Source organism: Nyctibius grandis, chromosome 8 (genome assembly GCF_013368605.1).
Source record: "Nyctibius grandis isolate bNycGra1 chromosome 8, bNycGra1.pri, whole genome shotgun sequence".
Taxonomy (NCBI): Eukaryota; Metazoa; Chordata; class Aves; order Nyctibiiformes; family Nyctibiidae; genus Nyctibius; species Nyctibius grandis.
In genome coordinates, this window is record NC_090665.1 from 5,196,924 (window position 1) to 5,339,117 (window position 142,194).

Below are 142,194 nucleotides of genomic sequence, written 5' to 3' on the forward strand. Positions count from 1 at the left end.
ATCCTTCCTGGTCAGTACTGATCTGCTAGCGCTGTAACACAAAGACTACTTTAAAAGGAAGCTGGGTGTGCAGAATATCTCACTGTTCTTTCAAACACCGATTTTGCAAAAAGCTGCCAGAGGATGGCAACACCCTGGCTGCCAACACACTGGCCAGGTAGCGGAGGAGAACACGAGTCTTCAAAAAACAGATATGCCTCACGAATCAGTGACATTTGTGCTTCTAGCCTAATCCCGTCATCAGCAAGGATACCCTGATTTCGTACCTATGAACAATACTATAAGCCTTTCAACAACCCTACGTAACAACACAGTGCTTTTTACACACAAAATGCTCCTCAGCTGTTACGTATTGCACTTAAAATGATATGTATGATCACTATTCTATGATTGTACAATTGTGCTCAAATTGTAATTCTTTCTAGATGGAAAAAACTCCTTAGATCTTTTTCTAGCTCCTCACTGTACAGTCATTTTGGATCATTCAGCAGGAAGCTAATACATGCTGGAAGTTTACAATTTTTTAACTTGAAATCTGTTCATAACACTGACTCCCAGAACTGTGCTTCAGAAGTTAGATCACAGCTACAAAAGCTAGACTGTAAGTTGTCTACATATCTTCACATCTTTGAATTTTGTTTTTTCCTTCCATTTAGCTATAAGAGATCAGTAAACAATATGCACATCCTTCCTCCAAGTGAATGAGCAGGTGTGTGTAAGCTTTAGTGTAGAGGTTACACAAACCTACACAGCAGCTTAGGATGAGAGCAGGAGAAAAGTATGACAGAAAATGCTCCAGCCGACACCAAAGAGGGCAAAAATCACATTTAGAAATCTATACAGAGAAGGAAACGGCACATGACAGAGCTCCTTCAAAGTTACAAAGGTGTTAAAAACAAATCAGCCTGATGATAAAATCTTACAAACATGCCAAATGTGAGGCAATAACGGGTTGGCTGGGAGAAGCTGGCAATTCCCTGGCAATGCTTGTTTCAGACCAAGGAGCAGCCTAAAGCTCCCAGAGCACTTTCGTCAGCGGCAGCAGCCGAGCTTCCTGGCTGGAGTCCTCTGTGCTGCAAAGCAGAGCTGCTGAGTGATGAGCCAGGGGAAGCAGGGGAGTCTGTGTACCCATTCTGACCACTCAGGTGCATTTCTTTAAAACCCCAAATAAACTCTGAAGCTGAGCCAAGTGTAACAGTTATACTTCTACTGGAAGAAATCCTGACAGCCACATTCAGCCCAGTGCTCTGCAAGAGGGTTTTGCCCTGAGCTAATGCTGCAGTTCGCATGAAGGAGTTGGGTAGGATGGAGACCAGCGGAGAAAAAGGAAGGGAAAAAGCCATCCAGCATATCTCCCTTTTGAGCTAAGATCCTACAGTGTTCTGTATTCTTTTCTACAGGAATTGAAATACTGCAGGGATTACCGTGAGGTGTAGCCCACAACAGCAGCAGTCTGAATGCAGAATACAAAACCCCAGGAAATAAAGCTAATGAAAAAGATTTCTTGTAGACACATCCAGTGGGGGCAAGTGTTAAAAAATAGTCAAAATCTGCAATACTTCCTTCTTTTGCAAGAGGGCCTAGCTGAATTTGCGGGGACAGCCATGGGAAGCAGTAGTATGAGCCTGGGAAAACATCACTGATCTGAACAGAAACAAGCGACTGGTATGCAACATGGTTCTGGAGCAATATTAGTTCAAGTATTGTATTGCTTTTGAGTAAATGCAAAAGCTTCTGAAGTAGACTTCAGTTGCACTTGAAGTTTTTCAGCCTACTTTCACATACAGGTGTGATTATTTATTTTTAAACTTATTTTATTGACACAGCTATACTGGCAAACACTCCAATACATGTGCATTCCTATCAGTATCGGTCAGTATAGCTATGTCTGCTTTTTAAGTTCCTGCTTAATGCCAAAATCAGTGAAGGAGAAAAAACTTTCAATATGCATAAGGCCCACATTCTTAGTTGCTGCCTTCATGAATATTTAAAGCATAACTCACTATCTGTGGCTCTCCCAAAACCACAGAAAATGTAGTGTACCAGAAGAACCAGAGCAGACATGCATTCATCAGGTCTACTCGGAGCTCCTGGCATCTGTCAGTGATTATGTCCGAGGGTTGTATATAAACACGAGCTGTAGAAGTTCTCCTGAAAGCTGTCTAATAAAGCAAAATTAAAACACCCATGAAATTCTCATGCATGTAACAACACTGTGATTAACTGCAGGTCTAAGTAAGACTCATAACTCCACATTTTCAAATATGCCATAAGCCATCATCGAATCACATTTACGTGTACCTACTTTTTACTTTGCCAAAGAACAGTAGAATCAGAAGACAGATTAAAAATTAGCCAGTGAAATTTTCGTATAAAAATAATAAAACTTTAAGACAAAAGCCAAAGGATAAATATCTAAGGTATCTTTAGTCTTCAATTAGCTCATCCAAACAGAATGCATTCTTTAGGGCTTATGTTACAGATATGCTACAAGGTGTATCTTACAGAAATGCTACAAATGGGAACCTACTGTCTCCATCATCTGAATATCTTTCAAAAATGAACATTGCCAAACATTGAACCTTCAACTAAAAAGTTTATTTGACAACAGTAACTGAAGACAGAAAAAAAAAAAATTAGAAAGTGCTTAGCAACTTCCCTCCAAAATAAACCCAGACATCAATTAATTCTCTAAAGCCTTTGGTGCCATTTGGATAAGGGCTCTCACCACATACTAGCACGTAACAGCAATGGGTTGTCCTAACTTGGAGCTTCAGTGGTTAATAAAAATATTAATAACATCTGCTATTAGTCAGCTCAAACAGTTGTAATTAAAAACAATAACTGTAATGTCGATCTCTGGAAGATAATGGTAGAAATAATGGTCTGTTAATAGAAGCAAAGCAATAGTCTAATTAAAGGAAAATGAAGCACAGATTTTTCTGTAATCCCAATTAACTCTTTAAGGTCATCAGTTAAATAATATACATATTAATCTACCTGTCATAAACCTTCCTTTCAGCCAGTGTATGTGCATTGACTCCTTTTGATCTAGGTCAGCAGTTCTCAAACTTTAGATCAGTTCCTCTTCTTTTCAGGAATACTTTAGGGTCCCCCTGAATATTTCCCTACACAACCATATATTATGCATTAATTTGCATAAAATACAAAATACATTATTTGCAGACACATACACATATTTATACAAATATACACAACAACTCTATCAACACACATACCCTTCTTTCCCTATGCAAGAGCTTAGGGATCTAGGTCTGTACATAAGGGGAGTGGAGCTGCAAAAGGGAGGGAACAGAAGGTACAAAATACATCCACGAACATCCGTACACAGGTGATGGGGAAGCAAAGGCCAAGGAGGTGCTGCTGCCTCAGAGCCCAAGCAGCTTCTGAGTGTGTCAGTACCCGGGGAAACACGTATTTGTTCTGCACAGAGTGCGAGAGAGGGAAGATGGAGGAGACACTAATCCCACCGCCTGGGTCTGCAGCATCCACGTCAAAATCTCCTGCCAGAGGGACAAAGCGGGGCCCCTAGAGACTTCTTCCAGAGGTCCCTAGCGGTGGCACTCCTCCTGCCCGCCTGCAGCTCCAGGCTCCCTCACTGCAGCAGCAGCTGCTCCCACACCGAGCTCTGAAAGGACCTCATTGAGCAACTCACCATGCTCCTTCCTCAGACTACTGCAAGCCCAGCTCACGCTAGCCAGTGGACAAATAAAAGGTGCTTGGAAGCTTCCAGTGAGGCAAGGGGAATGCACTACAGGGAAACACAAGTTAGAAGAGGTATCAAGAAAAAGAGCATATGAGCTATGCTATCCCTTCTCTACCTCCAGTCTTTAAAGTACACTTGTCTCAACATGAGCTAGTTCTGGCTGCAGTTTTCAGCCCCTCGTGCCTAGGCATTTAGGAACCTGAACCCTGAGTGTTCTCACACCTTCTCAGGATCCACTGTGAACCCCCATTTGAGAACTGCTGGTCTAGTTTAACTAGCAGCACGCGAAACTACAAACCTAACGACTTAATGCCCTCTTAGTGCATAGCAGCATACAAAGAGTAAAGTAACATGTGCTTCAGTTACCTCTGGCAAGAGTGTCATGCCATTGCATTTCAGTAGCCTGATGATGAGGATTTTGATGAGACGTCTACATGGTTTATAGTACTTCCAGACTTCAAGAAAATACTACAGTGGCAGAGACAAGGGTAAGCCTACACAAGGAAAACCAGTTGCCAACCTACCCCTTACAAACAATTTGCTCAACACTAAAAGAAACTCAGAGAGCACAACTAAATGCATAGCATTTGACTGTTATCAGTGCTTCCACAGGGTCTGTGGACACTTCTGTTATTTCAGTCCAAAAACTGCTGTAACGTAGGGGAAAATCTTTCAGAATACAGCAACACAATTTAAATGGTGTTTAGATTGGTGGGGGGTGCTGGGGTGTTAAACTTGTAAGAAAAAGGACATGTTGGGGAATATTTAACCTAGCACAGCATATTTCACTTCATGTTTTTCCATGAACTCCCACTTCAACTCAAAGTATTACGCATGAACCTATTAATTGTTGGAAACTAGAGAGAACTACCTGGTATAATCAAAGGAATATTTTTAAGTCTTTATGTGGGGGAAACCCCCGTATTTAACAAAACATCACAGTAACACTCATGCCACATGTTGGCATATTACTGTCAGTTCTGTCACTGAGAAATTGTTGTTTAAACCTTCATGTTCACCCCCTAGGATTCTTTCAATGAATTGATACGTGCACAGATTTTCAATGCAGGTCCAAGCTTAATATTCATTGCACTCATAAGGTGATCCTCTTTCAACAAGAGGAGAGCTTGTCCATCGATTTCTTGTGCTCTAAATTCATCTGCAATATCTTGACAACCTACAAGGCAACAGAAAAAAGAATTACTGGGTTAGAAACGTGCATTCTTAGATGCAATGACTCTGTCCACGCTAGAGCTTTTCAGCTACACAATTTCCAATGCTCATCTCTTTAGCTTGTAGAACCTAAGGTATATGTGAGAGTTCAATATTACAACGGGAACTTCCAAGATAATCTGAAAGTAATTTTTACTACAGCCTCTAATTACACTGTAACTATTGGAGAATTACTCATTGGAAATTTTAAGTGCTAGCAAAGACAGCTTTCTCATTTCATTAAGAGGAACAACCGCCATGATCTCAAGGTTGGAAGACAGTGGCAAAACACCACTGAAATAGCAATCAAGCAAGAGCATAATTCAAGGGGCTTCTTTCCAGCAATAAAGAGATCTGCATATTCTACTGCTATGTACAACTCCATGAGAAAATTCACATAGCTACAATTTCCAAAAGGTGTTAATTCCATCTGTATGTTGCCACCACTGGCTTAAGCAAACAGAATTTTGATTTATGGGCTTTAGCATAACTGTCTCACAAAAACATTCATCATCAGTTACCTGAGTGAATATTCTACGTACAGCAGTAACTCACTTCACAAGTGCAACTTTAAACTAGTTGGATTTTTTTTTTTAATGATAAACTCTTTTTCTGAACATGAAATAACATGCTCTCAGGTTACTGAGGCCTCCAACATAAGAAAGAGGACTCTTCATGGGTTGGACTGTCCCAAGTAACTGCGGGCCTCTTTCCACTGAAGAACACTGTGGAAACAAAAGGTTCCTCAAAAGATGTTCTGGACATCTGTTAAGCAGAAACAGTCAGTTATGCCTGGCTGTATGGCAGCTCTGTTTATGGACAAATCTCTTCTAACAATGTGAATAAGAGCACTCATTGTCAGTTGTTTATTTGAATTTTCTTTCCCCATAGCCACATTTTTCATGGTTTTTATATATTTATGTTCTCAATCCAGTGGTCTCTCCATCTGTCTCGGAGCCTTTCGGACACATTTTAATTTGTGCTCCACCTTCCATTCCTGCTTTCAATTATTCCTCAGTAAAGCCTATTTTTCCACATTTTTGTATTTTTCCCCTGTTCTAAAAGTATACTATTAGAGAGATATGAAAATACTGTGAAGAACTCCTTTTCCATCCCAGACGAGAGCAACTGACTAATTTCATGTCCTCTTGTGTGTTCAGATTTAAATTCTATAAAGAATAGATAGTCTAATTTCCTGATGGATCTACAAATGTGTCAGAGACAAAGAGAAAGGAAATGTGGCAAGAAATATCAACATCCAAACTTTAATTCATTTGGATTATTACTGCGTAGCGGTCGTAACACATTCAAGGTCGGAGAAGATTGGCTTTTCACAAAGAACAGAGCATGATTTTTTTTCTTAATGTTTTGTTAAACAGACCTCATGCAACAATTAGCTGCTGCTTTATTAAGGAAAGCAAAAAATTAAAAGGTAATTTGAAAAGAGCAAGCTCATATTATGGAATTTTATTGTAGCCTCTGGCTACACCTCTAAACCTCTGTAGTTTAGGTTACAACTGTATAAACTACAATCCCCAAAGTAAAACAGTTACTCTGTAGCAGTTGGCTAACTTTTAATCAGAACTAAGGAGTATTTTCCATAGCATTTAAATACATGATAAATGCCCAGTTCTTGGGCATTATTTATTGTAACAAGAAATTAGAGTGGTATCTTTTGGAGGGAAAAAAAAAACAAATTATTTTGTCACAATCAATATTTATATAGCCACTAAAGCCACTAAAATGTTTTAGTGCTTGCATGTATTCCATAACATTTACTTTTAGTATTTTTGGTACAGTGATGCAGTAGCGCAGCCCAGCTACAAACTGTACCACAATCAATGAGAACATTCTTCAGGAGCCCAGAGCTGTCAGAGAGCTCCTGGAACAGTGCTGCCAATTCCAGCTACCAAGTAAAGATAACGCTGCCAGTGACATGAATAAAAATCTTAAGACAACTGACCATTCTCAGGAGGATTTAACAGCTCTAACATCATCATAAAGGTTCTTATTTATGTGTTGACAAAACTTTCATTAAGTCAAGTACTAAGTATTTCTGCAAAAGGTGTCACTGTATGTCTGGACTTGAGACCTGAACATGGTGATTGTCAGACCACAGCATTTACAAAGTATCTGAGAGATCGAGAAGGGATAGATTAAAATACATAATTGGCTGTTGCAGGCTTTTTTCTTTAAGCAGGACATGAAGCATTTCCAAGCAACTTTTCCTAAAATACCTTTTCTCAAAGTCACTTTGGAAAAGCAAAGGGTGAAAGCTGAATGTATTTCAGCTCCCTCATCCAAGCACATTTGGGTACTCTTAAGCACTTTCACAACTGGTTGTTGTGCAATAAGCTAAAAAAAAGGATGGGAAGTGGGTGAAAGACCATTAATCTTGCAACTGAAGAAAGACAGGAGGAACAACTCTGCTGGGGCTTCAACCGTTGCTGTCTCTTCCCCCCAGAAGAAATAAGTAACAGTAGAAGTGTCCTACAACCTACATTTCTCCAAAAGACTCCAGAGGAATTCAGGAAAAGCCTGACAAGGACTCTTGACTTCGCAGTTAGATCTCAGCTTACAGACTCTATGTAGAAAGCTCTAAGTCAAAACAGCTGTCCTTATGTTTCTGAAAAGCTGACAAATCACTGTCTCCTACAACATGGCAGATGGTCTGCAGGGACTGCACCAAGTATATATTGCAAAATAGCATAATGAAATTCAGTTATATTATTTCTTGTATTAGTCAACTCTGACAGCATATGAAAAAATATTTTTTCAAGAGAGTGGCTTGAGAATATGTCGAACAGAATAAACCCCAAAACTGCCAAAAAATATAAATGTAGCTATGTAACAATAAAAATTGTGGCAGGTTGTGAATACCATTTTAAATACCTGTTGAACTTTAAAAAAAAATTTAGAATCTAAGCCTTACTGTGGATGGGAATGAGTAATTATAGTAAATTTTCATTAAATACAGAAAAACACAATGTTTCTTTAAAATCAAAGATTAACTTACTTATAGAATAAAAAATCAAACAGATCCAGCAGCTGGTGAAATATTCTACAAGTAATGGTTTCAAAATAGAAGCCACATTTTAAGAATAATATTTTTCTTTTCATACTTGCAGGTGAATCATGTTTATATGGTACTTCAAGTTTTCTAGGACAGAAGCTATCTTCTGTTCTTTTACAGAACCTAGGATCAGGAAGTTATTGAATTAACTAGAGCGTCAAGTCTATAAAAACAGTAACTCAAAAGAGCAGCGATATAATTTAATTCCTATAACACTACAGAAACATGAATGACCATGTCTTAAAACTAAGGAGCTTTGCTTGTTTTTACAGACATCACTGAAGGTTCCCAGAAGCAGATAATGTCTCTTAATTTCAATTTATAAACCATCTGAAGAAAGGTACTTCAGGGATGACTTTTGTTATTTAAGACATCCCTAACTCAACTCTGACCTACTTTGTGAAAGATTAGCTGTCAAAACCCACATACATGACTTAGCAATGAAGATATATTCATTACAGGTTATAAGGCTAATGGGATACACAGAAAAATGGTTTAGCATTCCAGAAAAGGTAGAAAATCCGGAACAAACTTAATCTGGGTTTCAGTGTTTTGACATGTGAGTTACATGGGTAAGCAACAAAAATTTTTGTGTGACTGCTATTATGGAGACCTACCTTGTTACCTGGAAGGATTGCAGTATCTGATCAGATAGAATGGCACCCTTGGGAAAAAGAGTGGAGTGAAACTTTAAAGCTTATGATAGGAAATGATAAATAAATGTCAAATAACCTGAAGATGATATAAAGGTAACTGTGAGTATTGAGCTAAAGCAAAGGTTTGTAAAGAAGGAGAAACAAGATTTTTTTTTCCTGAGAACAGACTGAGACACTAGAATTTTCTGTCTAACAAAAGAGTATGCAGAGCCTGTATGCAGAAGTTCTCTGCATTTCAGTTACTGAGCAAAGCTATGCAAAACAAAATTTAGCTTTATAGAAGCAACTTGCTTATTCTTTTTTAATGACATATCATGACAGGTCTTTCAGGAGCAAGTAAGGAGAGAAGAGAAGAAAGAAATGTAAAAGGGAGGAAGTGTATCTGATCTCTCTACTGTCCTCTTGAGAGAAGTCAGACTGAAGGGAGGTACAGCCTTAATCTCCATCAGCTGGGATGGAACAGCAGAAGTGGGACTAGTTCTATCAACATGAGATTTGTGCTGAAGGAACAAGCAAGAGGAAACAAATCACATTCCAGTTTCTATGACCAACTAATGAGTATGTTAGTGCTGTTACCACACCACCTCCTCATCACACTGATGCTAAAAAGCATGGAACTTTACTGTTAAAAACAAAAAAAAAAGGAACCAGTTATTGCACATTACATACCAGGCAAAGAATGTATGAAGGCCCAAACTTCATCAACAGTCCATACTGATGCGTCAGCTTGCACCACTGGTAACAAGTCAACGCTCTCTGGCACTTTCCTAATTCTCAGTTCCCTAAGTTCACGTTCTCTCTCTCTTTCACCCTGTCTTCGGAGACGTGTGGTCATGGCAGCTGGAACAGCATCTTCATGAGAAGCCATATCTTCTTCTGCAGATGGATAAGTAATTGGAAGCTGGAAAATGTAGTATAAATACACTACAGTATTATATTTTATTTGTAATTCCCAAAACAATGCCGTAGTTTTAAGCAAATATTCCACAGACCTGTCTAAGAAAAGGATCTCGTGACGCCCCATCAGGGCCACTCGGTCGACGCCCGCGTCGCCCAAGACTTTGGCTATCTGATTTCCGATTCCAACGACTGGTCTTGTCTGATGTAAACAGCCCAAATTTCTTAGTGCAACTAAGGCTGTGCCTAAAGAAGTAAGATATATTCAATAATGCACTAATAATTTTTTGGACTGCGTTCAATCAAGTAACAATAAAATGACATTGTTGTCTACAGAACTGCTGCCTAATCAAAGACAACAACAGGTGTCACAAATATAAGAGAAAAGTACCTCAAAGGCCATTTACTCAAACCCCTTGTCTTTATGCAAGACCAAATACATCTCGATCATCCCTGGAAGATGTCAGTCTTTCCCATTCTTAAAAATTTTCCATGGTTGATAGAAATACCTTTGCATCCACTAAAAGCTTAAAGTCACATTATATCTTTTGCTTCCATTTTCTCTACCTAGCTGACACCCAGTCAAAGGAGGATGGAGGCAAAAGGGCCAAATCCCTTCCTAAGATTATTTCACTAGTAGTGTGCCAACAAGTACCAAATCAAACATACATATTCCCACTACTTAAAACAGAAGTGTCTCACACTGGGGACTAAAAAAGCAGCAGACATAAGAGAAAGGTGGTCTCAAGGCACACTGATGCAAAAAAAGAACTAAGTGGTGATTAGAAATGGGAAACTATTCCCCATTTCTAAAATATTTGTGTCTAAATATCAATTTTCCAGCTGTAATGATGGAAGATTTTACAGTCAGATGTTGACTATGAATTCTTCCTCTCTTAACCAAAACAAAAAAAAAAGCAGTATACTAAACCCAAAGAGAAACAGAAACCAGCCATTTTCCTCTGCCAACCACGTGCAAGGAAATGGCATCACTTATTATTTTCAAGAAAAAAGCAGCTTTAGAAAACACTAAATTATTTATGTTTATGAATATTTCTGTTTTACTCTATGCAAATAAAGAATTTTTTTACACTGTTACTAAAACCATTTAAGAATGTCTTTCTCTATGCAGCATTTCAATTACGCCAAGATAAATCCAGTGGGTTTTTTTCCCTAGCATGACACAAAACTGTAAGAAAGCCCACCTAGCCCAGCATTCTTTCTCTGACATCGCCCAACATTAGGGGGAAGACAATAGGAATATGAGAAATACATAATGATTTGTGGCCCATGAACCTCTGCACCAATTTCCAAACATTTAGTAACCCTTAATGGATTTCTCTTCCATGATACCGGTCACCTTCCCATAAGCCCAAGAGCATTCATGGCGCTTTCTGGAAAGAGGCCCACAATTATACTGTAATTCCCTTTGTCTATCTTCTTGAAATACATTATAATCTACCATAGTCCTTCATACCCATATACTCTGCAAATTTGGGTAGAAGGCAGTCATGTTTTACTGTTTCTTTAGTTCTCAATATCAGATATTATGTGGGTGCTATTCCATTAACCAGATAATGACAAGCAATAACTAGACAGAGTACCTTTTGGCACAGGATGTGGAGCAGAATCTTTTTGACCGTAGAAACTTATTAGGATATCCCATTTTTCCACAAAATTCACACTTCAGAAGATCATTTTCAATTTCATCCAGTCCCTCTAAAGACAGGAGTGAGGCATAAAGAAGTCAGTTTCAATGAGCCAAGATTATGTTCAAATTTCTCATCTGAAGCAGACAGAAGATTTTCAAATAGCTAACACATTTTGTTAAATACTTTGATTAACAGAAAATTATGCCAAACCAAGCAAGTCAGATTTTACTCTCTACAGAAAAGATCGTGAGCAAACTGAACCTTACTGAACCTTCAATTAAGTTATTCAATGAACTTAATCAGCTGTTTTGTTCAATTTCAAGCCATCCATGAGCAAGTATGCCCTCAAACAGAGTGAACAATTACAAAGTGTTACAGTCCTCATGAATTGCTTATAAAGAGTTCATTAAGAGAACCTGGCATTCCATGGTCTAAATTCCAGCTCTCCTGTAATGACATAACACATTAACCTTTTAGAATACTTTCTTTGAATAAGCAACTGCTACAACCAAAGGGACTTGTGAATGCAAGTAAAACATTGAATCTTATCTATGAAAAAGATAAGCTGCATATAAGGGAGAAAAGGATTATAGCATCTACTGATTTACAGGCTACTGTTACAGAATATTTTTCTTTTATTGGTGAGATGAGGAGGCACTTTTCCTGCTCCTTGCGAAGAACTCAAACCCCAGCTGAGAGAAGCATCAGTGAAAGAAAAAGTAGAAAAGCCCCAAAAAATGCAGTACGAGGCAACAAGGCAGCACCCACATCACATGCTGAATGTCTGTGCTCTCTTATGCTGGAAGCACATTTCATGGGTAGAGAATGGTTTGTACATAGTTTAGAATAATGCCACCATATCTGCAAACCAACTTGACCTCCTGGCATGGAAAAGAAAAAGCAACCCTTATCCCCCTGCACCACCTATTAACTACATCATAAGGAGCAAAGGAGTGAAACTGGCACAAACTGAAATGTAACATTTTGAGGTCATTCCCGTAATGAGGTAACAAATAAAAAAGCGCTAGTGCAGCAAAGAGCTGAAAATATTGAAAAGGTTATTTGAATAACATATATGATGTATTAGGACTCAAAGACATAACTGAAGTCAACAAATCCTCCAGCAGTGTCAGACTGAAAATCACCATGTTGCAAGTCTCCAACTTAATAAGCTGATATCACAGGGGAAGTAAAAACTGGAACTTGGAAACATACCAAACCTGACCAGCCTTGCAACAGAAGCTAAATAAATACTAGAGATACATCCTTCAAATAAATCACACTGTAAAAAAGCCCCTCACTCCCAAACCAGGTCACGCTATGTGGAAAAAAGTGACAACAAAGTCAAGCGAAAATTGATGCTAAGAGCCTTCTCTTTTGCATATCAGGTTTTTCTATCATACATGCAATCATACCCTGGTTTGGTATCAGAAAATCTCCTTTGCTCAACTTCTGCCTGTGTGGATGTGTCTCAATGCTGGATGTTTCCTACTAGCTCATCTAATGAGTAGTTGCAAATTGTGTACATAAACCTAACACCAGTTGTCACAAACCATAACTAAACCCAAAAACATCGATGTTTGAATAATTCCATAAAACAACATACAAGCTGTTTGAAATGTGAGAAACAATACAGTGTTAATATTGAAAGGTTCTTAGGGAATGTTATTGAAAAGAATATTCAGTTTACAGAAAAGAATATACAGTAAGATCTACTGTAACAGATTAAAGGCAAAATAACTATTGCAAACAGAGCTGCAAATACTCTAGAAAATATACCAGATGGCAAAAAGTTTCTTTTGTTTCAAATATGTTGGGTGAAATGAGGTATTAAAAAAAAAGCTGTACTGTTGATCAAGAAAGCAAGTTTAATAGCAATTACTAAGCACAGTCATGAGCTAAGAGATTTTCAAGTCTCATTTTATGTACAGAAAAGTAGTATAACTCCATTGAGCTGTAAAATAACCAAAAAAAAGTCAAACAAGTAATACAATTTACCAGATGGCTTTTTTTTTTAAAGCTTGATGCTTTCATGTCACTGGACTTCCCTCTCAAAGAACTGGTTAAATGGAAGCCCTCACTGGGAGACGATACCAAAAAGATAACAGCAATTTTAAATTAAATGAAACAAAGGTTTAGAAGACTTCCAGTCACACTGCAACCCTCCACTACTAATACACCAAATGCTTGCCTTCTAAAATGTAGCTTGCTGAGGTACGGGCCTCAGATTATTTTACAGTAGAATATTGTGTAATGTATTTTTAAAATGGACTCTGTAAAAATCGTTTCTTCATTTTTTATGTAGACAACTTAATTACAACACAATCAAAAGAAAGGTACGGTTACAAAGCAAAGCACTTCAAATATCTGCCACAGCCTAAACTAGGCTGTTACTGCAAAAGGCAGGAGGGCTCTGACTATACTGGGATATAACTAGTAAATGCAATCATATAATCAGCCATAATTTAGAAAATTCTGTTTTACATTTCATTTTCAGGCACTGTTTCCACAGTTTCTCACTTCTCTGCACACATATTATACCAACATGTAGGAGGACTGCAACCTAGCAATGACTTCCTTTCAGTGATGTGCTTCTAAGCTAAACTAGCTCCTACCAAAAATCAGTGCTACAAGTAAAAACACTCTTCATTTTAAACAGAGATACAATGAGCTTTAAGCAAAAGTTCCAACATTTACTTGACCTCACTACCAACAAATACTCTTCTTGAATTCAGAATGCTTTGTAAACCAAGCTTTTTACCTTGTCTGCAGTCCTTGCCTTGGGTCTGACCCAATACACTTATAAGCAGTAATGGATACAAAATCACTGCAGTAAAAAAACATGCATCAGAATCTAATAATCTAAAAGACTGAATTTTGAGCTAATTTGTTTGCTGAAATACACAACGGATGCAGCCAACTTCCCTACTGCACTTCAGTAGTGTTCACCACAGCAGAAACCACAGTAACAAATGAACTGCCATTGTTGTTGCTACCTTGAAAGTTCCTGTGAGAAAAGATCAGGGGGATAGTCTGTTTTAATTAAGTGACAATTTACAATGCCTGGAGTGGGAAGTAGTTGAAGCCCAGCTACGATGACACTTGCTACTGCTCAGGACACTGTCCTGACTTTTTCCAGCCACTTCCCCAGTGCAGGCCTCCAGTGGTAGCAGGCACTGTATGTGTCCCTTCTTACCCTGCTCACTACAGTTTTGATATGAAAGAGGGAAAAGAACTATGTTAAGAGAATGAAATGAAGTGTTGCATTAAGACAAATTTAAACATATCATCAAAAAACAGCTCCTGTGAAATTGCTCAAGCTGTGGAAGAGAAAACCCAGAGGTGGTTGAAAAATTCTGGACTTTCAAATCTTGGATGAATTTATACAAAAATGTGAGTTAAAGAATAACTTGGCTTTTCTGGGCCAGGCCATGGTTTAATTTCTATTTCATAACACTCATGAGACTACCCATATTTGGGCAGTAATAGTGGTGTAACACATCCAAAACAATTGATTGCTGAGTTCTAAAAAATCCATGATGATGATGATGATGTCAGATACTGCGTGGGGAACTCTGTTGACGTTTTTAGCTCATGAGCTGTGCCAGAGACCACTGTGCTCTAAGCAGGACAACTGCATAGTTTCTTGACATTTGTGTGCATCTACAGCAATTGCTGTTATCACGTGTAGCTAGTAAAAAACATTTTAAAATAGTTTCTATTAGAGATAGTGTAAAGACTGGAGAAAGGTTCCAGAAGCACAGACGGGATGGGATTCTGTAATACATACAGAACTGAAGGGAAAAGATGGATATTTAAACAAAAACTACAAACCTTCTGCAATCATATCCTCTATCTCTGTGTCCGATGAGTTGTCTGCATGTTTTGTATTCTGCAAGTCTGATTCAACACACACAACACTCATGATTTGACCCTCCACTAGCAATCTTTTTTCTGCAGGCTGTTCTACCAGCAAAGATGAACGACTTACCTATTGCAATAGAAGCAAAGCAACAGTGATTAACTGAACAATGAATAATTGAAAATAATCTTTGCATCTTAGCAGTTGTAACTGAGACTAGAATCACAGCTTCTATTCCATATCAATGAATCATTATTACATAGTGCCAAAACTCTAAATACCATTTCTCAAACAAATACAAAGACTCACTCCTGCTCTGCAGAGTTTGCGATTACATTTAATAAAGGAAGAAACATATTATATCTGGAGAAACGAAGGAACGGGAAAACGAGACACATTAAATTAGTTAATAAGGCAGGCTCATAGGTTTTAAACTGTCCATTTGTGGATTTAAAATTTTCAATAGTAATTCTTACCAGGCACAGTACTAATCACACAGAGCTCACTATGGGGCTTGCCAGTGCTTTAAACAACAAAATTTTAATAGTTTAGAATTTTAACACGGACTCATCTCAGAGGTTTAAATTAAGGTATCACTTAAATTGAGGTATCTAGGAGACAGACAAATGTAAAACAAAGTTATTGCAAACAGTAGCATAAAATCACTCTGTAGTTATCTCCAGAGAGAACCATCTACTCCACTGTGCCTCTGTTTTCATTTAGTACCTTGTCATCCAGTGATTGGCAAGCCAAACAGTAGCATGAACTCCAATTATGTACGTGTGACAATACAAGCAGTATACAAGTATACTGAAGTGCTGTAAGAAACAGGTTATCAATCAGGGGAAAAAAGGTAAAAACCAACATTTGCAAAATGATTCAAGATCTAAATAGCTACTAGGCACAAATGACATCATCCTTAAAACCAGTTTGCTTCAAAAATGAGTAGTAAAAAAAATTCGCAACTTTTACACTTACAGGGAATGGCTCTAACCCCTCCTGAATCACAAAGCCTTCAATAACATGGGTCAGGATCTGTGGTTTAACAATAGCCTGTGGAGGTTTATTTTCTAGGCTAGGAATGCTATTGGGCATTGATGTGCTGTTGCTCCTTGTTGTTGCTGCTGGAAGCAGAAGAGGTGGTGGTGGAATAGAGGCATGCGAAGGATCAGATGGAGATTTAATTACTGAGGCACTGACTGATGATGTCACTGAAGGTAGTCCCCCATGTTCTGAAAAAAAGAACAAAGTTATGTTTTTATCACTTATGCCCAACCGTTGGCTCAGAATTCTAGAAATAAGAGGTGATAAACACACCCAGCTCTGCACCCATCATCCTGTAACACAGGCTTTTCCCTATGGTTTATACATTTTACCTTCAAAACAAGACGGTTTTCCTTGACAGACTATTCCACAAACAAACAGTTCTCATGTAAACATTTTCCTTTACTCAGTACTTACTAACTATAAGTATAGTTGGCTGTTAATTACCTACACAAATCACAAATCCGTAAGTCAAAAGCTGAAATCAGTATTTTCAAACATTGGATTCTCAAGACTGAGCAGCTGAGGTATTTCTAAAGAGAGACTTTATTTTCAGGGATGCTTTGAGCCTCAGTAATCTGCAGGGTCACAAGTATATACAACATTGAGCCAGTAAGCACCCAGCTGTATGTATAGCATATATATATATACACTATACTATATATAGAGAGATAATATATTTGTATATTTAGCACATCAGTGGAAGTTACATTAGTTTGCAGGACAACAATTGATACAGGCACATGTATCTTACAATTCACTGAAGAAGAAAAACTTTCATTGGTAGCTTTTGCATTAGAACAGCTCCTGACTGTGGCATCTAAAAAAATGGTGCCCAAAAGAATCATACAGTGTAATCAGCCATTCCAACAGCAACTTCTGATTGCTGACCCTGATTCTGCAAAATCAATCTTCACACCAGACCAGCCAGCATATTTTGCCCATATCACACAGATATCACTTAAAGATTAACTGGAGACTCACAATCCTGTTAAGATTTTCGTATAAAAGTATACACTAAAGAGCTCAAATAAGTGTTTTCCGTGCTATATGTTATCCAAATACATATATAAGGTACACCTTTGGGACTGAATCATTCGTCCTATCACATGGATTTCTAATATATTTCATATAGTTTCTTTTACTTAAAAAATTATGCCACTAAATTATAAAAAAAATTAAAATCATAGATTCTTATTTTGAAACGTCAATAACTAGTAGAAGTTTCTAAGCAAAAGAGCTACCTTAGTTTGATGTTTGTTCTCACCTGACAAAGGATCTTCTGAATTAAGTGCCTCTCCATTCCCCAAGGTTATGGCTGGTGGAGACAAAGTGGGTGGTGTAGGTGTTCTAGCCATATGGACACAATCTGATTCCTCGGGCATCTCTTCCTCGCATACATTCTCCACTTGATAAATCTGCATCCAACAAACTATTGCTTTAGAGAGATTTCCATTCTATCTTAATACCTTAAAAGAGTTGCATAAATAGTTTTTAAAATAAATTACCGGTTAGAATGTTAAAATATGCTAGTCTCCTAATAAAATACTAGTTTCCAAACTGCATACAAGACAATGAACTCTGGGGACATCACAATGTCTGTGAGAGCAAACTTGAAGTATTCTGTTACAAATAGCAAAACATAAAGAGGCACAATTCTATCAATCAGACGAGAGAACTTGACTTTTTCAGTATTAGTACAAAATTAATTATCCAGAACTCCATTATCTTAATAATCTGCTATACACCTTCACACCTAGTATGTGAAGTGTTTTCAACCGCGTATTTTATACACAAATATATTTCGATTGTGTATTTTATATTTGTATTAACATAAAGAGGTAAAAGCTTACAGTCCATATGGTATATTTACCAAAATCCATTTTGACATAAATGTTGACATATATTTACTTGCTTTTTTAACTTCAGATACGCTGCAATTTCATTAAGAGGTAAGATTTTAGGTCAGAAATTTGCACTTTCATGATTCTTTGGTGATATTCTTGACTGATGATCCATTACAAAAAGCCAAATAAAATCAGAGGAAAATGTCTACTGTTTTCTTAAAACTCATTTCTCTAATCAGTAGGTTTCTTCTGGTCCTCTGTCTAGCACCAGGTTTAGCTCCCTCTGAAGTCAACTGGCCAGATTTACAGCTCTTTAGAGAAGCCAAGGATAAAGGACTGCAATATTACCACTTACCACTGGAGTTTCAATTGGTACCGATGGCTGCACCTGAAGATTTACTGCAACAGTCTGTGGTGGTGGAAGAGTTTGAAATGGCAACTGGACCAAAGCTTCTGCAGCAGGAAGTTCTTCCTCAGAAACCAAAGTGTTTTGAACCAAAACCTGGCCCTGGGACAGAATTTCAGGCTGCACTTGTAAAGACTGCACAGATTGCAATGGCAGTTGTTGAATCTGGGTTGAAGATGTTGACAGCTGAGGAGGAGCTGCAAGAGGGATAGGTGTGGACTGCAAGGCTGAATATTGCTGGTGTGGTGTCGAGGACACAATCTGTTGGCCTGGGGAAACTAAGCTGGGCTGATCTACTGACCCTATATGTACAGCGGGGGAAGATGGAAGTGGAAGATGCGATGGAAGATTAAGTGGCTGTGCAATTGGTCGAACTGGATTGGTAGCAGTTTGCTGAGGAGCAGTCTGCTCTGGCTGAAGAGCTGTTGGCACAAGGGAGTTTGCCTGGGACTGAATAAGTGCTTGAGGGTGAATAATTATTGTGGGTGATTGACTAGGGGAGTGAGAAGGTGGAGGGGACACCACTACTGACTGCTGAGCTGACTGGGATGGAGTAGGAGATAGTGTTAGAGGTGGAGGATGGATGTGAATAGGTGAGCAATGAGACTGGACACTGCTGGGACCCGGGGGAAGACCATGGCTTGGGAGTGGTAGACAGTGCTGTGATGGAGGGGGCTCCTGACCCGAAGGAGTCTGAAGTGCAATTGGCTGGACTTGCTGCTGCTGTTGCAATATCAGCTGATGATGGGAAATCTTTGGAGGTGGTGAATGAAGTGGGATCTGCTGATGTTTTACTAGAGAATGAGGTTGCAATGGAGAATATGAAGCTGTTAGGGGGGAAAAAAAGTGACAATTAGTATTTATTTCTTTAAGTCCAGAGAACATTATAAAAATATTAAAAGAAAGGAAGTTTTTACTTTAAAGTAAGACCAGCACAATTTTTTCAACCCTTTGGATCTATGTTTAGAAATATCTTCTTTGATAGCATATAGTACACAAGAACAATTTATTAGGGGAATATATCAATTTCCAAAGCAAAATGCAGCAATAAATAAAGGAACACAGCCATGCTTTTTACATATATATACACATATATGTACCTTCTATATAAAAGTATCTAAACTTATCTTTTTGGTGCTAGTTCTAAGATTATTGCTGATCCAGCCTTCACTTATTTAGGAATTTCACTCAACTTTAAATGGATTTAACCTTTGCTTTGAAACAGACTGGAATGGAAGAGATAAGCATGTCACAACCAACAGTGTAGGTAATATGATTTTAGGAGGCTAAACAAAATTCCAAGAGTTCAGTATGAATTAAAACCTTTCAAAGTGTTTGCCTGAACCTGAACACACAAACTGAAAGGTATGAATCTAAAAGTAGTGCAGCTTCCAGAGACATCACATCACCTTTAAGTGAACCAGTGACTCACTAGTAATTCCTTACAGCACACGCACACATATTGTCCTCCATATGCAAACCTCTTCTTGCTGTCTTTTCCACTTGAGAAACAACTCATTTCTGTTGTCTTTTTTTATTATTTATTTTGCTAGTCAAGATGGATTTTTTCCTGACAGAAGTGAGTTCTAAGAGCATTAGAGCTCAATACCTCAAGCATGTCTGCCTCGCAGTCTTACTCCTTCTCTAAAAGCTGCCATTAAGCCAAGCTAAATTCCACAGAATTCAGACCAACTGTCTAGACTACCCTTCCTCTTTCAAAATAAGGAAGCTAAAATGCATATACACTGCATGCAATGTAAATGCCTATCTAACCAACTGCATGCTTATTTTGATTTATCTCTTAATACAAAATACTAAGATTCTGGGGCACTATTACCTATGGATTTATAAAAGTACTTGATATAAGAACATTCTGATGACCCAGACAAGATAGAAGAAAAAAAAAAACAAACCACCAACAAAATAGATTTTAATGAGAACAAGAGCCCTGAGGTGGTTTCAGCCCACGTATTGCTTCCCAGAGACTGGAGATGACATGTCCTGACAACGAGCATACAGACAGACCAGTAATGAGAATCATGTTTGTATTGTGATTCAGCTGTGTACTGCAACTGCTATATTGTGCTTGTATTGTGATTTAAGAACCCTGCTGTATCACTCTGCTAAACCAAAACTCCGTGTAACATACAATATCAACGAATAAGTAAATTTACTATTAAAAGTTAAACTCCATTCACGTGGAATATCTAAAAGAACCCAGTCAGAGAGCATTGGACTCTGACAGAACCATAACAAAGAAATTCAATTAAAATAATTTTCTTATAGCGCCATTTTCATCCTACCTGGTGTTATTAAGTGATGTATGCTTGACGTCCGTGTGGCTGGTGTACTCCGACACTCTGGGGTTGGGCTCTCGCCTTTTCTATTGCTTTCTGAGGGATCTGGTTGGCTGCCCTTGGAGCTGGCTACAGGTTTATTAGGGCACAGAGACAATGATGGAGTTTGACTGCTGCTCTTTGGTGGGCCATTCTGTGAACTTGACAACACACCCAACTTCTGACTGCGCAAAGTCAAGTTCTGAACCTGGGAAATGAGCAAAACGTGAAAAAACTCAAAACATATATACATCCATGACAAACATCCAGGCAAAAATTGCAAAAAAATAATGTTATGTAATGTTTCTCATCCCATGTGACCAAAATATGTGAGAAGTTAAAAATCTGCATATCAAAGTATCTTTTAAGCTACAAAATTTAGAGAAGAATAGTGATCTTGAATTACCTTCAGTGGTAAAGAAAATACAGGAAGGTCTTTTTTCTTATTGAACTTTTAAAAGAAACGGAAATTGTTCATTACATTGATTTGTATTAAAACTTGCATTTTTTTCTCTTTTATTGTGCCTTCAAAGTGAATGCCACAAAGCATATTAAGCAAATGCAATTTTATTTTTATACAGACACTGTGGAAGTGCAGTGGTCTGTAAGTATGTTGGCAGAGACTAACATAAACCAGAGCCTTGGGCAGTCAATGGGATCAGAACCTGCTGTATTTTATCCACATCTTAACAAACCTAAGCCCTTTATTTCTACAGCAATATTAATGTACCTTTTCATCATGACACCTCCAATGTCACATGAAACAAAAGGTTTGCCTTCTGAAATGTAATTCAATCAGTGATTATTTTCACTAATGTCTGTTATACCACAGCCAGATTCTGTGCATAATGATCCCAGCTTTCCAGTCCTACACGCTGTGATAGAATTTTATTTCCAAGGATAAAGACCACCCTTGTAGCATGAATTTACATCATATTTTACATGAAAAAGAGGACTAATTATTATCAACTTCCACTATTTTGATTACATAATCCCTTCCTCATTGAACAGTTAGTACTTGTGTAATGAACAGCTAGTTGACATTTTACTTCTCACCGTTCAGTGTGTTACCACAGCATGCATTCAAATCCTGTTCTGAGGACAACAATATTTGTTTCCTTATTGGCATGCATGAGGCATTTACTGCAATCCTATCTCTGTGAATACAAATCAACCTTCAGCACACCTTAACAGATAAGGTAACCGATCTGAGATGTCCAGGTCGTACATGAGGGTGATGCAAATGAAAAGAAAAAAGTATGACAGCAGAAGAGGAGTAAGGAGAGAAGTGCCAGTTCACCTAACAGGCTATGTTAGGTGTGCCATTAAGACACTGCTAACCATTGATGAACTTCTGAAATTCTCTGGTATTTCTACATGGAAGAAAATACTGTGAGATCACTATACTGTACCTTCACAAACATTGTGGCTAAGTGTAATATACACATCTGTGTATGAATATAACCAAACACATTTTTTTCTTAACTGGCATTGCCTGCTTGCTTGGGTTTGCTTATATGGTGAACAAAGACATTTCTCTAAACCCAGTTTTCTGAAACCCCAAGGACATATTTATCACAAGGTAAGAAAAATAAAGTGTATCAGTGTTAAAGCTTTTCCATTGCCTCACTGACTACGGATGAAACTGGATCTTTGCAATGTCATTGCTGCTATAGAAACTACCAGACAACCAAGGTTAACAACATCTGGCAACAGGGCAGTACTGAACATTGAGAGGAGACAGGAACGGCTTGAGTTTCACAGGGTCACAACAGCAGCTCATCTGACTGAATAATGCTCTGTGGTCTGTGGTGAGATTCTACTGTCCCTCTACAAGGACCAAGACTGTAAAATGATATGCTTTATTGACATCTCTACCTTGAATGCAAAAGACAAAGATACAAATGCAAAAAGAGCTGCTAGCCTCTCCAGTAACCTCTCTGCACTTTCAAACTTGATCTGCAGAATCTGGAGGAAAGAGAGGCAGCTGTGATAAAGGCTAATGAGGCATGATAACTCCAAGACTGAAGGAGCAGTCTGTCTTTTCAACGAAGGCTCAACTGATGAACTTAACATTGTGAGCTTGCTCAACAACATCCTTCATAAACACACAGTTGGATTCCAGCAAGCTCGGCCTGCCTCACATACCTACTGGAAAAGCAAAGGGAAGGCAAGCTTCAATGATTTACCATTATCTCAGAACAGTGACATACCTTTAAGGTCTTCAAATCTATTAGAATCTTCTGAAGGTATCAACAAACATAAGGTCAGGGAACATTCAACTGGTATAATTTACTTGGATTTCTAAAAGGTTTCTAAACAAGGTCCGTTTATCAAAGGCTTTTAAAGAAACTGCTACGACAGAAGAGAAGATCTCTCATGAGAGCATAAATTTGTTATAGATAAATGTTCACTTTTCACAGCAGAAGCCTGTGACTAATATGTTCTGTAGCAATCTGGATAATGACGTATATTTTTTCCAGGTGATATACAAATATGTTGAGCAATGAAAAGGTGATACAAGTTCAGCTGATAACATGAAGTTATTCAAGGTAATAAAGATGAGAGCTAATTACAAAGACCTAAAATGTCATATCCAGGATCCAAATTTTACGTATAAAATGACCACCTCTAAATGTGTAATGATGGCAAACAGAAGACACTGAAGTTGTACATAACCAGTACCCATTAGTAGTTTTTATAAGAAAGTAAATTTAAGCACCACGTTTCCTTACTTTTCAGTTTTGTCCCCCTCTACTGGAAATACCTTTAATAAATTTATACAAGCTCACCTGAGTAGCTGCAGACTGACAGGAAGATGAGGAAGATGATGAGACAACAGGAATGTCAGACTGGACAGCAGCCACAGTGGTTGCAGGAGTAAAAATAAGCTGTTAAGTAAGAAAAAATATCTGGTAACAGACTAAAGCTTTGAAAATATGTGAAAGAAATGCAATATTTTGAAGAGATACATAACTTACATGTAGTGACGTACAGCTTCTAAGATTTACTTTTTTACTTTTAGATGAACTCACTCAAAGAACAATTTATCATTGTAGTTTAAGTAAATAAAACTAAAAGATAAAATGTAAAATAAATATAATACTGTAAAATACCTGTTCTACATATTGAGAAAAATTTTTCATATATATACAAAAATCTATCATCTTTCATACAAGCATTTTAAAGAGGACTTTCCCTCCAATATGACAAGTGAGTGAAACAAAGGCAAAAAAAGTCAAGAGAGCAGCCCAATATCTACTACATCAAAGAAAGAGAACTTAGACCTTCCAATCCGCCAAAGTGTTATTTAACAAGCAGAGTTGTTACATGAACTTTAACTACACTGATTAGGTTTCATAGCGAGAACAGGTAACATACAACCAACCTAAAATTACTAACTTCAGAATACCAGAATACCTAACCATCATTGATTTCTTTATAGGCAATATAGCAAAGACCATCTTTATGGAAGGCTTTGAAGAGAGACCATTAGTTAGTCTTCCATATTTTTTAGAGATATCTCAACTGCAAGGAGCAGCTAAGAAGAAAACATGAAGGTTTTTATCTGGAATTGAACTGAGCTGGTGATGAAGCTGTTACTATGAGCTAGCTAGAGGTAAGAGTTGACGCTTTTACAGAAAATGAAAGGTCTTGGTGATGAAGAAAAATACATGACTTTTAGTATGTTAGCTAGAAACACTGAAAGACAGGTATGATGCTCGAACTACTGAGGCTAGCAAAATGATCTTGCAATACCATTCTAAACAGAAACTAATAGTGTAAGTTTCTCACTTGAAACTGGGGTGTAAAGCAGTTATTCAAATAAGCATGGGATTTGGCATTGAGAGCCTGGATGATAATTTAGTGTAAATAAACAGGAAAACTGTACCAATAATCCATGTCACTGAGAGAGACTGCTACTCCAAAAGCCAGCAATGTCATCCTCAGAAAGGGAAGAAAGGATCACTTTTCCCAAACATACTTCACAGGTGCAATTCCTGCAAGAACTCATACCTGCATCTGATTTTATATACCATTGCAGTCATGGACCTCTGGCTCTGAATCTCAGTGTAGCATAACAGTGACTCTTCCTGTTTCATACAGTTGAACATAACACTCTAGAAAGCTCTGGTCATTAACTCACACAAGCCCTAATAGTGTCTTTAGCCTTTACCAAGTACTGACTGGTACCTGAGCATTCATGTACAACTTCAGTAATTTCTATAAAATCCCACACTGATTGTAAGGCTCAATTCATATGAAACTCACTAGAGAAAGTACTAAATTAAATTAAAAAAAAAAAAAACAAATCACTACACAGATTTTTTTAAAGTTGCCCATTAGGAAACAGAAATGCCATATTGACAGGAAATTGCAACGAGTCTCATGTTAATCCAAAGAGAATGAAAGCTATATACCTAACTCGAATTCTAGAGACAATAATGCAAAGACCAATCTTAAATACAAGAAAATTTTAACGAAGAGTCGGAATCCTGAATGTTACCAGTGCACTGGAAAACAATCTACCTTCAATACAGACTCCAGTACACCCTTCTACATAGCCAGAAAAGACAGGAGCTCTTTTTCTACTTTTCCCATGTTGGATCAATTTAATAACTGTAGTATGACGAGGCTAAAAACACTTAAGCAAACTTCACCAGAGAACTAAGCTACAGCAATCCTTTTGCTTCTGACGTCTACAGTTTTTCAGAAGACACGTATTCACAAATTAGTGACTAAATTCTCAGCTATCTGAAACTAAAGAAAAATAAATAATTTATAGAAACAAAAACTGAAATGGTTAAGGTGTTTTGGTTTTCTTTTTCTGAGGGGGTGGTGGAGATGACAGGGATGGACCAAAACCAAGCTTCGGAATTGTAATCAAAACTTACCATTTGAGCTCGTAGATACATTTGAGCCTGGCTTGCACTCAGGGTTGGAGAGGTGCTCCCCAGCAACATAGTCTGTTGGGTAATACTGCTGCTGGTGGTGTTGGAGGTCTGTGAACGGCTTATTATCTGTGCAGGTGTAGGAGAGGTGGAGAGGTTAATCTAAGGAAACAAAAATATTGCTTCTGTCATGGAAATTCATTCACCCTAGGGTCTAAAGCCAGAAAGCCTTTGACAAAAATGGCAGGGGCAGTTGAAATCACTGAACTGTAAAGATATCAAAAATATGTTGAGCCAATCATCACAAAACTGGATTCTGGCAAGATTGTACTTTTTGTTCTCAAGCTGCAAGCAACCATTTAGCAGTAAATAATAATCAGTTACTAGTATAAACGATGATATTATGAAGTCTGAAAAATACACTTGATAGAAATATGCATTTACAGAATATGTAGCATGAGCTTGCAATATTTTAAGAAAAACATCTGCATTTTAATATTTAAGCATCTTTAAATGTTTTATTATCTGACTGGACTGATATCTTCTGCTATGCTTGTTATGCAGCCTGATCAGAAGACTTCTTTGTGCTGCCATATATGGACTTTGATTCCTCACTCTACATATGCACATTTAAAAATGACTGGAAACTAAAACTTTGTAGAATTTCATATTAAATGCTCCTGAACAATTGCTCTTTAGCATCTTCTCAAATAAAAGCTGTTGTGTTTTTGGTTTGTTTGTTTTTCTTTTTTTTCCCCTAACCGGTCTAACAGAGTTAAGTGCCCAGCTCTTTTTCATCACTTACTCAAAAGATTTCCTTGAAAAATCCCAGCCCAATTATGATGTTAGTTTAACATCAGACATCTTTAAAGACTTTCCCTCCTAAATGTAATGAACAAATGATTTTAATTTTAACAACTGTAAGCCAAAGCAATGCTATGAGAGCTTAAAAAAATATACAGTTAAATCACTGAAGCTATGGACTGAAGTCATGAACAGCTTAAGGGCATGATCAATAAGCAGGATGTCTGTAGGACTAACAAAGTCCTACTCAAGACAACTGTAGAACTGTACATAAAAGACAGTGCAAATTACATGTCTGAAGGTGCCGCTTCAAGAAGTACAGCATGAACTGAACACAGAGCTGCTAATAACTGAAACCTGAGCACATGCCTAGAATATGGATAAAGTAATTGAAAGTGCATAAAAGATGCATGATAAAAGATGATCATCAATAAAAGAATGAATGTTATAAACATTTAACCAGTTTCATATATACACATATATATATATGTATATATATGAGCATCGACTTGGATTCTTGAGATTTGGTGCTCTCATCACTGATACACAGAGTTATGATTTTAACCTACAATAGTGCCCTGAATAAAGAAACTAATGTGAAAAATCCAGTAAGAAATAAAGTAAGAGATGGAAGCTCGGGGAGTGACTCCTGCAGTGGTCTGAACAGTGCTTGTGCTTGTGGAGTGAGCAGCTGCCCCTCAGAGCACCAAGAGTGGGCTGGGACCAGGGAAGCCTCCAACACTGGCCAGCAACGATAGCAGCTGGTAGCACACATCAGGACGACTGGCAGACACTAGAAGCGCAGTCAATGCTTACTACAGTTGTCATACTTCTATTTACCGTTTCCGTAATACTAATTTTAACCACACAAATTTAAATACTAAAATCCTTTCTGTTTTTCCAAGTAGTTCTATAATAACCAAGAGGGGTTGAGAATGGATGGAGGGCTTTGTTCAGTTACGTACCGAGGTCTGCGACATGCTTGACTGCTGAGTGACACTCCCAGTGGGGGAAGTACATTGCCTCCCACCTGACAGGCTTGCCTAAATAGCAAGAATATGTGTCAAATATTGAAATCAAAAAGTGTTTAAGTGATGTTCATATTATTGCATAAACCATCAGAAACATCCCTCTCTACCATTACCTTTTCTCTGAGTTAACAGTATAAATGCTTTACTCAAGTGGAATTAGTTTTCAGCAAAGTGCGCTCTGCACTATGGAATGCTATCTGCAAGGTGCGAAATGCCTTGAATTCCTACCCAATTTCAGGCACTCAGATTCTTGCAGATCAAGACTTGAACAAAAACTATCAGAGGTGAAGTCTATCAAACTGCTAATGATGAAGCTAACTGATCAGCTCACTACCTATGGTGCTCAGAACTTAATATGTGACATCATTAAAAACTGTCATTATTAAAACTCACTTCATAATTTTTATTATGATTAGAATCCTCTGAAAATAAAACAAACTTTGTAAATGCTGTGAAGAACACCCTTATATTCTAGAATGACAATTTACATATGCACATCTAGTGTCTATTCCAGCCCTTCATATGAGTAACAGGGACAGTGATCCAGATTTCTGTGTTAACAGACCGCATGCCAAAACTTCTTAGCCTTCCCCAATCTGATTTTCTTTGCTCTGTCTCGGTAACTGTATCTGTACACACAAATCCATCACAAAAAAATGGCAAATCAATATATTACCATAATCTAATGGAAAAGGGTATAGAAGAAAAAGCCAGGAGCACAGAAGGGTCAGTCCCAGTTCTGACCACAAACAGCTATATCCCTGAAATCTTTAACTCTGTTTTAGCATTTCCATGTATAAAATCATTAATAACCACCTATCTCTGCAATAGTATTCTCAATACAAGGTCAAGTGAGGTCAAAGGAAATCTTTCCACTGCTTGAGTTTTCAGAATGGGTCTCCTCCAATGTTCACTAATGTTAAAAGCTGTGCTTCAGAAATGAAATGTCATTTACTTCCTACATTTCCACATTCAGAGTTAACATTGAATTTTGCCATTACTTATAACGCAGCCAGATGTGTGGCAAAACACACTAAGACACCAGATGTTCATTATTTTTACTTGATTTCACTAAGATACATTGCTATTCATTGCTTTCCCCATCAATTTTTAGAGAAAATCATGGGATGAAGATTGAAGTAGTCTATTTTTATTATTTCTGTTTGATGATTTACATGATGCATTATAATGTATGCAATAAAGCATGGAATGGTCGCCTATTGGAGCATCTATAACACCAGACAAAATCCTCCAAATAGTTTGGAGGAAGAGACAATTAAAATAACAAAGTCATTAAAATATAACCATGAATTATTGTGAGGCATTAAGCTCAGGCACTTAAGCTGTTATTATGTTTGACAATAATCTAGAATTGTAGTCCTACTCTAGAAAGTAGCACACCACTCTTTTTCAGCAATCTTCGCTCTCACCTGTGGTACAGTTGCCAGACTCTGAAATTGGGTACTGCTTAAGTGCTGCTGCTGCAAAGCAGCAGTCTGCAGCATTAGATGCTGCTGTTGGGCTGCGTACATCTGCTGGAGGTACTGAGCAGCTGAGCTAGGAGGACGATGCAAGGCCTGCTGAATAACCTGTGACGAATCAGTAGGTAATTAATTACAATTACAAAGTACACACCATGCTGACATGATGCTGAAATTTACCTTTGCAAGGAAATTAAACCAAACAAATTCTTTTCACACCAATTATGTAATCATGAACTTGCTCCATCACTGTTCTCAACCGAGTCACAGAACATAGTCAACATAAGCATATTCATTTTCAAGGAAAGCCTGACAATCAGCTGACAACACAGCACAATTCACAACACAACATCCAAGCCTCTTAGGTTCTTGTCAAGTCCCATGTAACGTTCTGCTTTTTGAAAGATCAGGATAGCATGAGAGTGACTCAATTATCAAACCCAACAGAATGGACCATACAGAGTTCAAGGAGACCTAATTTAAAGAATGGCAAGAGGGGGCTGGATCCAAAGAAGCCGTTACACACACAGATACCTCTGGATCCCTGTAGTCAATGTTGGTCAAACAAACACCTTTATTTTGTGTTATTTTATGAGGTCTTATGTTAATAATCCATACGCTTAGGGACAAAAAAGGGTGAAAAAAACAAACTTCCTAGCATAGCATTCCCCCTCCCTTATTTGGGAGGCAGGCCTGTACCCTGCACTATTCTTAAGCAGTCTGATACCCTTTGGTAAACAGTATCTTCTAAAAACCAGTAAGTCAGATATTGAGAAAGAAGACAGCAATTAAGAAAGTTAAACCTGTGTAAAGTATTGCACAACGCCTGTATTTAAGAGCACTGTACAAGACAGGAAAGAGTATTTCATAGCCCGGTACCTGGACAGCATGCCTGTCAGAGCCGCTGTAGACAGAGATCTGTGGCAGCGGTGTCCGGGAAGTGGAGGTGGTAGTGACAGTAGTTGTAGATGCAGAACATGTTGTTGTGTTTGGTTCATTCTCCATAGCTGTGAAGTGTTCGTCCAGCCTGGCAGAATGGAAAAAAAAGTGGTTCACAAACAGGCATCCAGCACACACTGATTTTAAAGGCAAAAAGATCTAAGCTTCACTGAGATAGAATAACGGACAATTTTCAAATGGGTGTGTAGTATTTGCTACTACTTGATGGAATGTGTTGAGAGATGTGGTTATAATCTTCTACGATCCATCAAGAGTAGCGGTAGGTGACCAATTTAGGAATACACACAAGACTTCCAGCAAGGTACACAGGAGTACTGCCGCATCCCGCTTCCCCACAGCACAGCACAGAAACTGCTGGCTGACCATTCTGTACCTTCAGCAAAACACGTTCTTGGCAAAAATCACTGGCGGCATGCTCTGTTTGGAAAGAGGTGGAAAGGATGGAGAGAAAAATGCCTTTTACAGCAGTACCTCCCAAAATACAGCAACAGTCAAGGAAGAAACTATCTAATTAAGCATCTCTGATGATTCCTCCCCAGTACAATCTCTCTCCCAAAATGTCGTCTTTAAAACTGAAATGAATCACGTATCTCAATATATGAGTGTTTACTTTAGTTTCTTTTTCAGTATTAGTATTATGATTAACAGGAAATAGCATAGTTGTTGTTTATTGCTTTTAAAAGGATGTTAAAAAAAAACAGGTGTGGAGAAGATGTGCTTCCTTCTTACAAAAAAGAAGGGCTCAGAAAAATAATCGTCGAGAGAGCTGCAACATACTAGGAAAAAAGCAGCGTTACCAAGCGCTTAACAAACTGCCCGTTGGATGCTGCATCAAACAAGAACATAATTAGGAGTTCCAACTCACACAGCTGAACGCAGAACGCCATGCTGCCAGCTGCTAGCTTCACCTCTCAAAACATGACTACTTTTCAAGTAGAGAACAGCACATGATGCCGCAGCTCCTGAGTACTTGGAATAACTAAACTTTAATAGATATATGGTCACCCAAGGACCTCACGCCTATCATTGTATTGTATACTTGCATATGTTTTGCCAGCAAAGAAAATTCATGACAATAAATCACGCTTCAAAGCCAGAGACCCATACTATTAGAACTGAAGAAAAAATACAGCTTTGCTGTTAAAAATTCAGATCTGTTGTGCATTATTGATGCCATTTGTCTGCCTACATTAGAGGGCAAGTTAACATACATGGTTAACCACTTCAACTGCAATAAAAACAGCAACACTTCTACAACCACTTTACACTAATTTCACATAATGCTAATGACAAGTACCTTGAAAAAAGTTCTGTCTCCTCCAGAGGACATTAAAAGCACATCAAAATATTTACACTCACAACTTGTCTAGCTAGTTTTAGCAGAGTTATGCAACCAGTTAAATTAGCCTAAGAAAACAACACTGGATTTCCTTTGTCCTCAGCCACGCTTTAGATGTATTATTAGTGAGGTGCACAATGTATCCCACTCTACGAGCTGTTCCATCAGAAGTTCATCCCATGAGAGGTGTTAATCCTTCAGCTGAAAGTGTCTCATTTTCAAAAATAATTTTGCCATTGCCCAAGTCGTTCCCACGACGGATGTACAAGGAAAACAGGAAAGATCCTAAACTCTTGTTCAGTGTGGTCTGGCGCTGAGGTGCATCTCAAGCCCTCCTCTAACGCCACACTTGGAGCTGACACAGCTGCTTACTTGCCACCCCTCAGTCCTACCGCAACACCAGTGCCAGGCAGCACAGCACTGACACGCAGAAACAGCGTGCTCTCTTTCGGCTGCAGGAACAGCAGAGTGCTTCAACGGGTGACACTTGTTAGAAACCTCTAAGTGAGAAGTGGAATGTTTAAGGGAGAAAATACATAAAAAGTGATTGTTTTTAGCAAGGAAACAAAGAATCCATTAGAATTTAGCAGATGGATATTTTATGTGAGGAAAGCATAAAAAACCACTAGAGACTTAAAATCAGACTGCCTTTACAGCATCGCTTTCACTTACTTCACAATGCTGTATATGCTGAGACCACTCCTAGTTATAAAAAACCCCAGATTCAATTGAAAATAAACTTCCAAAATTGTTCATTGAGCACTCAACAATATCAAAAGGCAAAACTCCTAACTTATAGTAATATCAATTTTGGTAAATGTGTGATGATGACCTTACAACGATGTTGCCTGTGAGCAACTTAACGTTAACTCAAAAGAACCTCTGTACGTTTTAGAAAATGCACTGAACTCTGACTTTAACCAACCACTATGCATTTAAGCAAGCCCAAAATACAAAGCACAACAGAAAACTGTATTGAAAATAAGTATTTATTCAAGTAGTAACAGTACAAAACACCACATAATTTCAAATTATACTGTGCACAATGTAAATATTCAGCAGTTTTGTTCTCTTTATATTTTTCAGTCAAAGCAAATATCTAAAGTAAAAAAATACCTGCTGTTCTATACCAATAATGCTGAACCACCTTCACAGTGGATATGTATGTCACTACTCATGTTTTAGAAAGTTTGACTTTGGGTAAATGTCACAGTAACAGCAAACACTGCTGACAATCTACAACCATAACTGGTATTTGAAAACAGTTGTGGGTTTGTTTGGTGTTTTTTTTACATATACAGTTCATTCTTATTCTTTCCATTCATGACCTCTCCTTACAACTCCAAGGGTACACACCACAGAAAATAAATGAAAATTTCCTCCAAGTCTAATCCCTACAGGCATTTTTGTATGTGACTGAAGGCTCCGAAATAAATCCTCTGTCTTCCCTTTCACTCTGGCCACAGTATATAGGCCAACCTCGCCCAAACCTTGGGGCTGTGGGGTTTTATTAAAAAAAAAAAAAGGAAATTTAAAACTCCCCTCCGTGGAAAGACAACCCACGTCACGCGGTGCAACTTGCTGGTGAAGCGGCACGGAGCGGCACCAGCCCGGGGGCTGCCCGGGCCCGGCAGCCGGGGCCGCCGGCGCGCTGAGGGAGCCCCGGGGCTGCCCCGCAGGCAGCGGCAGGGCCCCGCGGCCGCCGCTCCCCGCCGCAGGCCGGGCCGACCCGCCCCCTCACCCCCCGCACCGGGCCGCGGCCTCGCCCGGCCCAGCCCCGCCGCCGCCGCAACCGGCAGCCGCGCTCCGGCCCCGCGCCGCCGCCCCCCTTCCCCAGCGGCCCCGCAGGCGCCGGCCGCCGCCGGGGAGGGAGGAAAGGCGGGCGGCAGCGGAGGGAAGGCACCCGCTCCCCGCGCGGGGCCGGCCCGCCGCCGGGGCGCTGTCAGGGCGCGGGTCCCCGCCTACGCGCCCCGCCCCGCCGCGGCCTGGCCGGGGCCTGCCGCTGCCGCTCCCCCTCCTCCGCGCGTCCCGCCGGGAGACTCGCCTCGGACAAGCCGCTCACTCCGCTTCCGCCATCTTCTCGCCTCCCTCAGGGGGAGGTGCCGCGCAGCCGCGCTGGGCGCCGCCGGCGCCGGGCACGTGACGGCGCCCGCCGCCATGTTGTCGGTGGAGCGTGGCGTCGTCGGTGAGGGGCGGCGGCGGGGTGCGGGCTGGCGGCAGCCGGCCTGGGCTGCCCCCGGAGCCTCCCGGACAGCCGTCGGGTCGCGGTGAGGTGGCGACTGGCATCACATTAATGCAGGAAGGTTGTGGTGAGGAGCAGCGGCCTGGGTGGGATGAGGGGCCTGGCCTACCCGAGGGCCCACGGTGGTGCGGTGCTGTGTGTTCAGCTGAGCACAGCAGTGGGGACACTTATTTGAATTTTCCTGTGGGAGTGGTGGAATGGGGCTGTACGTTACCAGGGCCAATGGCAAATTAGCTTTACTTATTTTAATTATTTAGCTACAGTAGGAAAATGAAGGAGCTGAGACATGCTGTTTTGAGAGTACCGTTGGGAGGTTAAGATCAGGAAAGTACCTGCCCATAGTGCTTTTCTACATTGGCTGCTCAAGGACCTCGACAGCTCCAACCAGAACATTGGTCGTGAACTTCTAACTTCTCTGAGGAACATGAAGCAGAGGAGTCCTTTAGTCCCTTTAGCCAAGCTTTCAGTTCCTTCCTACAAAATGCTGGCTCAGAGCCTTTCCTTGCAATGGAAAGTGCCTCTTCTCTGAATTGACCGTAATTGACTAGAATTGAATTATGTCATTAATTCCTGTCTGAAATTAGCACCCGCTGCATATTACCTGGCATAGATGAGCAAAACCCCACCTCCAGAAAGACAAATAGCCACAATACCACATAGGCCTAATTCAAATCTTATGTGGGACATCTTGACAAACTTGGCACCTCACCCCTCTTCTTCATGAAATGTCTTCCTGAAGAAATAATCTTCTGTATCTTAGAATTACATAACATTATTACTTAGCCTCCAGGTGTACTAGTAAAGTTGCTTGTATTCCCAAAGATACAGAAAGAAAGTGGCTCAGTGCAGTGAGAGTTAGGAATAAAACTGCTACGTTGGACAGGGGTGTTGGCTCATGACACTTAAATATTTGACACAGAACCAGTTGTGTGAATGCAAACAAAATCGGTGAAAATCTTAGAACAGCAGGAACAAAAAGTAAAATGTAACTCAGCAATACTTCTTTGTGCAGTTAGGTTGCTGTTTCCTCACACAGTGCAGCTTCACCAACTGATAATTGGACATGAACAAAAAAAAATGGCCAGATGTCCAGCAGCTAGTTGGGATAGACAAGTACTTTGCAAAAAGGAGAATCTCAGCAAGCATCTTAAAAAATGCAAATACCTTCCAGAGCATTGTAGATGAGCTTAAACTGTTGGAGGGTGAAGCAGTCACACTGACCGCAGGTGGACTGCGTGTGACACGTAGTGACAATTTACCAGGTCTAATGGGGATGCCTGGTTTCTCTAAAAGATCATACGATGATTCAGTAGGAGAAAATAGGAATTTTCATAGGTTAGAAAAGAAGGAGGTGGAGGGAAAATGAAGACTTATGCCGGAATACTCTTGGAGATCTGGTAGGAAATAGAAATAGATGTTGGAAGTTCTGGTGCAAGGTACGGGTGAGTTCAGATACAGCAAGGTACTTCCTGTTGTACAAAAAGGATATGAGACTGTGGAAGCTGGGTGGAGAAAATAACTTTCTTTTCAGGAAAAAAAAAAACTGCTGCAGGAAGGTCAGGTAATGTGAAAAAAGTTGTGTGCTTTGTAACCACGCCTAAGGTAAACAGCAAATAGGGCATGAGGTTATTTTATCACAAATGCGGGAAAGAGCAAGGTGTGTGGATTGGCAAGTGCTGAGCTCATGTGGCAGCTTGTAACTGAGCATGAAAAAGCTGAACTCCACCATGCTCTAATACAAACATCCTGATGTGATGCTGATTGGAGCGTGGAGGGGGGGGTGCCAAAAAGGAATTGTTTTTACTATAACATAACAAAACAAAGGTTCCCTATTTCTTGGGACTGACAGAAACATCTATGTGTTCGGGAAGAGTTGGGCAATATAAATATATGTTATCAAAGAAGCTGTTGGATGTATTTTAAATAGGCAAAGCTGGGATAAGGTGGCTTATGATTAACAGTTGGAGTAAAATACCTGTTGTTAGCCATCCCCCTTCTTAGTTAAAAAGCATCCTTCAGGTTTCTTTCCTAAAAAATACCTTAGCCATTTGATATACGGTAATTAAAGCTTCACCTGAACTGAACGTACTGTCTTGCGGGCAGTGCACATTGCCTGGATTCTTTAGAATTCTTACAGAAAATAATTTAAGTCGACACTAGTTGTAGGAAATGCATTGCCATCGCTGCTGAACAGCTCCGCGCTGGCTGCGAAGGGCAGCACGCTGCTTTTGAAATGGGTTTGTTTAACGTCATGGATTTTCTGTGGCACCTCTCCAGTCAGGTTGGTAGTGACAGAACTAGGGGAGGAGTCGTGGTGTGAAACTGATGGCGAAGGAGCACAGTCAGACGTGCCCAAGGCCATTTCTCCTGACGCTCAGATGGTAGCGGCGGGTTTGGTTCTAGGTGACAGCCCAGCTGGGGATCCTGGTGCACAGACAGCGCAGCTGCTCTCCGCAGAGAACCGCCACAGGCCCTGCTGGCCCTTTCAGCCTCAGGAGGAGGATGGTCTTATCTGTACCCCAGTGGTGACGGGTTCTCCTCCTTCGCCCTCCCCTGAGCGCAGCTCCGGCTGTGGTGAAGCCCTGCAGGACGAGCCGCTCCTAAAAGAGCCCAGGCACCTAGAACTCGATAGAGGCGTTCCGGCAGCCCCGGCTCAGCCACCGCAGCCGCCGGGCTGCCCGCTGCCGCCGGCCGCGGCTCCCGCACCTGACCGGCGCTGCCCCGCCGTCCTCCCGCCGCGCCGGCGCCAGGGCCGCGCTGCCGCGCAGCAGTCCCAGCATGCCTCGCGGCGGGCCGTACCAAGCGGCGGGGAGACCGCAGTGCGCGCCCCCGCTCCGGGCGCGAGGAAGGGAGAAGAGGGGCCATCGGGTGGCTCCTGGCCCGCCTCACGTGGAGCGACCGGCTCCGGCGGCTTCGCTACGGGGATCCCGGGTGCATCTGCGCCGCCGCCGCCTCCCCCCTTCCGCCTCGGCGTGGAGCATTCCGCTCCACAGGTGTGCGCCGGAGTCCCGTAGGGAAGAGCCCACGGAGCGCGCGGGGGGGGAGACACACACGAGGCGTGGCGCCCGCCCTCCCCGCTGGCAGAGCTGCTGACCGGCCGCTCCCGGAGCGGCTCCTCCTTCTTGCTGCGGGACGGTCCGTGCTCCCCTCCCGCGCCGTCCCGCACGGCTCCGCGCTCTCCCCCTGCTCCTTCCCGGTGGTCCCCCCCCCAACCGTGGTCCCGCCCGCCCCAGGCTGGCGCCGTGAGGAGGGGGCGGGACCGCGGCGCGCTCGAGGGACGGCGGCGCGCGACGGGGGTCGCGCAGCCGCCGCCGCCTCCCGCTCCCTCAGCGCTGCCCTCCCCTCCCCTCGCCCGCCGGCCCGGGCGGTGCCGCCCGCCGAAGCGGGGGGATGCCGACACAGCGGGACAGCAGTGGCAACAGCACCATGTCGGCTCCGGGCGGCGGAGGGGGCGGCCTCGGCGGCGACAGCGCCCACCAGGTCCGGGTGAAAGCCTACTACAAGGGGTGAGTGAGGGCGCGGAGCCCCGGGGACGGGACGTGGGGCCCGGGCAGGCGGCGAGGCGGCGGCCGGCATGAGGAGAGGCTGTTGCCAGCGCCCGGGGCGGGGCCGCGGCTGGGCGCGGGCCCGGCGCGGCCCTGCCCTGTACCTCGGAGCGGCGGTGCCCAGCCTCGGGTCTGAAGGAGCCGCTGGTGTGTTGGGGGTGCTCGGGCGGGCTCCCCTCTGGTGCCGGGGTGCGGAGGACACGCCCGGCTCTCCGCCGGTGGCTGAAGCGAAGGCCGGCTGTCCGCCTTGCCAGGGCTTCTGTCAGTGGGGGCTCGTACCGTCCGAGATCTCTCCAGCAGCAGGTTTTCGGTGCACTCGCCGTAACGTTAAGATCTCGAGTCCTGAATGTCCATTTAACTTGTAGGGGAAAAGAAAAAGAGGGAAGAAAAAAAAAAAACCTCACAACTAAACAACCGCGTTAAAACGGCTTTCGAGTGCTGCTCTGCACCGGGGTGAGGCTAGCGGGGCTTGTGCTCGGAGGAGCCTCTCCCGGGGGTCGGCTTTCACCGGGGGGCTGGGACGGGCTGGGCGCCGCCGGGTCTCCGTCCTGCTGCGGTGCCTTCCCGGTAAACAAGGATGAACCTGAGGGGCCTCCTCTGCCCTGCTCACCCGGCTTCCCACGCCCCCCCTGGTTGTTTACCTGCAGCCAGTAATAAATGCGTATTCCTTCCTAACACTTGATCGGGGGACACGTGCCAAAATTCATGCTTAAAAAAATATGTTCAGGTGCAGCTTTGGTCCTGGGCTCTGCGTGTTAAGTGATACTCAGGTCTAAAAGAAGAGGGCGTTCAGATGAAAAACCTTTTTCATCAGTTTTTAGGCTGTTTCCCAGGGACTGAGCGACTTCCAAGGGAGTCTGTGAATGGTAACTAAGCCGCCGTCTACTGTCAGTTATGCTTCTGCTGTAAAAAAAATAAATATGCTGGAGGTCTGCACAATGAAAATCTGAATTTTGCTGGTGTAATTCAATGGCTCTGCAGCAATAACCTGTAAGTCAGGAGAAGTGTTCTACTTTGGCTTCACAGTCCCCTATTAAATAGTAACAGTTACAGGACCTAACTTCCCAAGTTTGAGTGCAAGGGTTGAGAGTGGTTCATTGGGCCATTAAGTTTGAGAGGAGGTGATCTAAGCAGAAAAAAATGTAGGCTGCATTTTTGGATTAAGATTTAACACATGATACTCTCGACAGCTTTCTTCCAGTTATCTGTATTAAGTAAAAGAAAAGATTTATTACACTTACAGTATTTACTATCTGGTATCTCTAGCTTTATAATTTTAAGAAGAGGTGTAGAAACCATGCTGAGCATTTGGTATTTGCTACTGTATTTGATTTCTGGCTTGTGTCAGCTTTGGGGCTTTTCTTGACAAAAGTCTGTAGAAGTACAGTAGAGACTGGCACAGTCTGTGGTTTTAAAGGACATGTGAAACACTGTCAAATTAATAATATGTAAAATTCTAAGCTCTTTGTTTTACAGTCCCTTTAATCCACCATTTCTCAAGGACATGGAGATGCTGATGGCTATTAGCTGGCAGAAGTGTTAATTTGGTCGGGCAGTGAACTAAAGTGGGAACTGTTCTGGGTTAAAACAGTTTAGTTTACTTCTGCTGGGTCAGTTTTAATCTTGATCATTTCCACATGCAATCACATGAATTCTTGCTTTAGCACAGGGAGGCTATGGTGCAAGAACAGAGGTTGTGGGAGTGAGGAAGAAAACTGCTACATTGGACGGGAATGCTGGCTCATGACACTTTAAATATTAGGTAATAATTTGCACAGACACTGGAATGTTTCTTTTGAATCTCATCTATTGACTTTTTACCTCTTAATGCAGTTATCATTTAATAATGGCACTGAGTCATACAGGGTGTTGGTTAACCATCGTGAATACCAACAAACTAACAAGCTGAATGCCTTAGTTGTGATTTGTTTTGAGATCTAAACAAATTATTGTCTCTACTTTCTTACAACAGAAGGCCTCATGCCCGCTTCTCAGATCAGCACTATCAAGAAGTGGGTATCGAAGCAAAACACTTTACCTTCACTTACACTGAAACCACTTGCAGACTGAGGATCTAAACGGTGATATCAAAGGCAGCATTTTCCCTTTTCATCAAATAAACTGTCTCAAGATTAGAGCTGGATAGAGGATTTAATGAGGAATAGTGTTAATCAGGAAATGTTAATCTCTCTTAATTTCGTTTTAATAGAAACACTTAAGTGGGTTGTAGAAGGTACTGTGAAAGTCTTGCTAGGAAGGTCTTTTCAACTTCCAGAAGGAGTTTCTGGTTAAAGAAAAAAACCCTGCAACTCAGAAGAGCAGATTTGTTCTTGAAATGCTTGGGAATCTGATAGTCAGGATACTGGCCTGGGGCTCGAGACACCGCGCTTACTGACCGAGAGCAAAGAGCCGAACCTCAGTCCCCAAAACATCCCTTAGTCTGGCCCAGAGCCTAATTGCTTTTCTCAGCCAAGACAAAGACTTTCATGAAGAACTCTTTGAAGGGTCTTTGTTTCATTCAACCGTGCAATGGTAATTCTTTATCTTAAATTCATCAAGTATGTAAAACCAGGAAGGAAAATTTTCCTAAAACAAACAGAGATCATGAGAACAAGAGGATGGGAATTCGCAGAGACTTGGAAATTAGGGCATTAGGTTGAGTTTGTCCACGTATTTCCTTCTCTCGGGTAAGCCATGCTTATCTTTCTCATAAGGCTGGCTGTTTAAAATGCTGAAAATAGTCTTATCTGTTTTAAAGAGTTACCGTAATCTGTGCCGTGTATGTAATAGAGGTTCCTGAGTTCTTAGGAGTTGAATTTATTACACCAAATGTTTACATACTTTTCTGTTGATACACTAACAACATGCAGCAGCTTCAAACGTGTGGCACCGAACAGCATCTGTAATTACAACCATTTCAGCTTTCTAATATTATTCAAAGTTTACCTTTTGTCTTATCTCATTTGTTGTAGGTGCTTTTTGTCAGTTCAGTACAAGAAGCTATTATATCATTAATACATATGGGGAGGGTTGCCTTGTAGCAGTAGAGAACAGGCAGGAATAATACACTGCTTGTGCACTAGCAGTCCTGGAGAATTTTAATGATGTTCATTTAAAAAAAGAAACAAAACCAAACGAACAACAAACTTGAACCGTTTTTCTGCCATGATTAGAACTGCTAGCTTGCGTTCTTTCAGTGCCTGACATGGATTTTGCACTGTTTTAACTGTGTAGGCTGTAACATAGGTTAGACTTATAATATGGTTAAAGGCATAGGTTACCAGTGCTTTGCCCACCTTCAGTTTGATTTGGTTCAAATGAAGAATACTCCTGACAGTCCTCTCATGTTAAACTTGCTTCTTTTATTAATGTTAACACATTTACCTGAGTGGAGGGAAAAAAAAAATCCGATTTTAATTGTAAAATCAAAATGTACCTCCAGAAATATTTCCAGGAAATTAATTTCTTAAGAATTTTTTGAGTTCTCGCATCCTTTCTTTACATTATTCTTCTTCTTGAGCACTTTCTGTTCGATTCTTCAGCTCAATGTCTTTCATTGTCTGTTGAGGGTCAAGTTCCATAGAGGAGAGTGTTCAGCTTATGAAAGCTTTGGTTTAAGCTTATGAACACATTTTCACTCCTTCTTGCAGTTTCAACATTGATTTAATTTTCTGGTGATACATTTTTTGCAGTAAAACAGGTTGCGGGAGCAGGCGATTTGAGACCTCAGACTTCCACTGGGGAAAGAGATGCTTTGAGTTGTTCCGAATGGCAGTGCCTGCACCTTATGGTACTGCAACGATACTGAAACAGCAGAATTCTCCAGGAGTCTTGTCTGAGTTAATTTCAGTGAACTATAATTAGACATTATCAAAAGCCTTAATGACTGACGCAGGTGTGTGATAAATGTGTGGATATGTAGATAATATGTGATTATGTATATTTGCACATACATAATATCTGTTAGCTATATTAGGCTGCCGATGGAAAAACGTAGAGCACTAGTCTCTGTTCTTAACAGTGGATTGTTCTCTCAAAGAAGTTTAAGCTCAGAGTGAAAAATAAGATATGGATATTGAATTGTGTTTAACTCTTGACATTGTTTTTTTTTGTTTTGTTTATTTGGTTGGTTGTAGGTGTTTTTTTTTGTTAAAGGATGTTATGACTGTTGGATGATCTGTAAAAGAGAATGCATGAGAAAAGCTGTTTGGTCTTGGGAAAGGTGGGGAAGATAGTGATGAGGTTCATGGTCTTCTAGAGATATTTAAAATCTGTTCTCTGGTGTTTGTGTTCAGATTTACCATTTGCATTTTCTCAGTCTTCCTGTGGTTTATCTTTTACTGATTCTTACATTTGCAGGATATTGATTCAGGTAGGCCTTTTATTAGTATGAATAAAATGATCCTTTATTAATATTTATGGGAGATACAAATGACAACATTTTAACTGAAAGTAATTCAGGACAAGTACTGTCTGGTTTATTTGCATGTTTCCTACTCACAGGTCCCTGATTAAGACCTATTATAATAGTACTAAAACAAATCCTAAAAAACCTGGTGCTTCCATAGTAAGAGTTAATTGACACATCCAAATGTGGTGGTGCAAAGGGTGTGCTTGAATCAGATTTTATTCTAATTCCCTGTGTGTGTCATGAGGAGACAAATAAGGACATTATGCCTTAGAACAGCTTTATAACGAACATGCTTATTAAAAGCAGTGCATAAGCTTATCTTCATCAGAAGGAAAGGGCTGTTGTCAAGAATTTTTTTCCCACATCTGAGTGGAAAGAAAGCATTTTGTATTTTTTCATGCAAGGCAGCAGGCTATGGTCTGCATTAACTTTCCTTTGTTCTTTAACTTAGTCTACTCGTTTTTGTTTAAAATGACAAATTTCTTCTCAGTAGAGTTTAACTTTGTCTTAGCTTGAGCAAGTACAGCTTTTTCCTGATGAAGATGTTGTCAGTGCGATGTTAGGTGCAAGAAAACACCATATAATGCAAAGGTGTGACAACAGAACCACTCGAGACCTGTCTCAGTAGAAAATGTCAGTGTCATCAGTATAGTTAAAATGGCAAAATAAAGCTCGTAGAAAGACCAGTAATCTTTCAGTTTCTGTGTTACCTAAAGCTGGCTTCACATCTCTAGGAAAAGTGTGCTAGATGTTGCTTGTAGAACCTTATTCACACTTACGTACATTTTTTTTAATATTGCTGTTGGCTAGGGTTCTCTGAAAGACCGATTAGTGTTTGTTACAACAGAGACGGTAAGATCCTCCAAATGTATTTAATACCTGTCTGATACATGTCCTGTTGGGGGTATCAGGGTAGTATTTTAGAGAATGTGCTTAAATTCTGAAATAATTAAGCTCCCCTTTTATTTGAAGGGCAACTATTTTGCCACTTGAAGGTAGCAACAAGTAGGAGGAGTTTTTTTCAATTGGTACCAGCTTTTACTTTATAGATACAGAGGGATTCCTAGGCTGTTCAGTACCTCTTAACATTGTGAGTTTTTCTGTTCACTGTAGTACAAATAAATCTATTTCGAGTGGACTTGAATTATTGAATTTGAAAAACTGCTGAAGAGGTTTTATTAATTTTTTTTAATCTTTAGTTTTTGCTTGAGCATCAGTGATTACTGTCTCTCAGGATTGCGATCTGTCATCTAACTCTTCTTGCTTGTCTCACCATCGCAGTCATGTAGTCACTGCTGCTGTTAACATACCCTCTCCCATTACTGACTAGTTCAATCACAAAATAAACTGCAATAATTGAAATACTTATCTCTGACTTCTCATTGCCCTTCAGAACCTAACTTTTGTTTAAGAAATTATTCCAAAGTGAATATATCTGCGCTGAGATGTGAATAAATGAGGGGACGGTAAACTTTAGCACAGAATCAGTGAGGGTGCTAGGTAAGCAGGGCCTTATTTCCTTCCCTGAAAAACAGGAAATACAGGTTAAGACTTTGCCTCCTAATACAGCCTCGTGGATTCTCTTTGGTTGATGCCTGCGTGTCTGTAACAGCAATGTGCTGCTAAATCAGACCAAGTTTGTAGCGCCAAACACTGGCGTTGGGTTCACAGTTTGTGCGTTTTGAGAGAGGATGCAAGGGGAGGCCTTCGTGCCGCAGAGAGCACAGCGTGCCTTGTGGGATGGGTGCAATTGGGTGTTTCAAACGAAGCCCCGTTTCCCCAAAGTACTGTACTGTGCCCAAATACTGGGGTCCAGATATTGTTTTGTCTTGCATTTTGTCTCGTGTGGAAAGAAGAGGAGCAATTCCTCAACCAAATAATGTAGCAGCTTTTTTGACTGCTTTATTCAGATTATTGAAGAGGTGTCATTTCACTGTCCTACCCATTTACTGGTCTTTCCCCTAATTAAGCTGCCTCTGATCATGCTCATAAATCCAGAAGTAGGCTAGCTGTTCTTCTAGAGTGCTTAGAAATTGCTAGTTTATTTTATTCATGCTGAACTTAAAGGAGCCTCAGGCAGGCATTTGTATCGTGTGTTCTCTGCCGCTCCTGAAAGCGGTTCAGGTTCAGTGACCACGGTATGTTATGTTAAGTCACGTACTTGATACAACTCTGCCCATGCACAAGATGATTTAAAGATGTTTAACTTGCTCCATGTGTACACTTCAGTGTGGTAGTTATGTTGATGTGAATTTTGGCCAGATAGAAATTTTGTCTGTTGCTTCAATTCCCCTACCACCACCACCAAGTAGTGCTGGTGGCTGACACCAACTGCAACAAATCCCAACTAGCTGAGGTTTTTATGGGAAGATTAGTCTCTGAGCTCAAACATTGGGCTTACATGAGATGTTTGAAGAGCAGTGTTGTAAACAGCCTTCTCTCTTTTTTCCTCCACCTTCCTCTGAACTGTATCTCTGAAATCCTTTGTTTGAAGGACTGCAGCCCTGGGTCACCAGTGCCCCTTTAAAGCCCAGCAAATACCAAGACAATGGGTCAGCATTTTATGTTAACATATTTAAAACACCAGGTTAACTAACTCTTAATTATAACAGAAATGCCCATCCTGCAAAACAGTAAAGTAGTAAGTTCTAATTCTAAGTATATGACTCTCTGTCTGCCTTCCCCATCATTATGGTGAAGCATCATGGGTTTCTTTTTAAAGGTACTTTCAATATTTGGAATGTTCCCCCTAATCTGCTAGGAAACCTGTTCAGTAATTTTCATTAATGTTTCATAACATCTACACAATCAAACTTTAGTTGGGGGTGTATACATTGTTACAACATTTTGATATCAAATAACAAAATGACTGTTAAAGAGCAAGTAAAAACAGCAATATGTTAATAATGGTCTTCAAATTTTTGCAGCATTTAATTCTTCAGTTTCCACTGGTATAATATATCTCATTTCTGTGTGTGGTTAGTATCTGCTGCAACTCACTTCATAGTTATTTGGATGTTTAAATCTTAATTTTTCTTAAGCAGATACCTGGAGGATGAAATGTCAAGTTAGTTGGTAATAAAAATCACTTGGAGCCTGACTTTGCTACAGGAAGGGAACTTATGTGCTAATGGTTTACTAATAGTACTTGATTATTTTTTAGGGGGCTGCAGCAGGGATGTTTTTTACATTAGTGTTATATGGAGGGCATTAGAGGTGATGATCAAATGCTACATATCACAGTATAATTTCTCAGATTTATTTTTTCTTTTGCTCAGGGACATCATGATAACGTATTTTGAACCTTCCATCTCATTTGAGGGACTGTGCAATGAAGTTCGAGACATGTGCTCCTTTGACAATGAACAGCTTTTCACCATGAAATGGATTGATGAAGAAGGTAAATCGGTGCTTGGGGCTTGGTCTTGTGACAAATATTTGATCAATATGTTCCTCCGCTCTCTAGCTCTCCTCTCCCTTTCAACTTTTTCTTTCCTTCTGCCTTCATAAGATAAGCTTATAAAACATACTTAATAAATAGGTTTTAGAGATAGTAAGTCTATAAATAATGGCTATCCAATGCCTTTGTAAGTGTATCTTAATGGAAAGGTGGTTGTTTCAAATGACTTAGCGTGGAGAGCTCTTTTTTTTATGAAATAAATAAATTAAAACTCAGTGGTTATCAAAATATAAATTCAATGTTAGCATTTATTAGGAAGGAAATTGAAAGTGTTCCCTTATGCTGCTGAAGAAGCTCATGGTTCCCATTAAGTCTGAAATCTTTGAGAGTTAAACTAACAAATACAAATACAAATTACAGTATTTATCTACAGTATTGATACAGTTTAATATGTAGTTGAGTTGTATGTGTAACCAAAACCATTATATTTTGAGTGTTTGTATCAGCTGTTACTTTAGCAATTTAAAGTCTCTTAACACATAACTATTAGTAAAACTTTTCCTAACTATTAAAAGAGAAACTACTTGTCCAAGTAGCTTTTCATCAAAATGTAGTAGTAACAGCCTTGGCTGAGAACGCTTGTCGCCTCTTACAGTGCTTACATTATCCATGTTAAAATTTACCTTGGATGAAAAGAATTCAGAGTTTGTTCACCTTTTTCCTTAACATGTGTAGTCCAGTTCTGAGCTGGATGTATACATTAGTAATTTTTTGAAAAGGTTATTTGTAGTTCCTATTTTCTTTGTGGAATTGCTATATTCCACACATAGGTTTTGAGCTACACCAAAGAGATGTCTGAATTATGAAATAGCTGTTGAGTTATTTTAGCATGCTAAGTACTTGATGCAATACATAAAAGGCCATAATGTGCAGTGATTTGTCGGCAGTGATTATTATTTGTATGCAGTGATTAGCACAAATAATGCTTATAGAACTGTTTCCCCCCCTTCTCACACCTTTCCCATTCAAAATTGGGCAAGTGTCAGTATGTCCAGAGCTTAAAGCTAAACATGGACCAAAGCTGATTTTTGGAAGTGCTATATGGGCACGCGTCTTGAAGATTATGTGGTCTTGGGAATCTGAGCAGGTTTTCTTATCTTTTTTATTTCCTTCCTCTCATCATTCCCAAGTTATTTACACCAGGCAGATGCAGTAAAGTAAAATGAACAATGTTTATGACCAAACTTCTCTGCAGAGTTGAACGTTTATTTCATAGTAAGCTTGCTGTTTTGTTTTCTCTTGAGGATAGTAGACTTCTCACTGAAGAGGGAGAGTCAGTCATAGTAAGCAGTACGTAACTTCTTAATGAAACATTTATGGAAAATTTTGTGCAGATTCAATGGATTACTTGGAGGAACAGTTCTGTTTCAATTTCTGCTCTTTAGAGACAGGTTTTAAGAAAAAAAAGGAATGCTGCTGCTAGACTAAATTTTTTTTCATGTATTCACATAGGATTCAATTTTCACAAGCAATCCTTGTTTGCTTTAATCATTGACTTCCAGTTTAGTGTCAGTAGAGAAAAAAGTTAATCTGGTGATGAAGAGTGTGTTTAAAAAAATCCCTCTGTCTTTATTATGAGTAATTCTTGTATCTACAATTCGTGGCTTCTTGCCAAGACCCCTGCCTCCTCTCTTCCTCTCTCCGCCAATCTTTAGTGTTTTCAGTTGGTATTCTTTCTAGAAACTCATCATTTGCTTTCTTGGAAAATTCCTGTACTGCATCCTCTTCACTAAAACTGTAGTTCACTCTTTAATAGTAGCATGAGGAAATGTGTGTACAGTGAACTGATGCTTGTTATCCATGCTGCTTGTAGTACAAGACAAGACACGGTGTCTGGGCTGTTTTTTCACTATGTATCTGATCAAGCAATTTAGTCAGTATGTGACTAAACAAGCTTTACCTAGTCACTGAGGTTTTTGTTTGTCATTTACTCCATGTCTTTTTAGCCTTTGCAGGATGCAGACCATCTTGTATAACTATTTTTGTTTCACAGAGGTATGGCGCACAAAGGCAGACCTAATTTAGTTGAGTGGAATCACTTAAATTTTTGGATTCAACTGGAAAATGGAATTAATTTAATTTGATTTTAGACAAATTTCTGTTTTATATGAGTGCAGTCAGTTCATCTTCTCTGTCTTGTGAAATGTATTCTAGGATGAAACTAGCCTTGTGTTTGTGTTCAGTCTGTTGTTTCTTGCTATATAATTCAAAAGTAAACATTTTCTGACACTTTATCTCAGCTTTCTTTAGATAGCTGCAAAATTCTTACTAGTCTGATCTTGTTGAAGGAGCATTTGTAGCTCATCTGTTTTATATACCTAGTCACCACTAAAAACACTCGTGCATTAAGACTTGTGTTACCCCCTTTAGATTTTTAAAGTGAAACTGAGTCTGAGAGCATTGTTGGAGAGGATCAACTATTGCCATTGTCAGCTAAGTTGGGATCACCAGTAAAAAGCCTCATGTGTGAGTCAGACATTAGTATGAAACTTTAAATCTATAAACCTTCTGTTCCTAGTTTGAAGCACGGTGTCTGTTCTTGAGCCTCCTTTTCTTCTGCCAAAAAGAAACACAAAACTGTTTGCACAGGTGTCAGAAACAAATGAAGAAAAACTGGTTTGTTGATTCTTATAGTGAGTCTGAATAGATATAGCTGTTCCTTCTCCTCCTGCCATGCTCTGCACTGTGTGAGTTTATGCAGTGGACAGGCAGTTTGATGTCCAGATAGGCTAATTGTAGGGGGGAGGCAGTGTGGTGAAAGATGACTACAGCTGGCTTAAAAGAATAGTTTTGAGGATTATGACATGCAGGAAAAAATAAAGAGAGAATGCTGCAAATGGACAGTTTAAATCTATTACTATTATTTTAGCAATAGAAAAGAATGTATATATTAGAAACAAAACAAATTAACTGGAAAAACTTTTGTAGGGTGAGTTTTAAATGTCCCCCTGCCTGCTAGGTGCATGGTTCTACTGAAAAGCCTTAGCAACGCCTGTATAAATTTTGCTATCTTGTAGTACAAAACAAAAAGAGAATAGTTAATACTGTTGCTAGTTAGCTTTCAAACCATGGTATTGACTGAAGACTCAAAGCAGTAGCACTTTCAGATTAGATCCAGTTCAGCTGAGACAGAAATTGTTCTGCCTTCCTCCAGTTCAGTTACCCACAACCAGTTTACCACTTAACGGTGTGGAAAGTGGTATTCCTGTTAAAAATTGGAAACGTTATATGACGGTAGACTTGCCGTATGGCATTTTGGCTAGAAAGCAGCTTGTTCTGCTCACATGCTGGAGTACAAGCAGGCAGAGGTAAATCCTTTGTTCTTGCACAGAACATCTCGTGTAGATGGAGGGGGAGGAAAAAAGGTTCAACTAATAACCAGAAGTATTTTCTTTGGGGCAGTGATGATTCAGATTCAACATTGCTTTAAACATGTTTCAAATAACTTTTTTATAATGTTACTAATCTGCCTCAGACACTGACGAAAACGTTTTGTTGCATGGCTGTTCTTTTCAGTGTTTGTAGCAGTTCCCAAACACTGAGACACTCGGGAAATCAGTTAAAATATCAACGAAGTCTTTAGATGCATCTTGAGAAACAGGTAAAGTACAGATTGTGTGTCCAAAGGAGTATGAACCAAGGCTAGAATTTAAGGTCCTTCTTGCTCATGATCCTGAATACAGCAGATCTCTAGCTTGATCTCCTTCATTCCCCACCCACCCGTGTCCCCAGGTTTAAAAGTTACCTATATGTCAAAATTGCCCTGAGGTAATTAAGTGCTATTTAGTGAATCTGAAGTATCTTTGTGGATAAATGTTATATTTTGGAAACATAAAGTAGATATCTGTAAGGAGATCTTCATCAGTCCTAAACTGTTACTTCTGAAACACAGATTTGTTAAAGCAATCCAACACAGTCTCATCAGAGAAACTTTATCACACAAGCATTTGGTATGTATTTTAATCTGCTCCATCTCAAACGGTCAACAAAAGCTGCAATTGTTTTATTAAAAAAAAAAAAAAAACACACACCGCCAAAAAAAACACAACAAAACAACCAGCTCTCCCTTTTTTTCCTGCCTTGGTGCCCTTTCTTTAAGGGATTTTACTTCAAATAGTCCTGTGAGCATGAAATCAGTAGTTAATCAGAAAAACGGGGTGTTTTCACTTAGGTTATATGATTTGTCCAATGTCTTGATTGAGATTTGAGGAAAGACTAGAGGTCTAACTGCTTTTGCACCTCCTGGTTAAAGTCTTGGCAATGTTGAAGCAGCTGTGAAAATAGAATTGACTCAATTTTAATTAAAAATCCCTTAAATAAAATGGAATCTTAGAAGGATTTTAGGTGCAGGAAGATAACCTGCACCTCCTGTGCTGAAACTATGTGTAACCGTGCTTGTGGCAGACCAAACCAATGATGTTTTGTGATTATGATCTGCTTGTCTCTTGGGAATATCTCATATTTTTACTTTCCCTGAAAGCATTCAATATGACTATTTCCAGATGTGCTCTCTGAACAGTGTTAAAAATGAATACTACCCACTTGAGAATATTGTTCTGTTCTGCTGCAGTACCTATCTTAGAGCAGACTGTGAGGGAACTGTTGACTGGCACAGAACTAGTTGGATTGAGTTCTGTATTGTTCTCTTTTCTTTCTGCAGGAGATCCATGTACAGTTTCTTCTCAGCTGGAGTTAGAAGAAGCCTTTCGGTTGTATGAACTAAACAAGGATTCAGAGCTTCTAATTCATGGTGTGGTGAAATTTGCTATATTACTTCTCATGTTTGTACCTTTGAATAAGTGGAATTTTCACCCGGCATTATCAGTGTCTCTTGCGCAGCCTCCTCAGTTAAAGCCTCTTGTGGCATTCTGTCAAGACGATGCTGAAGATCATGCACTGCGCCTTTAGCTGTCAGCACTTTGTCAATGTTCTTAATTTGCCCCTTAATTTAATAAAACTTTGCTGTTATTTTATTAATGAAAGACAGCCCCTGTCTCTTTCATTCATTCATCCCAAGTGCCTTCATACACTTGCTGGCAACGAGTGGTAGAAGATACATAGTAGTGTCCTAAACTTTGTTATTGATAAGTGATTTAAAGCAGCATCTATATTAGGAAAAAAAAGTTGATGAGCTCCATTTGTGATGCCAGATTAGTCAAAAGTTTGACTTTTCTAAAATTAAGTGCTTTAGGCCAGTTTTGAACCTAATATCATGCCCCTGTTTGATGTGTAATTGTTCAATTTTTATTTTTCAGGGTTATATGCCTATTTTGGTAGCTTCTGCAGTGTATTTTTCTTACTGTTTGTAACTTTTGACAAGTAGAAGATAGATCTCAGTTTAACAGAGATTATAGCAGAAAAGCAGGGTATCATTGTAAAGAGTGTTAGTGGGTGTGTTACACTACAGTATCTTAACATGGTCCCTCTCTAAAAGGATGCAAAAATCCTAGTTCACCATCAGCTCTTTTGGAAGGAAGAGACAGCTCTTCAGCTTCCCACAAATTTTTTAAAAGTGGAAGAAGAACATAGTCTGTTTCTATATATATTTCACTGTTTCTGTATGTATTACTCCAGTATCCTTTTTGATCTGCCCTTTCTCCATGTATTTTTGTGTTTGATAAGCTTCTGATTAAACCAGCACCATGGCTCTCTCTCCTCAATTATACTTCTCTCTGACAGTGACTGAAGCTAAATAAACTGGAAAAAATGTCTAAGATAGACAAGATCATATATAGTTGTTACGAGGCTGTAATACAATATGTTTATAGTAGATTTCCAAATATTGGCTGTGACCATTGGTCACATGAGAAGCCAGAATCATTACTTTTTTCTAGTTACTTTCTTTAGGAAATAACTTTGTTTATTCTGCTTTTTGCTTGTATTTCTTATATAGATCACTGTTATGTCCAGCAAAAGGGTTTTGTGGCAGCTTTTCAGCTCACCTGCTCTTGCACAAGGTTTTGTTAAAATGCAGTCTGTGCTGTCTTCCTGAATGGTTGAAAGCATTTCAGAAGTGTTATATTTAACCCAAAGATTTATATTCTGTCCGAAACAAAAATTAATCAGAAGTTAATGTTTTTCTTGCAGTATTTCCTTGTGTACCAGAACGGCCTGGCATGCCTTGTCCAGGAGAAGACAGTAAGTAGGCATTTTGGTTAAGAAGTACAGAAAATCAGGGATTCAGATTTCCTGTTTTAGAAGATTTTTATATTCTATGGTTTGGCTTCCTACAATTATGAATATTAATAATGCAAATGTTTACAAATTAAATATTTAAAAGGAATAGAAAGTCTTGCTAAACTTAAATGTTGTTTGTCATTTCTGAATCATTGTTAATAAGCATTTCACATTCCTGTTAACTATCCATGTCACTCTGCTTTCCTTGCTTTTGCCTCTTCTATCATGACAGTTTTTTATCCTATTCCTGTCTTTTTGGTAGTTGCCAGATTGCTGGCTGACTAACATTGAACAAAGGCTTGTAACCAGTGGTAACCAATGGTAATGACTTGTGTCACCATTTAGAGATCTGTGGTTAGTTCATTTTAAATTGATGTTTAGGTACTATCAAGAGTATTCTCTGAAAACCTCTAATGTTAGCTAATGTACTAGACATTAAAGGGGTAACTTTCCCTCTGTCTTAAAGATTTTAAAAGAGGATGTGTATGTTATGCACACACACATCTGTCAGCTTGATATCCATGTCTCTGACAAATGTAAATGTGCATGCTTAAAAGTTAACCTTGACAGTATGGGTAATGCTGCTGATCTGAAAAAATGAGGTTGCGGACTGAATCAAATAGATTTGCAACTCAGTGTGGTTTTGTATATTCTAGTTTTTAATTTTGGTTCCTGACATGCCTCTAGTAATAAAAAAAATAAAAAAACAAAGTGGCAGCTGTGGATCTAAAGCACTGGGGGATTTGTGCAAGCAACCTTATAAATCGGAGCATGTTCCTGAAACTCACCTTTGTTCCTCCTTCCCTTTCCCCACAGCTCCTCCCCAAGTTTAGGTAAGGTAGGTGCGTACCTTGCACACAAGTGTTTGTATTGTTTGGGCAGTTTTCCTTCTCTTGACTTACTGTTCCTTTTAACTTTGGAAAAGCAGAATTAACTTCGACTTAATCGGGATATTCTACTTCAAATTTTCCCCAAATTTAAAAAATGAAAAAGATACTTGGAACATTACTGTTTCGGTAAGGTGCGGGAGTGAAACTTCATTCTACAAGTCACTCTACACAGAAATGTCCATGAGAAGATGTTGTAGTTCTGTGTTTATGTTTTTATGGATATAACCGTATGTTTTTCCTCTTAGAATCCATTTATCGCCGAGGCGCCCGCCGGTGGCGAAAGCTCTATTGTGCAAATGGTCACACTTTCCAAGCCAAACGATTTAACAGGGTGAGACTCTTGTTGGGTACTTAAAACCATGATACAGGGATGTCTTACTTTCATAATTACAATGTCACTGCCTTGAAAAATTATAAGGTAGTTTTATTCTCATTTTTGTTGTTTGTCTGTAGTATGTAGACTTTTGGTAACCCTGTAGTTTAAGGAAAGTTAATCATTAAATTATCAGGAACTTAGAAAAATAAAAATAAATTTATTGCATTGCACTTTACATACACTCTGAAACCATGATACCGAGAAACCACAATACTGATTATATAAATGCTCCCCTGTTCCCTTAAAATCTTCTCAGAGGGCAAACCTGAACACTGGAATTGGATGACTACGAGCTGAAAGTACATTTTCAGTTAAGTTCTGGGACTAAAAAGGTCTGAACTCGCTTATGATGCACAGACTTTTCTTTCATGACTTTTAAAGGAAAAACTAAGATGTTTCTCCAAACAGCCTGCTTATGATAGTACGTAACCAACTGAAAATAACAAACCATTTGTAATATTTTCAAGAAGCAATGGTCAAATATAATTAGCTAAGGACCAAGAAGGCTATCTGCTGTATTTAGAAAAAGCAACAGCAAAAACCAAACCCAAAATATTTTAATAAGCCAGGTTCCTTGACAGCTTCAATAATCTTTCCTTCTTCTCTCAGCTTAGTGTATTGTGTGCTTAATGCTTGAGATTGTCTCCACTAAACTTCATCTTGAGCATCCTTCATATCTAACTTCTGCTTTTTTTTTTTTTTTTTGACCTCTTCCTGGTCAAAGGCTGTCAAGGCACCGTAGTTTAATCACTTTCCGCTCTTGCTTTTGTAGGCACCCCGTTTTCATGGTTCTTTTGAGTTGTTTTGTGAATATTCTTCAGTGAGCGGTGATCTTCCCATTTCTTGTTATCTGGTGGTTTAACGTGTTGAAGGTTTTGGTCTCCTGCCTCCCTCTGTACAAACATAAGGACTCCATCTACACAGAGAGGTGACAAGACACGTAGCAAATCAGCTTAGGCACAGCAGCCTGCTGATTCAGCTGCCATGCTTTTGACCTGGCGTTGGCTCATGTCTCTCTGGGTCCGTGGGCAGCAGAAGAGACTGGCTGTGCCTGCACCTTTCTGTGTAGATGCAGACTTTCTGTACAGCAGGTACTACTTATTGTTCAGTTGTAACTTTTGGGCCTCCTCTGTATTGTATCTGCCTGTCTGTTCTTGAAGTTTTCAGATAGAGACTCTTGGTATAGTGGCAAGTTCAGTAGGGATCTCTCTGATCTCCTATCCTATGTTCCTCGTTAATGAAAATGTGCCTGAATAGTTCTTATTGTTTACTTTTGCTCTTTAATCAGTTTTGTTGATTTGTCATTCTAGAGAGCTCATTGTGCCATCTGCACTGACCGAATATGGGGCCTGGGTCGCCAGGGATATAAATGCATCAATTGCAAACTCCTTGTTCACAAGAAGTGTCACAAACTTGTCAGTAGTGAATGTGGCCGTCATACACTACAACCAGTAAGTAAAACTTATCTGACAAGTTGCCTTTAAAAAACAACGACACACCAATCAAAAAAGCCCATTTTATACTAATGGTTTTCAAACTATAGTCTGCAAATAATCACAGCAGGTGAAACATTATTCTTTATGCTTACTGTGACACTTTGCAAGAAAGATTGGGAATCACTTGGCAGCATGGCAATTTAGTGGCAAGATGGGAGTCTTAACTTTCACATCTGATATTTTTTCCTATGTCAAATATAAACATAAAAGTGATATTTATCTCATCCTTCACAATGTTCTTACATAGCGTGTATATATATACACACACACATACTATTTTACATCTTGAAAGTGAAGTACAGGTAAAACAAGTTCTCTAAACATCTGTTAGATTATTAGACTATTTCCTATTTTACAGAAAAGGAAGATGAAGTGCAGAAGTTTTGACTTTTCTCTCAAGAAATTAAATCATTTTTAGTTCTTAAGTCCCCAGAAAAATTTAGATGATTACTGGTCCTGGTTTCATATTAAAAGCAGACAGCTACAGGTCTGCATTTTGTTAAGTCATTTGGCTAATATATGTACTGCTGAAGTACTTGAGCTTTTCTGTCTCATTTCTCATCTGCTATACTTCTCTCTGTTATACTGAGTTGTCACTTTAACAGCTTCTGGAAATGTGTCGTAACTTCTGGAAAATAGATAAAATAAGGACTGCAGTGGTTTCTTTTATTGTGTGTAGATTAGAGCAGTAACTACGTTCACTAATCAAGTTAAAAAGTACCTAGATAATATTCCTCAGGGATCATTTATTTCAGTTGTTGTCTCTAAAATAATGTCTCTCACACTTGGACAGTCTGTTACAAAATTCCTGTGCGTATTTGCAGGAACCCATAATGCCTATGGATCCATCATCAGTGCATCCAGATAATGTAGAATCGGGTAAGATCAATAATTTTTTTTCTTTAAATTACTGTAAGTTGCTGAAACATGAACTTTGGGTTTTGAAATGAAACAGAATGACTTCAAATTATTTTAAAAACCCTTTTGTTCATAGAACAAGAAAAATAAGATGGCTTCTTAATACTAAGGGGGGTATAAATAGAAAAATGTCTCAGTTTTCCATATATTATCAGTCTAAGAAACTTGGCTAAAAAGGAAGAATTTAGGCTCTCGGTTACATTTTCCATCAGTAAACTGTGTACTTTAAATGCCCAGATCAAACAAACAAACAAAAAAACCTTAACAGAATTAGCAGGGCTTCTGCTGGATCAGCAGCCAAACAGGTTCATTCTTGTAGCAGAGTGATGGTCCTAACAGTTGAATTTGGATGTAGACAATGATCAGTTGAGAAACCAATAAACCAGTGTTCTGCACAAGATTCTCTGTGTGTGGAGTCAAGATTAATCTGAAGAGATCTCCAAATGTAATTACAGGGTTTTATAGTAGCCATAATGGATTATTAATGGAGTATTGCAAAAGAATGATTCTCATGGTTTAAAAAAAACAAACAAACAAAACAAAAAACAAAACCCAAACCTAACAGTTCTGAATACTTACAATAGATGCATTTAAATTGTGTATCTCTGTGAGCTCTTGTGTGTGGGAAATTTTAAGGCAAAGGAAAATATTGTTGTGTCACATCGGTCTAATAATTTTTCTTGCATGTCTAGTGATTCCGTACAATCCCTCGAGTCATGAGAGCTTGGACCACGTTGGTGAAGAAAAAGAGGTAAAGTATCTTAACTGTGCTAACTGTATTCAGAGATCTTAAAGCCTTTGTATCTCTCAATTTCGAGATATTAGTAATTTAATTTGTCACAAACTGAAAACTAGTACATAAAGCACATTTGGGTTGCTCACTGGAATGTATGCATGTGTGACTTGCAAGCTGTTTTATTTTGAGTTGAGATGCACTTTGACTTAGTATAGATGTGTTTTGACTTAGAAAGTATTCCAGACTCCTCCAGTTTCATTTGTTTCATATCTGCCAAGTGTCCTCTGCCTCCTTCCTTTCCCCTCACATTCCTTTCCAGGACAGTGCAGTTTTAAGAATAACAAGTGTTAATTGAATTACTTGTTTATATTAATTTTGCTGTTCTATTTGAAATGCTAACTTTTGCAGTTGTTAAAGTTGGCAAGCCTGCTTACTGATTTCAAAGTATCTATCCATAGGCAATGAGCATTAGAGAAAGTGGCAAGGCTTCCTCCAGTCTGGGCCTTCAGGATTTTGATTTGCTCCGAGTTATAGGAAGAGGCAGTTATGCTAAAGTACTGCTTGTTCGATTGAAGAAAACTGAACGCATTTATGCGATGAAAGTGGTAAAGAAAGAGCTCGTCAATGATGATGAGGTAGGCAAGCTTTTTGTCAATAAATCAGGCAACTCTTCCAAAGAGCTTTGGTATCTACCACAAGGTGGGAGCCAGGTTGCTGGGTCTGCAGCCCTAATTGAAAATTACACATGTGGTTTCCCATGCATGTTATGCTACAGGAGGTTCACAAGACACGTAATAAATTTTGAGGTTTTCATTGACAGACTGGTAGCTCACAGCCACCCTCCTGTGCCAGTGGTTTCTGTCATGAGCCTCATTGCCTTTGTTGTCAGTGTCTCCTTTTGTGATCAGCACTGTCTGTGGCAGTGCTCCTGCAGAATTCAAGTTAATAAGCCTGGCTTGCTTCGTTGTTTCGGAGCAGCATTCCAAATCTCTCCTATTATGTTGGCTTGCTGTGCTGAAAAAGAAGTGGGTGCAGTCTGGCTTTCATATGTTCAAGTCTGGGTTTTTGTCACAAAGGAGAACTCACAATGTTTTTTTAATTGCTCTTTAAATCGGACCTCCATCTTAACAATTTGTAGCTTATACAGTGATTAGTGGAAACTAATCAGAATTACAGTATTAAACTGCTAAACAGCTCTTGTTGCTGAAGATTTCCTGTGTGTTTCTTTAGGCTACTCTGAAAAGACTTGAGTGACTGTGGTCAGAACTTTTGCATGTGTTTCTCAGTCTACCATTGGTTTCTTCTGCATTTCCTGATGCTACTTTACATTTGTCTGCACCACTTTATCTTTTATAAATGAGTGTATCTTTGTTCCCAAGTGTAGTTACACAATGAGGCTAAAAATACAGGACACTCAAGACAGGAGGAAAAAAAAAAAAAAAAAAAGTATGCTAAATTGTCTGTCTTCACATTGGAGAACTATATAATATTTAATTTATTGCAAGTAAAACAAGGACAGCAAAACACTTGAATATCTTTATGCTAATTTTCATTAATTCTTGACCTGAGAAGTGCAACAATCCTTTTCTGAATGTCACTTTTCTTAAATAAATAGGATATTGATTGGGTTCAGACAGAGAAACACGTCTTTGAACAGGCTTCAAATCATCCCTTTCTTGTCGGACTACACTCTTGCTTCCAGACAGAAAGCAGGTAAAGGTCATAAGATAATAAGAAGATACTCTTATTCAAAAATATTTCATACTGTTAGGCACCTCAAAGGCCTATTTAAAGCATTAAGTGTTAGGTAGGTAGCGAAAGTCAACGTACTGTAAATCACTGTAGCATTTTGTAATAATTTTCAGTATATATAAAATATAGTTATTGTATATTTAAACAACGTCCTTGCTGTTTGAAAAGGTGACAAGCTAGTGAAGGGAAGTGAGAAGAAAGTATTTGTAATACTAATAGTATTAACTACAAACAAAGGAGATTGAAGGGATCAGGAAGGAAAATGAGAAAAAATTTTTTTTTTTTTCAGGTTTGTGCATAGAAACTGATGTGAATCTACTTGGGTAGTCACATATGTAATAATGACAAGCAGTAGCTGAAATGGATTAGGAATGTGGGAAGGATTACTTACTTTAGCAGTAAAGGAATTATCTAGAGAAACTTTGTATACTTGATTTTTAACTTTGGGAGTTTATTCAAAGAGAGGGAAAATGGTGAAACCAGCCATATTACCAGAGGGATGGGAGGAGCTGACTTGATATTATTCGATAACAGACCTGTAACATCTCACACCTCTTTCAGCCTCGTATACAGTCATTTGTAACAAACTCTTGTGTGTTTCAGGTTATTCTTCGTTATAGAGTATGTAAATGGAGGAGATCTAATGTTTCATATGCAGAGGCAGAGAAAGCTGCCAGAGGAGCATGCCAGGTATGTCTAATTTCAGATTTCTGGCATCTAAACAGTTGGTTTTCTGACACAGTGCAGTACTGCAGAGATTATGGTGATGAGCTAGCAAGTCCTCTCTAGATGTTAAGGTTTTAAGGAATGTGAAACTGCATCCTCATTTTAATACTGCAAGCTACCATATTTTTGTTTCAAGGAGGAACTGTAATAGGAAGCACTTAGTTGTTGCTTTTATTAGCATTACACTAGATGACTTTAGTCTGATTCTGAATTTTTTTCTAGAAAAACACTGTTGTGGTATTTTTTTAACTGTCTAATGATATCAGTGTGTTTCTCTTAAAACAACTGCCACCAGCTGTCCAGGCAAATGCTGAGCTCTTGGTGCATATGCTTCATCTCAGATGGTGAGATGAAAGGGATGATCAGTAGACATCAATATTAATTAAAATAATTTTTAAGTGACTGTGGATAGAAACGTTTGTATGACTATAAACAAATTACTTCTCTGATGAAAAATAATAGAATACAGGGCATTATATTTAGAAAAGTATCATACTACCGAGACTGTTATTGTGGTTTGGGTATTTGATTACTTGAGTAATCCATATCTCTTTCTACACTAGGTTTTATTCTGCTGAAATCAGTCTAGCATTGAACTATTTACATGAACGAGGGATAATCTACAGAGATTTAAAACTGGATAATGTGCTGCTAGATTCTGAAGGGCATATTAAACTCACAGATTATGGCATGTGCAAGGTAAGCTCTAGTTCCTTGCTAACCAGTAAAATCAACAATTAAGAAATCGTCATGAATTAAAAGATGCAGAGACTTAAAAATGTGTAATTTCAAGATATTCATTTATACACAGTGCAGACAGGCTGTATACTCATTTCACTTCTACAAAGTGAAGTGAAAGGAGAAAAGAAAAAAAAAAAGCCAAAGTGCACAGGCTACACATGTATATACTGTTTATGTTTTTATAAAGCTGCTGAATCAGCTTGACTGGGAGGGGTAGGCTGAAATAGTCAAGATAGCTTGATTTCAAAAAGAGCAAGAGGTTGAAATATATCAGTCACACTTGCTCCCATTTGGGTTCTATGACACTTGCCATTTTCTCTAGAAAAAGTTTGTCACTACAAAGACACTCCTGGAGCACAGGTTTGACTTTGCTGTGGAATTGCCATTATGCTGATTTATTAGAACTATTTTAAATGTTACAATTTTGTCTAAGCAACTGAAAAGCATAAAGTAATACAGGTTGGAAAGGGCCTCAGGAAGTCTGATCCACCCTGCTGCTCAAAGCAGGATAAGCTATAAGATCAGGCCAGGTTATTAAGGGCTTTGCTCAGTTTGGTCTTGAAAACTTCCAAGGATGAAGACTGCACAACTTCTTTGGGTAGCACCCTCTTCCCCATTCTGCATCCCATGCTCTTCTCTGAAAAGCTTGTATCTGTCCATCGCAACACCCCGCTCATGTAAGCTGTTCCACCATGCCTCAGTTATTCCCACTTCCCTGTCGTTGGAGATGTGGTGGAGCTTACTAACCAAAACCTTAAAAGATGATGTCCTCAATAGGTATGTGCCATCCTTCCGAGACTCTAGATGTGACCTGCTTCTGTTTCTTATGAATCAAGTACTGCTTTGTATTCATTTACATACAGATTTAAGTGTAGTCTTACTAAACCGAAAGCAGTTTATTCAGGACACTTAAATTAACTCAAAAGAACTCAAAGTTCTTAGCAGAGGGGGGTGTGGGATCTTTGGCTCACTGTAAAGTATTTTCTTCCTATCTTTTCTTAAAGGAGGGTCTGAGGCCTGGTGACACAACCAGCACGTTCTGTGGGACTCCAAACTATATTGCACCAGAAATTCTCCGGGGAGAGGATTATGGTAAATTGAATTTTTCACTGCTACCATATAACTTTCACCTTGTCTCTTACTTCTTACTCGAGTTGTTTAGCAGTAGAAAAGTATAAATCTTCATTAGACACATTATCAGTCTTAATTCAGCATCGTGTCTGAAAAAGTAAATAAACCCTTCAAAGGAAGGGCAGAAAACACCACACCAAGCAAATGAGATACACTGCCTTCCACATTTTAAATTCTTTTTATTAAGAATAGCTTGAGTCTTCAAATGTATTATTATTTATAACTATTTTAGATACTACTAATGATATACTTGCAGTCTTGAATTGTGTTCAGTTTCGGAGCTTTATATTTGGCAGCAATGTAGCATTGATATATTAGATATAAATGCATTGCAAAGGGCCTAGATAGTAGACATCCCTTTCACAAATCTCGGTGTTAAAAATGAAATTGTCTGTGCAGTTGCTTGTTCAGGAAGTCCACAAGATTCCTGAAGCAAGAGATGTAGGACAGTATAGAAGGCTTGCTGTGTGTCCTTCCTAAGCTTCCAATACTGTGCCAAGCAGATCTTTGATCTCTTTTCTTCCCTTAAGATTTTAACAGGTTCTACAATTAGTTCCTAGTTAAAAAAAGGTATAATGTAATTTTAAATCTGCCATCTTATTTCAATCAAATGTCTCTTTCAGGCTGGCTTCACATCTTCCTTCCTTATCACAAACTTTATAGGCCCACCAGCCTATATCAGTCCCAGTCTAGCTACTGGAATTCATTTTCTTTAGCAGTGAATAGTAGAATAGTTATGCTCAGCTTGATAAATTACTATCTTGCTACTAATAAGAATCACCTACTTCCTCCTTGTCCTTATCCCCAGCCCTGGATAATGCACTGCTGGTTAGTAGTGACAAGGCTTCAATATTATCTAAACCCTTGTTAAGGTCCTACACCAGCCTTTAAACTTCTTGCGTTTCCTTTGTACAGCATTCCCTCCTATTGCGCACATAATGAACCGAGTAACGGCCAGTACAGTTGTTACGTCTCCTTTACTCAGATGATCAGAAAGACTGCCAATACTTAAATTTTTGAACTAATTCTTTCTTCTCAAAACGTGTCTGTTTTTAGCCCCAAAAGTGTTGGTATTTTTTCTCCAAGATATGTTCAGTGGTGTTTTCTCCTTTGAATTCCAGGCTTCAGTGTAGACTGGTGGGCACTTGGTGTGCTGATGTTTGAAATGATGGCAGGCCGGTCACCATTTGATATTGTTGGGAGTTCGGACAATCCTGATCAGAACACAGAAGATTATCTTTTCCAAGGTAAGTACCACGAGTGTTCCTACACTTCAGTGCTTTGTTTCTACTTACCTTTAATCTAACTTTAAAGATGCAAAGGGTGATACGAACCTTGTTTTCTTGCAGTAATTTTGGAGAAACAGATCCGAATTCCCCGATCCCTTTCTGTTAAAGCAGCAGGTGTTCTAAAGAGTTTCCTTAATAAGGTAAGAGCTAAAGGGGACTGTTTAAGACTTCTCAAGAGCAGCTGGGGTTTTTTTTTTTTAAAAACCTGTTGACTAATTTACCAGTAACCTGCAGTTACTACCCCAGTGTGATTGCCTGGCATAGTCAGCCTGCTCAGGGAGGGGTGGGTTGGGGAAAGAATCAAATTCACTTGTAATCTAACCAAGTTTGCTGTGATGAAATATATGGTATGTTTAAGTAGGTCTCAATAAAAAATGAAGAAAGATGGCATGATTATTTATATAAAATTCTGTTGAAGGCTCCCATATATTCATGCCTATTTCAGACAGTAAATTGGAACAGTTTCCAAAATAAATAATGTGAACTTAGTTCTTCAGTGTCCCTTGTAACTCTGGTGTTTCATTTCCCACAGAATTTTGTAACGTTTGGATTTTATTTGTGTGTAGGCCATGGCACCCATTTAGAAATATTTCCTTCCTTGCACAGGATCCAAAGGAACGCTTAGGCTGCCATCCTCAGACGGGATTTGCAGATATCCAGGGACATCCATTCTTTCGCAATGTTGATTGGGATCTGGTATGTGAATGCTCACTGGCTTGGCTTATTTTCTTTGTGTGCAGTGATGGCTTGACAACTGGTTTTGAGCACGAGAGATGACGTAAAACTTAAGCTCTTTACTTAAGGTGTACCATAATGATAATATAGAATCTTGTAACCCTTTTACACACCTGTAAGTACAGTAGATTAATAGAATGATTGTAGAAAGTATACAAAAGAAACTTAATAGTAACTTCCAGCCTTGTTTAAAAATAATTAAGTAGCTTATAACTCATTCTTGGTGTTACTAAGTGCATTTATTCTTAGATGGAGCAAAAGCAAGTGGTGCCTCCATTTAAACCAAATATATCTGGGGAATTTGGTCTGGATAACTTTGATTCCCAGTTCACCAATGAACCTGTGCAGCTCACTCCAGATGATGAGTAAGTAATGTAGAATTTAAGATGTTCTGATAAGTTAGTGAAGGAGTTACAAAACTTCACTGAATAGCTGTAGTTACAGTACACAGAGTTATACATAAAGCAGTAAATAACATTTTCTTCTGTTAGTTTGGGGAAAACTCTATTATGTATCCTCATGGTAGGCTTCATGTGGATGGATTAAGTATTGTACTGTGGCGTGATGTAAAAATCAACCAACAGTGGGAAAGTTGCTTTAAAGAATCTTAGTTTGGGGAAGGATGAATAAGTGCTATTTTACAAGTTTCAGTGGTGTCATCTGCAAGAAACAAATGTGTGACGGAAAAGACCTGTTTTGTCAAGTGGTTTATTTCTGGATTACTTTAAATCATGATATTTCTAGAATGTTTGGTTTAGATAGATTCAGTCTTGGGTGTTCTGGACAAGAGAAGATGCTTTGTTTGACTTGTTCAGGTATTGTAAATTGTTAGTAGTCTGATCGGATTACCCTGGCTGAAAAGCGTTGATAAAATGCATGATAATGTGTTTGATTTTGGTAGTGGATTTGTGGTTCCTTGCTCCTGAGGGGCCCTGATTTGCGACGAGGAGGGAAGGGCCTTTCTAGTTTGACTGAGTCACTGCTGTTTGCATTTTAGGCATTTTTCTAGGGTTTTGGATAATGTTCGTGTAGCACGTAAACACAAACAGTGAATAGTAAATGTTACCTATGCACCTTAATTAGGTCTGAGATCCAACTTCCTTCTTCATCCATTTGTAAATGCATAATGTACAAATAAAGTTTAGAAGAGTTGCTGATGCAGGTGCAGTATCTATCACATCCTAATGTTTTCATTTTTTTACAAAACTGACTGTTTTGGGAAAGTTTTAAAACTGCAAACCTTGCAGATTGCTTTATGGGGTGAGTATGTGCATGGGAACAGCCCAGTCACTGTTCCTGGGTGGTTTTGTGTTTTGTTACCATTATAGGGGCTAGAAAAAAAACAGTGGTAACTTTAAGGATAGAGAGGGACAAAAGAGAGAAGGAAAATGTTCTCAGTTGCGATCTGCTGTACAGGTCTAAATTCTAAGACAGTGAATATCGTTACCTTTTTAATTTTGCTGAACTAATGAATGTTTTTTAATCTTAATAGTGATATTGTGAAGAAGATTGACCAATCTGAATTTGAAGGCTTTGAATATATAAATCCTCTTTTGATGTCAGCTGAGGAATGTGTCTGAATTCTCCATTTCTGGACTGTGCCAATTGTTACTCTGTTTGTTTCTGCATGGATAAACATCTCTTCATTTGGATGCACTTGCATAAAATGAGTAACTGAACGTCTTACCCTTACCACCCAGTGTGAATTACTCACTAATTTTCTTTTTGTGTTAATTGTCATCAAGGACAGTTGTTATGCTGAACCTTCAGCTGCCAGACTGAAAACGGTAAACGTTCCAGCAGTCTTGCCAAACTTGAATTTGAATGTTGACGGTGGTCTCTGGGGCTCCTGACTGAGCAATGGGGTCTGGCTGTATCATCTGCCAATATAGCGTTCTGATAAAGGAAAGCTTTCTTATTGATTTAAGAATACAAATTGCATTAGAGGATGTAATAAAATATCGTTAAGGGAATTCCATTTTGCCAGCGAGATGAGTGAGACCTTATGACTTCTGTAGTTCTAAATCTCTTCTCTCTAAACATCTGATTTCCCTGTTCTCCTTAGGTATAGAAGTTAGAGCTATGTTACTGCCCTTCAGATTGAAATGACAGCAAGGAGAGCAGATTTTGGGATTGACTAGTTCCAGAATGGCTGCTTTCATAGGGTAAACTGATCCTGTCTAAAAGGAGATGATTAACTCAATATTAGAATCAATAGACTTTGCTCCAAAATGACACACTAGGAATTGTACACTGATACCCAGAGAGTGCCTTTCTGAGCCTGTCCCTTTCAGTGAGGGCTGTACATGGTATAAAGTGTCTGTTTAAATAAGTGGCATTCAGTTAATACTTTAAAAAGTGAAAATCTGTAGAGTGTAAGTTAGTAGCAATGGGCAGCTGGTATTGACGGATGTAGAACCTCATACTGTTATTTATTGCTTTTACACTTGCTGTCTAACTGTATCAGAACTGCATACGTTACAGCTATGGCCTCGGTAAGGGCATTGTTTCCTTTTTATAATCTTATTGCCATACTCTTGGAAATGCATTTGACTTTGGCAGTGGAAAAAGCACATCTAGAAAAAAAATAGGTGCTGTCCACAATGACTCCCTTAACTTCTCCCCTATAGATGGTGATTTATAATTGCAATTAAACCTTAAATGTTGGTAGACTCAAGGTTAATAGTAAAGCAACTGGAATAAACTGAAAGAACGGTTCAAACTAGGACTTTTGGGAGGGTGATTCTTACATTTCATGTTAGTGAACAGTGTAATACACAGCACAGATAATTCTTATTTTAATGTTTTAGGAATAGTTTTGAATGTCTTGGGCTGAAGAAATGCCAAATGTACCACTTTTTTTTTATTATTATTATTTTGGGGAAAAGGGATTAAGAGACACTGAAGAAAAGAATCTGTGTTATATAAGTAAGAGCTGTAAGGCAAGCTAAGTGTTACTGAAAGCAGATCAAAGTATCTGTAAGCACAAGTTAGCAAACCTTATCTAAAGCTTGTAATAAGACTTCTGCTTGGTCACTGTCTCTCCTTGAAAGTCCTTGTATGGTGACACTGTAAATTCGTAGCACAAATCTTCTGGTGTATGTTTTTTCACTTACATGTTAGCTTCAAGGAGAGAGATTGCACAAATACACAGTAGTGTCACGGTATGGTATTTAGTTCATATTTTTCTTTGCAACTTGAATAGGAAACTCTGAAGTATTGGGCTGAGTTGTCAGAACTGGGAGGTGATTGGAGGGGCCTCAGTTTCAGGGAAGCATTGAACCTCTGCACTGTTAAAAATCTGATTCCCTTAAACTCAAGTTTTATATTTTCAAATGTAATATATCAGAGTAAACCTACTTTTACAGAGCAGCTAATAACTTCAGCATGTTTAGTTCATGTCAAGTGAACTGCTTACATGCAGTTTTAAAATTGTGATTAATTCTTTAGCCTCTGACTTCTACACCCGCATGACTAGTTTAGACATCAGGACTTAACTGATATTAAACTTGGAAGTTATTTAAGGCAAACAAGCAAAGTCTTGTCTCTACAGTGGCTTAATTTCAGATGGGGTATTAAGTAAAATGGCTTTATGTAAGGAAGGGCATTTCTGCTATTCATCACAGAAGAGTAATGGAGTAAAACACTGTCTTTTGTGCTTAAAGCAAAAGTTAGGGTTTTTTATAGATAATGTAACAGAAAAGATACTTTTTCTATTACCTATCTAACCATTAAGAATGTTGCTAAGTGACAAACCAATGACTGTAAATCCATTTTTAAACTTTAATTTTCTCCAAAGTGCCATGATATTAACAGTTATTTTTTGTTACTGTTATACTGTTAAGCATATAGCAACTGTCATAAATATTCAGAAGGGCCATTGGGTGTAAACAGTCCAGTGCAGTAGGCTTTGTCTTTTGCAGAAAGTGTCTGCATCAGAAGCATGATGTATTTATGTGGAGTAACCTCCTTTTTGTATGCGAGTTGGATTCTTATGGGTGCTCTGCTAGTTAATATTGTCACAAGTGTTTTGCTGTTTCATATGGAATATGGTCTTGAACATTGTTGTGTAATCATTCCCTTTATTTGTGCACACTTTTTACTTTAAATAAAACATTTATATTAGGCCTCTGTGTGTTAACCTCTAAAACAAATACTGTGAAATGCTGGACTTTGCTTGGGACTGTCATTTGACCCTTAACTATCCAGGTCCCACAGGAGTGTTGTTCTAATCTTATAATTTCTTCTGGAAGGTAGCACTGGGAGAGACCTCAGAAATACCTCCCTCAGCCCGTGTTCCCCAAACACATCTTAGAATGGAGGTCCCTCTCCAATGTGCTTTGCCAGCCTTACATTCATCGTTCTCTATGGGGACAAGCGTCCTTGTAGGTTCTGTCTTTTGTTCCAACACCAGGGATGAAACAAAAGTAAGTAGTGAGGCGTCAGTCAGCTGTGCAGATACAGAAAGCTTCAAGTAAAATATAAAATGCAATTCTAGCTTGCATGACCAAGGACCTCTTTCAGCTGGAACTTCTAAGGTGTCATCTCGGCTGCCTGAGCTGGGGACTTGATGTTCAGAGCAACACTCATCTGCTGCGCTTACTTCTCCATGATTTCTGTCTTCGTTTCTTCAGCTCCTCCTCTGCATTCTCTTAGATTGCTCACACAGAGGGCAAGGGCACTTGTACCTTGCTACAGATGCAGTATTTTAATATATCTGTCTTTCCATATCTGTGTATCTGTATTTTAAATATGTTTCCTCTTGCGATCCGGCTTGTTATTAAACGTATGTATCGGCAGTCCTAGGCAAATGCTACAGATGGCTGCATATCTTAGATGCTTAACCTCCCCCCACGCACACGTCTTGTTTCTGTTCAGTTTGGTGGCCAGCTGCTCTCGGCTCAGTCTGAGCAATTGTTTATGTTAAAACACTCTATAAAAGAAATTAATAGCTTGTATAATCTATATATACTCGATACCTTAACTGCTAAGCATGCATCCTCACTTCATGACGGATGGCGTAAGCAGTTTCAGCAAGAAAGGTATCTGAAATTGCCTATAAATTAATGATATTTTCCTGGGAAGAGGGAGTTGGGGATTGGAGCACCTTTTGGAAAAAGGGGTTTTTATCTTACCTTGCATTTTCTTGAGCAAAGTTCCATTGGCGTTTACTTAAAGACTTTTTTTTCCTGCTTATGATGAAGGGATCTGAACTGTAGACTTGAAATGTGTGATCTTACCGTTATGTATTTAATCACCAATGATTAAAGTCAGAGGAGCTCCTACCTCTGGGATCTGTTTGGCTTTTGGGGAAGGTGGGCTTTGTCAGGCGTAAATAGAACCAGAAATCTGTTGTGTCCGCATTTGACTTCTAAGCTTGAACGAAGTGTCTGGGCTTACACCCCTTTTTTTAAAAAAATGCTTCTTTCTGTAGAAACCCCCCTTTGTTCATAAATATGCACCTTGAATCTTATTCACAAAACTGTGACAAAGTTCTTCACATGCTTAGCAGTTTGACAAACAACTTTCTCTCTGTGTTAGCCAACTCAACTATATATGTTATTATATATCCCTCATTTTTTACTTTAACTGAAAAAGAAACTTTTGTAGTCACTGTTTAATTGTAAATTAAAAAATTATTTTTTAAATAATAACTTTTCTTCCTTAGAGCTGATTTAGACAAAAGGCAAAAATTCTGTGTAGGCTGCCTCTGTGTTAAACCTGAGGTGTTGAAACCAAGCAGTGAAGGTGCTATTTGTGAATTGCATTTTAAGATAACCTTGAAAGTTAATTCTGTAAGCTTCCAAGGAGCTTCAGTGCTTCTTGAAAATTCAGAGGAGTTAATAAGAAAAGAAAGATTCCTCCTGTGCTCTGTTACTGCAATTTATTACATCTTGCAACGATTTGTAACTCGGGTTTTAGTTGCACAGTGTCTTTGGAACTGCTTTTCACAGTCTACAGTAGAAGTTGTAGGCAGAGCTAACATCTTTTTTTAGACAATCCTCTACCTACAAACTTTGTCTGACGTTGCCTGATGATCGTAGCTCTATAGCAACACTATCATTACAGCACAATAGTTACCAGAATTTGCAACCTGAAATGGAAAATTTGCAGCAGAACTTGAAAAACCCAAATTAAACAATGACACCACATTCCTAAGCCTCCATGACAGCAGTAGATCTAATAAAAGATGTAACACCTGCCTATATACGTTGCTTTCCTTACCTCCATAGAGCAGTCCAGCTCCCGTGTGTTAAATCTTGCATTTTCTTCAGTATATTTAAATGGAAATATGACATAGTGCATTTCACTGATTGAAGATGATTTATTTTTTTGGTCAGATCCTAAGCTCCTGGAAGGTGGAGAAGACAGGACTGTCCAGAATGTCTGGATGATTGTAGCACAGGTCCATGTCTTTCAGGGTCAGATTCCGAAACCTTGTTTTATTCTGTTACGTTGTTGTGGCTTTTAAGCAAAGCTTGACCTGCTTAATAATAAGTACAGAGTGTTAATAATCTTCACAAATGTCTTTACTTTCCATATTTGTGGTCCTACATTCAAACATTTTATTGCAGAAGAATAAAGAATTAAACAGAATTTAAACAGACAATTGAGATCCAACATAAATGCACTTTTGCCTGTTCTCCATCGCTTTCCTCAGGCTCCCTGCCCTGCACAAAAGTGGTTCATATTCTCATGTAAGGCTAGCGATTGTACTCTGGCCACTGCTTTGCCTCTTGTGATGTTTGCTTAACCATAAATGGAGGAAAAATACCAATATTTACAAAATCCTTCTGCAGAATCATTACATGAAGCAACCCTCTTTTCTGTCTAAGGCTGGAAATGCTGCAGAAGCATTTGCTGTCGCAGCCTGAGTGAGATGATGCTTGCACAGTCCTATGTAATTGTGTGACTGCAGGCTAAAGAATAGCGTTCCTGAAAAGCACCAGGCTACTACACACTGCTGCACAATGCTGGAATTCATTTAAACACGTTCATAGCACTTCCCTGCTCTGAAAAGTACAGACAGCAAGCCTAGGTATAAAACTGCGTAGTGAGGTGAAATAACTGGTGTTCGTTAGCCACTGTGTGTTGCTAAATTAGATCAAATGCTGTCGGATGCAAAGATGAGCCAAGAGTAGGTTTATGGTCCAACATCCATGAAATTTCCGTAAATACACAAATCCTATTTGTGGTGAATCTCAAGTGGCTGGAAAGTACAGAAGTGTCAGTCCTGATCATCCTTCAGTTCATGAAACTCAAATAATGTATAGAGCCTGATGGTTTTACACCTTTCGGCTGGTTTTCTGATGGTGTGGAGGAGTTACACAGATGAAATCTGGCAAAAGGAGCTAGAAAGTAGCAGGGTAAATGTAAGTAAGGAAAAATACGCTCCCCATAATGGTAGTAGTTATGATAAATGCTCCCTGAGGAAAGGCTGAGTCAATCTCTAGTGATTTACAATAAAAACAGAGAAACAAAATGAGGCTGTAAAAGGACAAATAGTAGACTGTTAAAGGGGGAAAAAACTGCATTTCTCCAATACTTGTTTTCTTCCCCAAGGTTAAATCTTGGTTCCAGTTTTTGGGAAGATTTTCTCTTTGCTTTGGCCTACATGGAATGGAAGGAATTTATGCCTTCCCTTCCTTCTCTGTTTTCTGTAGCCTGTGAAAAGAGAAATTATGATTTCTGTAGGCATTTTATGAAACATATATTTCAAGCAGGTGCAAAAAACAAGAGCATGCTTAATTTTAAGTAATTTGGAGGTTTACATCCCTCGACAAAATTAAGGCTGCTTTTTGGTACCCCTTTGTTTGTAGGAAAGCTGCCTGCCTGAGGGTGCTGCAATATGGCAACAAAGTGATCCTTCTTGTTACGATGTCTTCTGCTGAATAATAAGAATTGAGGTCGTGCTCTACTTCAGTTCTGTGATTCCTTCATCTGTACCCGAATAACAATAGAAAGGTCAAGTGGTTTTCTTTGGATTTTAAATAATAAATACAACCATTATTGTCTTTGTGATCACAGAGTTACCATTAAAAGCACAGGCACTGCTATTTATACAGTTATTCTAAAACCTATTCTACTACTTAAACTGTCAAAAATGTACTGTTTTTGCAATATAAAGCACCACAGGTCCCAAAGATTGCGCTAGTTGCTGTGCGAACAGAGTAGGATAGCTTCTACCAACAGATGTGACCATCTAAGGTTAACATCAAGGGCAAAACCTGCGGGCAAAACATCAGTAATCCCAGATCGCTCTTTGCCCAGCCAGAAGGAAATGTTGTAGATACTGTTGTAGCTATTGCAACTGATGTGGTGTTTTAAAAAAAGAGTTACAAGGTAACTGGCGAAGCAGCTCTGCAGTGATTCTCAAGGGCCCCTCCATCAGTAAGCCCTGCCAGCCCCAAGGAAATCTGAGCGTATCAAAGGTGTGAAGTCAAGGATTAAAGTGTATCAAGCCCCTCGGTGGATCAGCAGCGAGGTGGGTTTTGCTTGCTCGGTGCTAATCCTTCTGGCATGGCGTTAGGAGACGACAGAGAAGGCAGCCCGCTGGCCGTGGGCAGTGTTGGCCGGTGTTAGGCGGTGCCTGGTGACTGTACAACTGCCCCATTTTCACGTGCTACGCTTTTATACTGGTGTTGCATCAAAATATGTAACTGTACGGGATGAAAGGCAACAGCAAATTGGATCGTGCCTCAGCTGAAGTGCTCTCTTTACAAAGAAGGTGTAAACTATAAAAGCTTTAGGCTCCTTGCAGTCAGAAGAAACTTGTAATACATAAACCAGTTGTACAGGGGCTGAGCAGTCCCTGAAGAGCATCTGCCCTTCCAGCAACAAGCCTGAAGTGGGAGAAGCCCCTCGCGTAAACCCCTCTCCCCAGAGCTGATCGTGCCGCTCCCCAGCCGGGCTCTGGGACCATCTTTGACACCTTCTCCTGCGCTTCAGCATCTCCTCGCTCCTGGTGCCACACGATGTGCCTGCCACTGGCCGGGGAGGTCTGTGGAACTGCTTTGGGGACAGACACCATCACGCTCTCCTGACTTCCCCACGTCTCCACGTCCCCCCGTAGTGGGGTGTGGGAGCAGAGCCCACCTTGCGTGGGGGCACTTGCTGGGGGGCAGTCACTGAGGGCAGTCACTGAGGGACCCTCGCTGAGGGGCAGTCACTGAGGGCAGTCACTGAGGGACCCTCGCTGAGGGGCAGTCACTGAGGGACCCTCACTGAGGGCAGTCACTGAGGGGCAGGCACTGAGGGACCCTCGCTGAGGGGCAGTCACTGAGGGCAGTCACTGAGGGACCCTCACTGAGGGACCCTCGCTGAGGGGCAGTCACTGAGGGCAGTCACTGAGGGACCCTCGCTGAGGGGCAGTCACTGAGGGCAGTCACTGCGGGAGCCTCGCTGAGGGCCGCTCGCCGCCGGCCGCCGCGCCTCAGGGGACCGGTCTGCCTGACAGCTCCCTGACAGCGCCGGGGCCTCCCTCGCCTCCCGCCTTGGGGGCTGCCTGCGCTCCCGCTTGGCTCCTTCTCCCTTTCTGCCATGGCTGCTCTTGTCCCCCCTCGCCTCCCGCCCCCGGTGCCACTCCGGGCCCGGGCCCTCAGCGCCCCGCCGGCCCCAGCGGCGGCGCCACCCGGGCGCTCCGTCTCCCGGCCCCCGCGGGCTGTAACGGCGGCAGGGCGGCCCGGGGCTGGGCTGAGGCGAGGCGGCGGGAGGACGAGCAGAAATAACACTTTTTATTTTTTTTTCTGTGGGTTTTAATTTTTTCTCCCCCTTTTCCTGTCGGGGCGGGGGGAGCGTTTCCCGGCGCTGAGGCGGCGGCGGCGGGCGGGGGAGGGGCGGCCGCTCCCGCCGCTGCCCCAGACAGTGGGCGGGGCTGCGGCGGCGGCAGTGGCGGGAGGGGGCGGGGGCGACGCGCGCCGCCGGCGGGTTCGTGCCCGCGCGCCGCCGCCGCCGCCGTCTCCGGGCTGTCTCCGTCTCCGCCGCCGCCGTCTCCGCAGTGAGGTCACGGGTGGGCGGTGCGTGCGCGGCGCCTGTTCCGCTCCCCGGGCTGACGGAGCCCCTGCGGCGCCGGGTGAGGAGCCGGGGGGGAGTTACCGGGGGGGGGGGATTACCGGGGGTGGGGGGCGGAGGGGGCTTGTGAGGGAGGGGGCGCGGCCGGCCCCGCCGTGGAGAGGGGCGGGAGCGCCTGAGGGGGATGGGGCTGAGCCGGGGGGAGGGGCGCGTCGTCGCCGGGGGGAGCGGCGGCGGGCTGCGGGAGGGGGGGGTGCGGGCGGGCGGGCGTAGCGCGGGGGTGGCGGGGAGAAGGGGGACGAGGAGGGACGGGAGCAGCGGCGTGGGGCGGGCTGCGCCCCCGGGGAGGCGGGAGGGGCGGGGGAGGGGTGAGCCGTGCCCGGAGCGGTGCCGGCGGGGCGAGGTGAGTCACGGCGCGGGGGGAGGAGGGTGCGAGCGGCGGGATGCGGCGTCCCGGGCCCTTCCGGGAAGGGGCTGCGGGGCGAGGGGCCGGTTCCCGGGGGAGGGGGGGGGGGAAGCGGCCCGCCGCTCTCCGGTGACCCCCGCCTGCCTGGGTGGGGGGGTGGGAGCCGCGCCGGGGCCGCCCCCGGCCTGCGCTGCCCGCCCGCGGCCCGCCGGGCGGTGCGTGCGGCGCGGGGGGAGCCGTCTGCTGCCGCCGGCTTCCCCCGTCTGCCGGGGCCCGCGGCGGGGCTGGCGGCGTGAGGGGGCAGCGCTCGGCGCGCCCGGGTTGCCTCATTGACCGGGAAACGTGTCCCTCATCGACACGGCAAACTCCGCTTTGGGGATTGCCGATGGCTGACCTCCTCCTCTTCTCACAGGCTGTCTGGAAAGGCTGGCAGAGCTCCGTGAGCGCTAGACATGGGTTTAGCCGCTGGCCTGGATCTTGCCTCTGTCGCGAATAACCCGGGGTGGGAAAATCCCGACACACACCAGTGACATCTGTGCGGAAGGTGACTCTCTAGGGACGTTCAGTTTTTGCCGGCGATCTGGATCAGCCTTTAATTTGGGGATTTATTTGTGAACTGCCGTAGTAACTCGCACAGCGGTGGTGAAATCATAAAGTTGGCAGCACAATAAAGCAAGCCCTTACGGTTGTGTTTGATCTCCGAGGACTGAAAGTGCTGAATAAAATTTTCATAGAACTTAAACTAGGTTTTTGGACTGGTTGCGTTAAGATCAACGTTCTTCAAACTGAGACGATTTTTCTATTTTAATATTTAAATAGAGACTTATTTGAAAAGACAGTATATTTTTTAAAGGAAAAAAATGATCAAGGATGGACTCACTTGCATCAATGCATCGTTTTTTATTAAATTGCTGAACAAGAGTAGTGTGTAAAATAGTGGGTGGGGTATGAAGAAAATCCTTTTGTATACATATTGCTGTGGGCTTTTTATATTAGAAAATTGAACAAATAACTATAAAAGAAAAATTTGTCTAACCTCTCGCATTATCAAATTTATGGTATTACATGCGAAACGTGTTACAGTTTTTACTGTTGGAGGTTGAAGAAGTAACATTTTACTGAAAGGAATGCAAAACTTGGTGTACCTGAGGTAATCAAGATCACTTGAAATTGTTTTTTGTATGAACAAGCAGGAAAATGCACATTCAAGACAGACTTAATTAAAGTTCTGGTGCTGAGCAATGGAAAGCCCACAAATAAACTTCCCTCTAGGTCTAGTTTCAGACCAAAAAAGGAGCGGGATCCAAGAGGATGGGAGTCCTCCATTAAAAAAAGCAATGACAGAAATGCATGTAGATAGCAAAGTACGAGTTGTAGTAAATAAATTGCCAACAATAAAGAAGGAAAACTTGGACGAATATGACGAAACTTCTGTGGAGGCTGATGGGGAAACCGCCAAGCCAAACAGCGCTTCTCTATCTGAGCCTTTGAATTTAAATCCAGGTCTGAAGCACACGTTGGCACAGTTCCACTTGAGCAGCCAGAGTTCACTGGGTGGACCGGCAGCCTTTTCAGCTCGCTATTCCCAGGAAAGCATGTCACCCACTGTCTTCCTGCCTCTTCCGTCGCCGCAAATACTTTCTGGTCCGCTGCTCATTCCTCCGGACAGCTCCACAGAGCTCACCCAGACTCTGCTGGAGGGGGAATCTATCTCTTGTTTTAAAGTTGGAGGAGAAAAAAGACTTTGCCTGCCTCAAGTGTTGAATTCAGTTCTCCGAGACTTTTCATTGCAACAGATCAATACGGTGTGTGACGAGCTGTATATATACTGCTCAAGGTGCACTTCCGACCAGCTTCATATCCTGAAGGTTTTGGGAATTCTTCCATTTAATGCTCCGTCCTGTGGGCTAATTACGCTGACTGATGCTCAGAGACTATGCAACGCTTTACTACGTCCTCGCACTTTTCCGCAAAGTGGCGGTTTTCTCCCCGGTAAGAACACCTTGGCCCAACTGAAAGAGACTGGCAGTGCCTTTGAAGTAGAGCATGAATGCCTGGGCAAGTGCCAGGGGTTGTTTGCACCTCAGTTCTACCTTGCGCCAGATGACCCGTGTATCCAGTGTTTGGAGTGCTATGGGATGTTCTCGCCCCAGACGTTCGTGATGCATTCACACAGATCCCCAGACAAGAGGACCTGCCACTGGGGATTTGAATCGGCCAAGTGGCACTGCTACCTGCATATTAACCAAAAATACTTAGGAACGTCGGAGGAGCGGGAGCTGAAGCATCTCTTGGAGGAAATGAAGGAGAAATTTAGCAAGAAAAATCAGAAAAGAACTCGGTCCAAAGTAAGTTCACCTACTCTTGTAAAACTCCCAAATCTCTTTCTGCTCACATGTAAATACTTGTTTTGGAAGCGCCTTGCTTGCCTTTTGTAAATGGGAGCGCTTGTCAAATCAAGCCTAAGCTAAATTTGTGAGAGAGCTTCACCATGGAAATACATTTCTCATTAAAAGGTGCGGTAATTTCTTCCTTCTCTGGGCTGTAAGTAACTTCATTCGAGCTGGTTTGGCTTTGTTGGTTCTTGTTCTGTTCTAAAGTATGCAGTCTCTGGAAAATTCAAAGCTGTTGTGGAAATTTTCATTCTCCCATTTGACCTTTGAGTATGTTTTCTGCAGCGTGTGTTGCAGCAGCTGAGCAAAGCAGAAAGGAGCTTGAAAATCAAGTATTACAAATGAATTTTTCATTTGTTATTTTTGCTCCAGCACACACACGTGCAGTGTGTGGTGAGCTGGCTTGCTAACCAGCCATCTCATGACTTTGCATGCCTTGATAAGTTGCTGTTTAGAAGCCCAAAGTCTGCTTGTTCAGCAATAGGTTTCTGTCTAAACCGCTTGTACAGAGAAATATGCCAAAAAGAGGGGTTTTTAAGCAGCCCAAGTAATGAGCTGTAGGCCGGTATCTTGACAATGGTTAATAATAGATGTTGTGTTTTTTCCTAAAATACTGCTGCAAGTCTGCGCTGTGGTTCAAAAATACAGAGCTTATTTTTCCCTTAGAAAGCTTCTACTTTAAATAATAAGACAAACATCAGATAAATACTGAACATCATAGATGTTTCCATTCATAGAATGTACAATTTTCGGGGTATAATTTAAACTTGAGCAATTTTTTAATGGTTCCTGCCCCACCACTGTGTTTCTTTTCAGTGTGTTTGGCATTTATATGTCTGTTTGATGGCTGCTGGTTTGATTATCTATCCATTTTGCCTGTTTGACGTTTTGTGGTGGATTTCAAAGTAGCAGGAAGAGCAGCCCAGATGGTTGAGCCCAAAAAGGTGTGCTGTAAGTTGACACCTTTCAGCATAAAACTTCTGAAAAGTTAGTGCTGCAGAAAGGCTTACTGTAGTAACAGGTATTTTTTAGTTGTGCCAGACTACGGTAAGGGATTTTAGCAGAAAATTTCCATGAAAGTCTGCAATATGGCATGCTTCCACGTGATGAATTAGTTGAAGATGCGGGTAAGTTCACAGCAAGGAGACTTAGCTTTTCATCTGATAAAGACATGGCAGTCTTTATCCTTGCCATGCCGGTGTAGGTAATAAACTATAGTACATTGGCTGCATCAGTGGAAATAGTCTTCCGTATTCATCCCTATAATACTGCTTCCCTTTTCACAGTAGCAGATTTCAGACCGTGAGATCTTTCAGTTTCATGTGTACAGATGAAAAAAACAGCTGAACTTAGTAGTGACAGTAATTTGTGTTGGACGGGTGCAAATGAAATACAAAAACTTCTTGGAGTTTGCAGACCTGTATAGTTCTTTGTTGCGAAGCAGCATATGAAATCAGGATGAGAGAGGAAACACTGAAAACTTGAACAAAGATAAAATGGTGGGGGAGGGTTCTTTTTTTTTGTCTCATGGATATTCATCTGGGAAATACAAAAGATCAGAAGAGTTTAATGGGGGAGTGTGGGAGCACAGCCTCTGCTTCCTTGTCCTGGGGAAGCTCGTGCTCCTTCAGTAGCCTTTTCTCTCCCTCATTTCTGTGGTGTGAGGGCGGTATTAGGTACGACGCGTAGACATTCTCTTTTCTTACTCTCCTGGGGAAATCTGCAGGATGTTCTGTTTGCTGTTCTGTCGCCTTCTTACCACCTTTGCTGAGTTGCTCCTGAGAAGTGCCAGCACATCTTTGAGGTTATCTTGGAGGGCCCAGGAAGAACAGTTGCCCTTGGCTAGGTCTTTTTCCATCCAGTAATAATAAATTATTAATTAAATCCAGTAGTCTTTGGCGCATCTTAGATCCTGTGCGTTGCCTTTCTCCTTAGCATTTCACTCTGAGTTTACTCGCCTCACAGTGCAAATATGCTTTTGTGGTCAGTATTTTAAGAGCAGACAATACTGTACTCACAAGGTTAATTCCTTCTGTTCTTTGTGCTAATGAGAAAGCTCTAAGCTGTATATTTGTCACCGGGTTTCTCATTTTCTGTTGAGTTCTAGACTGCGGTGTAACATCCACCTGCTCTTCACGGGAGCAGCTGTTGCCGAGTCTCTGCTGATCTCTGCTGTCAGCTCCTCACTCCCTTTGACTTTGCGACACTTTCTGACAATCGCTCTGCACTAGAGCTTTGTCTTGCTTCCCAGACCGATTCCTTGAGTTCATCACCACGCGTGAGGAAAAGCTCCCAATGTAGAGAGTTAACATTTCTTCTGGGTATTCTCATAGATCCCGTCTCTGCTAAAACGACTGGCTTAATGATTAGGCTGAAACCACTACTTATTTATATTTTTTTTTCTTAAACAACAGCTTAGTACAAGTAGCTTTAGAAGAAGAATAAGACATCTTTTTCATGTAGCCCTTCCAAACAGTTTAGGTAGAAGTCATTCAATTTAAGTTTACTTGGATATATTTTGTTTATAGAATTATTTAAGAGCATCTAAACTAAACAGTTGTTAGGTAACGAAATACACATGTATATATTGAAGTAGGTGCTTTATCTCTATTTTATTAACCTGGATGATGAGGGGTGAATCATGTTAGAAAAAGACTTCATGTTTATTTACAATTACCTTTCATTTTCTTTCCTAAGTAAAAATCTGACTGCATGTTATGTAATTCATTTGCAAAATGCACACTAATGGGTAGACAGTAAGTTAGTTTCCATTTGAAATAGGTGGGAATGTAAAAATCTGACCTAATAACTTGAAAATACTTGAAAATACTTGAAAATATATAATTCCATTTATAAATGTATAGACATGTTAAAATGTGAGTCCTAAAACATGGACAAGATGTGAATCAGAAGTTAAAATTGGATTACTGTGTACTAGCTAAGTACACTAGTTCTACTAGTAAGTAGAAGAATATATGTGTATGATTTAAATTATTAGAATGATCTGAATAAGTAGAAAAAACTTGACAAGTGTCAGGATGAGGCCGTTCTTCTAGAGATTATTTGTGGTATTTCAGATCTTTATTGTGTAAAGGCTTGATTATGAATTTACTATCTGGAGCTTAGCTTCCTTGTGCCCTCCCTCCTTTCTGCCTGTGCTGGAACTGCTTTGAGGAATGGCAGGGGTGGAGTTAAATTTCAGTTTAATTGCTAAAACTGAATTTAGTGGGCAGGAAGTTTTGACCGGAGTATTGTGGATGGGATTTGGTCTCTGTCATGGTCAAGTGGCATTTGATTCTGCAGACCTTGGTACAAGCCACACGTGTGTAATTGGGTACTCTCTTGACTGCAGGAGATGAAGTTCTCTGACAGTTTATTTCAGGGTGTGTGAATACAAACTTTTTTGATAATATCTCTTGTACACAAGAAATTGTGAAGATGTTAGAATGCTAGATGAAGCTTTTGGTACAGTAGGATGTTTTTTTTAGCTTTATAGGCTTTTTTTTTTTAAAATGAGCAACGGGAATGGTGTTAACTTTCTTCATAGCAGCCTGTATCGTGCTGTGCTTCGGATTTGTGGCTAAACCAATGTTGGTAGCACACCAGTGTTTTGGCTGCTGCTGAACAGTGCTTGGGCAGTGTCAGTGCTTTCTCTGTTCTGTACTCAGCCCCTGCAGCGAGTAGGCTGGGGGTGGGCAAGAGACTGGCAGGGGCCAAAGAGATACTTCGTACTTTGTGTTGTCATGCTCAGCAATTAAAACTGGGGTAGAAGGAGAAGAAAGGGGGTTTTGGCATCTGAGGTAGACGTTGTTTGGAAACTGGCTGGGCATCAGCGTGCCTGTGGGAGGCAGTGAGCAGTATCCTTTGCTTTACTTGGTTTTTTTTTTTTGGTCTTTCCTTCACCTATTAAACTGTCTTTATCTTGACCCAGGAGCTTTCTTGCTTTTGTCCCCACCCGCTGCAGGTGGTGGTGAGGGAGTGGCTGCATGGATGCTCGGCTGATGGCTGGGGTCAACCAACTGCTCCTTACCCAAAAAACCCGCTTCCCAAGGCTATCTTAATACAATGAAATTAAGAACCAATTTCATAGCTATGAGTCTTGTTGAAACATGTGACGAGACACCTTTCACTTGAGATTAATAGTGGAGCACGAAGTATCAACAGTAACTTTGACTAAAGACTAATTCCAAAAATATTTCTTGAGACAAACAGAACAAGAATTGCTATCCAAATAGAAAATGCACAGAAGTTTTTTTAAGATTATGTATTCTGATGCACCTGAATTAATTTTGTTTGTTACTGCAAGGGGAATGGAGTTGTCATGTTACCTCAGCAGCTTTGCCCACTTCTGTAATAAAAATTCGTGACAATTGAAGAAAGTTCTGTCTCTGGAATACCAGTAACTGTTCCATTTTATTCACAAGTTTTATTTTGTAATAAAAGTATCTGGCAGGTGCTTACTCTGGTGTGGATACTTTATTGCAAAAAGCTCCCACAAGCTTTCGGGAGTCCTAGTTTCTGCTTTCTGTTTCTTGCAAACATTTGTAGCATGCCTCTGGCAGAGTTCTGGAAACTCAGCAGAGCTTTTATATAGGTTTGTAAAGAGATTTTCTTTTAATTTTGTTGCTACTTTGCAATGGGAAATTGGAGATTGAAGAAACTTCTGTGGCTTGCATCTCTGCCAAACACTCCATTTTCCAGTACCCCAGTTTCTCTGGTGTGTATGTATTAATGGTGTCAATGCCATTCCACTGAGGAACGTTTATTAAAATGTAAATAACATGTACCCATCTTCAAATTACCAATTTATTTTCTTTTCTTTAGGGAGATTCACAGCAGAGCCTGGAATTATCGCAGTGGTATCCAGTTATAAAGCAAGAAGCAGAAACTGATCCTCAGCCACCCTCCTTTTTCCATCCCAGGTAACTGAGTTTCCTGTGCAGAACTATAAGCACTGTGTGTACAAGTATTTAAATACTTTTGGCTATTTAAAGATAATTCAAACTGAAAAAAATGTACTTGCAACCTGAACTGTTAGGAGAACTCTAAGCGATCACACAGGAATAATTGAACCCTAACTTTTTGTGCATTTCTTAGTGTAAATATTAATGAACTGCTTATGAGTGGTTTTTGGTACAGCACTCAAGCTGTGATCTGAGTGTTCTTCAGTAGGCAATACAATTGAAATGTAATTACAATTTCCCTTTTCAGAGTAGAAACGACAGAAGGTAATTTTTAATCTTTCGTATTATAATCTAATACACGCATATGGAAAGCTGCATAGGGCCTATTTACCGTGAGAGCAACTTAATTTCCTTTCAAAAAAGACTTGTAAACGGTGTTTGAAGGCTTTCTTCCACACTGGAACAATGACTGCGGCTGAATTGTCTGTTGATCAGTTTTCTGGCTTTCGAAACCAAGTCCATTTCCTTAACACAGTACACGCTTTGTCATCTGCATCAATGAGGGAAACAGTTTTTCTCGACATACCTCTTACCCTCATCCCCGTGTGGTTATGCATTTACCGTATATGGGGGAGATCAGACTCTCTTGGCTAGCAGCATGCGTCAGAGCAGCACGCACGCATCAGACTAGTTCCCACGCAAACACGCGAATGGTGCAACTTCTGTGATGGGCCCTCGGTTTGCTGTTTCTGTTGGCTTCTTCCTTCAGAACTAGGAGAAAGGAAGGTGCTGAAGACAGCAGTGTTAACTCCAGCATGGTGGCACTGATTATCTTGGCACTGACCTTAACACAGCTGGCACTCTTTTCCCTCTGTACTAGACAAAAGCTGAGCGGCTAGGCTAGAGCGGTACAGAAGGATGCTCCCAGGAGTCCAGGAGCTGTGAAAATCCAGATGGATTGCTCAGTACATGTGGTCAAGAAGGCCCAGCATTGGTCTCAGACATGCCCCAGCATTGTCAGTACACAGCTTTGCTGTTTAAAGAGTGATACGCTCATTCCCACTAACTGATCACTTCCCTCATCCTCCATTGCTAATATTGATTATGAAAATGCTGGAGAGTCTGGATTCAGTGGCATTCTAATTTCAGTCTTTGCATTTAAATGAAAACTTCATATGATTTTCTATGATTTTTTTAATCAGCCATGTTTGAAAAATCCTCTTGTTTGATAGCCTCAAAACCTTATCTAGATAATCTACTCAGTAAATATTAAGTAGGTCATTAGAATTTCCTTTTGCATAGGAAAAATTTATAAAGGACATGCTTATTTTTCACTGAAACTTTTACAGTTTGAAATCACGTTAAATTAAACTTACTGCTCTCCACCAGTTGTCATTTATTATGCCTTACCGTTCATTCTTAATTTTACTGTTTTACTATTTCAGTTACTACCTTTATATGTGTGATAAAGTGGTTGCCCCAAATGTATCTCTTGCATCACAATATAAGGATGTTGCGAAAACAGCAGTCAAACCTTCAGAGGTAGTTAAATCCTCACCTGGACAGTCAGAGAAGAAGCTCAGTAGCGGAAAGCACAAAAAAGCTGTCTCCTATCCAGAGCTTTCTCTTGAAGAACAGGAAAAAATTGACTTGAAAACTGGTGTGGAGCAGCATAAACGTTTGGGTGAGTAGTGAAAATTACCTTGAAGTCTTTTCGATGTTTGCACCATACAATTTTGGAAAGCTCTACACCAGGCTATTATTTTGTGATGTCATTTCAGTTTTCCAAAGATTCTTTTGACCTTTTTATAATCTTCAGTTTTCTTTGCATTTTTTTCACTCTGGAAGTTTAATTTTCTGTGATTATTATGCTGTGTTCTTCTTTTCTCTACAGATCCACCTGTGTCAACTCGTTCTGCAAGAGGTGGAAAATCTGAACGTATTTCTTCCAAAATCACTAGAGACTCTAGCCGTGTTGGAGTAGGTAACGATGTGCGAACCTTGTCCCCCACTCTCATGAAGGACATCAGTTGTGAAGATGACAAGGGAAGGATCATGGAAGAAGTAATGAAAACCTACATCAAACAGCAAGAAAAACTAAATACTATTTTGCGGAGGAAACAGCAGCTTCAAATGGTACAGTGCCAGTCCGAGTGCATTTCGCTTTTGTCATCAGAAAACAGATGTTAGCTTGTTGGTTTGAGAATCAATATCACAGATGACATTCATTTAGAAATACCAAAACGCACAGATCATTTTCCCCCCAGCTTGAATACAGACACCAAATTTTTGATACCCCTTATGCTCATTAGGTTCGAATCCACTAATAATTGGTGTCTTTTCAGTTTGCAACTGCTGTGTTCAAGCTTCTTTTATTTTATCCAAATGGAAACTACTTCTTTCACTTTAAAATGTTTCCCAAACATTTAAGTATTTTGGCAAATACAGTTTAAGTCCTCTAAAACTTCTCAGTTTTCAGGAATTTAAGGATGCGGACATGAGTATTCTAGGAATGGTCTTATCACTGCCCTGTGTAAAAAAGAATGCCACCTTCCTATTTCTATTGGATAAGCCCTTGTTTTTAGGGGGATTTTATTAGCCTTTTTTAATAATGGATGACATTAGAAGCTGGTGTTCACTTGTGATTTTGCCTCATTTCTGTTTCCTGCATGAAGATAAATACTGTCAGTGCTTCTTACATTCATAGACCAGACCTAATTTTGTATTTTATTTTATTTAACGTTAAGCTCAGAATCTATGAGCTCAGATAGGGCCCTAGAGCTGCCGCTTTTTAAGTTGTTCTGCTCTTGGAGGTAAACCTTGTAGATAAAAAAAAAATCAAAACTGTAAAAAATACCAAAATGCTAGTGGAAAAAGAAATCAAACACATTTATTCTGTTTTCTGATAATAAACTTCTTTCATCTTCAGAGTATATTTTAGCAAATCAGTGCTGCTGCTTTCTGAGGTTCACTGCTGGAGGTTGTGAATCTGATTCTGGAAGCTTCGCATACTTGAAAGTATAAATAATTTCTTTATATTGCAATGCTACAGAATTCAAGGCTACCATTGATAAGTAGACAAATACTATTATCAGGCTATTGTTATCAGTAGATAAATGTGCTCTTTTTGGCCTCTTGTTTCCAGATACACGTTTAAGTTCAGTTCTTTACTTTTCTGGTCTTAGAACCAAGGTGTATGTAATCCTGTTTTTTCTTGACAGGAAGTGGAAATGTTAAGCAACTCTAAAGCTATGAAGGAGTTAACTGAAGAGCAGCAGAATTTACAAAAAGAACTTGAATGTTTGCAAACAGAGCATGCTCAAAGAATGGAAGCATTTTATTTTGAGCAGAGAGACTTGGAGAAGAAACTGGACCAAGTGATGAAGCAAAAGTGTAGCTGTGACTCCAATTTAGAAAAAGACAAAGAAGCTGAATATGCAGCACAGGTGAGAAGGGGAACTTTGTTTCAAACAAACCGTATTTAGTGTATCAGGAAACTGTGAAGCTGTTGCTCAGCCACCTGTAAGTTTCATCTTTTCCATCTGTTCTGATACCACAGGCTAATACCAAAATAGGTCACAGTGACAGCCATATTTATTTCCCTGTCCCCTGATCGAAACTGAGGTAGAATGCAACTTACAGAAACACTTCACCTGTCAAGTGTTAGTTATAAAAATAAGCTATTAATATTTTTCTTCCTTTTATGTAAAAAAAAAAATTTCAAACCTCTCAACCACATTTGTGTCACGTCAGTAGCATACCTTGCTGCTTTTTCTTTTCCTTGGTGGTGGAATCTTCTGTGAGCCCCCTTCTGTGCTCTATCAAAGCAAGAGTTCCCTTGGAAATGAAAATTGTATTTTTGTCTTCCACTCCTGCCTGTTGGGTTCATATGTCAAAACCTATGGAGATATTTTTTCTTTCTTTTTAACTTTTACTGTCGTTTTCCTCATGTTGGAAGTTATTCATGTCATTCCAGTGGGAAAAATCCAGTTGATGCCAAAGGGAGCCTTAGAATGCCCCTTTTCAAAATCAGTTGCAGTTATGATTAAATGTATATTGATGTATTTTGTACTGTGTCACAGGAAACTAATCTTCACAGCTTTTTCTAAAGCAAACAAACTTAAGCTCAGTAAAGCTTTGTGCTCATTTGATCATAGCTGTATGTATTTCCTGTTCTGAGTGTCTCAAACTAAGAAACAGGCAGTACTTGAGAGACAGGTTTTGGTATTTTTGGGGAGTAGGGCAGAGACTAGCATCGTAAATCCTTCTCATGAATTTAATTTCATGACATCCCACTCCACAGATTCCTAGCCTTTGCTGCCAGAAATAATCCTCTCTGACTAAGGCCTGATCTACTAAACATCTGGTACAAGCCCTATTACTGCAAGTAACAACATGTTTTAATTTATGAAGATAATCATGTATAGCATGTTTTATATGGCTGGTGTAGCTTACTTTCTTCAGAGGGTAAAAACCATAGATTGTTCCCCAAGCAGATTGGTTGATTCTTTCTTTTGAAGTTAGATTTTGAAAACTTAAATACATTCCTTGTGTGAAAGTCTACTCTGTTATTACCTGTGTGGTAGAGCCATTCGCAACGTATAATTTGAACCTTTTTCTCCATGTATCATGTCTTACAATAGATTTTGGACCCTAGGTTCCAAGCAGTTATCAGAAGTACCCAAGTTAGACAGGTGAATTCCCCAAGCTGTGTATACAGCATTTAAAAAAAGTCTTAATGCAGCATCTTCTTGAAGTAGTTGCCCAGGCTGCCCTTTCTTTCTGGGAACTGTGGACTGGGAGGAACCCTCTTGGTACATTGAACAAAATTAATAATTTGGGATTTGGGACTCGTTTAAATGTCTGTTATTTCTAGGCCTGCCTGAAGATGCACTAAGTGTCTTCTCCCTCCTCTTGGATTCTTTATTGAATTGTCTAGTTTAATTGTTTCTTTACCCTGTCAATCACAATAGGGCAGCATAGCCAGTGCTGGAACCTTTCCTTAGAGCTGGGAATCACAACTCAGCCAGAGACGCACTTATGTAGTACATGCTGCAACATGCAGGTAATGGGCTTTATCATACTGCACCAGTTCACTTAATGACAGTAGTGGAGTCAGAAGACTTGCATTAATTTGCAAACAAAATATTGCTGTCTAAGAACTGCTTAAATGTTTCTGGTTAGACTAAGAACCATTCAGATATTTCCGAGTATACACGTGGAGATGAAGGTCTGCTGAATGTGGTGTTTCTCTGAAATCAGCACAGCAGTTCCTTTGCCCAGGACATTTTATAGCACCTGGCGAACACCAGTGATCCTGCATGCTCCTGCTTCTTTCATTCTCCTGAGTTGTCTTCCTCATCTTCAGAGAGATGTATGCTTAGTGATGACTTCGATCAGATAGATACCTGTTATTATAAAGGCACATATTTTTTTTTAGATTCAGTGAGGTCTTTTAGTAAGAAATAACCCCTTAAATCAAAGGTAGAGAATATGACTGATTTCCAGCCTCCTCCGTGTTTTAACTGCTGGTAGTATACATACAAGCAATTTGACAATAACTTTCCTACAGTTGAAAAATTTATCAGACTTTACCAGATCTCACAGTAAGTAAGTTTGATGACACTCCAGCGTCTGAGTTTTACTGTACTCCAAAGGTGAAAAATTTATTTAATTTCTGTGTTTAAACACAAAATATTTCACAGAAAATTTTGGGTGGACTCATGTTTATATTGGAACACAGACATAAATGCACAGGCAGTTATGTTCAAGACACTCTGAATCTCATTTCTGGTAGTTGTTTAATTTATACTAAAGAGTATCAGAAAACAGTGTTGGTGGTTTTGCTTGTTTGAAATGCATTCAGGCTTTGAAATAAAGAAGTAATATTTTGTCAGATAAGAAAAATGAACGTGGGAAATCTAAAAGTACTCTTTATTCTGGGATTTGTGAAATGTCTGATGCAGACATCATCACGGTTTTCCTCACAGATTATATGTATTATTGAAATGATCTAGTGTGACAGTTCATATAACTACAATTTATATGTATTTAAAAATTAGACTTTCCCATTTTTTTATTATAGTATGATGTTTATGCAAATTTGCATATCGATGTCATTTGCTAATGGTGTAGTAGGTAACTGCATAATTCTTGATAACTGTAGAAGATGAACTGATAAATACTGGTGAACTGAAATATTTTTATCTGATGGAAAAGGTGGTCATCAGTGGCATCTTGAAATGAATGGTTCATGTTTACAAATAAGTTTGCTAAAATTTGCTCTGCCTCTCTGTCTCTTCTCTCTATTTTACAGCTAGCAGAATTGAGACAGAGATTGGATCATGCAGAGGCAGATAGACAAGAGCTTCAAGATGAACTGAGACAAGAACGAGAGGCAAGGGAAAAGTTAGAGATGATGATAAAGGAATTGAAGCTACAGATCTTGAAGTCTTCAAAAAATGGAAAAGGAAAATAGAAATTGGAAGAGGAAGTGTGACTGCGTCCTTCAAACAGGGTTTTTTAGTTTTTAATGAATTGCAAGCCGTTTCTGTGTTATAAGGAAAAGTATTCTCTACAGATTTCTATTTCCCAGACAAGGCCAGATGAAGATATACATATATATAAATAAATAGAGACAGATAGTTATACATTTTTAGATTTTCCTAACCAATGAAAATCTGCATTTATTTGTACTGGTGTTTTTCTCAAACAATATAAAATAGGAAACTCTTAGGGTGACCAGTTTCTGTCTGTTTCTAATGCAGTCTTGAGGACTCTATACCTTTTAACATCGTCTGTTAAAATATATGTGGTGATCTTTATTTTGCTATCAATTGCACATCCAGTTATAGAAGTACATTGAAAACATTCTGAATTCTTCAAGGTCAAAAATAGTTTGGGTTTCAGTGAGAATTGTGTTCTTGAACAGGGGAGAGTAAAGGCAGCTTTTAATCTGTAAGGTAATACTCAAAATTGCCATGATGATAGATGATTGATCATCAAAAGTGATTTACCAGCATGAATTTTTCCCATCATTTCATTGTGTGAAGTCAAGCTGATCTTTTCAGTATTTTCTGTTTAACGACTGGTTATCAATCTAAAGAGTTTTAGAGCCAGCATTTGCTTGCCATGCTGGAAGAAGAAAACATTAGGGTTTTTTGTAGATTAAAAATTTACAATTGCAATAGAATCTTTGGGAATTAAAGATTTGCATATTTTCTTTTGTTTTCTTCTACATAGTAGGTATGAAAGAAACGTTAATAAAAGGCTTAAAGGTGGGGCTTTTCCTTCTGGAAACCGAGAAAGCTTGACTTAACTGGTTTTCAGATGCTAATGCTTTCAAGAAAAATAATATTTATTAAAAAATATGTATTCGTTTCTTTAGTACCCTAAGCCTCCCCACTTTGAGCTTTTTGCCAGCTTGTGGATTTTTCTTTCATTACATAGAACAGGCCTTAACTGACATTGCGGTAATAGCTTAAAAAATAAAAATCTGAGACACGGCACTTTGAAAATCATTTTGATAGTCTCGGTATTTGAATGGCATGGTAATGCTACCATGAATTAAGAAATACAGCATGTTTGTTAAGCTATAACATTTGAAAATGTGGAATTGTACAGAATTACTGTTTTGTGTATATATGATGTTTCAGTACTTCAGAAGTCTGGTTCCTAGTGGATGAAACGCATGACTACAAAGGTGGATGAAGAAATACTTTTGTGCACTTCTCTCCAGAAAGTTTGATAGAGCTGACAGATGTCAGCTGATGGTGTCAGTGACTAGGAATATTTTAGTAGTTCTAGTGTGTCACTACATAATTTTAACCTGTGCTTTAGCTTCTGTTCTTGAGGTGCTTAGGTTTGTTATTCTCATAATAATTCATTTAATTCTGGATGAAACCACTAGTAAAAGCCTACATTGATTCTTTTTTTTTTTTCCTGAACTGGTAAAAGTGAAAACTTCTGAGTTCTTTTTTGTTTCTCTTTTGGTGATATAACAGGAGCGAATATCACAGAGAAAGATAAAATTGCACGTATCTTTAAATTGAATGAGAATAAGGTGGTAAATTAAATGTCATGGAGTCATAGGATGATTCTTTTGTAGCTATGTATAATTTTGTTTATGGACTCTGTGTCATATTTACACTGACGATTAAAGCAGTTTAGATGAAAAAATATCAAACAATTTTCTTTGTCAGTGTCAATCAGAAAAGAGAACCAGATCACATTTTTCCTTTCTTCACCTCCCATCTCCAAATTATTACTTTAAAGAAAAAAGAAAAGAAAAAAGCCTGTCTTTGCAGCGTAGTGATGGTTTGGAAGGAAAGGTGTTGAGTATAAATGATTCTGGTTGTGTGTGTAGCACTTGCTTTAAAAACACACCGACTGTTTTATTATAACAGCCACCAAAACCATGGCTATAGGGAGAGCAGGCAAGAATGTTGATAAAAGTGTGATTATTGGGGAATGGAGCTTGAAGTAGTCCAACTTGATTGACAGAATCTGCGTTGGATGAGCTAGATGGGCAAGTAAGAAAATGCTGTCCTGGGAAACTGAAAAGTTTCATTGGGGTATTATCAGAGGATCAAAAGAGATCGTTTCTAGTTGCTTTTCAGTATCAGTGTTTTGAACCAGACTTGTTCGATCGTCAGCGTAGATAAGGCCATGCAGACTCGTTTAATACAGCTGCAGTAACTAATTTACAGTATTTATAGCTTAGCCGTTGAATGTATGGAATTCTCATGGGATTATTGTATTAGAATACTGTATATTCCATTTTCATTCAGGTCTTGTCTATGTTATGTAACTTCTGCTCACATTTCCCCTTTTGCTGCCCTGGTATAGCCTGGGTTCCTCTGCCTTGGCCAGTGCTTCAGCCATCTCTCAACCAGCTCTTTACTGGCTTATGCTGTAGACTATTTAAAAATGCTGGTGGCCATAGTTTGTACTAATATTTTCACTGTTGCAAGAACTCAAGCAGCTATGTGAAGTTTTAGCAATTCTAGCTGCAGGTAAGGCCTCCTGATTGTTTTAAAACATCTGGCTGACAAAGCTAATGGAACATTTATTAAAATGACTTTAAAAGTAGCTTTGTAAATATTCCATTTAGTTAATATAAAGTTAGAATGCGTTTTAAATTATTGTAATCCTCTTAAAATTCTTAAATATTACTTTCAGGCTCTTTACATACCATAAATAATTTTCATACGTGTAGACTTAATTTTATACTGATTTTAAGTAATAATGTATACATAAATGTGCCATAGATTTTGTGTGTTCACAGTCTTGGAAAGATAGTTTTTTAGTAAATTGTAAATAATAATGTATAAGTTCTAGAACAAATATATGTTGACCTTTTTTCACTACCTTATGCTAATAATATTGAATGGTTTATTTGACAGCCTAATATAGGAACTTGGAATGCACACTTAAGGGCCCTCACTTATGTGCACACTTCATGGTAGAAACTTATTCTGTCATTAGGTCCTCACTTTTAGTCACAGCGTGCTCATTTTATGTATTATTATTTGTTTTGCCTTCAGTTAGTGCTTGCTGATCTTTCAGGCAGGAAGGCATTTTCCCAGATGATTGTGACATGAAGCCTGTAGGAAAAAAATCCTAAAATTGTCCATAATTTTCAAAGTTGCATTATTAAACACCTAGACCAAGATCAAAGTTGCGTAGTGCACCTTTTGGAACAAAGTAAGTAGGATTTGAGGTGAATATCTAGTTTCCTCCTATACTTTTTTAAAAGAGAACTTTCACATGCTTTGTGTACTTTAACCAACAAGAAAATGAAAGAGCTTAGAGAGTAAAACTCTTGTCACTTTGGCAGTCTGAAAGCACCCTCATTCGCCGTGTAGCCACGTATCCGTAGACGAAAGAGATTTTTGTCTAAATCTCCAAACTTAACTGAGTCTGTGTTTTAGTTTTTGTAAAGCATATACTTTAGTTTGAGTATTTAGATAAATGTAGTTATGTTTTACATTCTTAAACTAATTTTATTCTATATTTAATATATTGATAGCTTAGGTGTAAAATCATTTGTATATAGTAAAGGCATAATGCAATTAGTGAAGTAGGAAAAGTTGAGTGGGAACATAAAGCTACAGGTGGCCTGAAAAAATAAGGCTTGGCCCATATTTTAGAAGTCACAGTGTTTTATTCATACATTCTTATTTTATATCAGGGGAGGGGATAGCTAGAATGTGTTATGAAATTTTTGGAAAACTTTCCTAGCATTAGTCATGAAGTTGGCCTTGAAATGCTGTCATGGTCAGCTTCCTAGAATTCACTTGTTTGTAGAGTATATATTTTGACTGTCAGTAAAGATAACAACTTTGTATTTTTTCTGCACTTAATTTGTGTAATTAATCCACACAACTGAGTTTTCTATAACATGGTGAAGTCACCAAAAGAAGTAATTACACCTACCTGTTAATCTGTGCTTGCAATAGTTCAGTAATTTTATTGAAGCTGTCACTAGTAAGCAGCAGAAAGCTGCAAATCTCAAGTTTCTTTTTGCTCATTACATTTGTAGTGTGAGTATTCGCCAGTTTTCATTACAGAAAGCTTGTAGAATTTTCTGTTTGTTGCATATTTCTGTTTCAAAAAGACAACCATTTTTTAGCTTTTGTGAAAGCAGTTATTACAAATTGCACAACAATTTTGTAGTGTGTCTCCATTACTTAGAAAATTGGTTTTATCAGGGTTAGTGGTTCAGTTGGAAAATGCTTGAAAACTGAGTTTTAAGCACTTCATCAAGCACAGCAAACAAATGATATGAAATTTTGCTATTTGAAAATTGATTAAATGTAACAATATCGATTGAATTTTTTTTCTTCGAATATAGATACCTCACTTAAAGGAAAGCACAGCTGTACTGTATCTAAACTAATTCTAGGAAATAATAAGAAGTTGGTCTAAAATATTGTGTTGCCATTATGTTGCTTTCTGTGATTGACAAAATCTCTTTTTCTGTTTTCATACTCAAAACTCAAAAGTATTTATTGATGTTGACATGCCAGTATAATTATCTCGAATTACAGAAAGTAGCTGCAAAACGACAGAGTCTGCGTTAGCTCGAGGCAACAGGTTGAATGGCTCTTCTGGAACCACAGTAAAAGCCTGTGAAAAACGGTCGGTGCATTCAACAATTTTTATTACTTTGCCAATGATGTACAGTTGTATCGTTAGAGTTGCTGTGGTTGCATTACATGACACACAAAACTGTCCTCTACCTCACGTGAGATTTAACAGATATTTTATATGGTTTTAGTAAACAAGATGCATCTATCTGGTCACTTAGTTTACAAATTTTGAATTATATTTATTGAAACATGACATACTGTGCTCTGAGCTTATACCTCAATTGTATTTTGTGCTGTTATCCATTTTCATGCCCTGTAAATACCTGTATAGATTGTGGATTCAAAAACAAATAAAGAACTGTAATGGCAGAACACTTGTCCTTGTGGTATTTTTGAGCACTGATTTCTAAACTTGACTTTTGGAAGATGTTTAACAACGGTGTTTTCCTAAGGAGGACAGTCTTCCTTGCTTTGATGACAGTGAATTAAAACCTGATTACACTGAAACTTGTTAGCAGAACTCCCACCGCCTGCAGCAGGTCCCCAGTTTTCTAAAGGGCATTTTTAGCAAAATCTACAAGATCAATAGCCCTCCCTCACCATGAGCCCATTTTCTAAAACTCTCAGGGCTCTGTGAAAATATTGGCGCTAAGATTTCTATGTATCTTGACGTAAATTTGGTATTTATACGTGTAAATGCAACTGCTTGTGTATTTGGTGTGTTCTCTGGTGCACAGCTTTTGTTGCTGTGCTTGCTACTCAAGCAATGTTTGAGTTGTTCACACCTCTCCTTAACAGCTGAGTAATGAGCAAGGTAAAAGTCACACCACCGTATAAAATGCTGAGATTTATAAAAAGTTAAAAATCAGAAATTAGAATTATACTTTATTTGCAGATGGAAAACATGCCCTACAGTGACTCTCAGGAGTTCTTCGTTTCTGTAAATCTCATGATTACGTTGCTTAACATTTTTGTCTACCATCAGGGAGCTTAAATAGCAGAAAAGTCCAAATAGAAGAGAGAGGACGGAGGCAAGAAGAAGAGAGGGAGCTGTTTCTGTAAGCTATGTATGAATGGGTATTCCATTTAGGTTGAGCTTCCCCCTCTTACAACGATAGGCTATGTTCTGTTGGTCACTTTAAAAAAATCTAGATTGTAGTAGAAAAACATAATTTGTATTGCAAATAATAGTTTGGAGATTTTCTGGGCGGTGTTATTCATACTGAGGGTTTGGGGTTTTTTGACAGGTAAGTAAGTGCAGTGCCGTACACACACTCAGATATTTTTCCTTCCCCTCACATCAGAGCAAAAATGCTTTGTCCTGGCTTTAAGGTACTGCTTTTGCATATAGGGAATCCTGATTATGCTTCAGGTTATTGCAAACTCTTAATGCTGCCATGCACTTGCCTGTATTTTACAGCTGAAGAGAGAAATGAGCCGTACGAACAAGGATGAAGATGAAATCAGTAGTATTTTGATCAGCTCAGCCTTTAGTATGGAAGAAAATGAACAATTAGCTGTACCAGTTAAAAGAGTTAACCCTGTTTATTTCTGCAGCCGATGTTATATTTTTATACTGCTGTATTTCCAAGTGAGGGAGAAGTCACCGGGCTGAAAACCCTGCAAAGAAAAAGTTCAAGGTGAGTCACTTGTATGAGGAAAAAGTCATAGGGAGTTGATAGCTTGTGTCAGGGTGACTAATTGCAACGTGTGTCGTTTGTCAGAGGAAACAATGCTGATCAAGGAAAAACTGCTGGAGTGACAGGGTAAAAAGACTGATTTTTAAGGTGTTCGCGCTGTTGCTGAGATAAGTGCATGTGCAGGACTCGCTTTAAAAATGGCAAATTTTAAGAATATTGCCCTAAGTGTTTCAGTTTATTTAGCACATAGTTGGTAAGTCATTCCTCTTTGTTTCTCATTTTATTGATCTTGTGAATCATTGTTCACTTCTAGCATATTAACTTAAATTCACTTAAATATTGGCACTGTTATTTATAACAGTGACAAAATAGTAAATGTGTCTTGTCCCTATCGACATTGATGAAATAATTCCAGCTGTGCCCTGTGGGCCCCAGCTCGAGTCCTGTTGAATAGCACTAGTTACTGAAGTGTCAAACTTACTTCTTGTCAGCTGAGCTGCTGCACACTCTGACAAATGTATTAGTGAAGGAAGACGTGGCAGTGTAAGAAGCTTTTATGGTGAAGGAGTTGGTCTCATAACTGTAGGAGACTGAATTACAGGAGGATGCGTCCACAGCCTTCGGATTCGTATCCTGCAGCATTTAAAAAAGTCAAGTCTTGTGCATTAGGGTGTGCCTGCCCTGTCGCCACGTACAACGCTTCTAACCTCAGCCTTGGGATGAAACGGGATTTCAAGATGTTGCGAAATTTTCTGATATTTTGAAGAAAAATGAAATACTTTCTGAAGTATGTTAGAAATGTAAGTATTAGCATTAGGGAATATACGTGGGTTTTAAACTCCAAAGGTCTGTGTGGTGACAGTACTGTTAGACAACAGAGGTTGGGATCAGCCATCCCAAAGTGACTTGGTATCCTTATGTCTGGTATTAATCAAAGCGCGGTATTAAGCTATGTATGTTACACTTGATGCAGACAGATCAGGTGTTTACAGAATGCTCTAAAGTTAGATGGAGGAAACACTGGACTGAAAAACTGCAAACTGAGTCAGCAAAGGGGAGAAGCAGGAACGTGTTCATCTGTCAGCTCGTCCCTTGCAAATTCAGGAGGTGACGCATGATCTGTCCAATGTAATTGCGTGGTCCAAGAAGTGGAACAACACTAGTTTCACTCGAGAGATAAAAACTGTATCTCCTGAATAATGAACAAGCAGGAATATTGTTTGGGGAAAGATCAAATCCATCTAGAATCGAACCCTAGACAACATGAAAGTGGTGGTTGGATATCAGTAACAGCATGCTCCACCTGATGTGGGTGCAGTAGAAGAATAAGCTATGCAGAAAGGTGGAATCACAGCGTGAAAGTCGATGGCAGCATGGCTTCCCAAAAATACCATAAACCAGGTACAGAAGAAAAACAAGGAGTAACCAACAATATAAAACAAATGTGAAGACAACTATTAAATTTCTATTTATTAGAAAAGCTCCTCTTCAAAGATAATTTTCAACTATTTATGTAGTGACTCCAGTGTTCGGATGAAGCTTTGACAAACCAAAACTGTGGTCTCGTGTCCTTGAATTTTGCATCTAAGGAGCAGGTAACAAACGAAGCTTAGGATGGTCTTGTTCGTGTTTTTCACTTCATTTGCTAAAGAATGGGAAAAAGTACTGTTGGATGAAGAGCAGGATATATTTCAGTCCTGGCACCTTAATCTTAGAGTGGAGCTTCCAATATTTCTTTCTCACTAACAGCTCTGGGAACGAATCAGATTCATTGTCCTGTCATTTTCCTGTGTGCAGCATGGAGAGCCCTCCACTAGTGGTCTCTCCAGGCATGTGCTATCCGCGTCCCTCCAAACCCTCTGCAAAACCAGCAGCGCTGGAGGACGCACAGCCGTGAAATTTCGTTAGGGATGTGTTGGCACCCGATAACATATATGTGTTTGTGAAAATACAAATGAAATATCCTGCCTGCCTATTTCTCCTGATGCAGAACAGGCTGTGAAGTTTTGGGTTGTTTTTTTCCTTTCTTTTATCGTTTTGAAGTGGGCTGTTCCTTGTTCTATCAAGTAGACAAAAATTTACACCGCTAATGAGTCTGAGTAAAAAGCTGCTCATTCTAAACTTTAGCATTCAAAAATTGAAATAAGGTGCTGTTAAAAACATATTTAAGGCTCTGGGAGTGTTAATTAATACTTCTGAAAACCCAGGCAGAAGCAGAGAATGCAGTGATGGGTCTTTTATTTTTTTTGCAGTTACTGAAAACATCAGGAAAGACCCAAGACTGATTTTGTCCTTTTACTGCAGCCGTGCTGATGGCTTTGGTGAGTTGATCAGTTCCACCTCTGGAGTAACTCTGTCCACCACGTTTCTTGCCCTGACTTTCCATGAAGAGGTACCAGTGTGATCATTTGTCTTTGGCTTGAAAACACTGCCTTAATTTTTCTCTCTTGATGCTAAATTTTGAATAGTCAGGCTGTTTGCAGTTGAATAAAGCAGTCTGGTTTGTTTTTCTAGCAGGAGTGGGTGTAATTCTGTGTCTCCTCCTCTCCACACTCTCCTTCCCCTCCGACTCTCTTGTTGAACTGGCAGAAGTTGGGGCTCCCCGCTCGCTCCTCCCATGTGTTATGGGGCTGGAGGCAGCTCTAACCCCTCCCAGGGAGGGAGCTGGGCAGAGGCAGCCGAGTGCCTGCAGCAGTGCCTGATCAGGGACCTCGTCCTACCAAACCCCCGTCCCTCCTGCTCGCAGCTGGCAGTAGGTCCCAGCAGCCGGGATCCGCAGCAGGGAGATCGCCGGCCGGCTCTGCTGAACCCCCGTGGGCAAGCTCCTGTCCAGCTTGCCCCACCAAGGCATCGACATGGTGGCCACCTGCCTGCACCTGGCCGGAGTTATCTGCAGTTTTGTAGGGTGGATCGGGGTGATTGTGGCAACATCCACCAACGACTGGGTGGTGACTTGTGGCTACACCATTACCACCTGCAGGAAGATGGATGAGCTGGGATCCAAGGGGCTGTGGGCAGACTGTGTCATGGCGACAGGTCTCTATCACTGCAAGCCCCTCGTGGACATCCTCATACTGCCAGGTACGTGTGCCCCGTCCTCCCCCTTCCCGCCCGGAGGTGAGGAGCCAAGCCTTGCTCTGAGCGGGGCAGGTCCTGCTGCAGGGTGAGCTGATGGTGAAGCTCCTTCAACTTCATCAGCGCAGGAGATGGTCCATTAAATGCACTAAATAATGCAAATGATAGCTCCTAACATGATTCTCATTAAATTATACCTGGTTTTAATGGTACCCAGGTCTCATGTGTTATCTGTGGCTATTAAAGTCCAGTTAATGTTTAATCATTGCTCTTAGTAAAAGCTCGCTGTTCCTTTCTCATCTTGTATCTGGATTGCATTGCAAAACAGATGTAGCACATTGAGGTATGACAGAGTACTTCGAGATATAACAGTATTTTGAGTTTTGCTTTGAGAAGACGATGAAGTATTACAAATGTTAAGGTTCTATTCCTTAAAATGATTTTGAGTATAAGGAATCTTTCAGTATCTATTATTAATGCTGCTAGGGCTTTTAATCTTTCAGAAGATCATCATTAGTCTTGATGGTCTTGTGCTTCCCACATGTTCTAAGGCAAGACAGAACTTTTACATGGCAAACAGGTGTAACTACATTTAATTTTCTTAATATTTTCTAGTTATATAGTAATTTTCATCTGGTTTACTGAAAGCAAAAATTAAGCAAGGTGTTTCATCAGTATTAATACACTTTTTGAGCTAATTAAACCTGTCAAAGTCTGGTGTGGTCTTGTCCCTGTAAGTTCAGTTAATGATCTTATCTGTTTCAATCACTGTTAACTCTGTAGCGCTGCTTCATTCTGCTGTGTTTTAGATTGCATCTCCTCTGGCATGTCAGAGATGCTTCCTCCAAAGCCGACAGGGTAGGAATAACCATTCCATAATAGTAATAACCAGTTTTCTTTCATGTTTCCTTTTTTATTTGTTTAAACTGTTGTGAAAATAATCTCACAAGAGGTTAGAAAGATTATTCCCAAGTCTCTCTGTTACAGAGCCTAGTCTGTATCACATAGTGCTCAGCAACATTGAATCTCTCAGACTAGCTCCTGTTCTCCCTTTCTCTGTGTAAATATACTTTTATTTTAGTAGGTTTACCTTCCTTATTGCTACTATTGTTCAATACGGTCTGGCACAGAAGACAGAGAAAAGGCTTTCCCCGAAGAAACGTTATTGAATGAAATGTAATAAATAGGTAAATAGGTTTTTCAGCAGCAGAAAGCAATGCTTCTCTCCAGCAGAAACAAATCACAAAATGAGATGCTTCTGCGTGTAACCCATTTGATACCCACAGCTTTCCACGGGAGAGAAATTTATCCTCGTGTACCCAATAGCTGAAATGTATTTAGTCTTCCATTGCCTGAGTCAAGTCTTTTAAACAAATGTGTTTGTATTCTCGTTTAATTGGGATTGATTGCACAGAAACCTCACTGGGCACTGCCACCTCCTTTGTTTAGGGTCTCATTTTTTTGCCCTGAACTCCTCAGGGTTTTTTTTGTTAAGTTTCCTCTTGAAAAATCAAGCAAATATTCAATATACACGGAGTCTGCATTTCCAGGAACAGTAAAATCCTCATTCCTGGTGTCTTACCTGTATGTCAGCGGGACTTGCTTGAGGACCCTTTTTGCTGCTACTGTTTGAGAGATCATGAAGAGCCGTGTCTGCATGTGGCAGCTTCATTTTGTTAATAAGAGGCAAAAGAGAGCCAGCACATTAGCTCTGCTGAGGCTGTCCTGAGAGCTGGTGGAGGCTCACCAGGCACTGGAGCAAATCTGACAGTTGTTCTTTTTCTTTTGCATGCAAGTAATGACCTGTTTTTATTTATTTATCTATAAATTTAATATAGTATATATAAATTTTATATATGAAAATATATAAAAATAAATTATATATATATAAAGTATATATAAATATATAAAAAAGTTGTATTGTTATACACAGACCCTCACAGAGTGGTAGAAACACCACGGCCCTGCCCAGCACACCCACAGTCCCCGTCCCCTGTTGTTCCTCACTGCCTTGTCTCAGGCTGCTGCTGCACCGGGGCAGGCAGGAGAGGGGTGGTAACAGATGAAATGCCAGGGGATCCCGTGATGCCTGTAGGAACTCAGAGGGGTAACGTGGCCCTTCGTTATGGCAACTCAAGCAGCTCTCCAAAGTGCAATCATTTCTTCTCCCTAAGGACGAGCTGTGCCAGTGGCCAGCTCGAGCCACGGGTCTCCTCTGAAACCCCGCTGCCAGGCTGGACTCAAGGAGCAGCATCGGGACGTGGTGGTGATTGGTGAGCATCCCTCCTCCTCCCAGGTCAACAGTCCTCAGCCCCTCAGGGCAGCTGGTGGTAGTATCTCATGGACCTGCATGTTTCAGTGGTGGGTCTTCAACGATTCAGCCCTCCTCTGGGTGTCTGTGGGCCTCCTCTGCTCACAGCAGGCTGCTCTTTAAGACTTTAAATTCTTGTTATTTAATCAAAGCCCTCTCTATGAAAAAAATTAGGAAAACTCCGTCCTAGCTGTTACTCCTACTTTCACTTCCCATATTTCCCAGCTCCATGATTTCTCAGTGTCTTGCTGGGAAGAGCTTGTGTTTTCCAGGCAGTGCTACTTGTTCGTTGGAAAATTTTGAGCTTGCACATCCCGTGTCCATGCACTAACCACTGTACTGCACTCTCCCTGTCTTAGTTGTTTACACAAAGGATTGAACCTGTCTCCTGTACTCCACACAAATGTTGGGAGCTGATCAAAGAGGAGCCTGTGTTCAAAGGTCTCCTCTTGTGCTGAATAATCAAAATCCTCTTTCCTTGCCTTGCCGACAGGGTATGTCCAAGCATGTCGAGCACTGATGATCGCCGCCTCTGTCCTGGGTCTTCCCGCTATCTTCTTGCTGATAACAGTCTTGCCCTGCATCCGGATGGGCCACGAGCCTGGAGCTGCCAAGTACCGGCGGTCACAGCTGGGAGGGATCCTCATCATCCTCCTGGGTAAGGCACCCGCCGCGTGTGGAGAGCTGGAGGTCTTCCTCTATCCCAGGACAGCACAGTGCAAGCTGGTTGAGCATGTTCACCTGAAAGGGTGGTTGTCCAGGCAGGGCTGACGCTGAAGCTCTCCAGCATCGCTGCAGTCTGTGGGGTGAACAAAAGACACGAACAGGAGTGGGAGGACAAAGACAGGAGGCAGGGAGTGAAGAGGGGAGGAGGGCTGCAGAACCCTACTGTGCGTTATCTTGTGGAGTCCTTGGGCAAGGCCACTGCCTGCATCTGTGGGAGGGCGACAGCGGTCGCACGCAGGCAGCCGCTTGCGGACACTGGTTTTGCTGGTTTGCTGTGGAAGCGGTGCTATTTCTGGAAAAGGGTCTAACCTTCCAAGCTGCTTAGGGGGAGTGAATAGCCTCCGGATCTTCCCTGGGCACCGCAGATGCAGCCGAGTCAAAGTAAGCCGAGGCGTTTGGGAAAGGAAGCCCGTGGCTGAGGGGGTGCTGGTCCTGCGGGGACATCAGAGGAAGGAGCAGGGGGGTGGCATGGAGCTGGGAAGAGGGCTGGTATGTCCCCTGTGCCTCCCAGCCCTCTCTGGCCAGCCTTGCCCTTGGCCTCCAAGTTCCCCTGGGAATTTCTTCCCATCCTCAGTGCCTGCAGAGGAGATTGTTTTGAGCAGCGCAGACTGTGGAGCTCATTGTCCCCAGTGCAACACCTGCATGTTCTTGAAGCCTCGTCATCTCAGCACCAGGCTGCCGTGCCTTGTTTTCACCCGTCTGTGCGGCAGAGGAGGAGGGGTGAGGGAAAGTGGCCTCTTTGTGTGGCTCTGCTGGTCGCTGGCGGCCAGCACTGACATCATGCTCATCTTCTTTCATCTTCTCCTTATTTTTTCTCAAGTGGGCAATGGATATAGCTGCACACTCAGAGAGGCTGTCCTCTGGCTGCTCCTTCCTTGCAAGTGGTCCTTCCTCTGGTGCCTTGGTGACAAGCAGTTAGTATGAGTCAGGACATCCAAAATCTAAGGGACTGAGACCAAGGGGCCCTTTCAATGCCTGTGGGGTTTAAGGACACATTGCCACAGCTGGAAATCCTAAAATCAGCTTTATAGGGCCTGGTTAGGACATCCTGATGATGAACAGCCATGTTAGAGAGCTGTTGGAATGTGACCTTCATCCCTGTCCCAAAACCTTGAGTCACGTATTTGGGCTTGGCAAAGTGAAAGACAAAGTGGGGTTTTCTGCCTGTGAATGAAATTTCAGTGCCGGCGGAGTCTGGTCTGCTGGATTTCCCCTGCCTGGGACAGGGGAGGCCCAGCAGAGCTGCACTTTGTCACAAACAAACGCGAGTGTTTGGTTCCAGTCAGGGAGAACCGTGCTGTGGATCAGCCCCGGTTGCACGGCTGCAGACAGGGAGGCACGAGTGTTGCCCTTAAGTCTAAGCAGATCCTGTGAGGAAAGGAAATGTGTATTTACAGAGGCATTGGCAGATGAATGCTCTTTGGGTCGGATTTGGACTTCTGACTGATTTTTACCCCTGTGAGTTTTGAAGCATCTGCAGGTGAAGGGGTTTGCTCACGTCGCTCAAGTCCTGAATGACCTGGGCTGGGAACAGCTGCCTGGTCACAATGTTTTAGTCACAATTACAATAATGCTGTTTTTGTCAGATCACAAATGAAGAATAAATAAGCTCCTTTTGCTCTTAAGTTTTGTGGTTTTTTTTTTTTTTTTTTTAAACCAAACCAACCCACATTTATTTTTACAAACCCCAAATTTTTCCAGGCTGATCAGCAAGACGGTCCCTTTGGAAGGAGAATAACGTACAGAGCTTGGGACTGTGACATTATTTAAGCTGATTAATGATCTGTTATTTGCAAAATGAGGTGTTACCATTCCAGAGAATTTAATAGGCATGAATCGGGCCTCAAAAGTCATAATACTGATTTAAAATTCATTATATTCTAGCAGTAATATGCCCTGGACTGTTCTTCTTTACCCTCTGACCACTGAACTCTCGTTCATGGTTTTCCCCAACTGCACGGGCTCCAGCCTTTTCCTCTGAGTGGAGACCAACTCCCAGAGCTCTGGTTAAAAGAAACAAAACCCCAAAGCACTCACTAAGATAGCAGAAATAGAGAGTTGAGATGGGATCAGGGGAGCTGGCCCCACAGCAAACTTCACTTGTTGCTTGGGGAAGGGATGGCAGTTTGTCACTGAAATTTATTAGAAAGGAAAACGGGCTGAAAGTGTGCAGGGGAAAAAAAACCCAAACAAACAAAAAATAGTTGAAAATTTGCCAGGAAAACCACGGGCTCAGATATTCCATTGATTTTTCTGTCCAATGATAATAGCAGGCTGCAGAGTGCAACCTGTGTGCACGCCCTCCTATCCTGCCTGCTGATGTATTTATGTCTTTGCTTGATCCTATCTGTCCGAGAGAAGTGATTTATTGCCGAAAACAACCGTCAGCAGAGGTTTGCTCTGAGCCAGTATGAAAACATTTCATACGCTAGTGTTGATGGAAAAACCCTGGCCCACCCTGTGTTGTTGATACTAATTCGGGGGACCCCGTGCTGGTAACCAAGCGGGCCTTTTCCTAATGGAGGTGAGGGACCTGAGACACTGGAAAACACAGATGAAAAATACGTTAGTTATTGGGAATTGCTACTGCAAAAGGACCGTATTAGCTATTGCATACTAAATAAAGGATGTTAATAAGTTTTTCTGGACATTGGATGAGATTTACTTGTACAACAATGGATATCAGGATAAAAAGATTGCCTTGAACATAGAAAAAAAAATAATCATGGATATCTCTTATTTCAACCAAATGCTTTGAAAGAGAAATCTGCATGACTTTGAGTCAGCAACTCAGAATAATTAAATTTAGCCGTGAAAGAGAAGTATCCTTTCTGCAGAAAGCCTTTAACTTACTGTTAAGGAATTTGGCAGGGACTCACTGTCCCTTCAGCTAGAGTAATCCTGCTTTGTCTCCCCCACCTCCCCAAGCACCTTCTGTGCTCCTTGTCCATGTGTACTTCCATCTGATTAATTTATGCCCATAATGTAGAATATGAAGAGTTTCAACTCAACGGATTGAGCCACTGCAAATCCACAGTTAAAAAGGACTTAGCGCTGCTGGGGGCCTGGGATGTGTCCCTGCGGATTCACAGCGAGCTGATGGAGCAAGGACAACCATCCTGAGCGTTACTGAGACGGCTTTTGCCTACTCGAGCTGCACAAAGCAGGCAAGCTTTCTAGTATGTGTGTGCCCCAAAACATGCCTGTTTTTCCAGCTGGCATAGTTGGTCTAATAGAAAATATTCCTTCTGTTTGCAGACTTTCTTCTACGTTTTTGCTAGGCTGTATTGACTACAGCAGCTCTACTATCTGAAGACAGTCTTATTAGAGAGAGGCAAAGGGTCTCTCAGCATTAGCACAAAAGAGAAGGGGTAATAACTTCTCTTCAAACACCTTTTCCATGTAGGCAACTGTTTTAGAACTTGAAACTTGCCCTAAAATGCCTCGTCCAATCTCTTTGGGTTTCTTGGCAAATCAGCTTTTTTTTTTCAGTCTCTCTCTGTGATACAGCCAGGCCAAAATTTGAGTTCCCCAAGAAATATTGCAGTTGCAGACTGTCCTTTTCACATCTTCTCGGAGGATTTACAGCCCAATCTAATCTATGCTGAGCGATGAAATCCAGTCCTGTCTCAGAGCGTTCCTCTTGCTGAGCGCTGGGGTCACCAGTGGCTGATGGCAGCTGGTAGCCTCCGAGGATAGAGGGGTCAAACTAACCCGTGCAAAGTGCTTGGCTTGTGTTTCACAGCTTTCTAGTCCTGTCAGCATTAAAATGAGGTGGTTTTACATGTAGTTGAGCCACATGCACAAGAGATACTATTGTGTTAGCGTCCCCGAGAGCTCTTCTCACCCCAGTGCGAGTGTTCTGTCCTGAGTTATGGGGGAGGGTCTGAATAGATAAGGCTCTTATAGTCTATGGACATAAATATATATATATGTATTTACTGCTGACAGAAAAAGAAAAGATGATTGTGTTTTCTCGGACAACAAAGAAGCTTTTTTCCTAGAGCCCATTAGAATGCTTTGTGGATTCCCAACTGATACATTTTTGTTTCAAAGCATTAGAGGCTCATGAGCTGTTTGCAGGACTGACCCACACGCAGGAGAAATGCTACTCTCCCCTCCCTGCCTTCTCCAAAAATTCCTTACAAAGCCGCAGGATCCTTGCTTTGAGGAGGCCCAAAATTATTACTGGCTTTGTTAGCATCCTTCAAATGTTCTTCTCTTTTCCATAAGAAAATATTTTCTCTCACAATAACTGCAGCTATTGGGGATGGGTTTTCTGCTGTACTGGCTAGGAGCTATGGTTTGTTCTCCACTTTAACTAAACAATTTTATTTTTAATCTCACCCCCTTCTTTTTTCCCCTCTTGCAACCCTAACTTTTTGACACTGCCTCCAGATACCTTTTAACGCAGTCGGTGGAAATCTGTAACGCTGCCACGGTCCTGTTATTGTTTTGCTCTGATTCTCTGATAGCCACAAGGATGGAGTCCTGCACAGCTTGTCCTGGAGGCAAGTAAATATTGACAGATTAATTCTTCTCAGATGTACAGGCCATAAAGGAGTATTGTTTTAGGACCTGCTCCTGCGAGGTGATTAACACCATCAACTCCTGTTGCCCTCGGTGCATGTGGGGACTTTGCAGGATGGAAGCAGGACCCATAGCAGGGGTAGCGAGAGTGACATTGTGTAGCACAAGAATGTAGACGTGTCTTCTCCCTGCTTGGAGCAAACCATGTGTGTGTGCTGCTGTGGTTTCTAGCCTGGCTGCCTGCAAAGTGCTAAATTTGAACCCGCTTTACTGTCCTGAGGGTATCTGCTTCACATCAGCTGCACAACTGCTGCAGCCTTCCTGCTTTTCATGGAAAAAAACCTATGGAATTTCAAGCAAAATTTGAAGTCCTCAGTCATTTTTTAACCCACTGTAGACTCCAGGTAAAATACAGTTTTCCCTTCAGATGAGGTCCCATTTCTGTTCAATCCAACAGGTTTCTGGAGAGCCTTGCTGGGTTTGTCCCCATCACTTGACACAGAGCAATCTTCCATGGGGAAGTGAAATCTCTTTTCCCGAGTTGTGAGACATTTCCTTCTCCATACAAAACCCCCAACGATGCTGTACTGCTGCTCATTTTGTCCCTGGCCGTTTTCTGCTTGTATTTTATAAACCCTATCTGTCTTGCTAAGTGCTGGGATATTTCGTTAATGGTTATGTGACCCTTCAGTAGAGCAACTGCAGTGATGCTGATTGACAGGGGCTGAGGACGTAGCATGTAAGTTCATGCAGAAATAGTGATTTAAACCAGTTGATTCGGGGCCACCAATTTTACTGTCGCACTGATGCATATGGCTTTTGTGGTCTTGTTTCATATCTAATCTGTTCCTAATTCTGCAGCTCTCCAGAGTATCAATTTCAGCGATGACTTTCATTCTTAAAGATACTTCTAGGGAACAAATCGGTTTCGCTTGTAATAAATAGATCAGATTGTGTCAAGCAGCGTTGTTTTTCCTTCTTGTTTGTTGGTGCCTGGGAGAGATGGCTGTTCTCTCTTGATCTCTCTCCCCACAAGGTTCCCACGCTGCCTCCTGCTCGGAGATCTCTTGGACCAAGCCCTGATTCTGATGCTCCTGGGTCCCACCACGGGACTGCTATGGAGGAGGGATGGGGATGGGTTTCTTCTCTGTCCCCTGTCCTGCAGAGCCCTCCCTCCCCTTTGGCGTGCTCTGTGTCCCCGTGGTGGTGTTACATGCTGGCGTTACCTTTCCTCTCCATCTCTCCCCAGCCATGTGCGGTGTGGTTGCGACGATCTGGTTTCCCGTGTGTGCCCACCGCGAGACCACCATTATGAGCTTTGGCTACTCCCTGTACACGGGTTGGATCGGCTCCGCCCTCTGCCTCTTCGGCGGCTGCGTTATCGTCTGCTGCTCAGGAGATGCCCAGACGTTCGGTGAAAACCGTTTCTACTACGCTTCGGGATCCAGCTCCCCTACCCATGCGAAGAGTGCCCATGTGTAAGCGTCCTGGGGACGTCCCACGGCTGCCGTCGGATGCTTTGGCTGGTGGGTTTGTGTGCCCTGGGTTTGCTTCTGCTGACATACACTGCTCTCGGGCTCCCAGGGGAAGATTTAGAAAAGCAGCACAAATGTATGGTAGTTTGAAGCGTTATTCTCCCCATCTATTTCCCCCTTCTCTAGAAAGAAAGCTCCAGCCAGCCCTTCCTCTTAGTCCTTCCCATTTTGTCCTGACCACCTGCCCCATCTTCTTGCAGCCAGGATGACTCAGATGATTTGGGGTTGCTGTGTGGGTTTTAGGGCTTTTATTTTATTTTCCAGCTCCCCTGATTATAGGAGAGTTTAAAGCAGTAACAAAGAAATGAGAAAGTGTCCTGGTTTCATTGGGATTTGGTTTCAGTGTGGGGCCAGCCGTGGTGATCAGGGCCATTAGCAGTTAAACCCAGGGCAGCTGACCCAGGCTGGCCCACAGGTGTATTCTACAGCATTAACATCAAGTTCACTATAAAAGAGAGGGCTTGGTGGGGAGAGGTGGGACTTTTCCTGCTCTCATCTCTTCTACTTTGTTTCCAATGATTGTGATTCCTGGAGCAACTTGCTGGTGCTCTGTAGATAAGTATAGTTTTGTCTCTTTTGTGTTGTCATTTATATTGATTTCTTTATTTCATTAAATGTTTAACTTCAGCCTACAAGTCTCCCTCCTTTTCCCAATTCCCTTCCTCATTTGGGGAAGGGACATTGGGTGATAGAAAAACTGTTTATGGTTTAGCCCTGGGTGCGGGCTAAAAGTAGACAGAGACACTTTCCTGTTGTTAGAAGGACTCTGGCAGCTTCTCCCACCACGTCACGATTTGCTTTCGCCTGTTCAAGGTCACCGCTTTGGCACGGTTTGGGCCAGAGGGTAGGGAGGAAGGCTGTACTCTCCCATCGGGCAAATGTTTCTCTTTTGGAACAAGAGTAGGGGAATTTTTCTGCCTTTCTCTGTAAATACTTTTGTATGAGTTTGTTCATTTTAGTAACAGTATTTCCCCCACCCCTCCCACCCCCAGTCATCAGTATGAAGGAAACAGAACCCAAAGGTCCTAATTACAGGGTAGATAACAGTGCCTTTTTATATAGTCTTAAATGACTTTGGGGGCTCTAATCCCCACACTCTGGTTTGGTTTCTTTTTTTCCTCTGTACAGATCACTCACTAAAAATGTATTTTTACATTTTTTTAAACTCCTTCCTTTCTCCCTCTAAATTTGTGTTCTGTCTTGCATCATTAAAGTAGCACGTTTTAACACGCAGTATAATGTACCTGTTACAACACAATTCTGGTGAATACTGATGATGCCTTTGTACTTTCAGTGAAATACTGTACAATAAATAACAGAGTACCTGCAACCACTGGCTGCATTTTTACCTTCCTTCCTGTGTGTTTCCATAGCTAGTTTTTCCATGACAGGCGTTTCCCAGTGCTTTTGAAGATTTTTTTAATAGCATTTCAGGATGAGAGGTTGTGCTCTGCTGTGGAATTAAGTGGGTTTTTTTCAGGAAATATTTAAAATATGAGCAATCTTCCTGCATGGTGCTGACTGCTGCCTTATCCGTTCGTTCTTTCAATGTTCCCGATACAGCAGCTTGCACCAGAGGTACCGACTCGTGGTACTCTTCATATCGGGGAGACTTAGAAACCCACTGAGGCGGTGGAGATGTACCCCCAGCACTGCCTGGTGTGCTGAAGTCGATACGTCATGTTGCTGGAAGTGCTCTCAGTCTGATCTGGGATCATTTGCTCTGATTAAAACCGTGTAAGATCAAGATCTAGCTCTGTCCTTACCAGAGCAATTTAATTATGTTGATACAAAATCCCATCTGTTCCTGGAGATGTTAACTCGGTTCAAATAACTTGTGTAAACCAGGGTTCAGGAGCAGGAAAAGAGGAATAGCCGCTGTGGACAAGGGGGAGAGCCCAGGTGTTGTGTGTAGGAGGAGAGGGGATTGAGCAAGCAGAGGAGAGGACCAACCAAATTGTTTGTGGTGATGGAGAAAAGTTTGAAAACAAGGCTGCTAGTCAAGCCTCAATGGATTAGGGACTGTCCTTTCATCTTGGTCTATGTCAGATGGAGAATCCAAACAGGATGACATGGTCATGGTAAGGATGCTGCAGCTCCCACACCTCGCCTCCTCCGTGTGGGCAGCTGAGGCTGGAGCACTTAAAAGCAATGAAAGAGGAGGCTCCAGGAGGGACCAGTTATGTCCTGGGCCGCCTGTGCATCACCTTCCAGCTCCAACACACAATCCCAGCGTCTGCCTTTAAGACCAAGCAGTCCTGAACGCGCCTCTTGTGTGAGATTTACATCGCTGCCATCCTCTACAATGCGCCCGCGGCGGGCAGTGGTGGCAGGACACTTGTGCCCATGACATCACAGGCAGGGCACAGGCAGTTGTTGTGTGCGCTGGAGGGACACTCTAAGTGCTGCCATTGATGTGTGGGTGCCACGGGCGAAGGGGCGGCGCACAGGCGTGCCAGCTTGTGCAGGCTGCCCGGGGATTGTGGATTGTCCACCGCTGCCTGTGGCTTAACCGACGGCAGCATGGGAGACCTCAGAGCAGAAAGCTGCTGGAACACTGCCCTGCAAACAGCCCTGGAGCAAACCGGGAGGGGGGAAAGCACGGGGAAACCTGTCTGAGGTGTTTGAGGGGTTGTTTTGCCAAGGTGTTGGTGTTGCTGGAGGAGCCCGGGCAGCAGTGTGTGACCCGACGAGGAATGAGCCCTGCCAGGCAGCGCTCATGGGTTTTTTTTGCTGCCCACACCCTAGGGCTGCATCTTGGCATCTTCAGGCACGTGGGGCTGGGGACCCTCAGCAGGGACTGGGGCTGGGGCTCTGCTCGCCCTGCCCACGGTCACAGATTACCGGTGGCCAATCCCAAATCCAACACTTAAAAGGCTCTGGGCAAGCTGCTCAGAGGAAGGAAGAAGCTTTATTCCAGGGAAGAGAAGAAAAATCCAAACAAAGCAAAACAATCCCGGAGCAGCTGCGGTGAAAATGGACATCTGCAACCATGGGGCGTGAGGAGCAGGGGCCAAGTATGGGACAGGATATTAGTGCTGGCACCGCAGATGGGAAGTGTTTGGAGGAAGCACAAAGAACGTTGAACTTTCCTAGTTTGTACAGGATCAAAGCTGAAATACCTGCTTTACGCCCTCCCAAAACACCCCATGGGGTTCTCCTGGGCGGGTTGGCCGCGGTGCTGTTGGCTCTTAAAGGCTTTTGGTGCTTGCTTGCTGACCTGAAGCCTCAAAATAGAGTCAAATCTAATTCTCCTCAATGGAAAAACTGCTCCACGCCATGCCTAGTATCAGCTGTGGAGTGGTGGGTGTGAGCTCTGGTGGTCACCCCAGCGTGGAGGTGGTGGTCCCCGATGCCGCAGCGGAGCCATCCCTGGCTCCACCAGGACGAGCTACAGCTCCCCATCACAGGGAGCACACCAGGCAGCCTCCCCATTCCCCAAATAACAGGAATAACAGGAGGGAGGGGACGCTGGTGGCCCTGAGCACCTTGAAGGGGAGAGACGGCCATGGCCCTGGTGCCCGTGCAGGGGGGTGACGGTGCCGTGACACCCCAGTTACCCCAGGGAACGGTGGGTGCCTGCAGGACCCCGAGCAGATGGGAAGACGTCGGCACTCCCGGGGCGTTGCACTGCAATAGTCAACTTGTGGTCACTGGCTTTAGGGTTTTTTTCTTTTTTTTTTTTTTATTGTGTAAACCGATAAACATTTTTTTTTCACAACAGTGCAAGTAAATACCAAAGTCAGCCCATTGAAATGGATCCTCTACAAAGGAAATTTTGCAGCACTTAAGGCAAGATTTGTTCATCTCTAGCTTCAATTTAGCATTGAAAAAATATCAGACCTTCAGGTACTGATCGGCTTAACAAAACTTATATGGGAATTTTTTTTTTTTTACTTTTTTTGGTTTAGTCTTTCACTTAAAAGATTTACATTACTATGGAGACTGATACTAAGACACATTTTCTCTGACTTTCTTTAAAAATCCATTAGTTCCTGTTTGATTTTTAAATGTAAAGGCACACAATAAAGCTTTATGCATTTATTAAAATATACAGATTTTGGTAAATTTAGACTTTTTTCTTAGTATCTTGATTATATATATATATGTATAGTTGTCAACAACACAATCATTTGAAAATAAAAATCACTCCATAACATATCTGCATATTTTTTTTTTCTTTCTCATGACACACTACACGATCCCATTGTACAATGCACCAATGGGCTTTTGGAAACCACAAGAAAAAAAGTTAACTGAACAAACTTTTTTTTTTAAACAAATACACCAATTTCATACCAGAACTGCAGAGAATTGTTACACCAGGAAGTACCATCTGCAAAAAAAAGCAAGATATACATCAGAAAGACTCAACAAAACAAAGTGAAGATCATTTACAAGCTGGATTTACAACATCCCATGTCGTTCGGGGCGTGATTTCTGTGCCACGTGGAGGATGCCGGCGTGCTGGGCCGCGTACCGAGTGGTCGCAACCGTGCGGAGTGAATTTGTGGAGGGACTCGGAGTCGGTCTGGAAGATCTGAGGTACTTCTGCTCGGTCCGTGTCATGCATTGGGCGCCATGGAGGGTGGTCAGGTGTGGAGGGGCTGTGTGCCTCTCAGCGGTGGTGGGAGCGGGGTGGAACCGCTCTGCCTGTGTCCTCCTGGTGGGTCAGGGGTGTGAGAACCTCCCCAAGGGCACCCAGGGGGAAAGGTTGGATTTTGGGGTTACAGCAAAACAAGCACTCGCATCTCTCCCAGCATCTGAAACCGCCAGCGATACCTGGAGATGATGGTGGATATGCCTCAACGTTTCGGCCTTTGCTGCTTTCACCTGTGCCCATAAAGACCCCAACACCCGCTGCAAGGCAAAGCACGTGAGCTCCCAAACAGAGGCTGGACCCATGTGTCCCCAGGCACTGCTGCTCGGAGCAGGGTGGGGGACCCCACTGCAAACCAGCCTCCCTGGGCACCGGCCACCGGCAAACCCAGGCAACACCCAACCTGTGGCTCAGCCACCTTCTCCTTATGCACCTCTGTTAGGTGGGGATGTGGTGGGCTTGGGAGGAGGGTATGGCTCCCACCACCACCACGGCGAGAGCTTAGGGCAGCCCATTGCACTGGATGGTGTGGTGGCATCAAATGCCGGTGGTCCTGGAGATGGTGCAGCCGTCCTGCCCAGGTGCTTCCCTGGGAAGGGGAAGGAGGATGGGAGAATGGGAACGAGAGCAGCTGAAGGGCTTCACTCGATGCATGGATCCAATGGAGAGGTTCCTACAGAGGCCAAAGAGCAAGGGATCAAGCCCTCGTCAAATTACACGGCATAACTAGAGCAGACATGATGACAGACACATCAGACACTGGTACTGGTAACTGCTCTGTAGCAAGAGATTAAGGCTGCAAAAGGAATAACAGGCTTCGACTCAACAAACTTGGGCATGAGTTTGCGGTTCGGCAGATGCCTAAATACCGTGCAGAAGCAGGACGAAGACAACTACCTCAGATATGGTATAGTACAAGAGCTGGTAGGAAAATAGCATCAATCTTTCTCCCTGAAAATGTAAAGCCAGACCTGCGAGGTGCCATCTCTCTTGGGTACTTCCAAGGCATTGAGGACAAAAGCAGCCAAGCACCTTTGCGAGAGGTGCTCGGCACCGTTGGGAAGGCTTCCCAAGCTGGCCTGTGAGCGGTGCACACATTGCCAACAGTGGGACACACTCGGGATTTCTGCTTGTAGAAGCGTGGTAGAGGCGGGCAGCAGGAGGGGACGCCAGAGCAAAGCTTACAGGTCCTTTTGCCAAATCCCCGCTCCCATCCTGAAGCCCTCGCAGAGGCCAGACTTCCCTTGGCTTGCCCAGGGCACTCGGGGTTTAGATCTGCAGAACTGGATGTTCTTCTCCACTGGTTAAGGAACTGTATTTTGTGACCCTTTGGGGCAGAAGCTGCAGGTGGGAAACTTGCAGCCATGGGCAGAGCTTCTCCATTGAGCCCTTGAGCCCCGAGAGCGATGGGGATGGGTGTGGGTCCAGGCACCCTCTGCACCCCGCAGCCCACTTGCCCTCAAAGGGTGCCAGGCAGGCTCTGTGCTGTTTCAGGGGGCTGAGCCTCATCCAGCAAACCCAACTGTTAACGGTTCTCAGCATCACACGTTGCAAATCCTGCCTCATGCCCCTGTCGATGTTAAATTGCCCCCTGGGATGCCAGCAGCAGCCCCTGGCACTGGGGACTCGTCTGAGCTGCTCAGGGGAGCCTCGGTTGTTATTTATTCAAAAAGATGTTCCTCTGTTGCAGTGTTTTAAACTAAGCGTGTTGGTGATGGGCTGCAGAACCGAACCCGCTGCTAATCACTGGCTCAGCAACGTGGCTGCTGTCTGTGCTGGGGGAGATGGTCGCTGCAACCAAACCGTCACCATCACCCCCATGCTGTGGGGACACTGGCGACGGGGAACCTGATGGCACTGCTGGGGGCCATGGCCATGCTCTGGCCATCCCAGAGGGTGTATCTATGAGAAACACCCACCTGCAGACCACCTCGGCCCTGCGAGCCACCAGCTCCACTTGGTTTCAAATCGAAATACGGGATTGTATACGATGGGAAGCGTTTCAGTGTCATATTCATACAGCATCCACCAAGCCAGGGTCAGAAACAGAGAAAATGATACAAGGTGGAGAGGGCAGCGGGGAGGGAATTCCAGCAGCTGAGTCATCTCCGCTTGTCACATGTGGCCCAGCCCTGCCAAGACGCGGCTGACCCACAGACGTTGCTATTTTATGGGGGCACGGACACATCCCTGAAGCACTGAGGCCAGAGCGAGCACTGGAACATGCCCACAGCAATGAGAGATTTACGGTGTAGCCATTTTTGTAAAAGACACAACATGGTGGAAACAGTGTCCAGCCTCAGACCGGTGATGCTCCGAAGAACAGCATGTGGTCCTCTCAACCTTTCACACAAGGTAGGTTAAGCCAAGAGCAGCTCACGGCCCTCACTGTGACCAGAAATGGGACCAGGCTCCCAACTGCAGATTTGGGATGTTCAGCCGTGCTGTTGATTGAGACACAGACTAATTTTGCATCCCAGTATGTGGGATGCTTGGATTCAGGGTGTGGGGATGGACATGGGGGGTCACCCTGCTATGTGCACAGAGTGCCTTCATGCCAGAATGGGCCATGGAAATGCTGTGCGATGGGACCAGCATCCCTGGATCCACCTCTGACCAACATCCCTGGATCCATCTCCCTTGAAAGAGGTTTGTCCATCTCTATTTCATACCTACCCACCCATCTGTCCCTCTGGCTCAGCTGTTACTTCTAAGGTGGTTCAAAGAAAAAAACCACACGTGCTAAGGAAGTGCCAAAGAGTGGCATCCCACCGCTGTGGCTATCAGGTGGACATTCCCCAGGGACAACTTGTCTCATCCCCTCATGCGGGTCTTTCCACCCCTCAGCGCCCTCCCAGTTTGGCACATCTCCCACTCCACCGTCTCCACTGGTGTGGCCAGTGCTGGGAGATCAACCGGTGCCAGGGGATCAGCCGGCATTGACCAGATTGGGACCCAACCGATGGAGCCAGGACAGGCCACGGATGTGTTTGGTTCAGGGCCAACGGCAATCGCAGAGCGTGTCCCGAGGGCCGGAGGTGAGCGGGGTGGTGGTGGAGGACCCGGGAAGGACAGGACAGGACGGGGGAGCCACGGGGACCCTTCCTCATCGGCTGGGCGGTGTGGTGCCCCGCTGCCTGCCCCACTACTCGGGCGAGGAGTCCAACTCGTCGTTGGCGATGAGAGCCTCCGATGGTGGTTTGTGCCTGCCTTTGCTTTTTGACCTGCTACTCGTCCGATGGCTTTCCTTCGCTCCTGCCATTTGCTGGTACGAGAAGCCCTTGTCCTCGGAGGGACCCCAGCCTGGGTAGCCCTCCCCCTCGGTGGCATAGGAGAAGCTGTCGTCCACGGAGAAGGGGTCGACGTCCACGTCGTAGCGCTGGTAGGTGCTCTGGTGGAGGGCCTCCTCCCGGGCGCTGATTTCCAGCGTGCTGTTCCACATCCCGTAGCCGAAGTAGATAAGCAGACCTGCGGCGGGCGAGAGGGAGATGGTTGGACTCCAGCCACCTGCACTGGCCCTGTGGCCCCAGCTAAAACATCCCTGTAAAGACGCCATGCCCCAAAACCCACATCAGGATGTGTTGGGGATCCAGCCTGGCTCTTCACCAACCTCCTCCCACCCAGCGCTGGACTGGCGCCAGCTGGTGAGGGTTAAGTGTATGTAAATATACCTATATTTTTTAAGCCACTGAAAGTTGTAGTTGATGTCTGCTCTTCAAACCCATCTAGTTTATGTTTTCGGGCTGCCAGCTGTGACCCGAGGGCCGTATGGTTTAAACATCTTCTGGGATTGCTGCTGGTCACGTGGTTGTGCCATCTGCATCTTTGGTGGGACAGCAGCTCCCAGCAGATGTCTGGAGGCTCCCGAGTGCCGACAACCCGCGTCTCCATCCTGTTACCCTCCTGGCTACCCTTTTCTCTCTGGAGTTTTCTTATGCTCAGTCTCTCTCCTGCTGGTGCTTTCAGCCACTCGTGCCCCAGGGTTGTCAGGATGAGTGTAGTTGGTATTAAAACAGCTCTGAAATCCTGTCTTCCTCCCTGCATGAGTTTCATTTCATCTTCTCCAACTTGCCCTACTTGATCTCACCTTCCTGCACTAATGCTTTCCCCAGAAGGAAATGTATCTGGAGATCTAATTTCCAGTGGATCCTGGGATTAACCTACCCTAGACGTGTGCATAGAGAAACCCAGATTTCTCCATACACCATGGACTGGCCACTGAGGACTGCTTGTGAGGTTAAATCCATGGACTGGCCATGGGGGACTGCTTGTGAAGTTAAATTCAGAGTCTGTGGGGCAGGACTGCACATCTCTGCCAGAGAAACAATGGGATGTGCCTCTCCCAACAGGTGAGCAGCCGTGGATGAGGCTGGTGGAGTCCATCACACCCTAATGGAGTGGCTTAATTGACTTGTTGCCATTGCTGGCAGCTGAAGAGGTATTAGATGTACCCACAGGGGAAAGTATTTACTCACGGTAGATTAAATTGATGCTTTGGAGTTACTCTGCTTTCAGGTAGAAGGGCTTTCCCTGGGTCTGCAGCTTCACCTGTTGCCTTTGAGGGCCAAAAAAAGCACTGAGCATGTCTTTTCCAGCCCAAAAGGTGCATGTGGCAGCTGCTGCTCAACGGCTTGCCTTGGGGTTAGGGGACTCTCAGAGATGGAGCTTCACTATGGGACCCCAGTCACGCAGGACTGACTTAGGATAACTGCCATTCTCACATTGAAGCAAAAGAGGGAATGGCAAAATGGAGGAAAAAAGGTGATAGCAACTTCCCTCTGAAGGACAGAAACCATGAGACTACTCTAAATTCTCTGAGATGCCAAAGGGAGATCCAAGGTCTGTTCATGTCATCTCCTGGTTCTGCCAACCGAGGTCAAACATCTACAAACACCAGGAGGCACCTGAGGAAAGCACAAAGGCTGGTGAGCCCAGCGTGGTGGCCTGTGCCTGCCCACTCCTCCTCTAGGAGAGGCAATTCCTGCCTTTACGGGAGGTGGCAGCTGACTATGACCTTTGCATCAATCCTCGTTCTCTTTTCCCCACCACTTTCTCCCTCTCAACCCAGGACCCTGAACCCTGCTCCCAAAGGGGAGGGCTGCTGGTGGGATACTTTGCCAGGAATGGTCCTTTTGGATGCTGGCACCATGCTCAGGCTCTGCTGTCTGCAACTAGGGCTCCTGTGGGCTGCTGCAATATATATGTTTACCCATAGGGTTATTATTTCTCTGTAAAGAGTCCTTGGCTTTGATATTGTCTTGTTGCTTCAATTCTCTATAGTTCAGACTTGGGAGCCTTCAGGAGGAGCTATGAGAGCTGCTCTTTTTCTCTTGGGTTTGTGGAGTAAGTGGGTTGCACTGTAAAGCAAGGGAAACTACGGACATGCCCACCTCCTGGCTATGTGCCAGGAAGGCTAAATTTGGCAAAGTCCTCAACAGAGCCTGTGAGTCCCAAGATCCCCCTGCCATAAAGTTAAGGTCTTGGACCAAGAAAAGGAGACACAGTCCACAGATCCCTTGGCTCTGTGTCTCCCAGGGCTCTTGGGGTTGGGCAGCTCTGGGCTTTGGAAACGCAGTGCTAAGATTTTTGTGTGGGCTGCTGAAGAGCTCAAGTGGGTGAAATAGCAAGAAAGCAGGCAGATTTCTGTAGGAAACCTGCCTGCGAGGCAATTGCCAGAACCCACCTACTTTGCATCAAAAGACTCATCAAAATAGTCACCTTTGCATGGAGCAGTTTACTTCCATCAAACTGACATTTTCTGGAGGTGTACTTTTCCATTTAGCTGTGGTGCAGGGGCTTGATTAACCGAGGTTTCTGAGAACTTCAGGGTGACGAGGGGCAAATGCAAAGGACTGGGTATATCCAGGCTGAAGGAGCGGCAGCCTAAGCACTCTCATTAGGGAAGTTATTGTTAACATCCTTTCAAAAGAGTGTCGGTTAAAGAATTAAAATAAAAGAATCTGGGACTCACCCACAAAACACCAGACGGCAAATCTGATCCACGTGACTGTGGAGAGCTTCAGCATGAGATAGATATTCACCAGCATGGCAAAGGCAGGGACAAAGGGCAGACAAGGCGCCATGTAGGGCAGCTTCTTGGGGTTTTCTGGCTGCTGCAAGATCACAAACACGAGCACGACGATGAGCAGGATCATCAGCACGACGAGGAGGACAGCCCACCAGCTCTGCTCGTAGATGTAGTCTGCCCCGAAAATGATGAAGGAGCAGAAGATGAACATCAGGACGAAGAGCAGGAGCACGCAAGTGGTGACTGTGTGGCCGGTGGCAGCCGTGGGCCGGTCCATTTTCCCTGGCAGTCCAAGGTGGATCCTCATTGTGTAGTAGCGAGGGCCGATCAACTTCTTCAGCTTGATGAGGTAGATGTTCTCAGACTCATCTGCCTCTATCCCTGAGGTCATGTCGACCGTGCCGTAATTGGGGTGATTCACGTTGTAGGTGGATTTATCAGATTTCCCAATTAGCATCTCGTTATCCCCCAGCGATGGCAGATTTTTTGCCCCACATGTGTTGGTTGGTGGGCCAGTGAACTCTTCTCCTTCACTCCCTGGGGAACAAGCTTCCTTCTCACAGTCGGCCAGGATGCCCTCCTTCTTCTTGGTGTGCTCCTCAGAGAGGAATTTGACAAAGCCATCGATGTCGCTCTCGGGCTGGTATCGAAGGAGCAGGACACAGACAGAGACCAGCGTGTAGGCGAGTAGCGTGCCGATGGACATCATTTCTATCAGGTCCCTCAGGCTGACCAGCAAGGAAAGCAGTGCTGCGAGGAATCCGGAGACGATACAAGCCACTACGGGAGTTTCCGTGTAAGAACTGATGTGGGACAAAAATCTGGAGTGCAAAACAGTTGCAGAAGGTTAAAATTGCAGATGGCAGTGGTTCCCTGTCACGGTAACTCTTACTTGGCTGGAGGGGCCAGGCTCAGAGCTGTGATCCCTTCAGCTCTTGTTGCTTGTTGGTGCTTAAACTCCAGACAGGTGGGGACTGGAAATACTGCTGAGACTGGATCTAGAGTTAGATCTAGGTCTAACCAGCTCTGAAATGGGCACTTGGACACTTGCCAAGATTTTATGCATATAAGCTGCTCTCCTTTGCAAGTAACTCTTGAATTAAATGCTCATCCTCCCATAAGCTGAATTTCTAGGTACCAGCATCAAATGAGAAACCTTTGTGTAGATCCCTCCTGATTTTTTTCCCCAGGATTTTGTTTTGGTATGTGCCCCATTCTGCAAGCACCAAGTCTGTGTGTGCCCTGTGCTCCCAGTGGTGATGGCACCGGGCTGTCAGGGTGCAGGACAGTCCCCGTCCCTCCCAGCACACTTCCCCTCTGGGTCCCAAGGGGGAGAAAATAAATGCCATCATGGGCATGACTGACCTGAAGAGCAGCCCGTCACCAGCCATGGCGTAAATGACTCTCGGCATTGGGAAGAGGGAGCCCAGCAAGCTGACAGTGAGGCCGGCCACGGACCCGATGGCAACGATGAACTTGGCCGCGTAGAAGCCATTGGCCACAAACATTTCCATCAGCGGGGACTCAGTGTCAATGGCGTCGTAGGGCACCATCAGCGTGAGGATGATGCTCACCTGGGAAAGGCAAGAGGAGCAGGACACGGGTGTCAGCAGCAGCTCCAAGGGCTGCTGGGGACTTGCAGATCACGGGGGCTGCTTCTCAAGGGTGGAAAGCAAAAAAATTTCAAGTCTGATTTGGATTGTATCCCTGTGTCCCCGGTGGAGGGGATGTAAAATGCTGGAGGTAAGGCCTCTGTGTGCTTTGTTTTGTGGAGTGGTTAATCCAGGGGATGTGGGGCCTCAGTCTCTGCCAAAGGCAAGAAGGAGACACCTTGAACCTCACTGCCATGGTGATGCAGGAGGCTGGTGGGACTCGGTGGGGTTAGTAACACATTGGCCATGTTCCTTTGTGGGGACAGTGCTGCCTGAGTCAGGCACTCCCATGGACAGACCCAAAACCCAAGATGGCATTGCTTGAGGCAACACTGATCCTATTTGAGCCAAAGAGAAATTGGTCTGAAGTGAATCCCACCACGCTGCAGGAGAGGCAGAGGGTGAGTTTCTTTGAAATGATCAGAACAATTTTTTTTCTCTTTCATGACTCAATTTTGCTCTTTTACAGCAAATATCCCTGAGTACAGACATGCATTTATTGGGGTGCAGAGCTGCTGGATATCTCTCACATGGCCATCCCTGCCCATCCTCACCCTCACTTGGACCCTCTCCTATATCTCCAGCAGAGGCAGTGCTGCTTTTCCCAAAAACACAGAGAAAGGTTGCTGCAATGCTGCTGCTCCTTCAGCTTTGCTGCACTTCTGGATGCAAAAATAGCTGTGGATGGGGATGGGGGGGGAAAAAACAGCTGCCACCATCTCCCTGCAGCCGGCAGAGGGATCTCAGCAGGGTGACAGGAGCCTGGGGACAAACCGGGCTGGGGAGCCTCGTCAGGACACTGCAGTCACATGGAAACACAGCTGACGTCTCAGTTCCTACCAACAAAAGGGTCAGACTGGCACCCTGGCTCGTGGGGAGGGGAGCCGCGCAGATGCCCAGAAGGGACACGCTATATATATATATGTGCATACATATATATTTATGCACATTTACATAAGTATAGCTAGTACTTACAGACACATATGCTGTCAAGCACGTGACGAGCGAGGCCGTGATGGCGTAGGGGATGGAGGTGTTGGGACTCTTGGCTTCTTCTCCCGTGGTAGCAATGATGTCAAAGCCGATGAAGGCATAGAAACACGTCGCGGCCCCTTTGAGCACCTGCGTGGAGGATCGAGCATCTCAGTGCCAGGACGGAGGCTGACACCCAACCAGAGAGAAGGAACTGAGTGAAAACGAAGGAGCCCAATTCTACCTCGTCTGAGCTAAAGGGTGAGTGGGGGAGGATCAGGGGGTTGCACATGTAGAGCTGGGCATTCCCATCTGGGACTGACCCTGGGAGCACCCATAACCCAGTGATCTGGTCTAGGGAGAAGATTTCAACGTGTGGCCTGAGTCACTGGAGGCATCTGCAGCTCACTGGTGGTGCCCCACAAATCTGTGCCTGATTCTGCTGGGACATCCCGGCAGTGATAGAGGAGATAGATAGATAGATAATTAACCGATTTCAGGTTTGCTTTCACAATCCTCCACCCCAAATCTGTTTACATTAGTAGGGATTTGGAGCGTGTTTACATGTTCCATCTTAGCAAGATGTCTCATGTGGCAGCAAGATCTGCTAGCAGAGGAAGCAGAAGACATCAGCAACAGTCAGATGTGTGCCGCTTTCCAAACAACCTCTGTTTTGCTTGGAAGCTGCGGACAGGTTAGGAGCACACGTTGGAGCACTTGGATGAGGAATTATTTGTTCTGTTTAGTTATTTTTTTAATGTGATAATTTAAAATATACAACATTAGCAAGGACATTTATAGGAAAGAAATGCTGAAGCAGGCTAAAGACTATGTGGCTGTGAGCAAGATAATTTGCAGTTGTAAAACCCTCGCATACATCTGGCAAGCTAGGTGGGTACCATGTGTCCATCACACCTCTGTTGTCTCAGCTGTCTAGGGATGGAGCACACAGTAAAACTCACCTCTTCCAGGGGACTACCTGTAATTACCTTTTTAAAGTATCCCCTGTGCTCCTGGGGATCTCATGCTTGTGCTGTGGTGGGTTTACTTTTACAAACAATTTGGGAGACAACCAATCAGCCGAAAATGATGGGAAGACCCTATTGGTTTTGATGTGTTTTGGATATGTATCTTTTAAAATTGTGGGTTTTTTTGCCAGGAGATATTTGGTGAGTTGAATTGGAGCAAACCAGCTATTTTCTGTTTTCTCTTTTTCATTCCTGTTGTATGGCACAAACAGCCAAGCACAATCCAAAGGTAAATACAACCTCTGCTCTCAAATGGGCCTCAGTACTCTGCTCCTCACTGTTGTTCTCTGGCAGAGAGGTATTGATGTACTGAAGGGAGGTGCAGGGAGTGTATGGCAGCTTGGGACCCTTTCAATAATCAAGATTCTTGGTTTACTTTACTTTCTTGCTTATTTTTCTGCACAAAACAAGCAGTGTAAATCTGAGAAATGATCTTGGGTTTAGGCCAGTTGAGATATTTTCAGTCTCTGTTCATCCTTGGATAAAAACCAGTGCAAGCAAGCTAAAAAAGCCAAATATGTCCGAATTCTCAGTAAGCTTTGAAGGAACATCCATAAAATAAGTACTGGCAGGTGGCATTATGAAGTGCTCAAAACAAATGCTTGAGAACATTGGTGTTGAAAAACAGCCAACACAAGTATCTACCCCTCTGCAGAGGCTGAGCGAGCTCCTCCCGAGTGCCCTGTCTTGGATGGCCACTGCATTTTGCTCCATTGCCTGGCAATTAGTGGCATTTCCTCATGTATATTTTCATGTGGAGTTTGGCTCTCCAGGAGGACATTTTGGAAAAGTTCTGGGTTTATTCTAAGAGGTGGCAGGAGATATGAGCAAAGCATTGCCGTACCCTTTGGGTTTGTCGGAGCGAGGAAGTCTGGATCCAAGCTTGCAGTGGTAGAAGTCAGAGGTCCCTGGCCAAAGCGCAGGTGGGTTTAGCAGGGTTGAGATTTGGGGAGTGCAGTGGAAGTAGGGTACGTATACCACGAGCAAAGCTCAGCATGTGGCAGGTGGGTGGCACCGCTTAGGTGCGCCCAGGACTTACCCCCGGCCATCCAAACGGCAGGAATTGCCCTTCAGACCAGTTGTCACCTTTGACATAGAAGAGACCAGCAATCATGATGAAGACCCAGACTGCCAGGTTAATGACGTTGAGCACGTTGTTCAGCCCCACTGAGTTCTTCACCCCCATGGCCACGATGATGGTGACAATGACAGCAATGACCAGAGCAAGAAGGTCAGGGTAGGACTCCTCTCCTTTCCCTGGGTAAGAGAAAAGAAGTGTGTAACTCTCCATCCATAGCTGTGGACAGCATCTCCACAAACTCTGTAGGGGCTTTTTTAAATGCTTTTCATACTGAAAAGTCTGAGGCTTTGCAGAACTCCTTGGTCTCATTGCAAAGGAGGTTTCCAGATGTCCCTGCCTCTGCTAGCTAAAGTTGTTTTATTAAGGTGATAAATCTTGATGCCTCAAGACACTCTTAGGAGTTTCGGGAGGGCAGCAAACAAATGATCAGGTCCCAGTTTGCATAATGTGTATCTGCCAAGTCCTAATTAAAAATCAATCAAACATTAAGTTTTCATGACACAGGTACAGGACAGCTAGCTGTTTTATTTACTGGTAGGAACCATGGGCTGTTGCTGGAACTGCTGGTCACACAGGACCATCCCAGCATTGAGTTTCTACAGGCACTGGCTTGTACTCTCTAAAAAGGCTCTGTGTGCACCTTAACGGGCCTGAGCAGAGTTCTTGCACTGGGTGAGGTGCTCCTGCGCTGTCATTAGCCACTGACATTCAGCTAATTTTTTCAGGTGATTATTCTGCTGAATGTCAGCTTGTCCCAAAGGGGCTCAAAGTACTGTGTACCCCATCCCCCTAAATCCCATCTGTGAACCAGATGGCAAAGTACAGTCTGGTACAGTAAATAATGAATGAAGCCTAATATCCATGTCTGAATTCCGACGAGCTTCCAATTACTTTTCAGACCCTACTAATGTGGGTAGCTATGCACGATGTGACGCACCTAGTCCGTTCAAGGTCCCGACGCTGTTGATCATCCAGCGGCTGATGGTGTGGTTGGCCAGCGAGTCAAACATGCTGCTGAGGGCGCTGGCGCCCGCGGCCGTGCCGATCAGGTACTCCAGGATGAGGTTCCAACCGATGAAGAACGCCACGAACTCACCCACCGTCACATAGCTGTAGGTGTAGGCAGAACCCGTGGTCTTGGGGACCCGCACACCAAACTCAGCGTAGCAAACACCTGTTTAGAAAAATACGAAGGACCATAAGGAAAATGTGTTTGGAAAAGGAAAAGGTAAAACTGCCTTGGTACCACCTGTCTGGAGGTGCCAGGAGGTGTCCAGGGCTGTAGTTAGCATCACAACCCCAGAGACGTTGCAGGGGGCTGTGGTGACCCTCCCTCCCCAACTGCTTGGCTTAAAAAGCACTCCATTTTCCCGCTAAAATCAAGACATGATGGAATTTTTTTGAGGATAGACAGTTCAAACTAGCAAACCTTTACAGCCTGTTGTAGAAGAGCCTTCTCACAGGTGCGTGCCCCTGATGTGGGGCCCTCCGGCACAGCCAACTGCAGCCCCCACAGACACACAACCGAAGTGGGGGGGAATTCACGCACAGGGAGCAGAACTGGGCAGCGTTGGTGGTGCGGTCCTTGGAGCCCTGTTTCCCTGCACTAGCTTTCATGGTGATAGATAACTCTTCTTCCCCATCCAACAGCGACACCATAATATGATTTTTGCCAAGAATGTTTCTCTCAAATGCTTTATTTGTGGTATCAATATACTGACAAGCTCCCAGTGCTTTTGGCTGCAGAAACCACCATAGCCCTGGGAAAGGTGGTCGCAGTGAGCCCTGCCAGAGGACAGTGTTTGGGCACAAGGAGGTCAGGGACGATTATAGCCATTGTATGTCATCCTGGACCACTGTTGCCCAGCCTCATCCTAGAGCAAGATGCCACAGAAGGGCTCACACAAGGCCTCACCTCTCCCTGCCCTGACTGTGCAATCTCCAAACACCCATCTTGGGTTATTGCTATGCAGATCCAGGCACAAGCACTGTCCTGATCATCACTGCTCTCAGTCGTACCCATGCAAGAGGAGTTTGAAGCCATCTTAGACAACATAAGTTATTATGACACTTAAAAATGTTACATGTAAGTCTAATTCTGAAGAATAGTTGCAAAACTGACTTTGTAGAAGAAGAACAGAACAACAAAAAGAAGTATTTAACTGGAACTGTTTGGGAGGAGATTTCAGTGGGCTTTAATACTTCCCAAACTCCTTGTGTACTTACTATGTCAGGATACTTTCCAATAAAAACCTGACCCTGACACATTGCTGTCTTAAAACAACCATTAACTTTTATTTAAAGGTAATGGATGGACTTGATCATAAATTCACCAAAAATTAGAACAAGTGCTGAAAGGGTACGCTGCGTCCTGCGTGTTTAACACTGATTAAGCCCCTGCCCTGAAGACCTCAGTTCAGCTCCTACGGGTTAACGGGTTCGGGCTGTTATTATCATTGTGTAAACACACAGTAATTATTGAGTTCTTTATCAACTACTTTTCTCTATTGAGAAGATAATAATTGCTTCAAAATTGCGATCAGTTCAGTATAGAGAGAGAGAGGAATGAATAATTTATAAAAAATATGAGGTCACTGCTCTTGCTCTAACCGCAGTTTTTACACAGTACAAACACAGAATTATTGAATCCCTAAGCTGAATTTGGCGGTGCTTCTTTTCTTGCTATTGGAAGATTTTTATATCCCGTTCACTGTTTAACTCGCATGCATGATGCTGGCAGTGCTTTTCAATGGGCCTCTTCAAAACTTGATTTCTGCAAAGCAGGCCCAACTGGAGGAGCAGACATCCCCATCACCCAGCCCTACAGACAGCCATTATTCAAAGCTGATGAAAAATGCATGCACCCAGCAAAGGTACGACATTCACAGATAACCACAGGCCTGAATGATTTATGAAACAGGTGCTCTGATGGGGACAAGTATCTAGTTTCTCTCTTTGATGGCCTTAAAAATCATATAATCTTTTTTGGAGGCAGCTCTACTTTTAGCCAATGACAAGATAAGGCTTAAAGAGGATTGTTATTGATACAGCGTGATAACGGCAAAGCAAAGATATTAATATGTATAAAATGTTCGAGTTTCCAATTACTCTACTAGGGTCCCAGAAGAGAAGAGTAGTCTTTCACTATGCATTAGGTACAGCAACACGTTGTGGATATCTGCATTAGGTATATATTAAGAAAATAAACAATTTTTTATCATAGCATGCAGTATCCAGTCAGGGGACATGAGATGCAAGGTCTGCGGTCCATCCCTGATTGCCACTGGCCGTATCGGATGGCATTAATCAAACCACTTTGCTTTGCGGTGCTGCAGGTCCTCCATCAGAAATGGGGTTCACAGCACTTCCCACTCTGCTTACAAAGGAAGATAACATCATAATTTATTAGAGTGCAGATTTTATCTTGGTGCAAATAATATCACAGTTTATTAGAGTGCAGATTTTATCTCACTACTCTCTGCTGCATTAGTAATGTATTATTATTGTTGTTGTTGTTATTGTAATACAACTGCATAATACAACTGTGTTACTCAGTTACTCCTCATCAGCTCTGGCTATTTGGCACCTCGTCCCTCGGTCCCCAGAGAGATCCATCTCTCCCCGTGTCCCCAGCCCAGCTCCGGCAGTGCAGATGGACGCTGGGCACACTCCCCACCACAACTCTTTGCATTTGGAGACAGATTTCTTTTTTTCCTCCCCCTATCAAGAGTGATTGCAAGTTTCAGCAAACCAACACAGTGGTTGTTTGGAAGAGTAGTCTTCATACAGAAAACTGCTTCTTTTCCTTCAATATCAGCTACACTGTGTAATTGGTGCGACAGTTATGACACCGGTGTAATTACATAGTTATTGACATTATTCAGAAAGACATAAACACAGCTGAGCACTTTAGTCTGTGACATTGTCCCTTCCAAGACCCCATCTATAACACCCCATTTTTTCAGATTTAATTGAGCTCTCCATCCTCTGGCGTATCTTGTTTAGGGGTCGGAGGCGAGGTAGCCAGCAGCTTTCCATACAGCACATGTATACGGGTCAGATATTCCTGTGTTAGCAGTGGTTTGGGGTCACAGTGGGCACCCTGACCTGCCTGGTGGGCACTTTTGCTGGTGAGTGGTGCCTCGGTGGGGCAGGAGGAGCGACCATGAATACCTTGCTGGCTTCAAACCCCAAACCCCAGCGCTGCAACCGCCGCTGGGCAGAACAACCAGTGGCACGAGGAACTGGTGCAAGCAGTGCAGCTCTGTGCACCCTCTTGGCTGCTGCCTTGCTTCGGTGTGCAGGGGCGGTGGTGGCTGTGGTATGGATACTGACCCTCATGCTGCTGCCTGGCACGAGGCCATGCAGGGACCATGAGACATCCCACAGGGCACTGGCACGATGGGAGTGATGTTTCAGGTGAAACGAGCCTTCAGGGAGAGGTCTTTCTGCAGTGCTGGAGGTAACACCAATTAATTCATGCTACCACGCAAGAAACCCAGAGGGACCATCCTTCATTAAACAAGAGCAGCCAATTTATCAAGGCAGGTATATGGCCAAATCCTATTTTCAGCAAGCCACTGAGCCTGTCCATTGTGTTTCATGATCACTGTGTGCAGACATATAAAAGGCAGCTCCATAGAGAAAGCTTCATTAGAAAAAGGACTCCCATTTCTCCAGCACCACCCAAGCAGCTCATGATCAGCTGCAGCTGGAGCCCCTCTTCCTGGCCCTTATCCTGCAGCCAGGCAGCACCTGAGGCACATGCTCAGCTCTCCCCTGGTCCGTTGTGCACCCTGCCTGTTGCTGAGGATGCTCCCACATGGGGACCAGGTAAGAGCATGGCAATGTACTCCAAAACTCTGTGGCTTGGTGCTTAGAATCTCCATCAAGGGTTGCTGGGGTTGCAGAGCAGTTCCCGGGGGAGGGAGACTCTTCTTTTCTTGCACAGCCTGGCACCGAAGCCTGTGGGGTTGTGTGGCAGAGGAAACTATCCCACACTGGTAACCATCATGGGGGAGGACCTGATCCTTGCCTGGGCTCAGAGTAAGGGGTTTGCACAATGTGATCAACAAGGTTGTATTGCTTTAGGAAAGGAGCCACTAAAGGGACAAGCAACAGCTTGTGGAGAAGGCTGTGGAGAGGGTAATGGGGCTGGGTAGGATGAAAACTGCTAATTTTTGACAAGAGGGGTTTTTGGTTAGAGATGGGGGTGAGAGTGGGGAATCCTGGTGGTTGCAGCTGATGGAGGGAGCCTGCAGTGTCCCCTGCGCTAGAGGCTTTGTGGAGGGAAGCTGGGCAAATGTTTCTGTTTGAGAGCTGAAAAAAGGCCTTCCAGTGAGATAATGAAAGAGATATTGATTTAATTTATCAGTTTAATCAATGATACTATGTCTGTAAGTACCCTGACAAGGCCTGTGTTGCTTAAACCTAGAGGAATGTATAACTGGAACTTGTCAGGTAGATGAAATTGGAAAAATCCCTAACTGAAACCGGGCTGAACAGCACAGAGGGGTTTAGGGATTTCTCACTGGTGGGGCTTCTTCATGGCTGCTGCCCAGGGGAACTGAATAGCTTTCTGGAAGGGTTGTGTTTTAGGTTTTTTTTAGCCACAACCCTCCTGCACTCGCTTTGCAGGCAGTGGGATCTGACTCTGATGTTCAATACATCAAGGGAAGGCAGGTGATCTAGTGGTCCCATCTGGCCTTACAACTGTGTGAAACTCCTTAAAATCTGTCTGCGCACACTCGCCTGAGCTCAGTGCCCAGTACACCAGAAGTACCGCGATGCAAGAGCTGAAACCTCTTCCCCCATGAGCCCGACAGCCCGTCTGGCTCCCGAACCCTTGCTCGGTTTGACTTGCCAAAAACGTGTTGCTGTTATAAACAACAGCAGCGTCGACGATGAAGTGAGGAAGCAGCCAAGGAGACTATGAAAACACTTTCCCAGGGCTACAAAAGCACGGGGAGATGAAAGCTGAGCGGGAAGTGGCGCGGGCTCCTGTGGGTGAGGGCGGGGGGAGCTCCCTGCTGCGGGGCAGGGCTCATGTCTGGGGTGAAAAAGCCCCTTTTGGAGGACAGTGTGGCGGGTTTTTTTTTTTTATGAGACCCACCCAGGCTCTGTTTGCTCTTGGTTTGCATCACGGCCAGCAAAACACTTGCAGAGGAGAGAAAGCGGGCAGTGGGAAAGGATAAAGACGCTGATGCTACCCGCCGCCTCGGTTAAAAAATGAGTGATTTGGTTCATTTGTTGTGTTGGGATCTCAAATGAGCATCGGATCTCATTGCACGCGCTCAGCTCTTGTTCTGTTCTGAACCAGCGGTAAATGTGTCCGAGCTGCCTTGTCACTGGGGTCCAAGTGGGGAGGGGGAGGCAGGACAGTCAGTGTGGTGGTTCCCAGCCAGCATTGCTGGACTCTTTCCCTGGCATGGCTTTGGGGAGAGCGTGACACTCATCCCCGTGCTGTGCCAGGATCGTGCCTCTGGGCTGCAGGGGTGTAAGGGGTTCAAACTCACACAGACTTTGGGAGGATCTCCATGGAGCAGCACTGCAACCTCCAGGGAAAGAGCGTGTTGTGCTTCCACCTCCCCCTACAAAAATCTGTAGACTTGAAAAGCTGAGCCAGGTCATTTTGCTGTGTTTGCTGTTCCTGCCTTCTATCAAAGCCCTTTGCCATTTACTCAAGTTTCCCTATCCATACCAGACTGACACAGCATGCAAAGTCCTCTGAGCAGGGAGAGCAGGAACATCACATCATCGTGTTAGCACTGATCTGGAAAGGACAAATGCCAGAAGTACTGGCTTCACATGGAAACCACAGCTCGAGCCATATGCTCAGCTGGGTTCCTATGGAGGAGATAGAATTCACCAGCTTTTCACTAAACTACATAATTCCTCTCCCTCTGCATGTTTGTTTGTTGGGGTTTTTGTTTGGAAATTCAAAGAGTGATCCTGCGTGAAAAGGAGCCAATAAAATCAACTCCAAAACTAATTGAGGAACTGTTTAACTGTTAGCAATGTCCACAGCAAAAGCAGATGGCCCCGGTGCCACCCAAGCCATCGATATCCTTCCTGTTGAAACAGGGCGTCCCAGAAGCCACGCTGAGCTCTTGCTCCAATGCTGTGACTTGGCTGCGCTCTCTGCCTGGGACACGTGCTGCAAAACTCACACAGGCGTTTTAAAACGTGCTGACCATGGGTTCCATCCTTGGGAAGCTGTCAGCAGCTCATCAGGGGTAATTGTGCTTGGGCTGCTGGTTCCCAGTACAGGGTTTGGTCTGACATTTGGGCAGTGAGAGGTGGTGCACCCCACGAGCTGGGCAAGCTCAGTGTGAAAGGGTATTTCAGGCTACGGGGAAGTTATTGTCCCCTGTAGCTTGTGCTGCTGAGCGTGGGTCCTGCCAGATGTTCACCCGTGAATGGAGCCACAGGATGCACAAGACAGTGTGTTCCACAAAAAACCCGTCCGCCTGACTCACCCGACAAGATGGAGGCGACGGCGGCGATGATGAAGGAAACAATGACCCCAGGCCCTGCCATCTCCTTGGCCACCAGGCCAGACACCACGTACATGCCGGTGCCCACGCAGCTCCCGACGCCAAGGGAGATGAGGTCGAGGGTGGTGAGGACCTTGGCCAGCCTGGCGCCCTGGGCGGCGGTGGTCCCCGTGCCCTCCAGCATCGACTCCACGGGCTTGGTGCGCAGGACGCGGGTGCGCAGGGCATGGCCCGCCACCCCCCACGGCACCCGCCGCGGGTCCAGGCGTGAGAAGAAGCTGCTCATGGCTGGTGAAGGGCTCCACGGAGTTGGGTCACGGATGGGTTCAGCAGCACCCGCTCAGGGCTGCGGCTGCATCTCCCTCCTGCGCTGGCGGCCTGGCTGAGAGGGAAAAGGACACAGGTTTTAACTGTAATAGCAAAGAAAGAGGGATGTGGTCTGCATGGAGGAACCGAAAGGGGCCTCTAAGCCAGTTTCTGGGCGGGCTCCAGTGCTGGGAGAGCCCTGGGCACCGAGGGGAGCTTTGCTTTCACCAGTGCTGCTGCTCCGGAGAAATCTCCCTTCTACATCCCAACTGTTCTGTACACCAGAGATGCTCTGCCCCTCTTTATGTTTATCTGCATGGGTTTAACCCCCATTATTAATACAGCTCACAGCAGCAGGAACTTCATACCCTCCAAGTGCCCATTACATGGTTAATTGCTACCAAAAACGATGACGGCTCTGTATAACTGCGAGGTGCTGGTGGCCACCGTGGCATGTTGGGTCCTGGTGTGGACCAAGCCCGGTCCACATGCTAAACATGAGCCAGCAGTGTGCTCAGGTGGCCAAGAAGGCCAATGGCATCCTGGCCTCTATTAGGAATAGAGTAGCCAGCCAGTCTAGGGGAGTGATCGTCCCTCTGTACTCGGCACTGGTGAGGCCGCACCTTGAGTACTGTGTCCAGTTCTGGGCCCTGCACTTCAAGAGAGACGTTGAGGTGTTAGAGAGAGTCCAGAGGAGGGCAACCAAGCTGGTGAAGGGTCTGGAGGATCTGACCTATGAGGAACGGCTGAGGGAGCTGGGGTTGTTTAGCCTGAAGAAGAGGAGGCTCAGAGGTGACCTTATTGCAGACTCCGAGTGGGAGTCGGCCTCTTCTCCCAGGCAACTAGTGATAGGACAAGAGGACATAGCCTCAAGCTTCGCCAGGAGAGGTTCAGGTTGGACATTAGGAAGCATTTCTTCTCAGAAAGGGTCATTAGACATTGGAAAGGGCTGCCCAGGGAAGTGGTGGGGTCACCATCTCTGGAGGTCTTTAAGAAAAGACTGGACATGGCACTTAGTGCCACGGTCTAGTTGACATGGTGGTGTCAGGGCAATGGTTGGATTCGATGATCCCAGAGGTCTCTTCCAACCTGATTGATTCTGTGATTCTGCATAATTCTCAGTCAAGCTTCTAATGCCAGCAGCAATGACTTCCTAGAGACTTCTAAGATGACTTCTTGACTTTGAGCAAAATAACAAGAATTGACAATTTCTGAATGCTAATATAAGGGAACAGAAAAAAATAATTTATTAAATATGAATTTTAGCCTGGCAGCTTCCTTCCTGTGTTAATACAGAATTTTTTTTTTTTAATTGCCTTGAAGACAAACCAATTATTTTTCCATCTTTACCTCTGAAACAAATCACATTGTGTCTACCAGGCAGCCTTGTGTTGCTGGAGTTTATTAAATAAAACATAGCATTCATTTCATGTTTTGGTTGATCCCAGTTCAAATTGTGCTGATTTTTTTACCTCGAGCAGCCACAAGCTGAAAGGCTGGATGTTCTAGCTAAGAATAATAAGGAAAAATTGTTACCGCTTTCTGGCCAGTGTGTGTCTTTGGGTTGAGAATAAAAACTGTGTTTGGCTTTTGGGTTGCTCCAAGGCGTCAGCTGGTTTGCGGCATGGGCTGGATCTCAGGTTAGGTTTTACTTTCTGGTTTAAATGAAGGTTTGTGTTGGAAGGGGCAGCTGAGCCAGGGCTCAGTGGGTCTGTGCCAGCCGGGATGAGGCAGATCAGCCCTCGGGGCAGCGTGCCCATGTGCTGGCACCTCCAGGCTGGCTCTGCTTTGCCAGGGCTGTGTTTCAGCCACAGGGGATATAACTCCTCTAAGCAAAGCAATCACCATCCAAAATTCATCCTCCTTTTTATCCAAAACACAGTGTCTCTGAAGCCCAGGCTGGCAAAGAGGTCTTGCTGCACTTCACCCAGCCACTTCCCATCCTTTATTTAATTGTTTTCCTTACTGGGAATTTATGGGTGCTTCTAGTTGAGTTTGAAAGATTCAGGTTGCTATGCTTAGGTTTGTGCCAAATTCACGTGAACTAGCCAAGAAGCTGGGCACAAGTATCCGTCTGGTTTTTGAACTATTACAACTTAGACACTCTTATCTCTGCGGAGTTTTCTCATGTAGTTGGTACTCTAAGAAAATATCTTTCCCAAGTGAGCCTGTCCTTGGTTTACTCAAGGCAAAAACCCATTGCAAGGTGAAAATAATAAATACTGAGGAGTTGGCTCTTAACGCTTGTAAGGAAAAGCATAATGAAAAATCAATTGGCTGGAAGTTGAGGCTGGACAAATAAAAGTTGGGTGATTAACTATGGGAAGAGATGAAGACTGGGAACAGTGGATTTGTGTCTCTTGATGTCTATGTACCATTTCTGGATGCTTTTGTGAAGGCTGCACTTGTCACAGAGGAGCCGCTGGGCCACCAGAAGAGGTAGGATGGCGTGGGATGGAGGTGCCAAGGCTGCGGGCTGGTCCTTGGTCCCATCACCAGCTTTGTGCTTTGGCATGGGAAGACCTGCCCTGTATCTTAAGTAGGTTGGGATGGATGTTGTATGAGATCAGCAATTTTTCATCATCTTGTCTGTGGTATCTGTGAGTGGCCGACGAAGGGTTTGGGAAGGGCAGCGTATGCTCAGGTCTGATTGGAGGGGTCCGCATCCACACCGGAAAAATTAATGCGTCCCCCAAAATGAAGGAAGTTGAGCATGACTGATTTAGACAGCCCAGTTCACTCTTAAGGCACATCAGGGTACAGAAATTACTTTCTCACTAGCCTTGCAAAGAACCTCAAGGGAAGACATCGCAGCCTTGTCCAGGAATAATTTTAAACTGCTAAAACAATAAAAAACTTAAATATTTTAAATTATTTAAATTTAAAGCAGGAACTGGCTGGTGGACCTGTGATGTGCCCAGGTTTAGGCTGCTGAGCTGTTCCAGCTGCCCACGGCCGGGCTGGGAACCAGGTCCTCCTGCACGGCTTCCCATTGCCATGGGGCAGCCTGACGTAGCCCTGGGATTCACACAACCCCTCCTGAGTCACGATGGGAAAAAAACCTCTAAAACATCTGAAATGAAATAAGTCTATAATTGCTGCTATATTTAATTAAGGCGATCATTCGAAACTATTCCAGATGTTTAAGCGAGATCAGCATATTGCTGCTCTGTAGCTTGGAAAACATCCTTTGACTCCCCTTGAAGCCATAAAAAAATATCTCGCAGATGAAAATCATTTACATGGGGCAGAGACGGCTCATTTCTGCTCTGCTCCACTAACCCCGGCTGGCGAGAAGCACACAGAGAGGGAAGGAGAGTTTTTATTTGTGGTTTTTATCTGCTCTCTTCATTATAAACCTGGGAAGCTCAAGGGAGCTGTGGCTGGGAGGGGGCAAGCGCGGCTTGAGGAGCTGCGGCCAGGTTTCAGAGCTGTGCAGCTCTCCATCATCAGGGAGCCTGGTGGGTTTCCCTAGCTGCCACCTTGCCGCTGGCACTTGCTGCTGCCACCGCGTGCTCGTTAGCAACCGCTGTTTGTACTGAAACACTCTTCTTCATTAGGGTAAATTAACCAAAACAGCAATCAAGTCGGAAGGAGAGGCCTAGGTATGTACAGGCATGGATCTTCCTTAGTGTCTGTGTCGGTGCTGAATCACCCCTGATGTACAGCTGCTCGCTGCCCCGTGCGATGCAGTGTGGTGCCCCTTGGCCCCGACATCACCCATCCTCCTCACCCCCCACAGCTCCAGCTACGGGAGCTTCTCAAAACCTCATCTGTGCTTTGGGATGGCTTACTTGTTTTTTTCTGTTAATAACTTCCCTCTGTTCGGGAGTCCATAGGAGTATCCTTAAGCAAAGCCCTCTTAAAAAATGCTGGGGAGGCAAGAAGAAACAGAACGTTGATGGTGATAAATGAAAAAAGAGAGCTCCTGTTGGTGTATTGATGGAAAGGCAGGCAGGGGCACTCATTAAGAGGAAAAGATTGGATTTCCTCTGGATTTCATGGCTCCCTGAAGCAATTATTATAGAGAAAAACTTGCTGATGCCCCAGCAGCAGCTGGGTCAGCATGGCCCCGGCATGGGGGCCAGCAGCCCCCAGTTTGCTGCAGGGGTTTTTATGGGGAAAGACCCTTCCTCCTTGCCCAGGGTAGACGTGCCGCAGAAATGCAGGACTGAAGCAGGTTCCTATATCAAACCCCGAGGCGGTGCCCACTGTGCACCTCGGAAACAGTAAGGCAGATGTTTACAGTGCGGGAGCAACAGCCCTTGGACCCCCTCCCCGCTCCACGCAGGGGCTGTGTGCGGGGCTGGGCTGCAGCATCACCCCTGGGGAAAGGGAGCCTGAAAGGCTTAAGGGTTGCAAGAGGAGGCACAAGACGATGCAAGAGGCAGCTCCTGGCAGCAAACCCGCTGTGATCCCAGACGAAGGACAAGAGAAAGAGGAAGGAACGTGCTGGCCTGACTTCCCTGCTCCCCCTCCCCTTTTTCTTTTAATTATTAGCTTGGTAACGGTGAGGCATACTTGTATGAGGAGACACCAGATCCTGAATTTCATTACAGCCCCTACAGCAGGCAGAGAAATGACGTCAGCGGTGCGGTGCGGTGGGAGTCGGGCAGCAGCTCCAGCAGCCGCCGACCAGAGGGACGTCTTCTGCGGGGGCTGCTCCTCACGTTAATGTTTTCATTGCGAATGCAATTTGATTTGGAGTTTTACGTGCTTGTTTTTAGAGTGTTGATCCCCAGCTGTGCTGCCACTGTAAAGTCTGGCTCTGGCTCCAACATCAGCCCTCCTTAAAGGGATTTAAAAGCCAGGCACGGAGCTGAGAGCGAGGGCTGGTCCCAGCGCTGCTCACGTGGGTCCAGCTTCAGCAATCTGGCCTTGCGTCTTTGCTGTTAGTTTTGGGCTCTTCTTATTTTAATCTTTCCATTTTTACCTCTGCTTGAGCAATTCAAGTGGAGCTGTGGTTAATGTAAAGTAAAATTCTCACTGAATTAAACTAGCGATATATTTCAGGTTTAAGACCAACCTTCTATGTTGCATAGACTAAAAATGTGTTCAGGGTTTGTTTTTTTTTGTAGCAAAATGCAAGTGGAGGGGCTGAACAGCACTTTTCTGTGTTACTTCCATCTGTGTTATTTTAAGAGCTTTACCACTGTTAGCACTGCTGTAAGATGGCTAAACACCATTATCTTCTTCTGACAATTAAGCAAAATAAGAGAGGAAATATTAAACTTAAACTTTGTATTCTAGTCTCTAGTGTGAGAAAAAGTCAAAAGAGCACAGATATTTAACCCAGTAAAATAATTAGCATGGACACAGAGATTACCCTTTTTGCTTCTGTCCAGCTTTCAGCAGGGTGATACGGTGCTGGCTTAACCGTTGTCATCTCTGGGGAGAGACTGGACTGCCTGAATAACCAGGGAAAAGGCAGAGGGAAGGATGGGAGAGATGTTAAAGCTCCTTTTTGTCTTGCAGCTGGTGGGACCTGTTTCCTAAGCTAAATAGCTCATGCAGTATTTGAGCACCGATCTTTGGGCAGCGTGTCCCTGAAGGCGAGCAATGAGGAGGTTGAGGTGGCTGAGCGCTCATCTTCCTGCCTGGGTGAGGAATGTGTGGGAGCTGAAGTAACATGTTCAGAGGTGAAATTGGAGCTGGTGGCAGTGAAGGCCAGCAGATCCCTTGGTATTGGGTTGTTCTAAACTTTGCCAGGGTTAATTACATGCCAACCTCACAAACAGTTGGTCCAGGCTGTCAGGGTCCCTTGGGATCCTCTGGAGTGTCAGACTAGTGAGAAACAGCTCTGGGGCTAGAGGAATTGGTGCTTTCCTCCTTCCTGGAGGTTGGACACGTTTGGAGGTAGCACCTACAGTGCTTATAGCCTGCAGGGGAAGGAAACCCAAATGCACCTTTCGCCCTATCCGAGATGCTCATGGGCATCCCTGCAGGTGCATCCCCCCCTTAGGCAGTAAATCCACCTCCCCAAGACATCAGGTTTTCTGCTGTCCTTCTCCCTTGTGCCTGTAGAAAGCTGTCCTAGGCCTGGCATTTTGATTTTTCCACTTGTTTTCTGCCCTTTTTGTATGGGTACCAATGATTCCTCGTGGTGCAGAGTGGCATAGGACCCAGCGCAGGGTGCTTATGACAGATACAACAGTCTGCAAGAGCCGAGCTGTAAGTAATGCAATATGCATGAAGTGCTCCATTTGTGTTTGCAAAAAAGCTATTTAATCACCAGAAGAAAAAAAAAAAGAGAGAGAGAGATAATTACGGAGAAAGAGGTATAATCAATTTGCATGTTCTCAAAAAGGTCTAGTTTGTCATTGTTGTCTTGAGATGGCAAAGTAAAAGCCTTAAAAAACGTAATGATACTGCTAATGCGGGGAAATGACAAATCAATAGATGGGTGTTTTGAGGGGAGATGGGGAACCAGGAACTTCTCGGAACTGCTCTGACAGGCTCCCTCTATAAGAGTGATGAAACCACAAGAAATCAGTAAATTTGTTTCTCCATCAGTAAAATGGAGAAAGTAGCTACCTTACAGAAGTGTGTGAGTGGTTAATTCAGTTGGGTTTTTCTAAGGAAACGGAAGAGAAACCACGCTAAAAACTATAAACGTTCCTCTAGCTGTACCTTGTTGAAAAGAATATTGCTTTTGTACCCGCTCACGGTAATCTGCAGAAGGACTCTTGTGGGTCTATGCTTCTTCAAGCACTTGTTTGTGGTGGCTGTGTGATTTTTGCATTTGAAGTGCAGATATCGATACCAATGCTTACGGCTGTCGGATACGGCCTCCCCCATCCTTTTACAGTCACCAGGCATGGCACGGTTGAATAAATGAAACTCCTAAAGGAAGCTGTGCTCACAGGTCTGGGTGCTCAGGCTGCTTCAAGGACTAACGTGCTGACCTCTGAAATGCAGGTGTTTGAAACACCACGAGCCAGATGCCCAGGAACCAAGAGTCATCTCATGGGCTGGCATGTACTTCTGCAACCTTCCCTCTGGTTTTGATAGTGGCAGCTCCAGACCCTGAGCTGTCACAAGGGGAAAGAGGCATCTCCCTACTAGTACAGCATCTTCTGCAGGTGATAGCGAGCTCTCTGTTTGCAATGCGAGGTAGATACTGTTCTAGCAGCACGATTGCGTTGGTGTCAGCAGAGTGGTTGCCTTGTGTTTGCAGCTCTGGGCTTTTTCCTATTTTTGGGTAATGGGTTAGACTTTCAGTAATTACTGCTTTGATGAGATACACATTTTATGTAACAAATCTCACTGTCGGAGTGGACAAGGGCTGCCTTTGTATCACTGAAATGCTGAGACACGGGTTACCAGACACTATCTTCTAGAATTATACTCATTTAAAAACTGCTTGTTTTAACAACATGCAGGAGGTAATCTCTGTAATTACTGGGCTGCACTTTCTTTTTCTTTCCTCTGTGGATTCGTACTTTTACACCGCAGAATGAAAGTCATTACTGTTTGCTCCAGGCCAGCCAGGAGAGCTTTTTCATTTGACATAATTCACAGAACAGGTTATTTATTAATGTGTGAGGCTCTCTAAACAAAATGGATTTGTACTGTTGTGGGAGGCAGGCTGATGCATCATTATGACAACTTATTTCATTTCTGGGTAGCATTTTGAATTTCGGTGGCGAAAACACGAATTAAATCTTTCAGTAAAGTGCCGATTTAACACTTTGGCTTTGTCATCCAAATCAGGAAAAAAAAAACCCCATGTATCAAATACAGGATCTAAAAATTCACTATTTTTAAGCCTCTACTTTTATTTTGAAGATTGCTGTTTTTATAGACATTCCTTTATTCCCCAGTAAGAAATAGGTTTTTCCTCTCAGTGCTGACTCTCGCTTACCAGTGGTCTTTCCAGCTTTCTGCAATAATTTAGTAGGAGTCTGAACTGGTCTTTAATGCTGTAAACACATCAGGCTTACAAACACAGTTCAGCTCGTGCTGGTTTTCAAATGCATTTCTCTTTTGTATGTGCACACGGTCTCATTAATTAGTTATCGTGCTCCATCAGCAGTTATACAAATGTAATTGATTATGCCTCACTGCTCTGTTTCCATGATTTTGGCTATCACCTAATTAATGCAGGAGAGGTTCTCAAAGAAACACTTTCCTCAGAAGGAGTTAGACATATTCTTCAATCCCGAGCCTACTAAAGGCTCCAGAAGAAGCAATAGTAGTATACATAAATCAGTGGGGTTCTTTGCATATGAAAAAGGGAGCCTAGAGCTGCAGGGGTAATTTGGCTGGTTGGAGCCTGTGTCACTGAATTCCTCAACAAAAGTGTGAGGTAGATTCAATGCACTTCCCAGGAAGTGAATAGCAGCTCCTGCTGCTTTTATTACATGTTTGGCTGCTTACTCTTATTATTCACTAGGACAAAAACTCCTTGCCTTACATGAGTAATCCTCCTGCATTTCAACACAACCGATTATATGAGTAACATGAGCACAACTTGATCAAAGAAGATGATTTAGAACAGATTTTCTGTGTTTAGCCATTTATCATCATTGCTCAGGCAAATGCACCGCAACACCTAAGCGGTGTGTAGTGTGAGTAATACCTGGCGTTGTAGCATAAGGGCTTTTTGACGTTTCCCAGGAAGTTATGAATGCACATCTATGACTAAATCAGCATCCAGGATGGTATTAGTGAAGAATGATGTGTTCTTAAAAATGCTAATAGCATAAAAATTAGGGTATTATAGTATTCCTGAGTGATGCGCACACACTGCCTGGAGATCTCCTCGGAATCATTATGAGCAAATATTATTACTTTTAGCTTAAAATTTGCTTACCATTGAAGCCCTGGTGGCTAATTGCATACTTGCTTTTAGCCTCCCTTAGACGTGAGACCCCAAAACCCAACCTCTTTCACTGAGGCAACACATTTTGTCTCCCAGCTGCAGTGAGTAGAGTCTCCCCATGGTGTGCTGCCCAGCCTGGCAAGCATAACTCTACCGGTGTGCCTGCATGCAACTAAGAGCAGAGAATACAGGCACTGAAATATTATTGCTGTAGTTCTTGTTTGTGCCAAAGGAACTTGACACATTCCTGTTTTCTGTCTTAATTTACTTTGTGCAGAGCTTGTGACCCTAGTCATTAATTGCACGTCTCGTGGTTCCTGTTGCTTCTGCAGCCAGCTAATGAGTGGCACACACCTGCTGTAGCCCAGGTGCCTTAGACAAGGCGCTCGCATACCCAGATGCTTCCCGAGCATCTCGCTGCAGGGCTGGAGCTGCATGAGACCTGACACCAATGCCTCTTCCCAGCTGAGGATGAAGGACAGGCAGTAGAAGCACACATTTCCTTCACTACCAGACTAGGGCATCCAAATCCTACCTGGAGGCCACCCTGGCATTGCTGAGCACCATGGAGCAGTCGCTCATTTAGTACGACTCAACAGGTCCATCATTAAGACCTGGTTCAATAACGCTCAAGCACACATTTAAAGCTAAGTTTTAATTGTGCTGCTGTGGGTGGAACGTGCCCAGGTGTGCAAGTCATGTCTCTGCACAAGGGGCTGTCTCCATACTCAGGTTTAAAAAACTTTGCTCAGTAAGACTCAGCCTTCACTCAGGGAGCTGAGGACCTGCAGGAGGAGTGGACCACACCACCAACTTAGGTCACGGTCACCAACAAGCAAGAGTCAGTGGCTGCTGAGAGGGGCTGCCCCCAAACCCCCACATTTGGTTTAACAGACATTTACCTAAAGTTTTGACACAGGTACACCCCTGTAGACCCTTGTAGCATGGCAGCTTTAACCCACTTCCCTATAGGCAGCAAACCACTTGATCCTGTAACTCTGTCCTCTCAGAATCAGGACGCGGCGCTTGAAAAACCTGTGCCACAAAAGCTCTTCTTCTGCTCAGCTGCCAGGTAGATTTAATTTATGGTATTATGTCTTTCAGTAAATTATTTATACAATCGCCATGCAGAGGAACAGAAACAATAGTCATGTGCTGTGTGGCTCCACCTCGCTGGTTTTGTTTCATAAGTGCCTGGGCTTTGCTCTGACAGTTTTATTGCAGGGAAAAATATTTTTCTCCTGGGAATGTTCCAGTCTGGTGACAGAAAGGGTTGGGCTGTGGTGGAAGTGTCAACACTAGCTGGAGCATCCAACCCTGTGCTGATGACCACATAGTCTAGACACAGGGCTGCTATTCCATGAGCCAAGGAAACATATACAAGAGAAAAATTGCTCAGTACCAGAAGGCAGTTTCCCATTGACAACCACAGCTTAGATATATCTCATCACTTGTAAGTGAAAAATGTTTTAGGAATCTCTGTGGCTCGTGGATCTAACTTAGAATCTGCTCCTATTTACACCATAGGTGGCTTACTGAATTCAGCAGTCTCGACCTGGACCAAGGTGAGACTCTGGCCAGGTTTTCATATCCATAGGAAGTAGCTTAAAAATGCCTACTCTATTTCTTGACTCTGGATCCTCTTGCATCCCTAGATCTACCGTCTCTCACAAGAATGACAAGTTCAGGCCCAACCATGGCTTTATATTTTATAGAGAGTGCCAATCTGGGATTTTTTTTTTTTTTTTAAATTTTTTTAATCAATGTGAAAGACCCAAAAGCTACCAATCTGTTAATGTGTTTTTTTTGTGTGTGACATAGGGATCCCACTACCACACATAGATGAAGAAGTATTTGATTATTTTTTGTATTCTTATTTTTGAAATGTCTTAATAATCCAAACAACATGTTGGTTAAACATATACATTATGATGATCTTAATAGCTTAGGTACTCTGAAGGCAAACTTTTGATTATTTGTGGGCTAAGAAGTCTGAGGGACTAAGTATATTCTGTTACAGACTACTGTTATCCTCTATTTTTATTTTCATGAAGAGCTTAGGGTTGTATTTATGCTTGTGTAAGTTCTTGCCATTCTGTTTGCTTGAATGTTGCAGGGCTTCATGAGAGAACCGTTAATTCAGCCATTGAGAGGTTATCCTGTTCTCATTCAATTGTCTAGAAAAACTCCTGTTCAAGGGATGAAATCTTATTATGTGTGTGATTTCAGAACTGAGAAAACAGACTGTCTTGTGCTCAAGAAGGAAGTAGTGTCAAGTCAGCCTATAAATATATCCTTTAAAATATCTTGGGCTGGAATGCTTTCTGATACGATCCCATCTGAGACTCTGAAGTTCCATAAAGTATGGATTTTCATCATTTTCATATGATCCTAAAAAATTGGAGAACGGCAAGATATGTCTTGACTTAGGAGTCATGACTGACTCCCTAAGGAAAATGATTTATGTTTTAAATGGCTTCACTTTACTGCAATATGCATGAAGAAAGAGATTCTTTTTAGGGAGAGTTAATTAATAAAACAAGTTGGAAACTGGGGGATTCAAAATATAAGCTGGTCAGTCATTTGTTCTGCTTTTGGTATGTGGTCATAAATCCCACCTTCTGGGAATGTTGTACTTGTCTAGAGGGGAGGCTGGGGCACCTGGGAGCAAAGCTGTACATCTCTGTGCCTAACTTAGGGAATTAAGGATCAAAAGTACCATTAAGTCCAGGGTGTTCATTTTGTCTGAATCACAGGCCATTAGCTCCCAGGCAATTACTCCTGCAGGGAGCCCAATGACTTGCTTTGGCTAAGTTGAATCTTTTGGGAGGACATCAAGTCTTGACATAAACAGATGGAGAATCCAGCAGGTTTTCTGATAGCTCCTTCATCAGGTCATCAGCCCTCCCCTGTTAGCAAATGTGATCCCTCACTTAAATCAGAATATTTTGGCTTTAGCATCTCGGCACTAGTTCATATCGTGCCTCTCTTTGGCAGACAGAGGAGTAACTCAGTGCCTAGTAACTTCTTTCTGTAGAGGCTCTTAGTTTCAAGAATCAAGTGAGTTGCTCAGGTGCTGTAGTTCCTCCTTTCTCTAGTCCTTGACAGGCTTTGGCTTTTCTTTCTTTTTTTTTTTCTTCCAATTTTAATGTCATTTTTGTTGATGTCTACTGTATTCTAGCAGTCTCAGTTTCCAAGAGCTGAGGTAAAATTTCCTTCCTGTGTCTCCCCTTACTGAGCAGCAACTGAATGAGGCTTTTTTTCTTTGGTCTTATTCAATGGCTTGTCCTATTGCAGATATTGTCTCCATCCTGTCTTCTCAGATATGTACTGTATGTTTGACTTTACTTTGAGAGAAACCAAGATTCTTTGTCGGCATCATTTACTACTCATGAGTCTCTGTTTTGTTGGCAAAGGTCAGCACCTTTGACAAGATGAAAATGGGAAATAGCACTTGGGCCTTGGATCTTTGCAAGAACCCCTTACTTCTCTGTTCTCATGACACAAGGATTCCCCATGGAGCAGTATGTTTTAAGAACAGATAATTAGTTTAATCTAGGCACCGTTTCACTCTAGTATTGTTTTTGGCTTGTTTGAGGTGTTTTTTTGTTTGTTTACAATATGTTGTTCAACTATGGTAAGTCATACGCCTTAGCAATGTGTACCAATAAAATGAACACATGTAAATATCTTTAGCAATCAGACTTTCAGTCTCATGACAGTTTTTGGGCAATTAAACAAATGCCTTGGCATGCTAAAATGTACTTGCCTACTACTTAGGGACACTGGGAGGATTAATTAGTTAATATGCTAGATTAAATCAGACATGGTCCTTTTCAGCCGAAAGTCTTCTCTGGGGTTAACGAGAGTAATACTGCTTCCTCCTCCTCCCCAGAAGCTGTGTTGATTTACGAAGCTCTGTGTTGGAGCTCTCCCAGTACAGCCCGTGACAGGAAGGCACTAAGTTGATCTATACAAACTGGCATTTTATAGGCCACAAAAACCTGAGCTGGAAAGCAATTCTGAGAAAAGAGATTAGGATTTTCAGTATGGTGATGCTGAAGCACACCTACCCGGGGCTGAGGCTGGCAGGCGGGTGGTGTTAGGCAGCTCGAAAACACCCGTGTGGAATCAATAAGCAGCACCGCGCCGGGGGTGACGTAAAAAGGCAGCGAACTCCATTACCGGCCTCCAAGTCAGAGGGAGTTTTGCAGGCGCCGGCGGCAGGACGGAGCCGTAAATCGGGTCCGTGTCCGTGGGGGGAGCCTCGGCGGGGCCGGGGGCCGCCTGCGCCCGGGGCCGCCCCGTGGGGGTTCAGCACCGCGGACAGCGCCCGCCCGGCCCCGCTCGGCCCCACGCGTGACCCGGCCCCCACCAGCCCCCTCCCGTGCCGCCCCCCGGCGGGTCCCACCTGCCCCCCCCCGTCCCTACACGCCTCCCCCCCGGTTTCCTTTCTGCTCGGATTTCTTCCCTGCCTCCTGCCCCGCTGCCCGCCGCGTCCCGACCTTCCCCTCGCGTGTTCCGTGCCGTAACCCGCAGCCAGAGCTGTCGCTCCGCTCAGGCCACCCGGTATTTCTCCTCTCGCTGTTTTATCCCTCTTTCCTATCAATCCCGCGCCGCCAGCCCCGACGCCCCCCCTCTCCTCCCCTCCAGTGCGTGCCCCGACGCTCTGTAAACACGGGGCCGCAGCCTGACCGGGGCACCGGCATGCCCAAGCGGGTTGGGGTCCCCCGGGGTCGGTCACCCGCGGCCCGGAGGAGCCGGGGAGCTCCCCTTGCCGCGCCGGCCCCGTGTGCGTGGGCAGGGGGGGCCGCGGCCGCCCTCGCCCTCCCCCTCCCCCGCGGGGCGCCGGGCCAGACCCCCCCCGGGCCGGCAGCCGGACCCCCGTGTCCCCCGCACCCCGAGAACCGCTCGGCAGCGCGGGGAAGCGCCTTCCCCCTCCCCCTTCTCCATCCCCCTTCCCTTCCCGTCCCCTCCCTGGGGCGCGGGGCACTCACCGCCGGGCGCGGAGGGCAGCGGGCGGGCGATGCTGCGGAGCGGCCGCGGGCGCGCACCCCGGCGGGGGCGGCTGCGGGACGGGGGGGGCTGCGGTGGGTACCGCCGGGCCCGGCTCCCGGCCGCGCACGCAGGGCGGAGAGAGGAGGGAGGGAAGGAGGAGGGAGGGATGGAGGAGGGAGGAGGGCGCTGCAGCTCCTCAATTATTCAGCGCTTCCCCCTCTCTGCGCTCCCCCCGCCTGCCGCATGTGGCCGCCCGGCAATACCCACGGGTGGAGCCGTGCCGGGCCCGGGAGACCTCCCTGCACGGGGCTGTCACCCCCATGGACACGTCCGCACCCACCGAGTCCTCTCTGCCTGCCCAAGTGTCCTGAGGGCTGTGAGCGGCCTCCCCTGAATTGCCTGGCGCTGAAAAATCACTCTCCTGGCTGCCTCCCCCAGAGCAGGGTGTTCCTCACCCCAGGGACAAAGCCTGGGGAACCCCCCTTTGTTTTCTCCTTGAGCCACACTGTGAGATTTGGGTGCTAACACTGTAACGCCGGAACAGGCAGAATTAGGGCTAAAATAATGCCTCATGTTTTGCAGCGTGCCGTGCTGTCCAGCCCTCTGCATGGCCTGGCTGGGAGGAGTTAGAAATCAGGTGCAGGATACTTTTTATGTTTTATATCCATAGCTGCTTTTGAGGGTAGCTGGAATTCACATCCAAGATGATTCCTTGTTTTTCCTTTTTGCATTTTTGTTTCT

The 142,194-nt window shown here is 42.8% G+C and overlaps 5 protein-coding genes across 9 annotated transcripts; 3 read left to right on the forward strand and 2 right to left on the reverse strand.

Annotated features, from left to right (window-relative positions):
* Nucleotides 1-1,472: 1,472 nt before the first annotated feature.
* PHC3 (polyhomeotic homolog 3) lies at nt 1,473-33,306 on the reverse strand. Of its 3 annotated transcripts, none has more exons than XM_068405943.1 (15): nt 33,264-33,306; nt 29,800-29,947; nt 28,870-29,028; nt 27,374-27,451; nt 25,608-25,733; nt 23,505-23,603; nt 20,680-20,920; nt 18,326-19,203; nt 17,391-17,541; nt 16,058-16,311; nt 15,052-15,208; nt 11,170-11,284; nt 9,661-9,811; nt 9,338-9,569; nt 1,473-4,904 (listed from the first exon to the last, which is right to left on the reverse strand). In XM_068405943.1, exons 2-15 carry the CDS (start codon nt 29,923-29,925, stop codon nt 4,750-4,752), a joined length of 2,922 nt encoding a protein of 973 aa, XP_068262044.1. In that variant the 5' UTR covers nt 29,926-29,947; nt 33,264-33,306; the 3' UTR covers nt 1,473-4,749. The 3 variants fall into 3 exon arrangements, with proteins under 3 accessions (XP_068262044.1, XP_068262043.1, XP_068262045.1); XM_068405942.1 differs by having other exon boundaries at nt 25,608-25,766; XM_068405944.1 differs by lacking the exon at nt 1,473-4,904 and having other exon boundaries at nt 9,429-9,544; nt 25,608-25,766.
* Nucleotides 33,307-36,741: 3,435 nt separating this feature from the next.
* Nucleotides 36,742-65,971, forward strand: PRKCI (protein kinase C iota). Of its 2 annotated transcripts, XM_068406248.1 has the most exons (18): nt 36,742-36,967; nt 44,696-44,817; nt 49,538-49,627; nt 50,965-51,015; nt 52,190-52,275; nt 53,631-53,771; nt 54,641-54,695; nt 55,427-55,485; nt 55,929-56,105; nt 57,086-57,183; nt 57,826-57,912; nt 58,512-58,647; nt 59,694-59,781; nt 60,942-61,067; nt 61,170-61,249; nt 61,716-61,805; nt 62,094-62,209; nt 63,337-65,971. In XM_068406248.1, the coding sequence occupies exons 1-18, from the start codon at nt 36,852-36,854 to the stop codon at nt 63,422-63,424; spliced, it is 1,806 nt and encodes a 601-aa protein (XP_068262349.1). In that variant the 5' UTR covers nt 36,742-36,851; the 3' UTR covers nt 63,425-65,971. The 2 variants fall into 2 exon arrangements, with proteins under 2 accessions (XP_068262349.1, XP_068262350.1); XM_068406249.1 differs by lacking the exons at nt 36,742-36,967; nt 44,696-44,817; nt 52,190-52,275.
* Nucleotides 65,972-71,777: 5,806 nt separating this feature from the next.
* On the forward strand, nt 71,778-91,013 carry SKIL (SKI like proto-oncogene). 2 transcript variants are annotated; one of them, XM_068406911.1, is made up of 7 exons: nt 71,778-71,916; nt 72,674-74,609; nt 79,479-79,576; nt 81,004-81,242; nt 81,453-81,694; nt 82,780-83,004; nt 85,875-91,013. In XM_068406911.1, the coding sequence occupies exons 2-7, from the start codon at nt 73,503-73,505 to the stop codon at nt 86,034-86,036; spliced, it is 2,073 nt and encodes a 690-aa protein (XP_068263012.1). In that variant the 5' UTR covers nt 71,778-71,916; nt 72,674-73,502; the 3' UTR covers nt 86,037-91,013. The 2 variants fall into 2 exon arrangements, with proteins under 2 accessions (XP_068263012.1, XP_068263013.1); XM_068406912.1 differs by lacking the exon at nt 71,778-71,916 and adding an exon at nt 72,222-72,258.
* A 4,100-nt stretch (nt 91,014-95,113) lies between these two features.
* Nucleotides 95,114-104,565, forward strand: CLDN11 (claudin 11). Its single transcript, XM_068406969.1, has 3 exons — nt 95,114-95,372; nt 98,171-98,335; nt 104,183-104,565. The coding sequence occupies exons 1-3, from the start codon at nt 95,147-95,149 to the stop codon at nt 104,413-104,415; spliced, it is 624 nt and encodes a 207-aa protein (XP_068263070.1). The 5' UTR covers nt 95,114-95,146; the 3' UTR covers nt 104,416-104,565.
* A 7,648-nt stretch (nt 104,566-112,213) lies between these two features.
* On the reverse strand, nt 112,214-127,611 carry SLC7A14 (solute carrier family 7 member 14). The gene is made up of 7 exons (XM_068406594.1): nt 127,308-127,611; nt 120,767-121,003; nt 119,788-120,005; nt 117,724-117,870; nt 116,462-116,670; nt 115,040-115,917; nt 112,214-112,536 (listed from the first exon to the last, which is right to left on the reverse strand). Exons 1-7 carry the CDS (start codon nt 127,609-127,611, stop codon nt 112,214-112,216), a joined length of 2,316 nt encoding a protein of 771 aa, XP_068262695.1.
* Between the last annotated feature and the right edge of the window lie 14,583 nt (nt 127,612-142,194).

Excerpts from the sequence above, each read along its gene's own strand:
- PHC3 (XM_068405942.1), bottom strand. The coding sequence starts at position 29,925 with ATGGAGAATGAACCAAACACAACAACATGTTCTGCATCTACAACTACT. Across the intron at positions 16,312-17,390 it reads TTCAGAAGATCCTTTGTCAG|AACATGGGGGACTACCTTCA; the intron begins GTGAGAACAAAC and ends TCTTTTTTTCAG. Across the intron at positions 11,285-15,051 it reads AGAGGATATGATTGCAGAAG|AGGGACTGGATGAAATTGAA; the intron begins GTTTGTAGTTTT and ends TCCTGTCTTTAG.
- PRKCI (XM_068406248.1), top strand. The coding sequence starts at position 36,852 with ATGCCGACACAGCGGGACAGCAGTGGCAACAGCACCATGTCGGCTCCG. Across the intron at positions 44,818-49,537 it reads GAAATGGATTGATGAAGAAG|GAGATCCATGTACAGTTTCT; the intron begins GTAAATCGGTGC and ends TTCTTTCTGCAG. Across the intron at positions 51,016-52,189 it reads GCCTTGTCCAGGAGAAGACA|AATCCATTTATCGCCGAGGC; the intron begins GTAAGTAGGCAT and ends TTTTCCTCTTAG.
- SKIL (XM_068406911.1), top strand. The coding sequence starts at position 73,503 with ATGGAAAGCCCACAAATAAACTTCCCTCTAGGTCTAGTTTCAGACCAA. Across the intron at positions 74,610-79,478 it reads AGAAAAGAACTCGGTCCAAA|GGAGATTCACAGCAGAGCCT; the intron begins GTAAGTTCACCT and ends TCTTTTCTTTAG. Across the intron at positions 79,577-81,003 it reads CCCTCCTTTTTCCATCCCAG|TTACTACCTTTATATGTGTG; the intron begins GTAACTGAGTTT and ends TTACTATTTCAG.
- CLDN11 (XM_068406969.1), top strand. The coding sequence starts at position 95,147 with ATGGTGGCCACCTGCCTGCACCTGGCCGGAGTTATCTGCAGTTTTGTA. Across the intron at positions 95,373-98,170 it reads GGACATCCTCATACTGCCAG|GGTATGTCCAAGCATGTCGA; the intron begins GTACGTGTGCCC and ends CCTTGCCGACAG. Across the intron at positions 98,336-104,182 it reads GATCCTCATCATCCTCCTGG|CCATGTGCGGTGTGGTTGCG; the intron begins GTAAGGCACCCG and ends ATCTCTCCCCAG.
- SLC7A14 (XM_068406594.1), bottom strand. The coding sequence starts at position 127,611 with ATGAGCAGCTTCTTCTCACGCCTGGACCCGCGGCGGGTGCCGTGGGGG. Across the intron at positions 116,671-117,723 it reads GCTTGACAGCATATGTGTCT|GTGAGCATCATCCTCACGCT; the intron begins GTAAGTACTAGC and ends TGCCTTTCCCAG. Across the intron at positions 115,918-116,461 it reads GGTGACGGGCTGCTCTTCAG|ATTTTTGTCCCACATCAGTT; the intron begins GTCAGTCATGCC and ends TTTGCACTCCAG.